The following is a 121896-nucleotide window of genomic DNA, read 5'->3' on the forward strand; positions in this document are numbered from 1 at the left end:
GTGCACAAATGACAAATCATGCCTAACTCAGTAGGCAACTAGGAAAATGGCACCTACCATGCATTATTCAAAGTAGAGAATGACATGGGGAAAAAATTTATCACCGTTCCCGCCCCATCCCCGTGAGCTCAGTCCCCGTCCCCGCCCCGCATGCTCGGTCCCCGTCTCTGCCCTGCAAACTGTCAGATCCCACCCGCACAAGCCTCAAATAGTTATAATTTTATACTGAACTTATTTTATTAAAATATAAAAAGGGACAATATTCTGTGCAATTGTCATTTTATAAACACAAATAATGCAGAGCAAGGATCAACAAAATCCCTGTCTCCCCTCCCTTTCACAAATATCCCCTCCACTATTGTGAAAACTGAACCAAATTACTACAGAATGCTACATAGAAAAATCAAGCTAACTGAATACTTCAGTCACACATGGCAGGAATAGTGTTAGGGGAGAGCAACTAGGGCAACTGCCCCCTGGTCAGAGAGAGAGCCTTAAGCCAGCTGGAAGCTAAAGAAGCACAGCCTGGGCTTTGCGGTCCGCAGTTATGTCTAATACCAGCTCTAGCAGGATACATATTTTAAATCTGAAATATTATAATCACAAAATTTTTTTTTTTTTTAATAATTTTTCTACCTTTTGTTGTCTGGTAATTTTATTCTTCAAATCACATTGGTCTCAGACTTTGGTTTTGGGTTCCTTCTGTCTTCATCCGTGGCATGGCTGGCTCCTGAAGGTAAAATAGGCCCAAGAGGAGCTGGGGAGGAGATGCCGAGTCTGACACGGGTATAATTTTTTTATCACAGGAGCAAGACTTTTTCACCGCTTCCACAGGGCGGTGAAAGGTCTTGTCCCCATTCCTGCGGTAAACCAGTTGCACATGTCCCCATTGCTGCAGATTTATTGCGGTGACCATGGTTTACTGCAGTAAATGGTACATAATTCAAAGTTATGTACCATTTATAGAATCATGCCTAGCAGTGACTAACTCAAATTAGGCACTAGTAGACATCAAAAACATAGGCGCCAGTTTTACAGCATTTGATGGAGCTATAAGCTACAACGCTGGCAAGCCTTTTTGCTTATTGAGCCCCTGTGAAGTTTACATGTTTTTCAAAACAGACTCACATGACAGTAGTACGATGTCCTGCAAGCCAGCCTTCTGTACAGTAACCCGAGACTCTTGAAGAAGGTACAGTTTGCTCTACCGACATGTTTACAGCGTTAAGTTGTGAATTATAGATTTGTATTTCTGCTCTCAATAAAATAATAATAATAATTTATTTTTGTATACCGCCATACCCAGGGAGTTCTAGGAGGTTCACAACAAATAGATGAATTACATACAATGTGATTGAAAAAAGAAGAACATAACAAGGCAATCGAAGGGTCAAACTAGTTTACATTGACAATTTAAGTGAAGGAAGGGCTAATACAGAGCACATACGGTATGTACTGTAAGAGAATACAATTGAATTTATGAGAAGGGGGAACAAAGCTTATTATATGAGACTTTGTTTGGAGACATCTCATCCTTCCTACTTGTTTTTTCTGTGATCTACATTTTTGTGGGAACTGCGCATTGCTTTTTGTCTTTCACCAGTATATTAGGCCAGGATTTTCTTGACCTAAAATATTGGTGCCTAAAGTGGGTGCCTACTGGAGCCTAACACAATCCATGCCCAAACTCCACCCTAACCATGCCTACATTTTGAGCAGGTACCACTAGACACCTTGGTATAGATGCCTAAATGGCGTCTACTGAATTAGACACCTATCTGAAAATTAATTTTTTAAACTATTTTTTTTTATTATTTATATGCCACTTATGGCCTAAGTGGTTTACATTCGAGGTACTCAGACATTTTTCCCTTTCTGTCCTGGTGGGTTCAAACTCTATCTAATTAATCTGGGGGATTAGGTGATTTGCTCAGGGTTACAAGGAGCAGTATGGGATTTGAACCCACAACCTCAGAGTGCTGAGGCTGTAGCTCTAACCACTGTAATTGTCGATTGAATCAATTACATAATTAAGTTAGGCACCTAGATCAGCTAGGCATGCTGATCTAGGCACATAATGGCAGGTGCTCTTTTATAGAATCAGGACTATTAAGTCATTTTTGCTGTATTAGGCACAATTTAGCACCTAATAGAGCTAAAAAGGTCCCTAACAGCGGAAGCTGGAATGGCCCACTTTCTTAATGTAAACATCTTCCTTCCCATCAAAACCCTTAAACAAACCCCCAAGAAGACATGTAAGCCTGAGTGGAGAAACCAGGCCGCAGCTCTGTTTATTGACAATTAACATAATTAAATAACATTTACATATTATAAATAACATTATCAACAACATTAAATAACAATTTATCCCTTAAACCAGCGCAATGGTATCACCATTGCGACCCAGATCCCGAGCTACTGACTCAGATGTAAATGGTCCAACCAAGGTCTCATGGCACCCACCCGGACCGGAGTGGGTAACCCCAGCACCCCGTCCTCACTTGGCCGGAGCAGGGGGCGCTCCAACTCCTTTCTTGGGGCACCTGAGAGCCGAGTGACCTTGGCCACACAAGGAGCAGGCATGACGGAAGCGACAGTCCGTAAAGGAACAAGAGGATTTATTGAACTGCCAGCAGAGACCGGGACCCCCCCGGCCCCCGGGCCCCCTGTGGGACGAAAGTAACGAACCCCCCTGCAACCGGAAACCCCGGCTTACCTGCGACACTCGGACCGGACCCCCCAGGTTTAGCCATATGAGTGAGCCACAGATTAATGTCCTGTGTACCCCAAGACATGTGCCTGTTCTCTTCCATCTTGTCACGGAACGCTTCATCGTAGTTGAGCCAGGCCCAACCCCCAAACCCTGATAACCATCGAGAATGGAATCCGCATATGCCAACAACAGGCGGTAGTCCTGGGGGCGCTCCCGTCCCCAAACACTGGCTAAACGCAGAAACGCCCGCGACCAATTCACTATATTGCGGGACACCACACCCACTTTAGGCTTCCCCCCCTCCTTCTTACTCTTCTTCTTCCGACCTCGCACCCGGCCTTCCAACAGCCTAAAAATATCAACACATGAACGCTTCCTAATCTTGCGGCGAAGAGACCGCAGAACCTTCTCCCACAGCTCCGACAGCGCCACAAGAGCCGGGGCCCCCCGATCGGCACCTTCCTGTACTGAGCTCTCACCCATCCCCCGCTGAGGTGAATCTGACGAGGAAGAGGACGTCGAAGAAGAAGAAGATATTAAAGTAGACGAAAAGGACGAAGAAGAATCCTTACCCCGACGGCCTTTCCTACCTTTTCCCTTACCCTTCCTCCGCCTACCCTTACCAATAACCCCAGCCGCTAAGGCCATGTTATCCGTGGTCAGGTCTCCAGCCAGTCTGCCTCCACCACCTGCCGCTCCAGGAGTGGTGCCCTCCGCAGCAACCACCGTAGCAGGACTCCGACGGGTCGCCCGATCGTGCTCCTCGATTCCAGTCCGCCATGCAGCATCCACTCCCTCAACACTTACCCCAGACGCGGAAGTCCCGGCGACGCACTCACGGTCAGCAGCAGAAACCTGGGGGAAAAAATCAAGACAGGGGCCAGCAACCTGCACAGTAGAAGAAGAAGTTAGCCCCGAGGGCCAGACCCCCACCCGCTGGTCCCTCAACCCCTCATGCCCCCGAGGGATATCCCCAACGGGGATGCCTGAGCCCCAAGGCGGCAGCGGGACAACTCCGTGGAATGGAGGCGGAACTACGGCCCAGGGATTAGGACCCCAAGGAGACCCCCAAGGACCTGGCGGCCACGATGATCACCAGCTGGCCGCGCTTCCAGGCAGCCCGTGACCCGTTCCCGAGGTAGAGGGCAAAACAGAGATCTCCGACGGACCACCCCCAAGGACTCCACCCCCTTCCGAGGAAGAAGCCGCCCCCATCCTGCCGGCTAGACCCCGACCCCTCACCCACATTCACCACACCAGCCCGAGCAGCCAAAGAAACATCAGCTTGAGGAATCCCAGCAGCTGACTCACCCACAGTCCCAGCAGTATGAAGAGAGAAAGGCCCTTCCAGCCTATCCCCGGCTCGTGAAGCACCACGGCTCCTCCCCCGTCCTCCCTGCAGTCTTCCATGGCCCCTGCGGACAGACCCCGCGCTGCCTCGAGCAGCCAACGCCTCCCCTCCAACCTCCAGCGCTATCGCGGTTCGGGCAGCCGAACGCGAGCGCCTAGGAGGCAAGGATCTACCCCCCCCCCCAGCAGAGGCACTCACCGGGTCCCGGTCCTCTTCATCGAAAGTCACCGGCGATCAGGGACAGCTCAGCAGGATCTGCCGAAACGGAGGTGGGTACACGCGCCATTTCACGCCCGACTCGCGCCGCCGACATGCTACCACGACCGTGCACCCCCGGGAACCGATACGGTCAGAGTCACAGCCATGTGGTAGGCCCGAGAACCCGCGATCCCGCAAAAGTTGTCTCGGAGGACCGGAAACCATTAAGGTCCTCCGAGTGCCCTCCTTATATGCCCTACCCACCCCCCACTAGGGCCGCGACTTTAGCCCTATCAGAAGCCAGTCCCACGGTGGGACGGCCTCTATCCCCCCAGTTTCAATTTCCTCTTTCCTTAACTCCCCCCCCCCCTTTACAATCCCTTCCCGACGGACGGCCCCGCGGGCCTCCCAGCTCCGCGTTAGAGCCGTCCGTCGAGACAGGCTCTCGGACTTTTTATTAATTCCTTAGATTTCTAGTTTTGGAATAAAATGGCATGGTAGCCATGTTAGTCCACTTTTAAAGGTAATATAATGAAATAAATTAAAACAAAGTATAAAGGAGATAAGGTATCACCTTTTTTATTGGACTAACTTAGGCCCCCTTTTATGAAGCTGCGTTAGGCTTTTTTATCACTGGCCAGGGCGGTATAACGTACGGATCTGGAATGGCCCAGTTGTCACCCCACCTCACCCATCACCCCCTTACCTTTATGTACACCAATCTCCAAGCTTTCCAGTTTATCAGATCCCTTATCACCTCCACAATAATGACAACCTTAAATAACCACAGACTCTTATTGATGGTCATAACCAGGCCGCAGCTCTGTTTATTGGGACAAGAAGTAAATAAGCAATTCACAATTGCGTCACCTCCCGAGCTACAAAAAATTTGCAATTTTGACAAATCAAAGTTAAATTCCACCTGACCCCGCCATGAAGCAAGAGTTTAGGGGGTGGCATGGACCTCCATGCCCCTTTTCGTGATACGTGGCTAAAAGCCCATTAGCTCCCCTGAGCTCACTTCCCCCTAACGGCTCATCCCCGGATGAGCTTGCGGGGGTAATGCATGTACCTCCATGCCCCCCCCTGCCGGGTCACATGACCCGTGACGTCATCCCTCATCTGATCACACTACCACATAACTGCTCATCTTCTGATGAGCCAAAGCTTGTAGCTCGGGATCACCGCCACAGGCCTGTAAACTACATGCCCCCCCCCCAAAAAACAAAGCTGCGGCCCCCAGGAAGGTGAGGCACTGAAAAGCCCCCCCCCCCAGCCCCGCGACTGAGCAACCACAAGGCCATCACCCCCCCAGAGGGGCACAGCCAAGAACACCACCGACGGCAATCAAGCCCACCCGACCGGAACCATCAAACTCATGCGTAATACCGGCAGACCACCACCCTGGACCGCCACTGAATCCTGGACTGAACCCCCAAACCCAGGAGCCCGAAGGGATAAAGACCACAAGAATGGCCGAAGAATAGCCAGAACCACCCCCTACCCCCAGGACAAGGCCAGCAGTAACCCCGCACTGGAACCGCCACAAATCAGCGCCCTTCCACTCGCACACTGATGAGCCTGCACACCCGAAAAACCTTCCAGAAAAGGCGGAAGACTCACACCACCTGTGGCCCCAAACCTAGCCACACTCCATGAAAACCCGCAGCGGAACACACGACCCCTGACAGGCAAACCTGCCCCACCGCCAGAAGAATTGAACACCCTGCTAGCCCATCACGAGGCGTCAACGAAGCAGAAGCCCAGCAAGACACAACCCAGGCCAGCTGACCTCCAAGCCCAACCCCAAAGCCCCCAGGACCCACCCAGAGGGCGGGACGAAACCCAGAATCGGACCCCCAAGGACGAGACCCAAACCCTGCCGAAACCACCCCGTTAACAGGACGGCAAGGACCCTGCTCGCCCCACACCTCCCCCATGGAGGAACCCCCTGAACAGTCCACAAAGCCCAAGCGAGACAAATCAAGTCGACAGCCCTGGACATCACCAGAACAGCCCCCTGCCCCTGAATCTCCAGACTGTAACCCAAGGCACCAACCACCAGCATAGCAGCTTGGAAAAAACTGGAGGGAAGGCACAACATAACACAGCCGCAGGGCAATCCCCCCACAGGGAGCGGCCGACCCACACCCAGACACCCCCCCACCGGCACCAAGCGCAAAGAGAGCCGATCCGACCGATCGCAACCACGCCAACAAGGCGCCAGGAGAACCCGAAGAACCAGAACTAAGACCCCAAGCCCAACTCGCACCTATACACCGGAGGGGCGACAAGGAATAGCACGCCCGCATCCAGCTCTAAATCCAGCAAACTAGTCTTGACCAAGAAGTCCCCGAAGGAACCGACTGAGACTAACCAAATCCAAAATGGGCCTCCCACCGACACAGCCCCGCCCGAGCATGCACCGAACAACTCTACTCCAACCCGACGGGGCCACCGAATAAAACCCCCAGGTCCAAAAGGGGATGGCCATAAACTCAGGACGGGAACCACCACCAGGTAACGAACAGATATTCCCAGAGCTAATACGAGATACTGCAGGACCACCCTAGCCCTGCCTACCCAAAACGACCCAAGACAAGTGCCACGAACAGCGGCAAGCCAGCCAAAGGAGGAAGGGGAAGAGAAAGGGTCGCAGACCGAGGCACCTGGACCGCACCCTATATCACACCGGCCCCCATACAGCCCGCGCCCCAAAGAACCAGGACCACCCACTCCTGCCACCACCAGACCAACCGCAAGTCAGCGCACGACCGAAATATGAAAACAACCAAGCAGGAGCCAATCACCGGAGGAACCAAGATAGCAACTCCGCAACACCCACCAACCAGCAACGAGCCCACGCACCACCTGGTCCCCTGCCCCTAAGAAACCACCAAACACCTAGTCCAACCACAACCCGCCACCGAGGCACCCCGAAACAGTCCCACGTTGCAGGGCAGGGGAATAAAGTCCTTCAGCATTGGAACCAGGGACCCTCAGCCCCCCCGCACTGCAGCACCCCCCACGAACCAGGAGCACCCGCTCCATCCGGGACAAGCACCAACCATCCATCACCACCCCTCGCCCTAGGGGAGGGCACTGCAAACCCATGAACTCAGGCCGACGCCACGCACCACCAGCGGCGTGCAACCAGCACCACCCAGCCTGCACTGGAAAACCCCCAGACTGACCTAGTCCTCCCAAGGAGGTCTCTAAACCATAACCAGTCCCAATCGTGCTCTAAGGAGATCACCAGAACCTCCTCAAGCTCGCCCCATCCTTGGATACCAAAGAACCTACCCCAGCTAGCCCCAAGGAAACCATCCCAACCAAGCCAGCATTAGCCCTTCCCGGGAGTCCCCAGAACCGTTGCCCGGATCCTCCCCTCCAGGAGTGAACAGAACCACCCCCGGCCCCGCCCCCAGGGGAGGCCCAGAACTACCTTCGTTCTGCCCCCTCCCCGGGGAGTCCACAGAACCACCCCGGTCCTCCCACCTCAGGGAGGCCGCCGAACCCCACCCTGGACCTGTCACCCCCAGGGAGGCCACAGAACCACCTCAGTCCTGCAACCCCCGGGGAGTCCTCAGAATCACCCCAGTCCTGCCCCCCCCGGGAGTCCACAGAACCACCCTGGTCCTGCCCCCCCGGGGAGTCCACAGAACCACCCTGGGTGTTTCCCCCGAGGAGCCGCAGAACCACCCCGATCCTGCCCTCCGAGGGAGGCCACAGAACCACCCCAGTCCAGCAACCCCAGGGGAGTCCACAGAATCACCCCAGTCCTGCCCCCCGGGGAGTCCACAAAACCACCCTGGTCCTGCCCCCCCGGGGAGTCCACAGAACCACCCCGATCCTGCCCCCCCAGGGAGGCCACAGAACCACCCCAGTCCAGCAACCCCCGGGGAGTCCACAGAATCACTCCAGTCCTGCCCCCCCGGGGAGTCCACAGAACCACCCTGGTCCTGCCCCCCCGGGGAGTCCACAGAACCACCCCGATCCTGCCCCCCCCAGGGAGTCCACAGAACCACCTCGGTCCTGCCCCCTCGGGGAGTCCACAGAACCGTCCTAGCACTGCCCCCCCGGAGAGACCACAGAACCACCCGGTCCTGTTCTCCCGGAGGGTCCACAGCACCAGATCAGCCCAATCCCCCAAGGGGAAGCCAGGCCACCAACCAAGCCACATTTCGCTGCCACAGAACAACTCCATGTCCTGCAGACAGCTGGCAAAAGGGCATGCCACCGTAGCAGTGGCGCCCTCAAAGCAACCACCAGTCTCTCAGCGATCCCAAAACCAGACTGGAAGAAAGGATGGCGCCGTTCGCAGCAACCAATGTGTCTGCTGACCCCCAGCTGTAAGCCGTGTCCTCCAGGGGCACAGTCACCAACTGCACTAACAGTCCTAGCCGTTGCTCAGCAGCGAAGCAAATAGGAAACTGGGAGGCAGTGGCGCCATCCGAAGCTACCACCAAGTCTTTGGACCCCGTCACACGCTGGCTCCAACGGATCCGAAATTCTGACCATGGACCACCAGCGAAGAAGAGACGATCCCCGGAGACTGCCATCACCAGACCTGAAACAAAACCAAAAGAGCAGCAGCAACTGTCCAGGAGCGCCCCAGACCCACCCCCAAAGCATCCACACCCGATAGAACACCCGCCAGTGGCCTCAGCCCCTACTGACATCCCCACCTCCAGGCCCAGGAAAAAAGGAAAAGAAGGAGAAGGAGCCGACTCACCAGGAGACCGCAAGCCCATAAAGAAGAGGGAACAAGGCCCTAGAGGAAGGAGCCACCAGAGCGAACTCCCCCACCTGCCACCAAGGCACCCGCCCTCCAACGGAAGGACCCTGCCTCCCGCCGCACGGACACGAAGCCCGCGCGTAAGAGCAGCGCCCACGTGCAAGAGCAACGGAGAGGAGCCACAGGGCAGGAAACTCCCCACTGCAGGGGCCGAGGCAGAATCTGTATCCATCGCGCCCCAAGCTCCCCCCCAGTCAGGCACAGGCTGAGGAACCTGATTCAATGAGGTTTGGTTTCGGTTTTATTTCATTTTATTTTTTTATTTTATTTTTTTATTTTTTTTTGTTATATTTATATTTTAGTATAACATATTGGTACAGAGGAAAGGGGGGCCAAAATCCGCCCCACCGCCTCACCACAAGGCCTAGCAGCCGCCCATGAGGCAGTCAAAAACAGCAGCCCGGCAACCCTGCAAAGAAACAGGCAGCACACAACGAGCACCCCCACTCCTGCCCCCAGTGATCCAGCATCCTTTGCTAAGGCGGCCGGGAGAGGGGCAGCAAGCATGAGCCCCACTGCACGCACCCAGCGCTGTCCACTGTACAAAACAAGCCCCATGTAAGCACGAATGAGGCGACTGTCCCCAAATGCACACCCTTACCGCGCACCGTCGGAACGGCCAGAACCGCCAGCTGCACAACAGGAGGGAGCTGCCGGAGACCGGGGGACGGCCGCTGAACCAGAGGCCTAGCGCACTGCTCCCCCCAGGCAACCACCGCCCGCCCGCAGGGGAGAACAACACAAATTCCCGCCCTCAAGCCAGCACCAGGCCACCCACAGCGCGAAGCAATCCGCACCCCAACAGACAGCAAGATCTCATCCCAAACCGCTGCAGCTCAAAGCAATACGGAGAGGTTGAGGAGGCAGAATTCGGTGAAATTGACAACCCTACAGTCTCAGCCAACCGCACAAATGCCACAACAAACGCTACCACAACCCCAACGGCGCTCATCCATAGGCCCCAGGCACGTGCAGCATCCGAGGCCTAGCCGAGGCCGGTACAAACCAACAGGCAGATGGTGGCAACTGCAGCAACTCCTGCCCCGCGAACCACCCCGTCTCATATGAATGAAGACATGGAGACAGGTATGCAAGTGCAAAGGCTCAACAGGGAATTAAACAGAGAAGAGAGCAAGGAACACGTTACCTGCAAAGCTGCCTCCAGTGAACAGGAAAGACCCTGAATCACAGAGACACATATTGCTCCACCTTCTCCCATCATGCCCAGCTCCTCCTCCACCCCTCCCCTCCCCTTCCCATCACCTATAAGCTGATTCTCCATGGGCGACCAATCTGGGGCCATCCAGCCCCTCGTTATAGTCGCCCATCGAGACCAGCTCTCGGGCTCTTTTTTTAACTCTGACACTCATAGGAATTCTATGAGCGGTTCAGAGCCTTTGCCGCTATGGCCGGCAATAAAAAAAAGCCTAATGCAGCTTCATAAAGGTGGGGGGAGGGGGGAGGGGATTAGTGTGATTTTTGATCAGCTTTGGAAGGTAGCCCTTCTTCAGATCAGCTTGGGAATACAAAGAAATAAACTTCATAATTTTTGTTAGAAGCTCTAGTCTGGTTAGTTGGTTTTTTTTCTCTCTAATGGCTTACCTTCTTCATCTCTCTGTGGTGGATTCATATCTTCCTGACTGCATGGGACTTAATTTGTCCATGCTGCATTCAGTTTGACAGTCAACTGGGACCCTGATAAAAGCCCATTTTTCAATTGCTTGTGCTGTGTTCAGGATTTAGTGTAGCCCTCAAATGGCTACAGAGCAGGCATCAGCATTGGAAAGCCTCTGGCATTTGGGTAGTGTATCAAATGAAAGTGGGAATGAGCAGCAACCACTAATATGCAAAGGACCTGTGAAGCCACCACATTAAATTACATCTTGGCTCTCTGGCTACACAGGAAGGGAACTTTATTCTAGAAGAGAACACTTGCCTCTATACAAACAGAAAGAAAAGTTATTATTAAAAAAGCGCTAATCATAATATACATGACAGGAAAGAGAGTTTGACAGAATAATGGTTTTCTTCCTACTGCGTTAATGCCTCTTATTACCTATTTAGCCCCCACTCTGGAGCTGCGTGTTTGGGACTTTCTCTTCCTCATGGGGGGGGGGGGGGGTTCCCAGTGTGCGCTGGGCACGTGGTCCTTTCCGCCTTTCTTCTGTTTGGCAAGAGGTGGGCAGATTCACAGGAACAGAAGCCTCGGGCAAACATCCTATTGGCTTCTGCTCTGTCAAGCAAATCACTGGTGGCCCCTTCAGCTCAGCAAACCTGAGGCAGCGTGCAAAAGCCACACAATAAAAGAGCAGGGAAGATGTTCGCGGGCAGAGAAGACCCCGAGTCGCGGCTGGGGAAGAAGAGGCAGCAGCCCCTGCAACTCGTCGCGCGCGCCTAGGCTGCCCGTCCCGTCAGGCAGCGGCGGGAAAGCGCACGTGCGAAGCGCGGGAGGCGGGAGCCGGGGCAAAGCAGGAAAACAAAAAGGCGGCAACGGGGCAGGAGAGAGAGAGAGAGAGACGGCGCAGAGACGGGGACGCGGGAATGAGGCGGGATCCTGCGGGCGCTTCACGGAGGGACTGGCGAAGGACTGGGGGAAGTTTTGGAGGCGCAGAGATGGGCTTTTGTGGTTCCAAAGAGAGCCTCCTGCTGTTTCTGTGTGCCAGCGTGTTGCCAGGTGAGCTTGTCTTTGGATGGGGGAAAGGGGTAAAAAGCGGACCTCCCGGATCTGAACTGCACGTCCTTACCGCATAGGTTATGGCTCTGACAGACATCTATGACAATTTAGTTCTTCCCTCTCTATGCTGAGACTAAAAGTGGCACGGACCTCAGGGCAAAAGTTTTGCCACTTTCGTCAAAGCTAAAGTGTCAGGGAGGTCTGTCAGAGCCATAACCTATGCTGACACTAAAAGTGGCGGGGTGCTGGGCTAGTCTATTTTGTATTCTGGTTCTACTTTGTTGTTGTCCCATGGTGGGAAGGGGTAAAACGCGGACCTCGCGGATCTAAAACCGCACGTCCTTAAAAATCTGAGGTCCGTGTCCGTGCCACTTGTAAGTTTCTGTCTCTTACAGACCTCTGTGACATTTTAGCGCTGACGAATCCGTATCAGCATAAGGAGGGAAAAGTATTAGGATCCGTCAGCGCTAAAATGTCATAGAGACTAAAAGTGGCACGGACCTCAGATTTTAGGAAACCGCCTTAAAGGATTCGTTTTAGAGCCGCTCCAGCACTAGTCTCTGGCTCTGACAGACCTCTATGAAATTTTAGCGCTGAAGGATCCTAATACTTTTCCCTCCCTATGCTGAGACGGATCCGTCAGCGCTAAGATGTCATCGAGGTCTGGAAGAGACAGAAACTACAAGTGGCACAGACACGGACCTCAGATTTTTAAGGACTTGCGGTTTTAGATCCGCGAGGTCCATCAGGTCTGTGAGGTCCACGTTATACCCCTTCCCTTCCACGGTTGCCTTTACTTTGTAGGTTGCTTTTCTGTTTGGGGAAAAAAATCGATTACGCATAAAAAGTGGCACGGACCTCAGATTTATAAGGTCGTGGGGGTTTGGCTAGAGGTCTGGGTCCTGCTTAGGTGCAAGGGTGCTGACCTGGAATAAAGGCTGTGGGGGGTTCTAGTTCAATTAGGGACTGTGACCTTCTAAGATGTTAGGAAGGAAGAACTTCTACACCGAGCATCAAAATAAATGTTGCTTCCTTTAGCTGGGGCAGCAGGTAAAGAAACTGAAAATCCCTTTCCTGAAAGAGTCTATTTGCCATTTAGTATCCCCCTGAGTGCATGGTTTAATACGCCCATGCCAAGCCAGGTCGTTTGAAGAACATAAACCAAAAGCACAGATTTTTATGAGCACTTTTGTTAGCGTTACCCTATAGCTCCAGCAAAAGGAGGACGGATTGATTCATCCAGGTTTTACTTCCAGTGCTCTCAATGGAAGTAAAACCCAGATGTCTCAATCCATCCTCCTTTTTCTGGAGCCATAGGATAACCCTAAATCTTTTGTGAATGTGCCTTATAGTGATACCTACTTACCAAGGTCTGAAAGCCCCAAGAGGAAGAAAGTGTTTCAGAGAAAGAGATGGTAGGAATATAGAAAATGCCCCCCCCCCCCGCCCCCCCCCCGGGAAAGGAAAAAGATGTGTGAATACACTGACACTTCTACAGCTAAGGGATTTTCTCAAACTTTAGCTTCTCTGCCCTGTTGTTAAAATTTAGGAAGTGTTTTAGCAACTATAATTAAGGGTATGCTGGAAATCCATTGCTACAGGAAGAGTTTGAGAAGCCACAGGTCATTGTAAAGAAGGAGTATAATAAAGAAAAGCTGTACTAGGACTATCATAGTACCTACAGAAAGACTGGGTAACGGGAAGTCCAGTGCTAAAAGCTCTCTGCCCTGACTTTGTTAATATTTCCTGTGCTCTTATACCGCCCCTGCACATTTAGCAATGCCTTCATCTTTTTTAAGACATTAGAAATAACATTTTCCATGCTTCACAAGGCTCCTTGTTAAACCAAAGTAATCCTTATTTTTAGCAAAGCTAAAGTGTTTTATATAAAGACTATGTTAAAGCCTTACATTTTTGTTTATAGAGCAACATAAATGTGCTAATCCCCCCACCTCAGTGGCTGCTCTGATTTGTTTGAAGCACACTGGGCTTCTGTTTGGAAGACACTGAAATTCCCTATCATCTGTATTCTGACATAAATGTACGGAAAGAATTCTAACTCTCTCCCCCCCCCCCCCCCCCCCCGGACTTGTGGGTTATTTTGGGGTTCCTTAATGCTTTTGGAGGGCAGAGAAGGTGCAGCAGAGTGTGATGTTCTTATGCTTTCTCCTCACTGCAGTCTGCTGTCAAGTAGAAACGAGAATGCATGCCGAAGAGAGACTGCTGAAGAAGCTCTTCTTTGCCTATAACAAGTGGTCTCGGCCTGTAGCCAACATCTCCGATGTGGTCCTGGTGCGCTTTGGCTTGTCCATTGCTCAGCTTATCGATGTAGTAAGTGAACATCTTACCAGGTAGATTGGGAGATTCTAATTATACATCTATGGAGCTGAATAGATCAAACAATCAGGGGAGGAGCAGCAGATTAAACACCAAATCACTACAATAAATTGGTGGGGTGCTTTGCTGTTAGCTCCAACTGTCTTCATAGTCTGTTTTCAGATCAAATGGAGCTGTAAATATATTACTGATCTCATGTTTGTAACATGTTCAGAGTCTCAGTTTCACTTTTCTGTTGCAATAAGTGGAAGATGGACCATAAATTTAAAATGTCTTTAGGAGTTCCAAAATGGTACCCTACGGTAATTACCTGTTTTAAGGGTTTTCTTTATGGAATTTGACGATACTCTGACCCCTAAATATTTCCTCATGGCTGTTTGTTAACCTGATGCAGCTTTGTTTCCGGCCAGATGTTTCAAGATCTGAAATTCTAAAAAGGTAAGAACATAAGCACTGCCATACTGGGGCAGAACAAATGTCCATCAAGCTCAGTTTCCCACAGTGGCCAATTCAGGTCACTAGTACCTGGCAAGATCCCAAAACAGCACAACAGATTTTATGTTGCTTATTCCAGGATAAAGCAGAGGATTTTCTCAGGTCCATAAAGCAGATGATTTTCCCAGGTCCATCTTAATAATGGTTTATGGACTTTTCTTTTAGGAACTTGCCCATACCTGTTTTTAAAATCCTGATAAGCTGATAAAGCACCTGACGAAAATGGCACAATCCTACACCAAGCTATGCTCCTGATCCGAGAAAAAAAAGGGAAGAAGGGCAGGGGATGATAATGTATTGGATCTGCTTCTGTCGGTGCAGATTCCATCCCTAGAAGGCAGAAATTTTCTTATTTTCTCAACAAGAAAACAAAATTAGGGCCAAGGAAAATTGTTAAGCATCGCTATCACCTAGGGCTATAACGGTGCTTTTATTGTAAGATTTCATTCATTATTCTCAAAGTAGCAATTTCTTTCCTCCTGTGTCAGTTTGAGTTTTGGCAGTTCATCCATTATCTACAGTCCCAGGCACAGCCCTACAGGAGGGATGGAGAGAGGAGAGGGGGGTAACTTTCACCTTGAAAAGCAGAACAAAAACCCTGGGTGCTCTTCTGTGATCTCTTAAAACTAGAGAAATAGGATAAAGCAACTGCTGTTTTCTTAAATAAATGGATATCCCAGAGATCTACTACTAATTTCTGATGTTCTTGTTTATCATTTATATGTAGATACAGAACATCAATCCTAGGAATTAAAAAGCAAGTTTTTATGTCATGAATTACAGAATCTGCAAAAGGCAAAAGCCACAGATCAATAATTTGCCTGTAACTCTCCTCATTTGATTTTATATGTTATATGACTAAAAGGAAAAGGAAAATGCAAAAGGAAGTGCTTTTGTTATTAGCACAATAGGAATGATTGTATTACGTCCAAGATGTGTGACGCATGCATCTGGGTGATACCAGGGAACACACATTTTGTGTGTGTGTGTGTGTGTGTGTGTGTAAGAAAGAAACAGAATGAGTAAGTGATAGATGCAGTTGGCTGTCAGAATACAACAGAATTAACTCTACCAAGGTATTCTTTTTAATATACATTTGGAGTATAAATGAAAATAGCGCCTTCTTTATTTAGAGAAGAATCTGTCTTTCATTAAGAACATAAGAATAGCCTTACTGGGTCAGACCCATGGCCCATCAAGCCCAGTAGCCCATTTTCACGGTAGCCAATCCAGGTCACTAGTACCTGGACAAAACTCAAGGTGTAGGTAACATTCCATGCTACCGATACAGGGCAAGCAGTGGCTTCCCCCATGTCTTTCTGAATAACAGACCTATGGACTTTTCCTCCTGGAACTTGTCCAAACCTTTCTTAAAACCAGCAATGCTATCCACTCTTACCACATCTTCTGGCAACGCGTTCCAGAGCTTAACTATTCTCTGAGTGCATAAAAAATTTCCTCCTATTGGTTTTAAAAGTATTTCCCTGTAACTTCATCGAGTGTCCCCAGGTCTTTGTAATTTTGACAGAGTGACAGACTTGTACCCGTTCTGCTCCACTCAGGATTTTGTAGACTTCAATCATATCTCCCCTTGGCCATCTCTTTTCCAAGCTGAAGAGCCCTAACCATTTTAGTCTTTCCTCATACAAAAAGGGTTCTATCCCCTTTACCATCTTGGTCGCTCTTCTTTGAACCTTTTCTAGATAAGGAGACCAGACTTGAAAGCAATACTCCAGATGAGGTCACACCATGGAGCGATACAAGGACATTATGACATTCTTAGTCTTGTTAACCATCCCTTTTTTAATAATTCCCAGCATTGTTTGCTTTTTTGGCTGCTGCCGCACATTGGGCAGAAGGTTTCATCGTATTGTCTACAATGATACCCTGATCCTTTTGTATGGCGCTAACCCCTAAGGTGGACCTTAGCATCCGGTAACTGTGATTATCCCAGGACAAGCAGGCAGCATATTCTCACATGTGGGTGACATCATCTACGGAGCCCCAGCGCAGACAGCTTTTCAAGCAAACTTGATTGAAGTTTCAAGTTTGCTACACTGCACCACGCATGTGCATGCCTTCTCGCCCACTAGAGGGCGCATCCCACCTCGTGGTCCTCAGTTCAGTTCAGTTTTTTCCGCGGAGCCAGAAGCCCTGTGGAATTTGAGCTCTGTGATTTTGTCTTCTGTCGCCACGTCCGGTGTTTTTTTATTCGGTCGTGGTACTTGATTTCTCTTTATTTTAGTTTTTTACGACTTTAAATCTCGAAAAAAAAAAAAAAAGGAAAAAGTTTTTCCGTTCGGCTCCCGTGAGCCGCGACCCGGCCTCCTTGTCGGTCAGTTCGGTTTTCATGTCCGTCCCTTGACGGGTTTCAAAAAGTGCACCCGGTGTGAGCGGTTACTATCCATCACTGACCCACACCGGTGGTGCTTGCTCTGCCTGGGACCCGAGCATCCGACTGACTCCTGCGATCGGTGCTCCACTTTTCAGGCCAGAGCGCTCCGCCGACGCCGCACCAGGGAAGGCCTCGACGTCGGCCTCGGCTTCGGCCCCGGCCTTGACCTCGGCCTCGGCGCCCTCGGCTTCGCCGCGTCCCTCGACCTCGAAGGCGACGCCTGCGACCAAACCTGCCTCGGGTAAGTCCTCTTTTCCATCCCCGACTCCAGGGTCATCGAAGAAGCCATCCTCGAGCTCCTCCGCGGCGGGTGGGTCGTCCTCGGCCCCGCCCAGGACTCCGGCCACTAATGCCCCGAGGGAATACTCGAGACCGAGGTCGCCCTCCAGGGAGCATCCCCCGGCCTCGGACCTGCCTACCATGGTCGGGATCCCGGCGTTTCAGGACCTGCTCCGAGCATTGATTGCCTCGAACAACTGCAGCGAGCTGCGACCTCGACTGCTTTGACCTCGGGGGCACCGACCTCGGCGACCTCGGTCTCGGGTACCGGGGCACCACCGACCTCGGCCTCGACCTTACCCTCAGCCTCGGGGGCCCCGCCTGAGAGCAGCGTACGGCCCCGGGACAAGGTACGCAGGGGTGAGACGGATTTCCTCCTCCTCCTCCTCGAAGTCCTCCCGGGGTTCCTCGCCCTCGGGCCGGCCTCGGGCGAGGCGTCGCCCGAGGAAGCCTAAGCGTTCGCGAGGCTCTCCTCGGCGACGTGGTCGCTCCTCGCCGCTCGGGGGCGAGGCCTTGCGGGTCTCGGAGCTTCGCCTCGATAACCCGAGGCTTCTCCTTTCCCCTGCGAGAGGGAGTTCTCGTGACTCCTCGCCGAGGAAAAGGGGGCGTGCCTCGGTCCCTCGGACGCCTGGGACTTCTCCCAGGGGTTCCTCGAGGCGGAGACATTCCCCGACCCCCTCGAGGCCATTAGATCTGGCCTCATGGGGCTCGGGGTCCGGTAGGGAACCACGATATTCCCACGAGGCTTCCTCCTTCTGTTCGGCGGAGAGGTCGAGAACTCCCTCTCCGCCTGCCAGACCGTCCTCCTTCTCCAGCTTTGTGCAGGACATGGCGCGTGCCTTGGGTCTGGACCTCATGGCTGGTTCTCAATACACTAAGGAGTTCCTCGAGGAGCAGGACCTTCCCACTCCCCCTAGGGAAACCCCTCGGCTACCCTTGAAAAAAGGTCCTTCATCAGACCTGGCTTAGGAACCTGACTTCCCCTCTTACAGTCACGGCGGTTCCGTCTAAGATGGAGTCCAAGTATAGGACGATACCAACCAAGGGATTCGAGAAGGCTCAACTCTCCCACCAGTCCTTGCTGGTCGAGTCTGCCCTCAAAAAGACACAACCCTCCCGAGTTTCTGCGGCGGTCCCGCCCGGCAGGGAAGGTCGAACCCTGGACAAGTTTGGTCGTCGCCTCTATTCGAACTCCCTCATGGCTACCAGGGTTTTGAATTATGCCTTTACCTTCTCCTCCTATCTGCGTGGCATGGTAAAGGATTTGCCCCAGTACCGCGAATCCTTGCCGGACTCCCGCAAGGAAGGGTTTGACAAGTTTATGTCCAACCTGTCTCAATTACGCTTGTACCTTTTTCACGCTGTGTACGATGCGTTTGAGCTGGTATCGAGGGTGTCGGGCATTTGCGGTGGCTATGCGCCGTTTGGCGTGGCTACGCACCCTCAATATGGACCCGAACCTGCAGGAACGCCTTGCAGACTTACCTTGCGTGGGGTCCGAGTTATTTGATGAGTCCCTAGAGGCGGCGACCAAGCGGTTGTCAGAGCAGGAGCGCTCATTGGCCTCCTTGGTCCGTCCGAAGCCTCAGGCACCGCCGCAGAAACCCTTCCGGCCTCCCCCGAGGCGTTACCCTCAAAAGTCGACCCCGGCTTTTTCTAGGCCGCCGCCTCGGCGCCCACCTCAGCAGGGGAGAGGGGGGACAGGCGAAAACTCCGGCGCGGCGCAGGGCTGTTCTTTTGACGGGCTATGCGGATGGGGCCGGCCCCTCCTCCGCGATAGCGCCGGACCCCCTTCCCATAGGGGGTCGACTACGGTCCTTTTATACGGCTTGGACCGAGATACCGACCAGGGAGGGGTTATCTCAGCGACCGACAGTCTATCATCTTCCTTCAGCGACTGGGGTTCGAAGTAAATTTTCCCAAGTCACAGTTGTGCCCAGGCCCAATCACTTCTGTCATAGGCGCAGTGATGGACACTGTTCGCCTCGTTTCATTCCTCCCTCCTCCTCGTTTGGAGGCTATGTTCGGTTGGACCGTCTGATCTCTCAGCTACCTGTGGTGTCGGCTCCAGCGCATGATGATGCTTCTGGGCCACATGGCGTCTAGCGTCCACGTCACCACTCCATTCGCCAGATTGCACCTGAGAATTCCTCAATGGACTCTGGCCTCTCAGTGGCGCCAGGGAGTGCGATCCTCTCTCTCGTCGCATAGCAGTGACTCCTTCTTGAGACGTTCGCTCCGTTGGTGGACCGACTCTTCGAATCTTCCGGAGGTTTGCTCTTTCTCGTCCCTCCTCATCGCAAAGTTCTGACCACGGACTCCTCGGAGTACGCGTGGGGGGCCCACCTTGACGGTCTGCGGACCCAGGGACTGTGGTCGACGGAGGACCGCTGCTGTCACATCAATGTGTTGGAGCTTCGTGCCATTTTCTTCTCGAGCGTTCTGCCACCTACTCCGAGATCAGGTAGTCCTAGTGCGAACGGATAACCAGGTGGCCATGTATTATGTGAACAAGCAAGGTAGGACGGGCTCTTGGTCCCTCTGCCAGGAAGCTCTGCGTCTTTGGGAATGGGCGATCTCCCAGAACATCTTCCTACAGGCTGTCAATATCCAGGGAGAACAGAACTGCTTGGCAGACAAACTCAGTCGGCTTCTCCAGCCGCACGAGTGGTCACTCAACTCCAGAGTCCTGCGTGAGGTCTTCCATCGCTGGGGGACTCCACAGGTGGATCTGTTTGCCTCTCCGGACACTCGCAAACTACCCCTTTATTGTTCTCGGATGTATTCCCCCGGACCGTCTAGAAGCGGACGCCTTTCTTCTCGACTGGGGAGGGAGGTTCCTTTATGCGTTTCCTCCGTTTCCCCTGATCTTGAGAACGTTGGTTCGTCTCAAATCTTCCAGAGCCACTATGATTCTCATTGCGCCTCGGTGGCCTCGTCAACACTGGTTCTCCCTGCTTCTTCAACTCAGTGTCAGGGAGCCTCTGCTTCTGCCTGTGTTTCCCTCTCTGCTATCGCAGAGTCGAGGTTCGCTGTTGCATCCCAATCTTTCAGTCGTTACATCTGACCGCTTGGTTCCTTGCCCCTTGACTATCGGTCCCGGTTTCTCCTTCGGTGAGGGGAGTTTTGGAGGCCTTGCATAAGGTCTCGACCCAGGCTTTGTTATTCCCAGAAATGGACCAGGTTTTCCTCCTGGTGTTCCTCACGTCATCTGGATCCGGATTCGGTCCCGGTGTCTTCGGTACTGGACTATTTGTTACATCTGTCTAATTCCGGCCTGAAGACGACATCTGTTCGAGTACATCTCAGTGCCATTTCTGCCTTCCATCGGCACTTGGACGGACGTTCTCTTTCGCTTCATCCTCTGGTGACACGTTTCATGAAGGATCTAATCAATGTTTGTCCCCCTCTGAAGCCTCCTCCCGTCGTTTGGGATTTGAATGTTGTCTTAGCTCAACTGATGAAACCTCCCTTTGAGCCTATCGACAAGTCTCTTCTTAAATTTCTCACTTGGAAGGTGGTTTTTCTTATTGCCCTCACATCTGCTCGACGGATTAGTGAGCTACAAGCTTTGATTGCGGACCCGCCTTTTACTGTGTTTCATCATGATAAGGTGGTTCTCCGCACCCATCCTAAATTTTTACCTAAAGTTGGTGTCTGATTTCCACCTCAATCAGTCCATTGTCCTTCCTGTGTTCTTTCCTAAGCCCCACTCCCATCCTGGCGAGACGGACGCTCCACACGCTTGACTGTAAGAGGGCGTTGGCTTTTTATCTCCAACGTACCAGGTCTCAGAGGAAGGTTCCCCAATTGTTTTTGTCCTTTGATCCTAATCGTTAGGACATCCTGTTTCCAAGCGCACCTTGTCCAACTGGTTGGCTGCTTGTATTTCTTTTTGCTACGCTCAGGCTGGTCTTACGCTCCCGGGTCGAGTCACGGGGCATAAGGTCCGGGCGATGGCAACTTCGGTTGCTTTCCTCCGATCTACTCCGATGGAGGACATTTGTAAAGCTGCCACTTGGTCTTCGGTTCATACGTTCACCTCCCACTACTGTCTGGACGCGACGGCCGGTTTGGCCAGTCGGTGTTACGTAATCTGTTTTCCTAAATTGCCATCCTCCCACCTGCCCTTTTTTGGTTGGCTTGGAGGTCACCCACATGTGAGAATATGCTGCCTGCTTGTCCTGGGATAAAGCACAGTTACTTACCGTAACAGGTGTTATCCAGGGACAGCAGGCAGATATTCTCACAACCCGCCCGCCTCCCCAGGGATGGCTTCTTTGCTAGTTATGGAACTGAGGACCACGAGGTGGGATGTGCCCTCTAGTGGGCGAGAAGGCATGCACATGCGTGGTGCAGTGTAGCAAACTTGAAACTTCAATCAAGTTTGCTTGAAAAGCTGTCCGCGCTGGGGCTCCGTAGATGACGTCACCCACATGTGAGAATATCTGCCTGCTGTCCCTGGATAACACCTGTTATGGTAAGTAACTGTGCTTTCAGGTTATTCTTCCCAATGTGCATCACTTTGCATTTGTCCACATTAAATTTCATCTGCCATTTGGACACCCAGTCTTCCAGTTTCCTAAAGTCCACCTGCAATTTTTCACAATCCACATGTGTTTTTAACAACTTTGTACAATTTAGTGTCATCTGCAAATTTAATCATCTCACTCGTCGTTCTAATTTCCAGATCATTTATAAATAAGTTAAATAGCACCGGTCCCAATACAGACCCCTGCAGACCTCCATTGAGAAAAATGACCATTTAACCCTACCCTCTGTTTTCTATCTGATAACCAATTCCTAATCCACTATTGAACTTTGCTACCTATCATATGGCTTGCACCAGGATATCCCAAAGTGGTATAGAAATGCATTTAAGTGTGTGAATAAGCAGGTTCCACGTACTGGCTGATCAGTAAATTCTGCTCATAATTGTATTCACTTACCAAGACTGTGGGGAAGAATGACAAGTAATGATAGCTATGACCACTATCCCTTTCTAAGTGAATAATCTTTAAAAATTTGCTTTAATCCCTCTATTTGATAGATTTATGAAATAAGTGGAGGAGTAGCTTAATGGTTACAACAGAGGGATGAGAACATGTAGAGCCCATTTGAAATCTTGTGTGATTCCTTGTAACCTTGGACAAGTCACTTAATCTTCCAGATACAACTTAGATTATGAACCCACTAAGGATTATGGTCTCAGATACAACTTAGATTATGAACCCACTAAGGATAGATATCTTGAATGTAACTAGCTTTTCCCAGACATGAGCTAAATGTTAAAATATTAGTTTAGTTTCATGCTCACAAATGATGCTAAAGTAGTAGTAATAATAATAATAATAATAAATTATTGTTTTTCACATCTCCCTTTATGCTCAAGGCATGTAAGATAAACCCACAATCGATAAATGCATAAAATAAAAATGCACTTAGTAAATGACAGCAGATAAAGACCCAATGGTCCATCCAGTATGCCCAACCATACCCTCTCTTTAAATTACTGATTTAATTTAAATTGTCCTTTGTCCTAGCTATTTCTGGGCCAGAAACCCAAGCTTTGCCTGGTACTGTGCTTAGGTTCCATCTACTGAAGCCCCTGTCAAAGCTCATTCCAGCCCATCTAAACCATCCCAGCCGTTGAAGCCCTCCCCAACCCATCCTCAACCAAATGGCCATAGACGGACACAGACCGTGCAAGTCTGCCCAGTACTGGCCTTTGTTCTTCAATATATACCATTATTTTCTGATTAGAGATCCTCTGTGTTTATCCCATGCTTTTTTGAATTCTGTCACCATTTTTTTCTCCACTTCCCTTGGGAGTGCATTTCAGGTATCAACCACCGTAAAGAAGAATTTCCTAACATTACTCTTGAGTCTACCACCCCTCAACCTCAAATTATGTCCTCTAGTTTTACCAATTTCCTTTCTCTGGAAAATATTTTGTTCTACATCAATACCTTTCAAATATAGTAGTTGAACATCTGAATCATATCTCCCCTGTCCCTCCTTTCCTCTATTCTAGGGTATACATAGTCAGGGTTTCCAGTCTCTCCTCCTCCTGAATTTTGCAATTAAAAAGTTAAAGTCTGAGTTTTGTGGGTCAGAAAATATTACATATCTAATACAAGACATTAGCAGGAGTTACTTGGTAAAAGTAATTTGGTAAGAAAGAGATTGTGAGGTGTATATTCGCTCTTTACACTTTGCTAGTCTGTGCAAGAGAACTTGAGAGGATTCTATTAGGGGCTGATGTCATTAGAAAATGCCCTGTCATTCTCCCTCCTAATTTCATATTCCTTTACACTTTCTCCTTATCCCGGATGTTCATGTTTGAGTGAAAGTGGTACAGCACATTGTGATGTGAACAAATCCCTACTGCAATTTGCTCTGAGCATGAATTGCATTAAATCAAATATATTAAATAAGTATTTAAATAAAATAGCTGTTGTGATCAGGGTTTTGCAATGTTGATCTGATCACTCCATTTTGGTAGAAGATAGGTTACTGTACACAATAGGGTATGCAATGAGGATTCCTATAATTACATGGAAAATGCATCTTGCCACTTGCAAAATATATTCTGATCCACAAAACTCAGACTTTAACTTTTTAATTGCAAAAGTCAAGCTTGCATGAGTTGTTTGCAATTAGAACTGATTAAATATTGCAAATGCATGGAGTTAGATTCACTAAATGTTGCCCAACGTTAGGTGCTGGGATGATCTGCACTAAGCTAGCATTCTGGAGTGTCCTTTATAGAATACTAGCTTAGCATGCAATTTGCTCCCAACTTTGGACATTAGTATTTATGCCTGCGAAAAGCTAGTGTAAATGCTGATGCTCAACTGATGAAAATTATGAGGGGCCGCTGAAAAGTTTTTAGGTCAATCCAAAAAAATGGAAAATTGCTGGACTAAGAGCCAGATTTACCAACCTGCCCAATCCGGGCAAGTCCGGCGAATTCAGGAAATAAAAATATGCAGATGGGGGCGATCGGAGGAAGGCCTCATCTGCCAGCACGGATCGCTTTTCTGCGATCCCCACGCATACGCAGGCCATCTGAAGATGGTCTGCGCATGCGTGTCTGAGCCACAACCTTTTTTTTAAATCTTTTTTTCACTGGCACCGGGGAGCGCTATAGGGGGAGAGCCAGGCCGGGGACACTGAGGCAGGGTGGGGCGCATGGAGCCCGGGTACATGCTGACATCCTTCTCCAGCAGGTAGCTTAGGGTGGGTCAGCCAGTAGCATGCTGCAGCAGCCCGCAGGGCTGCTGCCAGCACCGATGCTCCCAGATCCCAGTGCCTTTGCAGAGCCATTTCCCTCATCAGTGATCCGGAGTTTTTAGCCCTGCAAGCTCGTGGTTTTAACCCGCTTTAAATCCGCGGGTTAAAACCACGTGCTCACAGGGCAGGGAAGGGCAGGAGAGATTCGGGAAGGGCAGGAGAAAACCGGGGAGCCGATGTGGTGATTCGGGGGGAGCAGGCAGGAGAGATCTGGGCAAAGCAGGGCAGCGAGCAGGGCACTTGCTGGGCTTCTAGAGTTGGAAAGACGTTTTCAACTGGTCCCCAGCAGTCACTTCTTCAGTTGATCGGCCAGCCCAGTCGGATGTGAAATTTTGTGTTGTGAATCACGTCCCTGCCTACTTTGCATGTGTTTCACCTCATTTGCATGCACGGATTTGAAGCAAATCGCAGGAGAGGTTGTGAATAGTGCAGGAGGGAAATCTGGTCGCAAAGGGGTCGCAAACCTATCGATACACGATCGGTTTGCTTTGTGAATCTAGCCCTAAGTGTATAGCCATCGATGGAGACTGCCCCAACTTTATTGATTGGGCCGAAAACATTTCAGCGGCCCCTCATAGCTGTGCAAATGCAGGTATTCTATAACATTGTGCCTAATTTCTGGGAATTACCCTGACTCACCCATGCCCCTCCCATGGCCATGCCCCCTTTGGAATTACTCCCTATGAAACTCCTAATTATTGCCAATTAAGTGCTTGTTAACCCGAATAATTTTTAGCACCTAATTGACTAATTAGTTTACACCTTGAATCTGAGACCCATGCCCAAGTTCAGGCAGCCTATTCAGGATAATTTATGGTATTAAGGTGCTATTTGTCACACGCAAAATATCTGCCCCATAAAAAAAAATGAAAAGACAAGGAGGGCCCCCCGACAAATGCAACACCCCCCCCTCCATGACCCACAAATAGCAGGAGGGATGCACACTCTCTCCTGCCACCACCCGATGCTGCCCTCCCCACCTGCACGAATATGTCAGGAGGGATGCCAACTCCCTCCTGCCACTAACCGAGTCATCCCTCCGACCGGCACGCAACTCACCCCCCTGGCCCACCCCCGACTGGCCCACCTTACCACCCCCGACCGGCCTGGCCCAACCCAGCCCAACACCTCCCCTGTACCTAAAAGTTGGGAGCAGAAGGGGTGCTCAGTTTCTCCTCCTTAGACCTCCAGTGCTGTCTTACAGACCAGGAGGAACTGTAAGGTCATCCTGCTTCTCCTGCATGACGCACCTCTCAACCTTTTTGACCATCTAGTACAGAGCATAACCTCCATCATTCTGCCTCTGTCTAATCTAATCTAAACCTTAAGTTTATATACCGCATCATCTCCATGAGAATGGAGCTCAACACGGTTTACAAGAACTTAAAATAGTGGGTAGAGAAGAAGAAAAAGGATTACACGAACTTATGTGTAGAAGGGGGGAGAGAAAGGGGGGAAGGATAGAGCTACAATTTGCTGAAAAGCCAGGTTTTCAGTTGTTTGCGGAATAACTGAAGGGAGCTCAGGTTCCGCAGCGGGGTGGTGAGGTCGTTCCAAAGACCTGTGATTTTGAAGAGAAGGGATTTTCCCAGTTTGCCTGAATAGTGGATGCCGCGTGGAGAGGGGAAGGCTAGTTTAAGCCTTTGGGCAGTTCTGGAGGAGTCGGGACTGGAGGAGTTGAAAGACAGTGGGATAAGAGGAGACAGGATTCCGTGAATGATCTTGAAAGCCAGGCAGGAACATTTGAAATGGATTCTGGAGATTATTGGGAGCCAATGAAGTTTGGCAAGGAGTGGGGAGGCATGGTCAGACTTGCGTTTTGAGAAGATCAGTTTGGCTGCAGTATTCTGGATTAGCTGGAGTCTTAGAATACTTTTTTTTGATAGATTTAAGTAGATGGAGTTGCAGTAATCTAGTTTGGAGAGGATGATGGATTGGACAAGGATGACAAAGTGTTGTTGGCTGAAGTAGGATCTAGCTTTCCTCAGCATGTGAAGGCTGAAAAAGCATGATTTTGCCAAGGAGTTGAGGTGGTCATTGAGGGAGAGAGAGGAATCGATAGTGATACCAAGGACCTTGCATGAGAACTCGAGCTGTAGTGTATCGCCTGTGGGTAGTGTGAAAAGTGTGGGCAGGTGTTCGAATTTTGGGCCGAGCCAGAGTAGTTTTGTTTTAGATTTGTTTAGTTTCATCTGTACCGAGAGGGACCAGGCACGGAGTCTCATTATGCAAGCTGTAATGTTTTCGTGGAGGTTGGTGAGGTTCTGGTCAGTCTCAAGGAGGACAAGGATGTCATCTGCATAAGTGTAGATTGTTTCCAGGGGGGATAGTTGAAAGAGTTTCAGGGAGGACATGTAGATGTTAAAGAGAATAGGGGAAAGGGGTGATCCTTGAGGGACACCGCAAGATGGAGTCCAAGGAGTGGACATGGTGCCATTTGTGTTGACGGTGTAGGAACGGGAGCGTAAGAAGTTTGAGAACCACATTAGGACGGTGGAGTCGATTCCAATCTTGGAAAGTTGTTAAAGTAGTATGTCGTGATGGACGACATCAAAAGCAGCGGAAAGATCGAATTGTAGTAGGACAGCGAATTTGTTACCGTGAGTGTAGTTGTTGTACCTTTGAAATTAGGGAAACTAGGAGGGATTCAGTGCTAAAACAGGGTCTGAAGCCATGTTGGTAGGGGTGAAGAATGGAGAATCTCTCGAGATAGGAGGAGAGCTGGGTAGCAACTATGGTTTCTAGAAGTTTGGTAAGTAGAGGGATATTTGCTATGGGATGGTAGTTTGATGGTAGGGAGGGGTCGAGATCGGCTTTTTTCAGAATAGGTGACAAGGCAATGTGGCCCATTTTTGTGGAGAACAAGCCTGATAGTAGAGCAGAGTTAATGAGTCTCGTAAGGGAGGAGATGGCCTGTGCAGGAATGTTTTCATAAAGGTGGGATGGGAAAGGATCTAAGATGCATTTGCAGGATTTCAGTCTGAGGCAGAGTTTAGAGATCTGGGGTTCAGATATGGGTTCAAATGTCATCCAGGATCTATCCGCTGGGATAGGGTTTGAGTCATTGGGAGGAAGAGAATTGTAAGAGACTGCTGAGGGGAAAGAGCTCCTTATGGTGGAAATCTTTTCATTGAAAAATTTGGCTAAGTCGTTTGCGGAAGGAGGGGAGAGATGGAGTCGTTTTTTGAGGTTAAGTTTCGCCAGATATAGAACAGAGTACTATTTTGATTTTTTGATCTGGTGATTTTATCTCCATAGAAATTCTTTCTTGCTTTTTTTAGTATTGTGTTATAGCACTTGATGTTGTCTCGCCAGGATTGTTTGTCTGAGGGGGATTTTGATTTTTTCCATTTCCGTTCCAGGGCTCGACAATTCTGTTTTATTTCCCTGTGATATGGAAGGTACCAGGGGGCTTTGTGGGAGTGGGAGATAGATTTTGTAGATAAAGGGGCCAGAGCGTGGTAGGTAGTCCCAGAAAGGGTAATCCAATTATGCCAGTTGGACTCTGGGTCTGTGTGTTTAGAAGGGGGAAGTTGGTTAAGAAATTGGGTCCAGAACAATTTGCTCGTGATTTTTTTGCGGTAGGTGATAGATTTTGTGGGCCGGGGTGGAGTACCTAGATGAGACATAAGATGGGGAGGCAGAAAGAGCCTAGAAGGTGGTCAGACCACGGGACAAGGTCCCAGCGGGCCTCTTCGGCAGAAGTTTTGTGCTCAGTCAGGTCGAGGAAGCTGATGATGTCTAGTTTATGTCCTTTATCATGGGTAGGTGTGGGTGGAGGAGTGGTGAAGCCAAGGGAGGTGAGGAAGTCTTTGAATTCAGTTGTGTCCATGCTGGTGTTATCGTCAAGGTGGAGGTTAATATCTCCTATGATCAGTAGTCTCTGGAATTTTAGGAAGACTCTTGTTATAGTCTCTAGGAAAAGTTCAGAGGATTTATTCCAGGGGATAGGAGGGCGGTAGAGAAGCAAGATGCCTAGTGGGTGGGGTTGGAGTTCGTCTTTAACTGAAGCTAGTAAGAATTCTAGAGAGGTATGGCTGCCCTCTCCCCTTCCCATTGGAGATCGTCTCCATCATTTTTACCATCACTGGGAGATGATTACATCAGACCTCTGGTTGCTGTCTATCCTCAAGGAAGGATACTCTCTTTGTTTCCTCCAGATTCCACCAGATCTTCCTCCAAGAGAGTATCCTTCCAATCCATCCCAGACTGCCCTTCTTCTTCAGGAAGCTCAAGCTCTGCTTCGTCTCCGTGTCATCAAGGAAGTTCCCTTGGAACATCAGAACAGAGGGTTTTACTCCAGTTACTTCCTGGTTCCGAAGAAGACGTGTGATCTGCGCCCCATCTTGGATCTCAGAACACTCAACAAATTTTTAGTCAAAGAAAAATTCCACATGTTGTCTCTGGCATCCTTATATCCCTTTCTAGATCAGAACGATTGGTTATGTTCTCTAGATCTCAAGGAGGCTTACACTCACATTCCCATTCATCCAGCCTCTTGACAGTGCCTCAGATTTCCAATACAGAATGATACCCTTTGGCCTGGCTTCCCGTATCTGGACGACTGGCTCATCAAAGCTTCATCATCTCCAACAAACTATTTGGACCCAACAGACTATTTGGATGCTTGAAAATTTGGGGTTTGAAGTCAACTTCCCCAAGTCCCAGCTACAACCCACTCAAAGTCCAGTTCATTGGACACTATCCAACTCAGAGCATTCCTTCCTCAGCAACGTCAGGATGCTCTCCTTCGTCTCTGTCACAAAGTGTCTTCACTGCCGACAATTACAGCAAGACACATGATGGTTCTACTAGGTCACATGGCGTCTACCGTTCAAGTGACACTTTTTGCCAGACTTCACCTCAGAATTCCTCAATGGACCCTGGCATCTCAGTGAGCATAGGCTTGCAACCCACTCTCTCAACACATCAAAGTGACTCCTTCATTGAGACAGTCTCTCCACTGGTGGATGCTCTCTTCCAATCTCTCCAGAGGTTTATTATTTCAAACACCCCCTCATCAGAAGGTCCTCATGACAGATGCCTCGACCTACGCTTGGGGGGGCTCATCTCAATGGTCTCCATACTCAAAGCCTGTGGTCCAGCATGGATCGTCAGTGTCACATCAATCTGTTGGAACTCAGAGCGATCTTCAATGCTCTCAAAGCTTTTCAGCATCTTCTTCACGACCGGGTAGTCCTTATTCAAACAGACAACCAAGTTTCCATGTATTATGTCAACAAACAGGGAGGAACTGGATCTCTCCCGCTTTGCCAGGAAGCTCTGAAGGTTTGAAATTGGGAAATCCTTCACAACATCTTCCTGAAAGCTGTCTACATTCAAGGAGAGAAAAACTGTCTGGTGGACAAATTGAGTCGTCTTCTGCAGCCTCACGAATGGACACTCAATTCCTCGCCTCTCCATCACATTTTTGTTTAGTGGGGAACTCCTCAGATAGATCTCTTTGCATCTCCCCACAACAACAAACTGCCTCAGTTTTGCTCCAGGATATACTCTCCTCACCGCCTCGAAACAGATCTAATCTAATCTTCATTTTATATACCGAATCTACTCCCTAAGGAGCTCGACTCGGTTTACAGTTTGTTAAAAAATGAAACATAACAAAGATTCCCAGTGCATTCAATACCCTTCAGATGCTTTCCTTCTGGAATGGACGACTTTGTTTCTCTATGTGTTCCCTCCTTTCCCTCTGATTCTCAAGACTCTTGTCAAACTCAAGCAGGAACATGCCACCATGATTCTGATAGCTCCTCGGGGCCCAGGCAACCTTGGTACTCCCTTCTACTTCAACAGCACCAGGAAGCCTTTGCTTCTACCAGTATTTCCCTCTCTGCTTACACATAGTCAAGGGTCTCTGTTTCATCCCAATGTGCAGTCTCTATACCTGACAGCTTGGTACCTCTCCACTTAACTGCCTCTCTACAGTTGTCTCAATCTGTACAGGACATTCTAGAGGCTTCCAGAAAGCCTGCCACTAGGCAATGTTACTATCAGAAACGGACTAGGTTTTCTGCTTGGTGTACCATTCATCTCAAGGAGCCACAATCTACCTCCTTGTCTGCAGTTTTGGATTACCTGTTGCACTTATCTCAATTAGGCCTAAAATCCACATCCCTTCGAGTCCATCTCAGTGCAATTGCTACTTTTCATCAGCCTGTCGAAAGGAAACCCCTATCTGCTCATCCTGTGGTTTCCAGATTTATGAAAGGTCTTTTCAATGTTAAACCACCTCTAAAACCGCCTCCAGTAGCTTGGGATCTCAATGTTGTTCTTGCTCAATTGATGAAGCCTCCTTTTGAACCTATGACTTCGGCTCATCTGAAATATTTCACTTGGAAAGTGGTTTTTCTCATTGCACTCACATCTGCTCGCAGGCTCGGAGGCTTCTTCTCCTGTCACTACTGTCAGGGTCTGCGCATGCTCCAGGATCGCTTTCTAGTGATCCTGGCTGAAGGTGGGGTGTGTGTCAAAAATCATCCCCATTTGCATGCAGGCCTTTTGTGAATTTGTCGGCTTGCATGCAATTGGGAACGGATCGGAGACGGACTCGGGACTAGTGAATCTAGCCCTTAATGACAAGGATAAACAAGCACTGCTCTGGTTCTCTGAGGTGCTGCAGCAAGTGAATGGTGATGTGTAAGATCAGAAAGATCCATCTGTTTGCTGATAGAAATCCTACCTCTTGAATCACTATTCTCTATTTGTATGTTGCCAAAATGTGCTCAGTTGTCCTTAAGCCAATATCATCCCCTTAGTGAAGGGTCTCCAAATTTTTCACCACGAGGGCCACATTGGGTACTTCAGCAGTTTTCAGCAGGTCGTAGAAAAAAAATATATAAATAAGTCTAGATATATGAGTTTTATTGAAAGCATAAATTTTTATAATTACAGAATATGTGAAATTTTTATAATTACAGAATATGTGAAATTAAATTATCATATATTAATGACGATGAACACTACCAGCAAATTCTCATATTTTCATCACAAATTATAATAAAACTATTAATGTGAATAATTGAACTGTCTTTTCTTTTTCCCATCCATGTTAAAACTATAAAAGAGAATAAAGTCATAAATAATTATGAAATCATTAAAATTATGAGAACTCCGTACAAGCAAATATGTGAATAAGTGAATACGCACCTTTAAATATAAATTTATGCAATTACAAATTAAGTATTACACTGCACTACTGCAAGGATTCTCATGGACAATTAACTGTAAAGACTAGTAATGAACTTCCAGATTCAATTTAAAGATTAGTCACAACGCCAGAGCTACCTACAGCGCCACGAATTGACACTTTCGATCAAGGCCAAACAAGTACAAAGAAATACTGCAAAGTATACAATTACAATTCAGTATTAAATAAAGTTGTGAATAATATTAATATTAACATAGGATGGAATATCAACAATTTTAATTAATGCATTTGAAATCTATCAACACCCCGTGGGGTTGGGTTTTTTTTTCGGATTCTCATTGGAAAATTAATTGGCGCATTTCCACACAATTCTTCTGCGAATAGGATAAAATCATATCATGGGCCGGACTTTGGAGACTCCTGCCTTAGTGAGAAGGAAAGCTGGTACCACACCCATGCTGCTCCATTAAGTAATTCAAAGAGGTTAGTGTAGTGTATTCATGATGATGGAAAACTATTTTCCATTTTATGAGTTTGCCCATTAGAGGCTCAATGATTGACTAATTATCATCTTATGCTTTATGTTCCTTGGCTTTGTTATGGATGAGGTACAGCTGCACAATGGCTTTATAGTTGCATTCCCTCCCCCTCTCTTTCACTCTCTCTCTCTCTTTCTTGTGGCTTGCTGTCCTAGCAGTCCCTACCTCAGAACCCAGAGTCTTCAAGGATTAATTAACTTGCACTCTGTTAAGTGGCCAGGATTGCTCATTCTTACAGTGACATTTTAGGGAGAGTCGTAATTGTTGCTGTTGAGAAGCCGGACATTCAGATCAGACCCAGTGCGTGGGGGGGGGGGATAAGCAGATGACGCATGGGGACATGGTGAGCTGAATCACCAGAAAGTATGTATAACTGTGTCCTCTGTAGAATCAGTATAGGATGCACTCTCTACCATGGAAAATTGACAGCTTTTGATGTTCCCATTTTTTAAAAATCTTGTTGGATGTGTTTTCTGCTCAGTGCATTGCTACTTCTACCACCATGAACCTACCGAAAAATGGGAGAGGGGGAGAAACTATACGTATCCCGCTCAGAATTCAATACTAGCACCATACTGGTACCATATGAATGGCTAAAGAAAGAAAAAGGAATTGGCTCACAATAAAAATTTTCCCAGAAGGAAAAGATTGAAAGGAAAAAGTTTAATTGAAAATAAATCTTTTTTAATAATATTATTATTAAACAGGCCTCTAATACAAAAGCCCTTAATCCAATGGACATCAGTATGAGCCGTTTGGAAGGCACCCGGTGTGTATTTGAGGCTCAGGCAGTGACTTTGAGCCTCAAATACACACCGGGTGCCTTCCAAACGGCTCATATTGATGTCCATTGGATTAAGGGCTTTTGTATTAGAGGCCTGTTTAATAATAATATTATTAAAAAAGATTTATTTTCAATTAAACTTTTTCCTTTCAATCTTTTCCTTCTGGGAAAATTTTTATTGTGAGCCAATTCCTTTTTCTTTTTTGTTATTTGGGTTGGACTTTATTGGCCACTGAGTTCCTAGGGTTTTTTGTGGTTTAGCTATTATTGGCTAAAGAAAGGCCATAGAGGGGCTATCTGTCCCTGCTAAAAGGACTGGATTCTTCAATTGGTGCCAGTATCAGCCGGCGCCTCCAAAACTGGTGCCAGTTGCATGTCAATCACGCATCAGCGCCATTTGCAGAATCACAGCCATTATATCTGCAACTGTCATACAGCCTGGTATGTACTATCACTTTTGCCTCTTGGGGAGGTGGGAGAGTTGGCTACCATTTTGGCACTTATTCATTACTGAAACAGGCTTAGCCTCCAATGTCCAAGTTTTGCCCTGGATATTTTCTGCAATATTCCATTTTTTTTTTTTTTTTAGAAAAACGTCCACATCATAAGTCCACCTAATCCCACACAAAACATGCCCTGCACTGGGTATTTCCCTGTGGTAATAGAGGGTTAAATGACACCCAGAATCACAAGGAGCATGATAGGGATTTGACTCCTGGCTTCCCTAATTCTCACCCTACATCTCTAGGCTACTCCTCCACTGAGCCTGTTCTAACAAACTCCTTTCCATCCTTCAGGATGAGAAGAATCAGATGATGACCACAAACATGTGGGTGAAACAGGTGAGCGGGAACTGACTTCTGCCACTGCACGAGCTCTTTCTTTCTTTCATCTGTTGCAATCACTCTCACCTCCTGTAACCCATGCACTTCTCTTTTCTTCTGATTTCTTTTTTTTTTATTGGAGGGGGCAGGAGTGGAATGACTACAAGCTGCGCTGGGACCCCCTTGAATACGAGAATGTGACGTCGATCCGGATCCCCTCGGAGCTGATCTGGAGGCCGGACATTGTTCTGTATAACAAGTGGGTTTGAGCAGCACAGCATGAAGGCAATTTCTGAATGTAACTGCTGGGGGCCATTCTAGGGATCCTCTCCTCAGCAATTTGGGAGTCACCCTTGAGCTCAAGCTGTGAAGGAGATGGAACTCTGTTTCCAAAGGTGCTACCCAAACTGTTATATTTAGATTCTCTATCGTTCACTGCATTTGTGTCTTTCATTCTCAATGTGAATTTCATTTTAATGCCTATATTGAAGGTATAAAACAGGCAGTATTCGTTATTTCACATACTAGTGTTTAAGCCCGTTACATTAACGGGTGCTAGAATATATGCCTGTCTGTCTTTCTTTATTTATGTCTCTCTCCCTGTTCCTGTCTCTTTCTTCCTTCCTTTCTGTCTCTCTCCCTCCAGCTATTTTTCTCTCTCTCTCCCTGGCACCCTTTGTCTGTCTGTCTGTCTTTATTTATGTCTGTCTCTCCCTGGCCTCCTTTGTCTGTCTGTATTTCTTTCTGTCTCTCCTCCCCCCCCACTTTCCTTTGCAGAAGCAGCAGCGGTATTTCCATTCCCCTCCAGGTCCCTGTGAAGTAGTAGCAGCATTTCCCCCCTCCCTTCTCCCCCCCCACTTTCCTTTGCAGAAGCAGCAGCGTATTTCCCTTCCCCTCCAGGTCCCTGTGAAGCAATTCCCTTCTCTTACGTGAGCTGTCCTGCTCTGTTCAGCCCCTCCTTTCTCTTAATGTGATTTGGCCTGCTCCGTTCGGCCCCTCCCCCTTCCCTTCCCGCGGGCTGGCCTGCTGCGGCCGAAGGTTAGTTTTAAAAGTGCCGGTGGCGGCTCCTCGTATGCTGATCCTCCTGAAGAGCAGCCTGCGATGGTGGCCGGCTTTAGCGAACCTCGCAGGCCGCTCTCCAGCCTCGATAGCACGTTCCCTCTGACGCACGGGATCGCGTCAGAGGGAACGTGCTACCGAGTTGGAGAGCGGCCTGCGAGGTTCGCTAAAGCCGGCCACCATCGCAGGCTGCTCTTTACAGGAGGATCAGCAGCAGCGGCAGCGGCGAATGAGGGCCGAGGTGTGTTCCCTGCCGAGGACGCGGGCAGGAAGAGAGCTTGCCTGGCTTCCAGGGTGAGTGAGGGCGGGAGGAGGGGAGTGGCCAGAGTGATCATTGGCCGGGTTCTAAAATGGAACACGGCCACGGATCACACACCACGGCGGCAGTAATCACGCTTTTTTAAAAGTGCATGCGCCGCTAACCTTTTATTATATAGGATACACCCACACATGCATTCACAAACACACACACAAAGATACGAGAGGCATTCGATAATTTATCTACCTCAGTAGGAAAGAAAAGAGTTTTCAAAAAAATTTGTTTTATTTTTCAATATGATAGCTCCATACACTTCATCCACTTTTCCTGCAATGACTTTTAAACCTTTGAAAATAATTCTTCTGTTTGATCTTCAGACGAGTATGTCACAGCTTCCGTCTTCATCACTTGAAAACCACTGTCCATGGAGAGATTTCATAAAAACTAGGAATAGGAAATAATCCAAGGGAGCTAGGTCAGGATTGTAGGATGGATGGTTCAGCTGCTGAAACCCACATTCTCGGATGGCAGGCTGTCATTGTCATGACGTGTACTGGTGCATTGTCATAAAGAAGCAGCACGCCTGCTGTGAGTTTTCCTCATCTTTTCTCCTTGATTGACTCCCGCAAAGTGATCATTGTGTTGGCGTAACTCTCTCCGGTTATGGTTGTCTTTTGTGGCATGAACTCCAGATGCAAAAGTCCTTCATCATCTCAGAAGAGAGCTGCCATGACTTTGCCTGCAGATTTTTCTACCTTGAACTTTATTGGGGTGGGGGGATGACTTGTACTTCCACTGCATTAACTCCATTTTGGACTCAGGATATCTGTTATAGACCCAAGTCTCGTCTCCAGTCACCAAATGATGAAAAAAATTCACTTGGTTTTCACGGAGTATCTCCAAGTTCTCCTGATAGCACTGGAGCCTTGTGACCTTCTGACATGGCATCAGCATTCTTGGAACCCATCTTGCACTAACCTTGGACATGCCCAACCTTTCATTAATTATTTTCCAAACTGTACCTGCCAAAATGCCTATTTCTTCAGCTATTCAGGAAGCCTTAATTCATCTGACAAAATTAAATCCTCGACTTTCTTGCATATTTCTGTGGAAATTGCTTCCACAGGAAATTGCTTCCACAGTGTGAGGGTCATTATCAATGGACTCTTTACTAGAGAATGACACGGGGAAAAAATATGTCCCCATCACCGCCCCGTCCCCGGCCCACCATCCTCTGCACCGCCCTGTCACCGCCATTCCCTTCACCTCCCCGTCACCGTCACCGCCATCTCTTTCACCGCCCCATCACCGCCACCGCCCCATCACCGTCCCCGCTGCATCCACATAAGCCTTAGTACTGTAATATTTAGCTTATTCCTTTCTTATAAATCAAAGTTCCTGCTGCTGAACTAGAGAAAGAGATGTTCAGCTTGCAGGGCTTTGTTTATAAATTTTTATCAACACAACTAATATACTATTTTATCCTAAAGCAAAAAATAAATAAATAAATAGAATTTTTTTTTCTACCTTTGTTGTCTGGTTTCTGCTTTCCACATCTTCTCATTCAATTCCTTCCATCCACTGTGTGTCTTCTCTCTGCGTCTTCCATTTGCTGTTACTGTGCCTCTCCCTTCACCCCCCCCAATTGGTCTAGCACCCATCTTCTTCCCTCCGCTCCCCCATAGTCTCGCATCTGTCTTCTTCCCACTCTGTCTTCCACATTTCCCTTCAGGGTCTGTTCCTCTCCACCCTCCTTCAATGTCTGTCCTATTCCTTTCCACCACCACCCTTCCCTCCCTCCTTTACCATCTGTTCCTTTCTACTACCCTTCAGCTCCTCTCGCGTGGCCTATCTATCTACCTTCCTCCCTCTTATTTTTATGGCACGTTACAATGTAATTTGTGCAAGCCACTGGAGCCTGCGAGCTCTGTCCCTGTCCCATCCCCACAAACCATCTCGCTTCTGTGCTCCTATTTTCTCCATTTCTAATATCTCCCCTATGTATCTGTCATTGCCCCCCCTGTGTCCATATACCATCCCCATGGCATGTCCCCTTTATGTCTCTGTCCCTATGCCCCATGCACATAATTTCCCCTCTTTCTGTTACCTTCCTGTGTCCAGATTTCCCCTATCTTCCTCTTCCATACCAGTGTGTCTCTTCTTTTCAACCCCATCTAGCTTTTTTCCCTCTTTCTTTCCCCTCCCCCCTGCTTCTAGCATCTGGCTCACCTGCCTGTCCTTCCCTTTCTTTCCTGCTGTGGGTTTTTCTTTCCGTCTTCATCCCCTTGGCCCAGAATCCTTTTCCCTTTCACTCCCTCCTTCCAGTTTGAGCCGGGAACACGAGCGATTGCACGGTCCCCGCAGCCACCACCCACCTGCCCAATCGATCCTAGTGTTTAGCCAGCTCTCTCCCTTCTCCTCACCTTAGTTTGTAGGTTTTGTTTTTCGGCGACCTGCACGCTTTCCCAAAGAGCCGCGCACGCGCGGCTGCTCAGTGTTCAATCTTCTGCTCTGCTGCAACTTCCTGTTTCCGGTTGCGTCAGAGCAGAAGATCGAAACTGAGCAGCAGCGGGTGCGCGGCTCTTTGATAGCATGCGGGTCGCCGAAAAAGAAAACCTACAAACTAAGGTGAGGAGAAGGGAGAGAGCTGGCTAAACACTAGGATCGATTGGGCAGGCGGGTATGGGCTGCGGGGACCGCGCGATCCTTCATGCCTCACTGCGGGGACAAGACCATTCACCGCCCCACGGGGCGGTGAATGGCCTTGTCCCCGTCGCCGCAGCGACTTCTAGTTTTCGTTCCCCGTTTCGGCAGGTCACCCGCGGCTAAACGCGGTGGCCGCGGGTAAACCGTCACCGTGTCATTCTCTACTCTTTACCCCACTTAAACTGCTTCTCCAAAATTTTAATGTGTATGATGATGGGACAGACTTACCATAAACTGAAGTCATGCATTCATGACTCTCCTTTGGCTTTTTATGTTTATGTTTATTAAGAATTTGATATACCGCTCCCGCATTTTACTGACTTAAGCGGTTTATAGTGTAACAGTTGAATACAAGGAACTCCATAGAACATATTCAAATAGGAAAGGAAGAGATAGAGATAGGTACAAGATATGCATCCTAACAAGTATTCACTATGGGTGAAACCAAAAATTACTTTAAAAATAAAAATAAAGTAAATTTAAGAAAATTAGAGATTTAAAAATAGAGAAATGAAAATAAAATAAAAATAAAAGTGAAATAAGGTCCAATTGGATTCAGTCCAGTGTAAGGCAACAGATGGACACAAGGTCCCGCATGAACAACTACTTCAAAAAATTGCAAGCTATGGGATTGAGGGTGAAATACTCACGTGGATCAAAAACTGGTTGGCGGATAGAAAACAGAGAGTAGAGGTAAATGGACAATACTCGGACTGGAAAAGCGTCACCAGTGAAGTGCCGCAGGGTTCGGTGCTTGGGTCTGTGCTCTTCAACATATTTATAAACGACCTGGAAATTGGAACGACGAGTGATGTGATTACATTTGCAGACGATATGAAGTTATTCAGAGTAGTGAAGATGCAGGAGGATTGCGATGAACTGCAACAGGACATAAATACACTCGAGAAATGGGCCACGATATGGCAAATGAAGTTTAACATGGATAAGTGTAAGGTGATGCATGTCGGTAACAAAAATCTTGTACACGAATACAGGATGTCTGGTGCAGTACTTGGAGAGATCCCCCAGGAAAGAGACTTGAGAGTACTGGTTGACAAGTTGATGAAACCGTCCGCGCAATGTGCTGCGGTGGTGAAAAGAGTGAACAGAATGCTTGGAAGGATTAAGAAGTTGATCACTGGCCATTATATAGGAGATAATCTTATGGGTCGCCCCTTGGCCAGATACCTTAAAATTAAATCCAAAAGACTACATATCACATCTATCCAAAATTCATTAGGACAATTAGTCAAAACCAGATCTTTAATTTCTTCTCAATTTAAAAATTTTTATGCTTCATTATACCAATCTGAATTTGCGGCTTCTGAATCAAATATAGACTCCTTTCTTTCCTCCTTATCTCATCCGACCATATCGGACTCTCTTAAATTGGAACTAGATTCTCCGATAACCATAACAGAAATAGAAGCTGCCATATCTTCCCTACCGACTGGGAAAGCCCCTGGTCCGGACGGTTTCACTAACAAATTTTTTAAACAATTCCGAAACATTTTAGCTCCTCATCTCCTTTCATACTATGATTTCCTCCATTCCACTCCAGATAAACAATTTAATTTCACTGAAGCCACCATTGTAGTAATTCCTAAGCCTGACAGAGATGCCACTTTGGTCAAAAACTTCCGTCCTATCTCTCTCCTTAATTTAGATTACAAAATAATGGCAAAATTACTTGCATTAAGACTTACCAAAGTGATTCCACATCTTATACATAAGGATCAAACAGGGTTTATCAAACAAAGATATATAGGAGATAACCTGCGCCTCTTTCACCATATTAATGCTCACACTAAAACTTTGACAGACCCAATAATAGGCCTAGCTATAGACGCTGAAAAAGCCTTTGATCGAGTGGAGTGGCCTTTTCTTTTCTGTGTCATGAAATGGTATAACTTTGGCTCATTTTTCACGAAATGGATAGAAACATTATATCACTGTCCCACCGCTCGTATTCTAATTAACAATTCTCTATCCAATAAATTTCCCCTTCACAGAGGCACTAGACAGGGATGTCCTCTCTCACCACTACTGTTCAATTTAGTGTTGGTGCCTCTTCTCTCTGCTATTCGACAAAACCCCTTAATTAACGGTATTCCCTCCTCTGATCGAAACTTTAAATTAGCAGCCTATGCTGATGATGTCTTAATTTTTCTTAGGAACCCTCAATCTTCTCTTCCTCATCTTATACATATCATCAAACAATACTCCCGATTTTCCGGATATTCTGTCAATTGGGAGAAATCAGAAATCTTTCCTCTGAATAATAACATTCTTCAATCAGATTTGGCTAACTTTCCATTCACATGATCTAATGAAGCTGTGAAATACTTGGGGATTTTAATACACAAGGATCCGGTCCTCGCTCAAGATCTTAATATATCTAAAATCAAAAATTTAATTCTTAACACTACATCTCGGTGGTCTCCACTTTATTTGTCTTGGTGGGGTAGGATAGCATCCATCAAAATGACCCTAGCACCTCAAATTAATTACATTCTCTCTATGCTTCCTCTTTTATGCCAGAAATCATATTTCCATTGGCTAAATAGGAAGCTATCTGAATTTATATGGAACAAGAAAAAACCTCGAATTGCTCTAGCCAAGCTGAAGGCCTCTAAAATTAACGGTGGTCTTACCTTCCCAGATTTCTATCATTATTATATTGCTTCATTAGCTAAATATGGAGCCTACTGGGTTAATGACTCCTTTTCTCAAGACCCTCCTACTTGGTTTGAAATGGAGTGTTTTCTATGCAAACCTCTACACATCTCCTGCTTACTAACGATATCAATACCTAGACATTGAGAAAGTATTCTCTGTTGAATTCAACGCAGCATGCTCTCCATCATTTAGATAATATAGCTGAGATCTCAATTAGTGTAAGCCCACTCATGTCTCTTTGGAATAATCCCAAAATCCAAAACCATGGCAAATCCCTTTCATGGAAACGGTGGCAGCGAGCAGGTATATGGTTTGCTCATCAATTGTCTACTCTCACTACGTCAATTCCTTTTGGTATACTCTGCTCCACATACCTGTTGCCTTCCTCTGCCTATTCACAGTGGATCTCACTTATTGAAGTGCTGTCTTCTGTGCATATACGGTATGACTTCATGTCTTCCAAAAACACTATCTACCATTGGTCTTTATGGTCTCTATCAAAAGGAAAAGCTATATCTTTTTTCTATAATATTCTGAGAGATCATTTATTCACTTTTTCATATCAATCTATGAAACACTGGGATAATATACTCACCATTCCGCTATCTGACATTGATTGGGAACTCTTTTGGTCTTCAACAAACCGCCCACTTCTATCTTCTAGAGTTTCACAATCAATGTTCTTTATTATGTGGAATGCAATATGGACCCCATTTTGCATGTGGAAAGCCAACTTAAAATTTGACTCTATTTGCTGGAACTGCTTGAAAGAGGAGGGAACTCTTGATCATATGTTTTTTCATTGTACTTTAGTCCGCTCTTTTTGGACCCAAATTTGGAATACCATACAATCTATCACTAACTGCTCAGAAGAAATTTCTATGGACATTATAATCCTTCGATCTCAACATCCCTGCTTCGCGCAATCAAAATGTTCTCCTAAACTCATTGATACCATGATTGTGACTGCTCTCATGCACATTCTGAAAAATTGGAAATCATTTTCGTTATTAGATTATACGTTTTGGTGGAACTCACTATGTATGTATCATAGACTTGAATCATATGCATATGAGAGTAAAATCACACTCCGAATCTCCATGAATTTAAAAAGCAAGAAATCACCCTGGTCATTTTTAGATTCATATGTACGCTCTGCTTTGTAGATACTCCTGTCTTCCCTTCCTTTTCTCCACTTTCCTCTTTCTTTCCTTTCTCTTTTTATTTTTACTCTGTCTTCTTTCAATCTTTTTCTCATACAGTCTTCACAAACAACTCCATTACTCTGAGCTTTTCTTAATACTATGGTCCTTTATAATTTAATTTTATATTTATAGATCATTTATATACAAAACGTTATCTTATTCTTATGTATTTGATATTGCTCCTTGTATTTTTCAAAATACTCAATAAAAATTTATTGAACTTAAGAAAAAAAAAAAAAAAGAAGTTGATCACAAAACAAATCGGAGAAGGTTATCATGCCACTGTACCGGGCCATGGTGTGACCCCACCTGGAATACTGCGTCCAGCACTGGTCGACGTACTGAAGAAGGACATGGTACTACTCAAAAGGGTCCAGAGAAGAGTGACTAAAATGGTTAAGGGGCTGGAGGAGTTGTACAGCAAGAGATTAGAGAAACTGGGGCATCTTCCTCCCTTGAAAAGAGGAGACTGAGAGGGGACATAGATTGAAACGTTCAACATAAATGAAGGGAATAGACTTAGTAGATAAAGACAGGTTATTCACCCTCTCCAAGGTAGGGAGAACGAGAGGGCACTCTCTAAAGTTAAAAGGGATAGATTCCGTACAAACGTAAGGAAGTTCTTTTTCACCCAGAGATGGTGGAAAACTGGAACACTCTTCCGGAGGCTGTCATAGGGGAAAACACCCTCCAGGGATTCAAGACAAAGTTAGACAAGTTCCTACTAGACCAGAACGTACGCAGGTAAGGCTAGACATAGTTAGGGCTCTGGTCCTTTACCTAAGGGCCGCTGTGGGAGTGGAACTGCTGGGCACGATGGACCACTGGTCTGACCCAGCAGCAGCAATTCTTATGTTCACAATGGCTGAGTCAATCCATCATTGGCCAAAGAAGATCTCAGGATCCTCATCGCAGGAGGGAGCCAACAGCCGAAGACTGTAAGTAGAAAAGCAGTCATAAGGCAGTGGACAACCGGAGCAAACATCAGCTCCTTCTTGTGTGAGAAATTTATCACTGAACGATGCTCCAAATCTAGGAGTTTCTTACTTGATTCGCATGAGGACTCTCCTGACATCCTGTTTCTTGAAATGTTAGACTTGCACTGAGCCACAGCTGTGCATGAGTAACCTTTAAACATGTCACAACATGCATAGGCTTGTTTCAACATGCTTGCTACTTTCTTTCATATTCAGATAAATTATTGAATTCACCTTCTACATATGCATGCATGCGCACACATGCAGATATGCGCACATACATGAACATATGTGCACACCCACACAAACACACATTCTCGTGCACGCACACACTTGCACATGAAGAGTTTACCAGAACAGTAATTAAAAATGTGTTGCTCTTACACTTCTTTCTAAGAAAACCATTACTTAAAATGTCTGGTACTACGAGTACTAATACTATGCAGCTCACTATATAGATAAATTTAAGTGAGAGTCCTTGCTCTGTAGTGCTACAGTCTAGTTAGGGTAAGAGTATGTCTGCTTGGGCTTTTAATATCAGAAGAGTGAAGTTTTAAAGTTCTGAAATTAAAAGATCATGCCCATACGGGACTGCTTTGAACAGCATCAGAGGGTCTCCTATTATTATTAACTATTGATCAGGGTGTCAGAACAGCCCAATTGGGAAATGATTTAACTATTTTTTGGCATCACTCTCTTTCACAGGAGATTTTGAAAAATGCCTGAAATGCTGCTTTGAGAAGTTATTCATATTCACGGTGTTAGAGATCATCCCAACACGAAATGAGCAATAGAGATGGGCTGTCTTTGCAACAACATGGGAAATGTGTGGTTGCATGTTGCTGACAAATGAAAATGAGCAGAGGAAACATGCCATTGTGTGTTTTTTTCAGTTGCCAATAATCGCAGGTGCTCTTTGCATATCTAGAGCAATTAAATTCATATTTCCTTTTTACGTATCCCTTTCAAACATTGTTCAAATTTACCCCCCCCCTACCTTTTATGAAGCTGCGTTTGGGTTTTTTATCGCCGGCCATGGCGGTAAAAGCTCCAATGCTCATAGGAATTCTATGAGTGTCAGAGTTTTTACTGCCATAACTGGCAATAAAAAAACCCTAACCCAGCTTCATAAAAGGGGGGGGGGTAGTTTGAAATAAATAGCTTCCATAAGAGATGGAAAACTTTAGTAATAATCACCAATACCTGATACTCAAATGTTAAATTGATATCAAATATGATACTTAATATTTTCAGCTGAGCTTTAAAACCAAATGTAATCCCACTGATTATCAAATTTTCACATTCACATAAGGGGTCCCTAAAATCATAATTTTTTTTTTCTATTAAATTTCAATGTGAAATCATTTGCTCATTTTTCAAAAAGATCTAAACTATACATAATCTCTGAGTATATTTCCTATATAGAATTATTTAAAGGGATAAAAATAGCAACATCATCAGCATAGATGATATTATGGAGACCCATGTTAGAAAAATTTTAATCCCAATTGTGACATCATCACATTGAACAATATGGTCGACAGTGGGGATCCAGAGGATGTGGTAAGAGCGGATAGCGTAGCTGGTTTTAAGGAAGGTTTGGACAAGTTACTAGAGGAAAAGTCCATAGTCTGTTATTGAGAAAGACATGGGGGAAGCCACTGCTGCTCTGTATTGGTAGCATGGAATATTGCTACTCCTTGGGTTTTGGCCAGGTACTAGTGACCTGGATTGACCACCATGAGAACGGGCTACTGGGCTTGATGGATCTTTGGTCTGACCCAGTAAGGCTATTCTTATGTTCTTAAACCCCACAACTAGGGACCCAGGGTGTAAACATGCCTTTCATTTTCATTTGCTATGAGCAATTTTTTTACGAAGTCCTCAAACCATTTGAGTACCATAACCACCACCCCCACTCCCAATGCTTAGAAAGGCTAGCAGATTCGATAATATAGCACTTTGACAAAATCAAAAGCACAAGACATGTCAAATTGCATTACAAGTACACATCTCCCTAAACTGGTTTCTTTTCTCATATCTGATATTAAAGTAACTAATAAAGTCTCTGTACTGTACCCCCTCTAAAATCTGGATTGGGTATCAGACAGAACATCATGCTTATCTAAATAATCCACCAATTGCCTCGCTACAATCCCTTCCATTATTTTCATTAGTAAAGATATAGAGGCCACCGGATGATAGTTTGTGATTTCATCCAATTGTAACTCAGGATTTTTTGGAATTGAGGTCAATATGATAATATCTCCCTCTTTAAGAAACAATTCCTATATAGATCCTTGAGATAAACAATGACTTAAATAAGTTTACAAAGCTGCGCTAGCATTTTTAGCATCGGCCACCATGGTAACATCTCCGATGCTTACAGAATTCCTATGAGTGTCCAAGCTGTTACCGCCACAGCTGGCACTATAAAAGCTACCGCGGCTTTGAAAGGAGGGGGTAAATAAGATGGACAGCCTCATATCTAATAGGCAGTGTGAAAAAGAAAACTTCCTAACATACATTCTCAACAACTCTAGAGAAGAATTGGAAAATTGCACCTAATTTCTATCAGTTGGTACTCCCATCACCAACTAGAGTACTATTCTCAAATTCAATTGTTTCTGTAGATTGTATATTTAATGCTGATCATACTTTATCAACTTTTTCTTTAAAAATTTTTGCTAAATCATTGTCTGACGGCACAGAGTCATCAAAGATTTATACAATTTATTCACCAGTCAGAACATAAGAATTGCAGCTGCTGGGTCAGACCAGTGGTCCATCGTGCCCAGCAGTCCGCTCCCACAGCGGCGGCCCTTTGGTCAAAGACCAGTGCTCTAAATGAGTCCAGCCTTACCTGTGTACATTCCGGTTTAGCAGGAACCTGTTTAACTTTGTCTTGAATCCCTGGAGGGTGTTTTCCCCTATGACAGCCTCCGGAAGAGCGTTCCAGTTTTCCACCACTCTCTGGGTGAAGAAGAACTTCTTTATGTTTGTACGGAATCTATCCCCTTTCAACTTTAGAGAGTGCCCTCTCGTTCTCCCTACCTTGGAGAGGGTGAACAACCTGTCTTTATCTACTAAGTCTATTCCCTTCAATATTTTGAATGTTTTGATCATGTCCCCTCTCAGTCCCCTCTCAGTTTCTCCAATCTTTCACTGTACGGCAACTCCTCCAGCCCCTTAACCATTTTAGTCGCTCTTCTCTGGACCCTTGTCTATGAAAGATGTGTAATGTGATTATTTAGGCCCCCTTTTATAAAGCTGCACAGCCAAGTGCTATGCGGCAAATGCTCCGATGCCTATTCAATTCCTATGGGCATCGGAGCATTTACTGTGCTGGCCCATGATGCCAGCTTTCGTAAAAGAGAGGGTTATTCCTCCTTTTACTAAACTGCGATAGTGGTTATTAGCACAGGGAGCTGCGCTGAATGATTCGCATTGCTCCCAACGCTCATAGAGTTCCTGTGAGCATCGGGAGCTGCGTGGAGCATTCAACAAGGCTCCCTGTGCTAATAACCGCTATCGTGGTGTAGTAAAAGGGGGGTTAGTTTGTTTCAACTTGTTTTTATATTTGTTAATTGCTTTCCTCCAGTTTCCCCAATTAAGAACATTTTGTTCTTTTTGCCATATCCTTTCTAAACTGGGACAGACAGGGAAATATGTTTGAGTACCTGAATAAATTCATGTATACCGTTCTGAGCTCCCCTGGGAGAATGGTATAGAAGTTCCACTGTAAACCAGCCTAATTTCTCCATTTGTACCCCGTTAACCACTTTAGACAGGGCAATCTCCTCTAAAATATTCCAGCTAATATTATTCCATCTCTCTGGATTCAAATTTAAATCTATTTCAAAATCAGTTATAACCTTATCCCCCCAAAACTTTGAATTTCAAATTTCTCTCTTCTTACTATTTTTGTCGTAAATCTTTCCCTCGAATATACTTTAATTGTAACTTAAAATGTAGTTTTAGGATTACCCATAATATTTTGAATTGTTCCAAAGGCTTTTTATTCTCCAGGTCTTAAAATCCATCTATCTCCAATATTATTCAATATTTTTTGCATTCTTTGGGTTTTGAGTTGGAGCACCTAGGGTTCTGTAGCTAAGTTACTCTGATGACATCACAGTGTTAATTTATTCTACTCTGTCTGTCCCTAATAAGTTCTTGGATGATGAAACATAAGTTAAAATTTAATGCTGAGAAAACTACATTTATGCTTCTAGATAAATAAAAACATAAGAATTGCCACTGCTGAGTCAGACCAGTGGTCCATCATGCCCAGCAGTCCGCTCACGCGGCGGCCCTCTGGTCTAAGACCAGCACCCTAACTGAGACTAGCCTTACCAGCGCACGTTCTTGTTCAACAGAAACTTGTCTAACTTTGTCTTGAATCCTTGGAGGGTGTTTTCCCCTATAACAGCCTCTGGAAAGGCGTTCCAGCTTTCTACCACTCTCTGGGTGAAGAACTTCCTTACCTTTGTACGGAATCTATCCCCTTTCAACTTTAGAGAGTGCCCTCTTGTTCTCCCTACCTTGGAGAGGGTGAACAACCTGTCCTTATCTACTAAGTCTATCCTCTTCAGTACCTTGAATGTTTCGATCATGTCCCCTCTCAATCTCCTCTGTTCGAGAGAGAAGAGGCCCAGTTTCTCTAATCTTTCGCTGTACGGCAGCTCCTCCAGCCCCTTAACCACCTTAGTCGCTCTTCTCTGGACCCTTTCGAGTAGTACCGTGTCCTTCTTCAGGTACGGCGACCAGTGCTGGACACAGTACTCCAGGTGAGGGCGTACCATGGCCCGGTACAGCGGCATGATAACCTTCTCTGATCTGTTCATGATCCCCTTCTTTATAATTCCTAGCATTCTGCTTGCCATTTTTGCTGCCGCTGCACATTATGTGGACGGCTTCATCGACTTGTCGATCAGAACTCCCAAGTCCCTTTCCTGGGAAGTCTCTCCAAGTACAGGCCCGGACATCCTGTATTCGTGCATGAGATTTGTGTTACCGACATGCATCACTTTACACTTATCCACGTCGAACCTCATCTGCCATGTCGATGCCCATTCCTCGAGCTTGATTATGTTGCAGATCTTCGCAATCCCCCTGCATCTTTACTACTCTGAATAACTTCGTATCATCCGCAAATTTAATCACCTCGCTCGTCGTACCTATGTTCAGATCATTTATAAAGATGTTAAAGAGCACGGGTCCAAGCCCTGCGGCACCCCACTGGTGACGCTCTTCCAGTCCAAGTATTGTCCATTTACCCCCACTCTCTGTTTCCTATGCTCCAGCCAGTTTTTAATCCACGTGAGTATTTCACCCTCAATTCCATGGCTTGCAATTTTCCGAAGTAGTCGTTCATGCGAACGCCTTCTGAAAATCCAGATATACAATTTCGACTGGATCGACTGTTTACTCCCTCAAAGAAGTGCAGCAAGTTCGTCAAACACGATCTGCCTTTGCTAAAACCGTGCTGACTGGTCCTCATCAGCCCGTTTCCATCAAGGTGATCAATGATGCTGTCCTTTATCAGTGACTCTACCATCTTTGTCGGTAACACAGATAGATAGATTGAAGAGCGACAAATCACCAGGCCCAGACGGAATCCACCCTAGGGTACTAAAAGAACTAAGAAATGAGATAGCAGAAATACTCCAACGAGTTTGCAACCTATCCTTGAAAACTGGAGAGATACCGGAGGACTGGAAGATAGCAAATGTTACACCTATCTTTAAAAAGGGGTCAAGAGGAGACCCGGGAAACTATAGGCCGGTAAGTTTGACATCGGTTCCAGGCAAGATGGTAGAAGCACTGATAAAGGACAACATCTGTGAGCACATCAAAAAAAATGGGCTGATGAAAGCGAGCCAACATGGCTTCTGCAAAGGAAGATCGTGCCAAACAAACTTACTGCACTTCTTCGAGGAGGTAAACAGCCATTTGGACAAAGGGGAACCTGTAGACATCATCTACCTTGACTTCCAAAAGGCCTTTGACAAGGTACCCCATGAGCGGTTACTTAGGAAGCTGTGGAACCACGGGGTGGAAGGGGACGTACACAGATGGGTCAAACACTGGTTGGCAGGCAGGAGACAGAGGGTTGGAGTGAAGGGTCACTACTCGGGCTGGAGGAAAGTCACGAGTGGAGTTCCGCAGGGGTCTGTACTTGGACCGCTGCTGTTCAATGTATTTATTAATGACCTGGAAACGGGGACGAAATGTGAAGTTATAAAATTTGCGGATGATACTAAACTCTGTAGAAGGGTCAGAACTATGGAAGAGTGTGAGGACCTACAAAGGGACCTAAGCAAACTGGAAGAGTGGGCGAATAAATGGCAGATGAAATTCAATGTAGGGAAATGCAAGGTCATGCATATAGGGAGAAAGAACCCGATGTTCAGCTACCAAATGGGGGGACTAGTATTAGAGGGAAGTAACCTTGAAAGAGATTTGGGTGTACTGGTGGATACAACAATGAAGTCAACGACGCAATGCGCAGCAGCCGCGAAGAAAGCGAACAGAATGTTGGGTATTATTAAAAATGGTATTACGACCAGAACAAAAGAAGTCATCCTGCCGTTGTATCGGGCAATGGTGCGCCCGCACCTGGAGTACTGTGTTCAGTATTGGTCACCGCACCTTAAGAAGGATATGGCAATACTTGAGAGGGTCCAGAGGAGAGCGACACGAATGATTAAGGGCATGGAAAACCTCTCATACACTGAAAGATTGGAGAAGCTGGAGCTCTTTTCCCTGGAAAAGCGGAGACTCAGAGGAGACATGATAGAGACCTACAAGATCATGAAGGGCATAGAGAAAGTGGAGAGAGACAGATTCTTCAAACTTTCAAAACATAAAAGAACAAGAGGGCACTCGGAAAAATTGGAAGGGGATAGATTCAAAACAAATGCTAGGAAGTTTTTCTTTACTCAGCGGGTGGTGGACACCTGGAATGCGCTTCCAGAGGATGTAATAGGGCAGAGTACAGTACTGGGGTTTAAGAAAGGATTGGACAATTTCCTGTTGGAAAAGGGGATAGAGGGGTATAGATAGAGGATTATTACGCAGGTTCTGGACCTGTTGGGCCGCCGCGTGAGCGGACTGCTGGGCACGATGGACCTCAGGTCTGACCCGCATTGCTTTGCTTATGTGCTTATGTACAGAGGTCAGACTCACCGGTCTGTAGTTCCCTGGATCTCCCCTCGAACCTTTCTTGAAGATAAGTGTAACATTGTCTACCTTCCAGTCTTCCGGAATGTTTCCCGATTTGATCAACAGATTGGCTATTAGTTGAAGCAGTTCAGCTATGGTCCCTTTCAGTTCCTTGATGACCCTTGGATGGATGCCATCCGGTCCCAGGGATTTATCGCTCTTAAGCCTATCAATCTGCCTACATACCTCCTCTAGACTGACCGTCAATCCTGTCAGCTTTCCGTCTTCGTTTCTAGCATATACCCTGATGGGTTCCGGTATGCTGTGTACATCTTCTTCGGTAAATACAGATGCAAAAATTGTGCTCAGTTTGTCAGCGATTGCTTTGTCCTCCTTTAGTGCTCCCTTTATTCCATGGTCATCCAACGGTCCCACCACTTCCTTTGCGGGTCGTTTCCCCTTAATATATCGAAAGAACGGCTTGAAGTTTTTCGCCTCCTTGGCTATTTTTTCCTCGTAGTCTCTTTTGGCCCCTTTTACCGCTTTATGGCACCTGCGTTGATGTTGTTTGTGCTTGTTCCAGTTTTCATCCGTTTTTGACTTTTTCCATTCCTTAAATGAAGTTTTCTTGTCTCTGTTCGCTTCTTTCACCTCTACAGTGAGCCACGTTGGTTCTTTGTTCATTTTCCTCTTGGATCCCTTGTTGATACGCAGTATATATATATTTTGCGCCTCAGTGACTGTGTCCTTAAAAAGGGACCAAGCTTGCTCTAGCGTTTTTACAGTGCTTATCCTCTTCTTAATCTTCTTCCCTACCATGAGTCTCATCCCTTTGTAATTCCCTTTTCGGAAGTTCAGTGCCTTGGCTGTCGTTTTGGACCGATGTTTCTCCCCTGCGTCCAGATCAAAGCGGATCATATTGTGATCACTGCTTCCCAGCGTCCCTTCTACTTCTACATCTTGTGCTGGTCCTCGCAGGCCATTTAGAATTAAGTCCAGAATTGCATTTCCTCTAGTATTTTCCTTGACAAGTTTTTCCAGGAAGCAATCGCCTACAGCTTCCAAGAACTTGGTCTCTCTAATGCAGCCGGAGATGCCTAGGTTCCAGTCTATTCCCGGATAGTTGAAGTCACCCATGATAACTGTGTTGCCTCCCTTGCAGTTGTGTTTAATCTCGTCTGTCATTTCTCCATCAATTTCTTTGGACTGCCCTGGGGGTCGGTAGTAGATGCCGATCTTCGTTTCCAGGCCATTTGTTCCTGGAATTTTGACCCATAGAGACTCTAACTTAACCGTCAGTTGTGGCGTGTTCTCTCCAGCAGATTCAATTTCCTCTTTGACGTATATGGCAACACCCCCACTTTTTTGAGCCACTCTGTCTCTGCGGTATAGTTTGTATCCCGGTAGCACAGTGTTCCAGACGTTTTCCTCAGTCCACCATGTTTCCGTGATGCCTATGATGTCAACGTTATCTTTTTGTATTATGGCTTCTAATTCACCCATCTTATTTGTAAGGCTCCTTGCGTTTGTGTACATACACTTGAGTTTCCAGCTTTTTCCTTTCTTGCATTTCCTTCCCTCTTGTGTCCTTTTCGATCTCTCTTGCCTGTAATCCGGTGAGTCTTTCCCTCTATCTTCTTGCACGATATCCTCTGGGTATACCGGTTCCCGAACCATCAACTCTCTCTCTGTCGACTTTCCCCTTCTTCCTAGTTTAAAAACTTGTCCACTTCTCTCTTGATGTTGCTTGCAAGTAGCCTCGTTCCGTCTCTGCTGAGGTGGAGTCCATCCTTCCTGTAGAGCTTGCTCTTTCCCCAGAACGTTGTCCAATTGCATACGAAGTGGAATCCTTCCTCACACCAGCGCCGCATCCACGCGTTGACTGCTTGCAGCTCCATGTGCCTCTTCTCATCTGCCCTGGGTACTGGCAGGATCTCCGAGAATGATATCCTCTGTGTTCTGGTCTTCAGCTTCCTTCCTAGCATCCGGAACTGGTCCTTCAGATCCATTAATTGACCATATTATGATTGATCAGACCATATACGAGGGCTCTCTCTAGTTATCAAGATTTCAGGTGTTCAATTTCAAGTTAATGCTTTAATTAAAAGTTCCTTTTTCTTTAGAAAACTGAGACGTGTCAAGAAATTTGTTTAGTCAGGAACAATCTAGACTTATAGTTCAGTCTTTGTTACCATCCAAATTAGATTATTGTAATCTTAGTTATGTTGCTGCAAAAATTACAGACAACACAGAATACTGCTGTTAGATTGATATTCTCATTGAACAAATATGATAATATTTCAGGATACTGTACTTCATCAACCTTCACTGGCTTCCCGTCGAAGTCAGAATTTTGTTTTAAGTTTTCTTGCATTTGATACAAAGTTTTAAATGGATATTGTCTGACATATATGCTTTCCCACTTCCAGTTTTTCAAATTATGGGCTACTTTTAACTGCACTAGAGGATTTTAGCACAAGCCAGAGTGGTAAATCCTGTGACATTCAGAATTCCTAAGGCCGATGAAGCATTTATCTCACCAGCCCGCACTAAAAATCTCTAGCGCAGCTTAATAAAATGGGGAGGGGGGTTATATTAGAAAAATAAGATCCCATAATAACTCACCTTTTTAATTCCTTTCTGGACTTTTGCCACATGGCAGCCACTAGCGTGGCTTTGTAAAAGAGGGGTTAAGTAAAGATTTTTGCTATTCGTAATAATTTGTTAGATATCTGGTTTTATTTATTTTATTTTAGTTTCCTCTCTTAATTATGTAAACCATTTTGAACTTTGTGATATTAGTAGTATACAAATACCATGTTATGTTATGCTATATATAAAAAGTGCTACTCACTGACCCCCTCCTGGTGATTGGAGGACATTCCACAAAGGAAGAACTCAGAACAACAGTAATTCTAGTCTGCCCCCCCCCCCCCCCCACACACACACACACACACACATTCTCCTTTCTGCCAGGCAGTAGACTTACCAGGGAAAATATCCATCTTAGGAACTTTTATTTATTTACTTAGATACTTACTAAACCACTAAAACTGATAATGCAGGGCTGAGCAGTTTACAACCTAAACAGAAGTATGAAAGGAACTCCAATAATGAAATAAGAAAGTGGAGTAGAACGGGTACAAGTGGATCGATTTTTCACTCCGTTAAAAATTACAAAGACTAGGGGACACTCGATGAAGTTACAGGGAAATACATTTAAAACCAATAGGAGGAAAAAAAATTTCACTCAGAGAATAGTTAAGCTCTGGAACGCGTTGCCAGAGAATGTGGTAAGAGCAGATAACGTAGCTGGTTTTAAGAAAGGTTTGGACAAGTTCCTGGAGGAAAAGTCCATATAAAAGTCTGTTATTGAGAAAGACATGGGGGAAGCCACTGCTTGCCTTGTATCGGTAGCATGGTTTGTTTGTGTATAATAGTACTTATCCCAGGACAAGCAGGCAGGTATTCTCACTAGTGGGTGATGTCATCCGACAGAGCCCCGACACGGACATCTTGAAAGCATGTCTTGCTTGAAGAAACTTAGAAGTTTCGAGATGCCCGCACCGCGCATGCGCCAGTGCCTTCCCGCCCGATGTACCGGGCGTGTCTCCTCAGTTCTTTTCTTTCCGCGGAGCTGAGAAGTTTGTACTTCATTCTGCGCTGACTGAAATTCAGTTTTTGCCTTCTAATTAACCCGCGTTTCTGTTTATTTCTTTGATTTTATTTCAATTTTACTTTATTTTTCTTAAAAAAAAAAAAAAAAAAACTTAAAATTATTTCTTCCGGCGGTTCGGCCGGGCCGGCCTCGTGGCTGCGGCCTAGCGGCTTCGACCTTGCAGCGTCGATTTTCCGGCCTATGTCCCGACCAATCACCGGTTTTAAAAAGTGCAGCAAGTGCCAGCGTGCGATTTCGCTGACGGACCCACACCGACGCTGCCTTCAGTGTCTTGGTCCGGAACACGTTCCGAAATCGTGCTGGCCTTGTTCCACGCTCACTGCGCGCTCGTTTAAGCGGCGCTGCTTGCTCTGGGAGTCGATGTTCAAGATGGAGACTGCCAAGGACATCTCTGCTACTGCGGCTGTTGAGGTTTCGCCGGTCCGTTCGAAACCTGCATCGACGACTCCTGCATCGAGCATCGTGAAGCCCGCATCGTTCGCACCGGCTTCAGCATCGAGTTCAACATCGGCGCCTGCTTCCGTCTCCTCGGTTCAGGTACCGCCTTCCACTGTCCCTCCTGTGGTCATCAAAGTGCCTAAAGCTAGCAAGCAGAAGCACTTGGCCACGAAGGAACGCGAAGACCATACAGGAGGACCCCCTTTCGGTGCGGATCCCTCCATATCGGCTTCGCTTCGTTCCCTGCTAGAAGCTCAGTTTGTCGAGCTTATGCGCACTATGGGACCCCGGCTTATCGCCAACATTCACGGTGAGCTTCCGACCCCGGTTTCAGAGGGCGGTCCGCCCCCTCCCCCTCCTCCTCGTCGTTCGATCTCTCTGCTCGACGAGGGGGATCGGCGGAGGGCGGCTGAATCCTCCAGGAGGGCTTCCCTTCCTGAGATGCCACCTTTGGAGCCCATCACACCTCCACGCCAACAGGGTGCTAGGGCGGCTCATGATAATCGTAGTCCTGGGCATACTGCATCGCAGGAGGAGTTCTTCCGCACTCCATACCAGACCTGGGTGGCGCTGCGTGAATCCGCTTCTCTGCCACCTCTACGAACCACTGCATCGAGCCCTATCCATTCCTTTGAAGCTTCAAAGGACCAATCGATGCAAAGAAGATCTCGTTCTCCGTCCCGTCACCGGGAGGGGCATCGATCTTGGCACTCTTCTCGGCACTCCTCACGTCATTCGGAGGTGTCTCCGCAGAAGAAGATGCAGCGTTTGGGATACTCCTCGTCGGATGTGTCCCAGCCGGAAGGACCGGAGTATGAGGAACCATCTACCTCCTATTCTCCCTGTCGATCTCAGCTCTCCCTGGACCCGGAGGCTTCCACGTCTTCTAGCCCGTCTCGTCGGCCGGCCTTGACAGACCAATTGTCTTTCTCATCCTTTCTCCGACAGATGGCGGATGACTTGGATGTGACTTTGGACACTGGGTCCAAATATTCTAAAGAGTATTTGGACACCATGCATTTACCTCACCCTCCGGCGGAGACACTTCGGCTTCCTCTACACAAGCTGCTGGACCAGACTTTCATGCGCTGTTTTGAGACACCGTATTCCTTACCGGCAGTTCCCAGTAAACTGGATGCTCGATACCGCATCGTTCACCACAAGGGGTTTGAGGGAGCTCAACTTTCTCATCAGTCCCTTCTAGTCGAGTCCTCTCTCAAACGTTCTCATCCCTCCCAAGTCTATGCTTCCGTGCCTCCGGGCAGAGAGGGGAGAACGATGGATAAGTTTGGTAGACGTATCTATCAGAACTCGATGATGGCGACTCGAGTACTCAACTACAACTTTTTCTTCTCTTCATACTTGGATTTTTTCTTGCCGGTGCTCCGCAAGTTCATGGTAAAGGACAAAATCTGTGAACACATAGAAAACAATGGACAACTGAAGGCGAGTCAGCATGGCTTCTGCAAGGGAAGGTCATGCCTCACGAACTTGCTGCACTTCTTTGAGGGAATAAACAACCAGATGGATAAGGGGGAATCCATAGACATCATTTACCTTGACTTCCAAAAAGCCTTCGACAAGGTACCTCACGAGCGGCTACTTAAAAAGCTGTGGAACCATGGGGTGCAAGGGGATATCTACCGATGGATCAAACACTGGTTGGCAGGCAGGAAACAGAGGGTTGGAGTGAAAGGCCAATACTCAGACTGGCAATGGGTCACGAGCGGAGTTCCACAGGGGTCGGTGCTGGGACCTCTACTGTTCAATATATTTATCAACGATCTGGAGGCGGGGACAAAATGTGAGGTTATCAAATTTGCCGATGACACCAAACTCTGCAGCAGGGTTAGAAACACGGAAGACTGTGAAGACCTGCAAAGAGACCTAACGAGACTGGAAGGCTGGGCAAAAAAGTGGCAAATGAGTTTTAACGTAGAGAAATGCAAGGTCATGCATGTAGGGAAAAAGAACCCGATGTTCAGCTACAAAATGGGGGGAACACTGCTAGGGGTGAGTACCCTTGAAAGGGACCTGGGGGTGATGGTCGACACATCACTGAAACCATCGGCACAATGTGCGACAGCCTCAAAGAAAGCAAACAGAATGCTGGGCATCATCAAAAAGGGTATCACAACCAGGACGAAGGAAGTCATCATGCCGCTGTATCGAGCAATGGTGCGCCCGCACCTGGAGTACCGTGTTCAATACTGGTCGCCGTACCTCAAGAAGGACATGGCGATACTCGAGGGAGTGCAGAGGAGGGCGACTAAACTGATAAAAGGTATGGAAAATTTTGCATACGCCGACAGGTTAAAAATGCTGGGGCTGTTCTCCCTAGAGAAGAGGAGACTTAGAGGGGACATGATAGAAACCTTCAAAATCCTTAAGGGCATAGAGAAAGTGAATAAGGATAGATTCTTCAAACTGTGGGGAGCCACAAGAACTAGGGGTCACTCGGAGAAATTGAAAGGGGACAGGTTTAGAACAAATGCTAGGAAGTTCTTTTTTACTCAGAGGGTGGTGGACACATGGAATGCGCTTCCGGAGGATGTGATAGGCCAGAACTCTGTACAGGGGTTCAAGGAGGGTTTAGATAGGTTCCTGGAGGATAGGGGGATTGAAGGGTACAGATATAACTTGAGGTAGGTTATAGAAGTGGACAGAAACCACTTCACAGGTCGCAGACCTGATGGGCCGCCGCGGGAGCGGACCGCTGGGCGAGATGGACCTCGGTCTGACCCAGTGGAGGCAACTTCTTATGTTCTTATGTTCTTATGTTCATTCCTTTCATCGATGCTCAGGCTCGTTTCCAGTTTGAAGAGGTGGTGGCGACCCTGTCCCAATTACGCCTTCAACTGATGCAATCCTCCTACGATGCCTTTGAGCTCTCAGCTCGAGCTGCGGCATGTTCGGTTGCCATGCGTCGCCTGGCATGGCTTCGAACCATCGATATGGATCCGAACCTCCAAGACAGACTTGCAAATGTACCTTGTGCAGGAGCGGATCTATTTGATGAGTCTATCGAAACTGTTACTAAAAAGCTGTCGGACCATGAAAGTCTTTTCAGTCTATTCTACGTCCTAAACCGAAACCTCAGCAGTCTCGTCCATCTAGACCGCCTCAGATTTACCAGCGGCGTTATCAACCGAGGCAGACTCCTCCTGCGAGACAGCCTGCGAAGAGACAGCCTCCGCAGAAGACTCAGCAGAAGCCTCAGATGCCGGCTGCACCCAAGGCTACTCAGCCTTTTTGACTATCTTCCAGGGAGCATAACCAACGTTCTGTCTTCCCCTGTTTTTCCCATAGGGGGTCGTCTCCATTATTTTTGTCATCGATGGGAGTCAATCACCACAGACCTTTGGGTCCTTACCATCGTAAGAGAGGGATACTCTCTTCATTTCCAACGGGTCCCCCCAGACCACCCTCCAAGAGAGTATCCTTCCAACTTAACGCAGACCGCCCTTCTTCTCCAGGAGGCTCAGGCCTTGCTTCGGCTTCGGGCCGTCGAGCCAGTCCCGTTAGATCAGCAGAACCAAGGGTTTTACTCCCGATATTTCCTGGTTCCGAAGAAGACGGGCGATCTGCGGCCCATTTTGGACCTTCGAGTCCTCAACAAGTTTTTGGTCAAGGAGCGGTTCCGTATGCTGACTCTTGCCTCTCTCTATCCCCTCCTCGAGCAGAACGATTGGTTATGCTCTCTGGACCTCAAGGAGGCCTACACTCACATCCCGATTCATCCGGCCTCCCGCAAGTTCCTCAGATTTCGGGTGGGACATCTGCATCTGCAGTATCGAGTGCTTCCATTTGGCCTTTCCTCTTCGCCCAGAGTCTTCACGAAGTGTCTGGTGGTGGTGGCCGCTGCACTCCGGAACATGGGTCTCCAGGTGTTTCCATACCTCGACGACTGGCTCATCAAGGCCCCGTCGGCCCCAGAGGTCATTTCGGCGACCTTGACTACAATTTGTTTTCTGCAGAACTTGGGCTTCGAGATCAACTTTCCCAAGTCACATCTTCAGCCCACCCAGACTCTCCCCTTCATCGGGGCGGTCCTGGATACCATCCAACTTCGAGCGTTCCTTCCTCCTCAGCGCATGGATGCTCTTCTTCTACTCTGCCAATCGGTGTCTTCTCGCCCGTCCATCTCAGCGAGACACATGATGGTCCTCTTGGGTCACATGGCATCCACAGTTCATGTGACGCCTTTTGCCAGACTACATCTCAGAATTCCTCAATGGACCTTGGCATCTCAGTGGACTCAGGTGTCCGACCCGTTGTCCCGCCACATTGTAGTCACTCCTGCTCTACGGCAGTCTCTTCTCTGGTGGATGACCTCTTCGAATCTATCCAGAGGTTTGCTGTTTCACTCTCCTCCCCACCAGAAAGTTCTCACGACCGATTCATCGAACTATGCATGGGGAGCTCATCTGGATGGTCTTCGCACTCAGGGGTTCTGGACCAGTGCGGAACGACTCCATCAAATCAATCTTCTGGAGCTCAGAGCCATCTTCAATGCTCTTCAGGCTTTTCAACATCTGCTTCACGACATGGTGGTCCTAATTCGCACCGACAATCAGGTCGCCATGTATTATGTAAACAAGCAAGGGGGCACGGGCTCGGCCTCCCTCTGCCAGGAAGCTCTTCGAGTCTGGGATTGGGCGGTCCGCCACAACACCTTCCTCAGGGCTGTCTACATTCAGGGGAAGGACAATGTCTTGGCAGACAAATTGAGTCGTCTTCTCCAACCTCACGAATGGACGCTCAATTCCAAACCCCTTCATCAGATATTTGCACAGTGGGGGACACCTCAGATAGACCTCTTTGCAGCCCCCCACAACTTCAAGCTGCCTCAGTTTTGCTCCAGGATCTACACTCCTCTCCGCCTCGAGGCAGACGCTTTTCTGCTGGGTTGGGGGAATCGCTTCCTATATGCGTTTCCTCCTTTTCCTCTCATTCAGAAGACTCTGGTCAAGTTGAGATCAGACCATGCCACCATGATTCTGATTGCTCCTCGGTGGCCCAGACAACCCTGGTTCTCCCTTCTACTTCAACTCAGCAGCAGGGAGCCCATACTTCTTCCAGTGTTTCCTTCACTACTCACTCAACATCAAGGTTCACTACTTCATCCCAATCTGCAGTCCCTCCACCTGACAGCTTGGTTCCTTTCAACATAACTCCTCACCAGTTTTCTCAAGCAGTGAGGGAGGTCTTGGAGGCTTCCAGGAAGCCTGCTACTCGACAATGCTACTCCCAAAAATGGACTAGATTCTCCTCCTGGTGTATTTCCAATGCCACGGAACCTCAGCGAGCTTCCCTTTCTTCTGTATTGGACTACCTTCTACACCTATCTCAGTCTGGTCTCAAGTCTACCTCCATACGAGTCCACCTAAGTGCTATTGCGGCTTTCCATCAGCCTCTATAGGGGAAACCTTTGTCTGCTCATCCTGTGGTTTCCAGATTTATGAAAGGTCTTTTTCATGTCAACCCTCCTATCAAACCTCCTCCTGTGGTTTGGGATCTCAATGTTGTCCTGTCTCATCTCATGAAGCCTCCGTTTGAACCTCTCAACAAGGCTCCACTTAAGTATCTCACCTGGAAGGTGGTTTTTCTGGTGGCCCTCACGTCTGCTCGCCGCATCAGTGAGCTTCAGGCCCTAGTGGCGGATCCACCGTTCACTGTATTCCATCATGACAAGGTGGTTCTTCGTACTCATCCGAAATTCCTGCCTAAAGTGGTCTCTGAATTTCACATCAACCAATCCATCGTGCTTCCAGTGTTCTTTCCAAAGCCTCATTCTCATCCTGGGGAAGCTGCTTTGCACACTCTGGACTGTAAACGTGCTTTAGCTTTCTACTTGGATCGCACAAAGCCTCACAGAACTGCTCCTCAACTTTTCGTCTCCTTTGATCCAAACAAGTTGGGACGACCTGTATCGAAGCGCACCATCTCTAACTGGATGGCGGCTTGTATCTCTTCCTGCTATGCCCAGGCTGGATTATCCCTTCCCTGTAAGGTCACAACCCATAAGGTCAGAGCAATGGCAGCCTCTGTAGCCTTCCTCAGATCGACACCGATTGAGGAGATTTGTAAGGCTGCCACTTGGTCCTCGGTTCATACATTCACCTCTCATTATTGTCTGGACATTTTTTCCAGACGGGATGGACAGTTTGGCCAAACAGTGTTACAAAATTTATTCTCTTGAAATTGCCAACTCTCCCACCATCCCATTGGGGTTAACTTGGAGGTCACCCACTAGTGAGAATACCTGCCTGCTTGTCCTGGGATAAAGCAATGTTACTTACCGTAACAGTTGTTATCCAGGGACAGCAGGCAGCTATTCTCACGTCCCACCCACCTCCCCTGGGTTGGCTTCTCAGGCTAGCTACCTGAACTGAGGAGACACGCCCGGTACATCGGGCGGGAAGGCACTGGCGCATGCGCGGTGCGGGCATCTTGAAACTTCTAAGTTTCTTCAAGCAAGACATGCTTTCAAGATGTCCGTGTCGGGGCTCTGTCGGATGACATCACCCACTAGTGAGAATAGCTGCCTGCTGTCCCTGGATAACAACTGTTACGGTAAGTAACATTGCTTTTTGGTTAGTGGGTTTATATTTGAAAATTATTTTTTTTCTGTTTTCTGTGTGCGTGACTGAGGCCAGGTGTTCTGGTGGGGATGGAAATCCAGAAAGTCTGGTTGGTGTTATGGCCCCAAGTAGGAAGATATTTGTCAGCTCTCCTTCACTTTTTTGGACTTGAAATGGCTCCAACTTAAAAAGTAGTGAAGACTACTGTTCTATAGTCAAGGCTTTGCAGGACCCCATTGGTGGGAGTTTGTAAAGAGCATGCTGAGGGCCCCAAATCCTTGTTTGCTTAGGACTCACCAAAGGGTTAATCTTGCCCTCCCCTATGTTCTTAGCCCATTGCTCTAACCATTAGGCTACAACCCACCACCATCACCACCACCACCTACCAAGTGAAAAATTGTTTTGAGCATTCTTGAATCAGAGCTGGAAGTGCTACAAGTATAATACACCTGTCAATTTAGAGACATTATAACTTCTATAAAATGTGACCACTCACTTTCATTAAATTGTTTTGGTCTGCCACACTTCCCTATATGACCCATTTGGAATGGTAATTTGGGGTGAAGGTGGTAACAAGAAGTCCTCAATTCCTCAAACAGTTCTCAAGTAAGCATCATTGTGACCATATGTGCCTAAATCGTAAAGGCGCCTACATTGTAAGTGCCTACTTTAATTAGTAAATGGGCCTAATTGGTTTCAATTATAAGTTTTAACAAACTCATCATAGATAACAATTTAATTTGGTTGTAGGCACCTAAGATGATAGGTTCGATTCTCTAAACAGTAGGCACCTATCCTTAGACTCCAACCACCAGTAGGCATGATTATGGGCAGATCGGGGTTTTTTTTTAAAGATAGGCATCGCTAGCCATCTATAGGTGCCTGTAGGCACCTACATTAGGTGCCTCTATTTAGGCCAAGAAAACCCTGGCCTAAATAGTGAAGCCTAAAGTTAAGGATGCCTAGCGGTGCCTAAACACAGTTTAGGCATCACTAGTCACAATTCTGTTAACAGGCACCTACAAATGTTGGTACCTACAAATGTGAACAGAATTTGACCCTTATTGTCTGTGTGCCCTGCTGTGGCTTCTTGCCATTTTAGCTGCTGGAAAAGGAATATAATGTGCCCAAAGTCAGTATTTGGTATTAATTTCTTCTCCTAATATCCAGGAATTGATGGAGAGGGTGCTATGAACTCAAACCCATATTTATTCATGCACAAAGACCCTGATTCTATAGATGGCACCTAACTTCTAGGTGCCATTGAGAGTGATTGTCAATCATCTGCTAAGCACCATTTACAGACTCGCACCCACCGATGCTTAAGCGGTCATAGGCACTGGTAGATATTGAAACCTTGGGTGCACTCTCATTTATGCCCAGGTTTTCTTGGCCTAAGTCAAACCACACCCAAAATATCCATCCAGAATCCTCCCCTAACCATGCCTACTGTCTAATAGATGCTTCAGGTTAGAGGTCTACCTCAAAGTGGTAGGTGCTACCGAGTTGGGCACTTACTAGCTAATTAGTTTATTAATTGTTTTTTAATGGCATTTTTCATTTACCAGTGCCAATTAAGCCTAATTGAATAATTAAGTTAGGCACCTAGATAAGCTAGGTATACCGATCTAGGCACCTAACTTTAGGTGTCTTTTGTAGAATCAGAGTCAAAGTGGCTAGTCCTTTGTAAATTGGACCTAATGGGCCCAATATTCAGCCTTCAGGATGCAGTCTGGCTACATCCCAGGGGCAGCAGTGATCCTAGATGAATATGGGATGTATCTGGGCCCAGCATTGAATATCCAGGACAAAGTTCAGTGGCTCACACCTAGCCAACCAAGCCAGTTTTCATTGGCTGGCTGGCTAAGGCAAAACGGACAAAGATAAATCTGCCTTATAGGGAGATCTGTCTGGCCTTGTGCCGTAGCCAAACAGCTGATAAAAATTGGCAGTGACTTGCTATGTCATGCAGCGAGCCCGATATTCAGTGGGAGATAGCTGATTGTCTCCCACTGAATATCGGTAGAAAGCCAGCCAAATGGGACTTAGCCGCTTTGCTAAGTCCCGCTTAATATCAGGAGGAAAAGCTTTAGTAACAGGAAAAAAGGGTAAAGAAAATTTTTCCACATACACAGGAAGGAGACCAGACAATATGTCTTTCCAGGACTTTAAGCCAGCCTCAACATATGCTAAGTTTCATGTTGCAGAGAGATTGGACACTTGCATGTTGTACTGTACATTTTATCTCTTCAGGGAGTATAATTATTCATGTTTTAGGATATGAGGCATTTTTCGGAAATTAGTTTATCACTATATTTATGGCTTGCCTTGGTGAACTTCTGGGCTATTTACTTTGCTTTGGCATATTGGGATTTATGGGTTTTTCAGAAGAGTTATTTTGACTTATTTCTCTAATCCACCTTCAAATGGAACAGTACCCCCCTCCCATAAAAGTGTCATATAGATACTGAAATAAAATCACAGTGAAAAAGATCTGATCCAGTGCCCTGCAGTTTCGGAGTCCTGCTGATTTATGGGTTTGCTGATGGATGATTACTCTTCCCTCATGGGAGTGTCTCCAATTAAAAACGCACCAGCCTTATATGTATGCGTTCTTGAGTCTGTGTGTGCTTTCCTTTCTAATTACTGGAGTTCCTTTTCATATTTCCTATCATTTTTTAATGATATTGTTAACCGCTGTGTTCATGTGTAAAGCCAAGTGGTATAGAAAGTTCTATAAACTATTGAGGCAACAACTGTTCAGGAGAGAGTTATTACACCCCAAAAACATTTTGGACCCAATTCTAACTTAATTAATTGGCACACTAATTGACAGTGCTGATTTAAAAAAATTTAAGTACCATTAAAAATGGAGTCACCTAAGGGCGCCTCCCAGAAAAAGCGCTATCATGCTTAACACCACTTGTAAGCGTGGTTAACATCAGAAGTGGCATCATAAGGTGCCTCCGTGGACGTGATTCTCTTGAAAGGTAGGCACCGGAAATGTAGGACTTGAAAACCCTGGCCTACATTTCCAGTGCCTACCTTTCACATAGCCGCAATTCTGTAAACGGCGCCATTGCATGATTGACATACAAACAGCAGCCCTTTTTAAGGTAGCCACTGATAACAGTGCCGTTTACAGAATCCGGGCCTTTCTCCCCAAACCTAGGGGAATTTTCAACATGACATCCAAATCCAATTTTAGACTTTTTCAAATAACATCCACAAATCCAGTGCCAATCATGACCATTTCCAAACCAGAAATACGTCTATCTTTTTGGTTCAAAAATCATCCTATTTTAGACATTTTTATGCTCAGTGTGTCTTTTTTTTAAGGGCCATTTTCAAACAAAAAACATCCAAGGGAAAATGCACAAAAACAAGCCATTGGGATATCTGGAGTCCTGCAGTCTTACTAGACTGGCCACACAGACACCCAGCAGAGCAGTGGGTCAGCTTATGGGACACTACAATGAACTTCACATAAAAGGTTCCAGGTGCAAATCTCATCATAACTCCTTTTTATTGTTTGATGAGCCCTCCAGGAATAGCAAAAAATGTAGTATACCTTTCTCTACTTTCCATCTCAATTGTACCAGTTAAAGTGGGATATGGGTCTTGGTCCCCTTCTCTATGGTTCACTGCACCAACCACTAGCCTAATCCAGGGACTTACTTGCTACTCTTAAGAGGCATGGTCATTATATCTGCTACTGTCACACAGTCTGGAATGTACTGTTACTTTCAACTCTTAGGGGAGGTGGGAGGGGGTCATTGACCACTGGGGGATTAAGTGTGGTCATGCCTTTATCTCTTGAGTGGTCATCTGGTCAGTTTAGATACCTTTTTGGTTCTAAGGCCCGTAGTCTATAAATGGTTCCCTACCGGTGCCTAACTTAAGTTGAAAACGCTGTTTTAAAAAAGAAAAAATGCGTATAAAAGCAAAAATGTAGATGCCTACCAGTGCCTCAAAAAAGGCGCCTGAATCGCACTTACAGAGTTACTTTATGACATCAGTGCCACTGTAGGCATGACTAAATGCCGGAACTGGTGTTAGGCATCATAAAGCACCTCTGTAGGCACAATTCACATAAAATGTAGGCGCCGGAAATGTAGGCCTTGAAACCCTGGTCTACATTTCCAACGCTTACCGTTTCTATAAACGGCACCATTGTGTGATTGACACATGATTGGCGCTGAATTTTCTTCAAAACAGTTTTAGTTAATTAAGACTTTCTAACCTACGAGGTCTTACCATAGGACCCCTGAGGAAGACTGTATTCGTCGAAACACGTACCGTGTTGGGTCCAAACGTTCCCATGGTATTGGGTCCTAGACATTTTTATGTGGATTACCAAGTTGAATTTTGAATAAAGCCTACATCTTGAACATCTATCCTCTACAACATCTTTTTGTTTCTGTTGGATTCCTTTCTGTGGAGCAACCAGGGTCAACTTCTTTGTTTGTGCTTAGTCGTTATTGAAACAGGTCTAATCAAAAACACCCTATTTTTTGCCCTGGATGTTTTTGCAATGTTCCATTATTACAGAAAAACATCCAAATCATACACCCACCCTAGTCCTGCCCAAAACATGCCCCCTTGAGATTTAGATGGACTGTGGAGAAAAACATCCTTAAAACAACTTTCAAAAATAGCGATTTGGATGTTTCTACAAAATACAGTAAAAATCCATTTCCTACTTTCGTGCCATTTTCTGGACATTGTTCTGTTTCATAAATGAGCCCCAAAGGGTCTGGTGGAATAGGGAGTATGTTTCTGTTACTGAATTATTATTGCAATTCTCTGTATCAAGGTATCAATAGTCAAGACATACATTGCCTGCAAATAATTCAAAATACTTCTATCAAACTGATAACTGAAGCGGTTCCAGGGACAACAGTTCAGCCCCCCCCCCTCCCGAAGAAGCACAGAGTGGTAGTCATTGGGGGACTCCCTGCTGAGGTGCACCGAGGGACCTATTTGCAGACTGGATATGCAATCAAGAGAGGTTTGCTGTCTACCAGGAGCCAGAATCTGAGATGTCACTGCCTGCCTAGATAGACTTATCAAGCCCCAAGACCACTTCCCCATGCTTCTCATCCACGTCGGAACGAACAACACTTCCAGGAACACCCCGGAGATTATACCTGAAGACTTTGGAGCCCTGGGTGAGAAGCTGATGAGGATGGAAGCGCAGGTGGTATTCTCCTCGATCCTCCCAGTGAGAGGTAAGGGAAGAGCCAGGGAAGAACGTATCCAGAGGACAAACGAGTGGCTACATGAATGGTGCAAGGAGATGAACTTCGGATTCCTAAACCATGGAGAGGCACTACAGGGACCAGACGTACTCCACCTGACCAGAAGGGGTAAGAATATCCTTGGACACCGACTAGCCCGCCTGCTTCGTAGGGCTTTAAACTAGGTAAGTTGGGGGAGGGTACCCACTCACGTACCGACACGGTAAGGAACCATCCTGGCGAGGTAAGTTGCAACTCCATTTCTGAGTCTGAGGTAAGTACACACTTTGAAAACAATACTATAGAAGGAACACTAACTCAGGCGGGAAATTCTCCACAGGGACTTAGCAAACATAAGGTATGGAGGGCTATGTACGTTAATGCACACAGTTTAGGCAATAAAATTATGGAATTAGAGATGGAAATAAGGAACGCTGACCTGGACGTGGTGGCAATATCCGAGACTTGGTTCACGGATTTACATGGGTGGGATATGGCAATACCAGGATACAAATTCGTCGAGAAAGAGAGGGCAAATTAGGAGGAGGAGTAGCACTATACATTAAAGAGGACATCAAAGTTACCAGAATCGCAGATGTCAAGTACACCGGGGAATCCCTCTGGGTGAACCTGGCCAGGGGACATGGCAAATGACTTCCAAGACAACAGGAAGACAAGGATATAGAATTAATCGAAAACATCACTTTGCGTGGGGACACAGTATTGTTAGGGGACTTCAATATGCCTGATGCAGATTGGATCGAACTTTCCACCACGACCAGCGGCAGCAGAAGGCTATTAACCTCCATGAAGGGAGCACGCCTCAAACAAATGGTTTTGGAGCCCACTAGGGATCAGGTGATACTGGACCTGGTACTCACCAACGGGGAAAGTGTCACAGAGGTTTCGGTAGGTGATAAGTTGGCCTCCAGTGACCACAACACGGTATGGTTCAACCTCAAGAAAGGTTTCACTAGATCAAACACATCAACAAAGGTCCTCAACTTTAAGGGCACTAACTTCAAAAGCAAGGGAGATTTTGTCCATCGGGCGCTACAAAATCAAGCCGCAACAGATAATGTAGAGGTAATGTGGTCAACTCTGAAATCTACCCTACACGAAGCAACCAACCGCTATATAAAAACAGTAAGTAAACAGCGGAGAAACAATAAACCTCAGTGGTTCTCTGCGGAGATCTCGGACCTTGTAAAAAAGAAGAAGAGAGCATTTATCTCCTGCAAACAATCAGGAAAACGAGAGACTAAGGAAGACTATCTGTCAAAACAGCAGTCAGAGAGGCCAAACTCCAAATGGAAGAGAATCTGGCAAAGAACATTAAGAAGGGGGATAAATCCTTTTTCAGGTATATTAGTGACAGAAAAAGAAACACAGATGGGATAGTACGCCTTAGGAAACCAGACGGGAATTATGTAGAATCGGATCCCGATAAAGCCGAACTACTAAATGAATACTTCTGCTTAGTCTTTACCTGCGAGGCGCCGGGGTCTGGTCCACAGTTGCAGACAAGAGAAAGCTCGGAAGACCCGTTTTGAAATTTCGAATTTATGCCCAGCAGCGTCTATTGTGAACTATCTAGACTAAAAATGAACAAAGCCATGGGACCAGTTGAGTGATGTCCTGGCGGAACCGTTATCCGCGCTCTTCAATCTCTCCCTAAGTACAGGAAGAGTCCCGTTGGACTAGAAAACAGCTAACGTCATTCCACTCCACAAAAAGGGATGCAGGACGTAGGCTGCGAATTATAGACCGGTGAGTCTCACCTCGATAGTGAGTAAACTTATGGGAATACTAATCAAACACAAGTTAGATACGATCCTGAACGAGGAGAATCTGCTAGATCCCCATCAACATGGATTTACAACGGGAAGGTCCTGCCAATCCAATCTAATCAGCTTCTTTGATTGGGTAACAAGAAAGCTGGATATAGGGGAGTCCCTGGATGTCGTGTACTTGGACTTCAGTAAAGCTTTTGATAGCGTCCCACACCGCAGGTTATTGAGCAAAATGAGTTCGATGGGATTAGGTGAAACATTAACTGCATGGGTTAAAGACTGGCTTAGAAGGAGACTTCAGAGGGTGGGGGTGAACGGTACCCTCTCCGAAACATCGGAGGTGATCAGTGGAGTGCTGCAGGGCTCAGTCTTGGGCCTGATCCTATTTAACATCTTCGTAAGCAACCTGGCTCAGGGGCTTCGAGGTAAAATTACATTATTCGCCGATGACGCCAAACTATGCAACATAGTGGGCAAAAGCATAGTGCCAGACGGTATGACACAGGACCTACTCTTACTGGAGCATTGGTCCACGACTTGGCAACTAAGTTTCAATGCCAAAAAGTGTAAGGTCATGCACCTTGGCAGCAGAAATCCAGACCCTAAATGGTGAAACCTTAGCAAGGACTACAGCAGAACAAGACTTGGGGGTAATCATTAGTGAAGACATGAAGACGGCCAATCAAGTGAAGAAAACTTCATCCAAGGCTAGACAAATGATGGGTTGTATCCGTAGAAGCTTCGTCAGCCGGAAGTCATAATGCCATTGTACAGATCCATGGTGAGACCTCATCTGGAATATTGTGTACAGTTCTGGAGGCCACATTACCAAAAAGATGTGCTGAGAATTGAGTCGGTTCAGCGAATGGCAACTAGGATGGTCTCAGGACTCAAGAATCTCCCGTATGAGGAACGGCTGGGTAAGTTGCAGCTATACTCACTCGAGAAGCGCGGAGAAAGGGGAGACATGTTTGAGACATTCAAATATGTCACAGGCCGTATCGAGGTGGAAGAAGATATCTTTTTTCTTAAAGGACCTACAGCAACAAGAGGGCATCTGCTGAAAATCAGGGGTGGGAAACTTCATGGCGACACCAGGAAGTATTTCTTCATCGAAAGGGTGGTTGATCATTGGAATGATCTTCCACTGCAGGTAATCGAGGCCAGTAGCGTGCCAGATTTTAAGAAAAAATGGGATAAGCATGTGAGATCTCTTCATGGAAGAAATTAGGGGGGGTGGGTCATTAGAGTGGGCAGACATGGTGGGCCGTGGCCCTTTTCTGCCGTCATTTTCTATGTTTCTATGTAATACCATTACGTTCCTCTTTCCATCTTCATCCCGACTCACTGATACTACCTGATCTACTCTTTATCTTTACTAGAAATGACCAATGATCTCTTTTGTAACCTACCTTTTACAACTCTTTTGTAATCTGCCTTGAACCGCAAGGTAATGGTGGAATAGAAATCTCTAATGTAATGTAATTACTCAGATCTGCATATTTGCTTCCTATCCAGTGGTTAGTGAGAGTAGGAGGCGCCTAGAGCATGGCACCCCCCTGCATCCTCCTCTCCACCTCCTCCTCCTTCCACACCAACCCCCAAGCCCTTCTCTCTGCTCCTGCTTCTTCCATGCCACCCCCCAGCCCTTCTGCATCCTCATGTCACACTCGCACACTCCCTTCCTACCCCATACCTCTTTATTATCCCAGGACAAGCAGGCAGGTATTCTCACTAGTGGGTGATGTCATCCGACAGAGCCCCGACACGGGCATCTTGAAAGCATGTCTTGCTTGAAGAAACTTAGAAGTTTCGAGATGCCCGCACCGCGCATGCGCCAGTGCCTTCCCGCCCGATGTACCGGGCGTGTCTCCTCAGTTCTTTTCTTTCCGCGGAGCTGAGAAGTTTGTACTTCATTCTGCGCTGACTGAAATTCAGTTTTTTGCCTTCTAATTACCCGCGTTTCTGTTTATTTCTTTGATTTTATTTCAATTTTACTTTATTTTTCTAAAAAAAAAAAAAAAAAACTTAAAATTATTTCTTCCGGCGGTTCGGCCGGGCCGGCCTCGTGGCTGCGGCCTAGCGGCTTCGATCTTGCAGCGTCGATTTTCCGGCCTATGTCCCGACCAATCACCGGTTTTAAAAAGTGCAGCAAGTGCCAGCGTGCGATTTCGCTGACGGACCCACACCGACGCTGCCTTCAGTGTCTTGGTCCGGAACACGTTCCGAAATCGTGCCGGCCTTGTTCCACGCTCACTGCGCGCTCGTTTAAGCGGCGCTGCTTGCTCTGGGAGTCGATGTTCAAGATGGAGACTGCTAAGGACATCTCTGCTACTGCGGCTGTTGAGGTTTCGCCGGTCCGTTCGAAACCTGCATCGACGACTCCTGCATCGAGCATCGTGAAGCCCGCATCGTTCACACCGGCTTCAGCATCGTGTTCAGCATCGGCGCCTGCTTCCGTCTCCTCGGTTCAGGTACCGCCTTCCACTGTTCCTCCTGTGGTCATCAAAGTGCCTAAAGCTAGCAAGCAGAAGCACTTGGCCACGAAGGAACGCGAAGACCATACTGGAGGACCCCCTTTCGGTGCGGATCCCTCCATATCGGCTTCGCTTCGTTCCCTGCTAGAAGCTCAGTTTGTCGAGCTTATGCGCACTATGGGACCCCGGCTTATCGCCAACATTCACGGTGAGCTTCCGACCCCGGTTTCAGAGGGCGGTCCGCCCCCTCCCCCTCCTCCTCGTCTTTCGATCTCTCTACTCGACGAGGGGGATCGGCGGAGGGCGGCGGAATCCTCCAGGAGGGCTTCCCTTCCTGAGATGCCACCTTTGGAGCCCATCACACCTCCACGCCAACAGGGTGCTAGGGCAGCTCCTGATAATCGTAGTCCTGGGCATACTGCATCGCAGGAGGAGTTCTTCCGCACTCCATACCAGACCCGGGTGGCGCTGCGTGAATCAGCATCTCTGCCACCTCTACGTTCCACTGCATCAAGCCCTATCCATTCCTTTGAGGCTTCAAAGGACCACTCGATGCATAGAAGATCTCGTTCTCCGTCCCGTCACCGGGAGGGGCATCGATCTCGACACTCTTCTCGGCACTCCTCACGTCATTCGGAGGTGTCTCCGCAGAAGAAGATGCAGCGTTTGGGATACTCCTCGTCGGATTTGTCCCAGCCGGAAGGGCCGGAGTATGAGGAACCATCTACCTCCTATTCTCCCTGTCGATCTCAGCTCTCCCTGGACCCGGAGGCTTCCACGTCTTCTAGCCCGTCTCGTCGACCGGCCTTGGCGGACCAACTGTCTTTCTCATCCTTTCTCCGACAAATGGCGGATGACTTGGATGTGACTTTGGACACTGGGTCCAAATATTCTAAAGAGTATTTGGACACCATGCATTTACCTCACCCTCCGGCGGAGACACTTCGGCTTCCTCTACACAAGCTGCTGGACCAGACTTTCATGCGCTGTTTTGAGACACCGTATTCCTTACCTGCAGTCCCCAGTAAACTGGATGCTCGATACCGCATCGTTCACCACAAGGGGTTTGAGGGAGCTCAACTTTCTCATCAGTCCCTTCTAGTCGAGTCCTCTCTCAAACGTTCTCATCCCTCCCAAGTCTATGCTTCCGTACCTCCGGGCAGAGAGGGGAGAACGATGGATAAGTTTGGTAGACGTATCTATCAGAACTCGATGATGGCGACTCGAGTGCTCAACTACAACTTTTTCTTCTCTTCATACTTGGATTTTTTCTTGCCGGTGCTCCGCAAGTTCATTCCTTTCATCGATGCTCAGGCTCGTTTCCAGTTTGAAGAGGTGGTGGCGACCCTGTCCCAATTACGCCTTCAACTGATGCAATCCTCCTACGATGCCTTTGAGCTCTCGGCTCGAGCTGCGGCATGTTCGGTTGCCATGCGTCGCCTGGCATGGCTTCGAACCATCGACATGGATCCGAACCTCCAAGACAGACTTGCAAATGTACCTTGTGCAGGAGCGGATCTATTTGATGAGTCCATCGAAACTGTTACTAAAAAGCTGTCGGACCATGAAAAGTCTTTTCAGTCTATTCTACGTCCTAAACCGAAGCCTCAGCAGTCTCGTCCATCTAGACCGCCTCAAATTTACCAGCGGCGTTATCAACCAAGGCAGACTCCTCCTGCGAGACAGCCTGCGAAGAGACAGCCTCCGCAAAAGACTCAGCAAAAGCCTCAGATGCCGGCTGCACCCAAGGCTACTCAGCCTTTTTGACTCTCTTCCAGGGAGCATAACCGACGTTCTGTCTTCCCCGGTTTTTCCCATAGGGGGTCGTCTCCATCATTTTTGTCATCGATGGGAGGCAATCACCACAGACCTTTGGGTCCTTACCATCGTAAGAGAGGGATACTCTCTTCATTTCCAACGGGTCCCCCCGGACCACCCTCCAAGAGAGTATCCTTCCAACTTAACGCAGACCGCTCTTCTTCTCCAGGAGGCTCAGGCTTTGCTTCGGCTTCGGGCCGTCGAACCGGTCCCGTTAGATCAGCAAAACCAAGGGTTTTACTCCAGGTATTTCCTTGTTCCGAAGAAGACGGGCGATCTGCGGCCCATTTTGGACCTTCGAGTCCTCAACAAGTTTTTGGTCAAGGAGCGGTTCCGTATGCTGACCCTTGCCTCTCTCTATCCCCTCCTCGAGCAGAATGATTGGTTATGCTCTCTGGACCTCAAGGAGGCCTACACTCACATCCCGATTCATCCGGCCTCCCGCAAGTTCCTCAGATTTCGGGTGGGACATCTACATCTGCAGTATCGAGTGCTTCCATTTGGCCTTTCCTCTTCGCCCAGAGTCTTCACGAAGTGTCTGGTGGTGGTGGCCGCTGCACTCCGGAACATGGGTCTCCAGGTGTTTCCATACCTCGACGACTGGCTCATCAAGGCCCCGTCGGCCCCAGAGGTCATTTCGGCGACCTTGACTACAATTTGTTTTCTGCAGAACTTGGGCTTCGAGATCAACTTCCCCAAGTCACATCTTCAGCCCACCCAGACTCTCCCCTTCATCGGGGCGGTCCTGGATACCATCCAACTTCGAGCGTTCCTTCCTCCTCAGCGCATGGATGCTCTCCTTCTACTTTGCCAATCGGTGTCTTCTCGCCCGTCCATCTCAGCGAGACACATGATGGTCCTCTTGGGTCACATGGCATCCACAGTTCATGTGACGCCTTTTGCCAGACTACATCTCAGAATTCCTCAATGGACCTTGGCATCTCAGTGGACTCAGGTGTCCGACCCGTTGTCCCGCCACATTGTAGTCACTCCTGCTCTACGGCAGTCTCTTCTCTGGTGGATGACCTCTTCGAATCTATCCAGAGGTTTGCTGTTTCACTCTCCTCCCCACCAGAAACTTCTCACGACCGATTCATCGAACTATGCATGGGGAGCTCATCTGGATGGTCTTCGCACTCAGGGGTTCTGGACCAGTGCGGAACGACTCCATCAAATCAATCTTCTGGAGCTCAGAGCCATCTTCAATGCTCTTCAGGCTTTCCAACATCTGCTTCACGACATGGTGGTCCTGATTCGCACCGACAATCAGGTCGCCATGTACTATGTAAACAAGCAAGGGGGCACGGGCTCGGCCTCCCTCTGCCAGGAAGCTCTTCGAGTCTGGGATTGGGCGGTCCGCCACAACACCTTCCTCAGGGCTGTCTACATTCAGGGGAAGGACAATGTCTTGGCAGACAAATTGAGTCGTCTTCTCCAACCTCACGAATGGACGCTCAATTCCAAACCCCTTCATCAGATATTTGCACAGTGGGGGACACCTCAGATAGACCTCTTTGCAGCCCCCCACAACTTCAAGCTGCCTCAGTTTTGCTCCAGGATCTACACTCCTCTCCGCCTCGAGGCAGACGCTTTTCTGCTGGGTTGGGGGAATCGCTTCCTATATGTGTTCCCTCCTTTTCCTCTTATTCAGAAGACTCTGGTCAAGTTGAGATCAGACCATGCCACCATGATTCTAATTGCTCCTCGGTGGCCCAGACAACCTTGGTTCTCCCTTCTACTTCAACTCAGCAGCAGGGAGCCCATACTTCTTCCAGTGTTTCCTTCACTACTCACTCAACATCAAGGTTCACTACTTCATCCCAATCTGCAGTCCCTCCACCTGACAGCTTGGTTCCTTTCAACATAACTCCTCACCAGTTTTCTCAAGCAGTAAGGGAGGTCCTGGAGGCTTCCAGGAAGCCTGCTACTCGACAATGCTACTCCCAAAAATGGACTAGATTCTCTTCCTGGTGTATTTCCAATGCCACGGAACCTCAGCGAGCTTCCCTTTCTTCTGTATTGGACTACCTGCTACACCTATCTCAGTCTGGTCTCAAGTCTACCTCCATACGAGTCCACCTGAGTGCTATTGCGGCTTTCCATCAGCCTCTACAGGGGAAACCTTTGTCTGCTCATCCTGTGGTTTCCAAATTTATGAAAGGGCTTTTCCATGTCAACCCTCCCATCAAACCTCCCCCTGTGGTTTGGGATCTCAATGTTGTCCTGTCTCATCTCATGAAGCCTCCGTTTGAACCTCTCAACAAGGCTCCACTTAAGTATCTCACCTGGAAGGTGGTTTTTCTGGTGGCCCTCACGTCTGCTCGCCGCGTCAGTGAGCTTTAGGCCCTAGTGGCGGATCCACCGTTCACTGTATTCCATCATGACAAGGTGGTTCTTCGTACTCATCCGAAATTCCTGCCTAAAGTGGTCTCTGAATTTCACATCAACCAATCCATCGTGCTTCCAGTGTTCTTTCCAAAGCCTCATTCTCATCCTGGGGAAGCTGCTTTGCACACTCTGGACTGTAAACGTGCTTTAGCTTTCTACTTGGATCGCACAAAGCCTCACAGAACTGCTCCTCAACTTTTCGTCTCCTTTGATCCAAACAAGTTGGGACGACCTGTATCGAAGCGTACCATCTCTAACTGGATGGCGGCTTGTATCTCTTCCTGCTATGCCCAGGCTGGATTATCCCTTCCCTGTAAGGTCACAGCCCATAAGGTCAGAGCAATGGCAGCCTCTGTAGCCTTCCTCAGATCGACACCGATTGAGGAGATTTGTAAGGCTGCCACTTGGTCCTCGGTTCATACATTCACCTCTCATTATTGTCTGGACACTTTTTCCAGACGGGATGGACAGTTTGGCCAAACAGTGTTACAAAATTTATTCTCTTGAAATTGCCAACTCTCCCACCATCCCATTGGGGTTAGCTTGGAGGTCACCCACTAGTGAGAATACCTGCCTGCTTGTCCTGGGATAAAGCAATGTTACTTACCGTAACAGTTGTTATCCAGGGACAGCAGGCAGCTATTCTCACGTCCCACCCACCTCCCCTGGGTTGGCTTCTCAGGCTAGCTACCTGAACTGAGGAGACACGCCCGGTACATCGGGCGGGAAGGCACTGGCGCATGCGCGGTGCGGGCATCTCGAAACTTCTAAGTTTCTTCAAGCAAGACATGCTTTCAAGATGTCCGTGTCGGGGCTCTGTCGGATGACATCACCCACTAGTGAGAATAGCTGCCTGCTGCCCCTGGATAACAACTGTTACGGTAAGTAACATTGCTATCTCTGCCGTTGACTTTTCATTTGATGTCACTTCTTGGTCCCACAACCCAGAAGTGATTTCAGAGGGAGCCAGGCAGGTGCAAGCAGCAGGCTAGAGTAGTTGCTCATGCTAGTGAATATTTTAAGAGGTATGGGGGCAGGGAAGGGAGGGCGCAAGAGTGGAGTGGGAACGCCTGGGGCGGTCTGCCTCCCCCTTACTATCACACATCGAATCACGTTTAAAAATCCTTCGCTTATTTAGAACACAGATTTTTTTTATTCATCTCCATATCTCGAACCACTTAGTACACCCTACAAACCTTTATGTGCTCTCTATTCACTTCAACAAAATTTACTCGTAATTTGAACAATCAGACACAGTTTATGACTTCACAAGCTCTTCCATTTTCTCAGCCACTGGCCCCCTTTTATGGAACGCACTCCATTCTGTTTTTAAATATCTCCAGGGAAGTTTCTATTCTATCTCAAAACTTTTACATTACATTAGTGTTTTCTATCCCGCCAATACCTTTCAGTTCAAGGCGGTTTAGAAAAAGAGTTAGTCTAGGCATTCCCAGAGTTGATAGATAGAGTGAGCTTACACAAATTGAAGACTAGCATGAGCGATGGGTTTTAGAGGAGGGTTTATAAGGTTTTTGATTAGCTCATTTGACAACTCCTAATCCCTCTTCCACCCTTTCTCACCTCTATGCTTTAGGATCACTGGAAGCAAGATGCAGACATGTACTGTATTTTAATTCACTTTTCTTTGCACTGTTTTTCTATCACATATGGCAGTTCTCTCTTCTCTCTATTTCATACATATTTATTAGGGTTATCCTGACAATCCAACTAGCTGTGGTGTTCCCCCAGGACAAGTTTGAGGACTACTGCTCTAGACTTCCATCAATCATACTGCATGATCTGCAATGATGGGACTTCCAGTAAGCCCATCTGGATAGATTGCATTTTGGAGCTTAGGGCACTCATTTCTAGGCCAGATATCCAGGGGCATCCATGATTATAAATATTTCTGTAGACAAGTAAAGACTGATTTTATAACAACATGTCTGTGAAAAATTCTCTTATATTTCCACAGCTGGCCAGGTTGTGCTGCATCTAGATAAATGAAATTGAAGTTTCATCCTTTGTTAGCTGAAATGTCAAGTTTCACTTACCTGTACATGGCACAACCCAGATAGCCAGAAAGCCATAATGATCATTTTTAGGAAAAGTCCTAAAAGGAACTTACTGTACCTTTACAGAATAGCTCCTGCAGTCGCACAGCTTTACACATGTTCACATGTGCTTGTGCTCTATGCAAGTACTTTTGAATTTTTTTTTTCCAAATCTTTATTCATTCCAATCTTTATTCATTCACATTAAAATATGAACACAACATATTACATTATCACTTGATAATTCCATAACAATATATAACTAAAAGATTTATATCCCACCCCATCTCATATCTATACATGAATAATATAATTCCTATGTATATTAATCAATTAAATTATGCACATATATATTAAATTATCATAACACACCCATCCCCCCATTCTTTCAATTATCATATAAGGAAAAAGAATAATAAATTAACATTAATCATTATGGTAATTTATTATTGGCCTCCACACAACTATTAAAATGACCATTTTGTATTGCAAGTAAACGTTCCATTTTATACAGATGACACACTGAGTTCCACCAGAAACTGTAATTTAGTCTAGAACAATTTGAATTTTATGAGATAACAATGTCCTACGTATGTTATGAATCACCATCTATCACATTAAGTTTAGCCTCAAATATTTATACACTATTTAAGCTGTGTCAATAGATGTGCTTTCTAAATGGTTATATTTATGACCCCAATTCTATATATATATCAGTTATTTGGCCCAATTCTATATATGGTCACCTAAAATTTCAGCACTGACTAGTGCAATTCTGTAAAAGTTAGGTATACTGTATAGAATTGCCAAAACATCCATGTTCCAATTTTCGAAACTAGAAATTTGGACATCTTGTGGGTCATTTGTCCTCCAGAATGTCTAAGTCTAAAAAGGGCATGTTATGGGCAGGTTTTTGGGGTGAGCTAGACTTGGACGTTTTGCAGTGATAATCGAAACTTTTGCAAGACCTCCTAGACAGAACTTTGAGGTTTTTGCCTAGACCTGTTGTAGAAGCATCTAAGTGCCAAAAGAGTACCCAAACTGACCAGATGACCAACTGGAAAGATTAAATAATGACCCACACACACTCCTCCAGTGTTCACTAACCCCCCTCCCACCCCACACAAATGTGAATGAACAGTACATACCTGTCGGTGAAACAGCAGTATCTCGTATAGGAAAGCCTAATAGATAATCACACAGGCGTCTTAAGTAGCCTAGTGAGTGGGCTACTGAACCGTAGATAGAAGGAGCCAGGCCTATAAGCCACTCTAACCACTATATTTATGGTGGAAAGTATAAGCCCACCAAAACCCTACTATACTGCCATATAGGTACCACCTGCAGCCATAAGGGCTATTAAGGTGGTAGACAGGTGGTCTTGGTTTTGGAGGCGGTTTGGTGGGGGGATAATGGTGAGATGTACATCTGGCACCCTTTATGTGAAATTCACAGCAGTACCCTCTAAGGTGCCCCACTGCTCTGTATGTCTATGTGGCCAGTTCATTACAATGCTGACCCCTCCCACATCTAAATGGTGCTTATTTGGACATTTTTGTGTTCGCAAATGGTGAATGACTTTAGATGTCCTGCTGGTCTAGAAGTTTTGGCGGGCAAGACTTACATTTATTTAGACATCCCGTTCGAAAATGGACATTTCTCCACCCCCGAATTTGGACATTTAGTGGGAAACTTCAAATTTGGACTTAGACGCCTTATTGAAAATGCCCCTCCATGTAAAATAATAACACTTAAAATAGAACATTTAAAGCATCAGATGCCATAGCAACCATGTCTCCATTTGAGTCAGGGATTATAAGCCTGTTGAAACAGTCATGTTTTTAATGTTGTTTCAAACCCTTAAGGAAAGTTTGTCATGAAGTGCAAGTGGCATGGAGTTCCAGATTGCCGGAACTGTAAAATAAAATGCACTACATCTGGAATTCTCCATCTGAGCCATGCAAGGTACATATAAAATCATGTGGTGTTCATTTAGCAATCTTAAAGTGCCTGTAGGAGTGTAAGGGATAGCTAATGTAGAATAATAAAATGGATTGCCTAACCAAAATGCCTTGAAGGCAAGAAGAATTTTGTACTTTTCCTGGTATTCAATTGGCAGTCAATTAAATTTTTTCAAACGAGGAGCAACAAAGAAGGCAGACTGCTGTGTTCTGAAACATCTGCAACTTCCTAAAAATAGATTTAGTGGCCCCCAAATAAACAATGGTTTAATAGTCTAATCGACTCATGAGAAGTGCTAACAACAGAGTGTGAAAAGAATTAATGTCAAAGAAAGAATGAATAGAACATATTGGCAAAGAATGAAAAAAGAGTGAAGAAACTTCTGGAACAAATGAAAGCTGGGACTCAAAGATGATTCAAGTTTAATGAAAGCTATTCACCAGAATGATAGTAGTACCAAGTAAAGAAAGAGCAATAGTAGGGTAAGAAAAGTGACCAGCCTACTAACAGGCCACCATTTTATCAGAGTTTTAAATTAACCACTAGCTTGCTACAGAAAACATAAGAGCATAAGAATTGCCGCTGCTAGGTGAGACCGGTGGTCCATCGTGCCCAGCAGTCTGCTCACGTGGCGGCCCTCTGGTCAAAGACCAGAACCCTGAGACTAGCCCTTCCTGCATATGTTCCAGTTCAGCAGGAACTTGTCTAACTTTGTCTTGAATCCCTGGAGGGTGTTTTCCCCTATGACAGACTCCGAAAGAGCGTTCCAGTTTTCTACCACTCTGGGTGAAGAAGAACTTCCTTATGTTCATACGGAATCTATCCCCTTTTAATTTTAGAGAGTGCCCTCTCGTTCTCTCTACCATGGAGAGAGTGAATAACCTGTTCTTTTCCACCAAGTCTATTCCCTTCAGTACCTTGAATGTTTCAATCATATTCCCTCTCAATCTCCTCTGTTCGAGGGAGAAGAGGCCCAGTTTCTCTAATCTTTCGCAGTACGGCAACTCTTCCAGCCCCTTAACCATCTTAGTCGCTCTTCTCTGGACCCTTTCGAGTAGTACCGTGTCCTTCTTCATGTACAGCGACTAGTGCTGGACGCAGTACTCCAGGTGAGGACGCTCCATGGCCCGGTACAGCGGCATGATAACCTCCGATCTGTTCATGATCCCCTTCTTTATCATTCCTAGCATTCTGTTCGCCCTTATCGCCGCCACCGCACCTTGTACGGATGGCTTCATTGACTTGTCAATCAGAACTCCCAAGTCTCTTTCCTGGGAGGTCTCTCCAAGTATCGCCCGAATATCCTGTTTTCGTGCATGAGATTTTTGTTACTGACATGCATCACTTTACACTTATCCACGTTGAACCTCATTTGCCATGTCGATGTCCATTTCTCAAGTTTGATTATGTCACGTTGCAGATCTTCGCAATCCCCTGTGTCCTCACTACTCTGAATAACTTCGTATCGTCCACAAATTTAATCACTTCACGCGTCGTACCTATGTACAGATCATTTATAAAGATGTTGAAGAGCACGTTTCCAAGCACCGAGCCCTGTGGCACCCCACTTGTGATGCTCTTCCAGTTTGAGTATTGTCCATTTACTCCCACTCTGTTTCCTATGTTCCAGCCAGTTTTTAATCCAAGTATTTCACCATCGATTCCATGGCTTGCAATTTTCTGAAGTAGTTGTTCATGCAGAACCTTGTCAAATGCCTTCTGAAAATTTAGATATACAATGTTGACCAGGTCGCCCTTGTCTATCTGCTTATTTACTCCCTCGAAGAAGTGCAGCAAGTTTGTCAAACAAGATCTGCCTTTGCTGAAACCGTGCTGGCTGGTCCTCATCAGACCATGTCCGTCAAGGTGATCAATGATGTGGTCCTTTATCAGCGCCTCCACCATCTTTCCCAGTACCAAGGTCTGACTCACTGGTCTGTAGTTTCCCGGGTCTGCCCTCAAACCTGTTTTGAAGATCGGCATAACATTCGCCACCTTCCAGTCCTCCGGAATCTTTCCCAATTTGATCGACAGATTGGCTTTTAGCTGAAGCAGTTCAGCTATAGTCCCTTTCAGTTCCTTCATGACCCTCAGATGGATACCATCCAGTCCTGGAGATTTATCGCTCTTAAGCCTATCAATCTGCCTGCATACCTCTTCTAGACTGATCGTTAACCCTGTCAGTTTCCCATTTTCGCTTCCAGCATATAGCCTGATGGATTCCAGTATGCTGTGTATATCCTTTTCGGTAAATACAGATGCAAAAAATGTGTTCAGTTTGTCAGCAATTGCTTTGTCCTCCTTTAGCGCTCTCTTTATTCCTTGGTCATCCAACGGTCCCACCGCTTCCTTCACGGGTCGCTTCTCCTTAATATATTGAAAGAACGGCTTGAAGTTTTTTGCCTCCTTGGCTATTTTCTCCTCTAGTCTCTTTTGGCCCCTTGTACCGCCTTATGGCACCTGCATTGATATTGTTTGTGCTTATTCCAGTTTTCATCAGTTTTTGACCTTTTCCATTCCTTAAACTATAGAGTCAAGACAGCATTGCAGAGGTGCAATGTCCGGAGTATCAAAGTCAGTACGATGAAATAACAGAATATCATCTGCATTGAAGTGAAAGAAAATGTCAGAATCCTGAATTCAGGTAGCTAAGAGACCTAAGAAAAGATTAAATAGCAGTAGAGAAAGGGGAGAGCCGTGCAGAACACTGCAGGATAACAATTGATTAGTAGACTCTGTCAAGTGTGTAATAACATGAAATGATCGATGTTAGAAGTTTCAAGTCCTGCCTTATGGACGAGTCATCAAGGTTGCATGCAATCTTTAAAAAGGATAGTAACAGTGATGAACATACGTAAGACTGACTGTGTAAAAGGGGGGCTGAAAAGACAGGGAGTACATACAAGGGCCCTGATTCTATAAAGGGTGCCTAAGCTCTAACGCTGACCAAGATTAGGCGTCCAAACTAAGTGGTTAATGAGACATTTAAGGGTTTTAACGAGCGATAATTTGCATGTGGACGTCACTTTCTAGGCACCTCCACAATTTCATGGACACCTATTGGGGAAACTCATGCCTAAGGGCCAAGATGTATGCCCTAGTGTCTTCATTTGGGTCAGTGAATACCAGTCTCTTTAGAAGTCAATTGAAAACATCATTGTAAAGAAAAGTCTTTAGGTCAATTTTAAATTGAGAGAGTAATGTCTTTTTTTTTTTTTTTTTTAATCTTTATTCATTTTTAAACTTATAATAAGTGTGATAACATATCCATGCAAATAACCATAAATATATCACTTAATCAACAATGATACATATAATATTCTCTTATCTCCCCCCTCCCCACCCCTATCTATCATATAATCAATACTTATACAACATGTAACAATAAAAATACCCTCCCTCCCACCCCATAATTGAACTTGTAAATTTAAGGGAAACAAGATTTTTCTAATCATTACAATACTTTGTTAATGGCTCCCAAATATTTTGAAATTTCCTGAAACAACCCTGTTGCATTGCAATAAGTCTCTCTATTTTATAAATATGACATAAGGAGTTCTACCAAAAATTATAATTTAATCTATTCCAATTTTTCCAATTATATGTAATTTGTTGAATGGCAACCCCAGTCATTATAAGTAATAATTTGTTATTATTTGTAGATATCTGGCTTTTTGCTCTCATTGCCATACCAAACAGCACTGTATCATATGATAATGCCACAATTATATTTTAGAGAGAGTAATGTCTATAATTGTGTGGTAGCAATAGATTCCAGAGATGAGTTCCTTGTCCTGACTATATTGAGTCCCTAATATGCTCGTGTATTATCTCATTGTTACTGGGTACAATTAGATAATGAAACCAATATCTAGTGCCCCCAACTGGGACAGTAACAATGAGTGAACCACAAGATCAAATGCAACCCAGAGATCAAGGGAAATTTCTAAAGTAATATGTCCCTTATCTAAGTGTGAGTGGACTTCACTTAAAAGAAACAGATTTTACAATGGTTTCTGTACTACAGTATGATCTAAAACTTGATTGGTATTGAACCTCAGTATTTTGTAAGAACTTTTTTCTGCTCTTGAAAAGCTAAAAGCATGTTTTGCAGATGGAAAATCTTTATAAAATTGTCCTCACAATGTCTGCGGACCTAGATGTTCAGTCAGTGGGCATAGTTCTGGGTCAGTGATAAGTTGCAGACTTGTCTTCTATACACAAGGATTACTTGAATGATGCCATGAAATAATTGAACCTCATCAATAGTTTCTCTGTTGTATATAATATCAGTAGTGCTTTTGCTTGTAATGATAAAAATCCCAAATGCAGTCAGATCTACGTTTACGCTGGCTTTTACAAACCTGTGGTAGAGGTTTCTACTGGGAGCCAGCAAGGTAAATCCTCCGAATCTCATAGAATTTCTATGAGATTCGGAGCATTTACCTCTCTGGCCCGCAGTAGAAACCTCTATTGCAGCTTTGTAAAAGAAGCCCTTAGTAATTCTTGTTTCCTATTCAGTGCCTAGGGAAAGCAGCTTAGTAAATTAGCCCTACTGGCAGACAAACGTTAAAAACACAATTCTACAGTTCGCAATAATATAGCAAAAAAAAAAGACCATTGCCCACCAACCCAGCTAGCAGATTAACCATTCCCCTTAACTGTATCCTTGACATCCTCTTTGTCTGTCTTGTCTGTTTAGATTGTAAGCTCTTTCGTGCAGGGACTGTCTTCTTTGTGACTCTGTACAATGGTGCGTACATCTGGTAGAACTATAGAAATGATTAATAATAATAGTAGTAATAATAATTTTCCTAAAATCATATTCTAAAATTGACCTGGTTCCTCTCAAGTTAATTGAAATAACCCTGTGTTGGGTCTCTTGTTAACATTTTTGTATTTTCTTTGATAGATAATTCCATAGTAAATATGGGATCATCTTTATTTCCCTCCTTGCCCAGAGTCTTTCATAGTTCCTTTTCGGTAGATCTTAAGAATCAATTTGGGATATAATCACGTACCTCTCTGGCAGATACACAGGATTAAAAGCTCTAGCAGGCTAGTGATTGCTTGACAGCATGGGTGGGGATATGTGCAGTGGTAGCTTGTGATGCCAGTCACCTGACTCTAGAGGAGGAGCCATCTAATAATCTTGTCCTACATGAGCTGGCACAGCAATTGTGACTGATGACAGTATCTGTCCCTTGCATGGGAATCGTTTACTTTTTCCAAAAATACTAGGACTAGGGGGGCATGTGATGAAGCTACTAAGTAGTAGATTTAAAACAAACCAGAGAAAATATTTCTTCACACAATGTGTAAAATTCAGGAATTTGTTGCCAGAGAATGTTGTGAAATCAGTTAGCTTAGCAGGGTTTAAAAAAGGTGTGGCTAATTTCCTAAAAGAGAAGTCATTAGGCCATTATTGAGATGGCATGGGGAAATCCATTGCTTATTCCTAGGATAAGCATCATAAAATCTGTTTTGGTACTTGGGACCTGGGTTGGCCTTTGTTGGAAACAGGATACTGGGCTTGATGGACCTTTGGTCTGTCCCAGTATGGCAATTCTTATGTTCTTAATGGCAGGGTCAGATTAAAGTACATATTTTCCTCCCACTTCCCTAATCTTTGGGCCCTAGGCATATGCCTAGTTTACTTGTGCCTTTTCCTAGCGTGAATAGACAGAATAGTTTACTGCTTTTGCTATTTTTTATTGTGATTTATTAACCACCTTTATGAAGAGATTTACCTAAGTGGTTTACATGGATTGATAAAGATCTCTCTATAATTATTTAGGTTGGTGATATGCCCAGGCTACAGATTGGCGTAATTAGCATATCTTAGGGAAATGGCTGGAAAATCAAATTAGGTTAACTAATTCTACATGCACACAGTTGTATTTGAGCATTTTGTTTAGTACTCTATTAAATCCATGTGCTTATGGGGGCATTCTTGATTTTACAGGGATTAGTTCTGCATAAAACTTAATAGGAATAAATGAACCTGTGGCAGGTGATATAGTATATAATCGCAGTCTCTTGAAGTTACCACTAATGCTCAAATCAGCATTTATACATTGTTTCCCAGTAATATAACTGATATGTTCACTGTTTAGCTGAAATTTTGTCATTCTGAATTGCTAACTCACACCTTTTTTACAAAGCCGCACAGCAAAGGCATCGATGCCCATTAATTCCCAATGGGCTTTGGTGCGATTACCGTGGGTTGCCGTGGTAATCGGCTTCGTAAAAGAGGGCCTCAGTTTGCATTTGGATTTAACTTTCTCTGTCTCTCATACCGAATCTATAGTTAGGGAGCTGGAAATCAGGAGAAATCCAAAAGAATAAGAATGGACGGAGTAAATAGCCTGTATATGAAATTTATGCCAGGTTGCATGGACCTCATGGAGACTGATGAGTTCTTGAACATCTGCACTTATTCATTGTTTTTGTTTGTCCAACAAGAACTATCACTGCCTCTGAAGCACTTTATTTTTAAAATTATTTTGCCGAGAACATTTTAACCTTTTACCTTTTGTCCCCAGGGCAATTATTAGCCTGTTATCTTCTAGATAAGTGCATACAGACATCTTTTGGAAGTAGGAAATAGCAGCCAAGCAGTAAACTCTCCCTGTGGAAACCTAAGCTGCAGACTTGAAATCAAATATTAAAGATGCAGGTGTGAACCTCTCTTTCTCCAGCCAACAAACTATTTGTGCATGTGCAGTGTCTGATCCCATCTTTTGTCTCTGCTAAGGTTCACATACTTTCCCCAGGTTGTTGATGCTCTGTGACAGCACCATTACAGCAGTGACCATGCTAGGGATATGCTTTTCATGTTATTCTATGGTGGATGGATCAGTAGAACACTTGGGCCAGATAGGGTCAGATTTGCTGGAGATGAGCGTGTCTGAGTCATCTCTGCTTTTGATTTGTTCTACAAGGCAGCTTTTAGCTGTCAGTCATATGAGTCTGCAGAGAAGCAGCAGGAGCAAGAACATTGCACAGTTTGCTTATATTTTATAACCTGAGAGAAGAAGCCAGTTATCTAAGCCTCAGAAAACTGTGTTACTGATAAAGAGTATAGTGTACTGAGACCTCAGACCGTCTCTGCTTAATGATTGTCTAGATCTGCAGTAACACAAGCGAAAGCGCTCAGTAAAGACTTACATGAACTAAAAGTCCTATGGGCTAATTCTGGCTGCTAGCATTCTGAAGGCCAATTGTGTCAATTCTTTCATCATTCATGAGTGCCACCAATATAACCTACCTACCGTAGCACAGGAAGAAGGACCACAAAGCACTGGATGTTTCGGTTCCATTCCACCCTGACAGGAATCTTCCTTGATTCCACCACATCTCCCAAAAATACTGGAAATATTTCTTTCCAGAACAGCAGAAATAGCTCCAGTGTTTTACTTTCTTGATATAAAACAAAAGATTTAAGAAGGTGAGCTTAGAAGGGAGGTTCCAGTCAATCAAAGACTACAAACACAGACTGAAATTGTGAGTGTGGTTAGAGAGGGAAGCATTATGCCTTAGAGTGAAAGTAGGGTGTCAGGTGACAATGGATTTTTTTTAAATCCCTAATCATATAATTATCTTTCAATAACTGCCAGCATTGATTACTGAGTGAAAGTTGCGGAGGAGGGGCACATAAAGATTTGACAAGTATAATTATGTGGTAATACCCACTGCAAGGGACACCACTGCTATTAAACAGGCTGTAAGCCGCATATATATTTGTGTGATAAGTGGGATAGAAAGTCCTAAATAAACCTGAAGCTTGAAACTTGATCATGATCTTGAGTCTCTAGAAACCTCTAAAGATGTCTGCACTAGTGCATCCCAGTAGATACATCTGCAGACAAGGGTCACAAAATACAGTTGAACAAAATGCAATGTTAACAAGCAAACAGTGTCTGAAGCACAATTTTGGTTTGAGTGTGGAAAATCAGTGGCATAATAACCCTGCATTGAACTACCAATTTATTATATTCATGTATTTATTTTAAAAAATTTATAACCTGCATCATCTACTATTCTGAGCGCTTTACAATAGAATACTCAAAAAATATGAACATAATAAAACACTTACAGAATTAAAACATAATGCATAAAATCATTAAAAAACAGAATCAGTAATCATCAAAAGCCTGGTGGAGGAAAAAGGCTTTTATCTATTTCCTAAAGGAGAATATTTATTTATTCAATTTTCTATACCGTTCTCCCAGAGGAGCTCAGAACGGTTTACATGCATTTATTCAGGTATTCAAGCAGTTTTCCCTATCTGTCCCAGCGGGCTCACAATCTGTCTAATGTACCTAGGGGCATTGGGGGGATAAAGTGACTTGCCCAGGGTCACAAGGAGCAGTGTGGGTTTGAACCTACAACCTCAGGGTGCTGTGGCTGTAGCTTTAACCACTGCGCCACACATAAATGTGTTGGAAATGAATTTCATAGTTTAGGAGCTGCCACCAGAAATATCCTCTCCCTGTATTTATCTGATTTCACATGCTGGAACAATATACTTCAAGAAAGTTCTGACACTGACCTCAACACACTAGCAAGACAAACAGGGGATTTATCATATAAAACTTTAAAAATTAACATCACGGTCTTAAAATAGATCTGCCACCCAAAGGGGATCTGATGTAAATGTTATAAACTAAGAAAAAAATATGCATAATGAGAAGAACCTGAAATTAATCGTGCTGTTGCATTCTGAGCTACTTGCAAAGCTCTGAAATGTTTTTCACAGTCCCATAAACAGGGTGTTACACCATTTCCATGGTGGCATAAATGCTTTTGTCATTTTTAACTGCCTCTTCTACCAAGCTCATGTAGGCTTTTCCTGCTGGAGTACCAACTGATAGATGGGGCATCAGTGAAAGAAAGTTCTGCCTCACAGTTTCGGGAAATCACCAGCTCATAGTTGTAAACATCCATGCAGCCACAATCTCAAACAAAATGCACAGCTAGAAACTGCTCTTACATTATTATTATTATTAGCAATTTATTTATTTACTGTATATACTCAAAGATAAGTCGAGACCCCCATTTTCTCCCCAAAAGGAGGAAAAATGGTTGACTCGAATATAAGACGGGGGCTTAATAATCAAGTGCCATACCCTGCTAGAATTTACACCCAGTGTCCCCTCCTTCATGCCCTCCCCTGCAAGGCTCTGAATTCAGCCCCCTTCCATACCAGGCTCTATACCCATCCCCCTTCCCTCCCTGCCCTCCCAAGCTCTGAACCCAGCCCCCTTCACTCCCTGCCAGGCTCTGCACCCTGTCCCACCTTCCCTGTACCCTCTTCCTCCTCTAGTTGTCTAGTGGTAGGCTGAGACAGGAGGGATCCCTCCCTGTCTCCCATCCCGGCTGATACTAACAATTTTTTACCCCACCCCCCTCCCCCACGTACCCTTTCCCTGGTGGTCCAGCGATGTATGAGCAGGAGCGAGTTTTCCGCATTTCTGCACCTCCTTCCGATCTTGCAGCCAGCAGCCACTGGCTCACCCGTGCCGGCCTGCAGGAGCAGCTTTTGAGCCCTGTGCCGCTCCCTGAAAGGCTGCCACCTGTTCTAGTGAATGCCGTGAGACCCGCAAGAACTGGCAGCAGCCATTCAGGGAATGGTACAGGACGGGAGCTCAAAAAGTTGCTCCTGGGTGCCGGCTTGGGTGCGCCGCTGGCTGTTGGCTGCAAGAGCAGAAGGAGGAGCAGGAACGCAGAAAGCTTGCTCCTGCCCATACACTGCTGGTCCACCAGGGAAAAGGTACACGAGGGACGGGAGTACATAATTGTTAGTATTGGCCGGGGCGGGAGACAGGAGGGATTCCTCCTGTCCCAGCCTAATGGCAGGCCTGCAGGAAGTCCGAGAGGGTGTCGGGTGATCATCGGGTGATGACCCAAATATAGGATGAGACCTCCATTTTTCGGGCCCAAAAATCTCATCCTATATTCAAGTATATATGGTATTATATTAATAGACCTCTATTCTAGCACTATAAAGAACCAATAGGTTAGTACTTGGTCATTGCAAAGAATATACAAACCATGAAAGGGAGAGGAAATGTATAGCACAACAATGTCTTTTTTCTTTCTTTTAATAATTTATATGCTACATATCCTACAAATTACAAATTATTTGGGTACTCAAACATTTTTCCCTATCTATCCCAGCGGGCTCACACTATCTAATGTACCTGGGGCACTGTGACTTGCAACAAATATACATCCCAGTAAGAATTTAAATTCAAAAATTGTTATAAATCATATCTTTTGCTTCACAATAATTTTCTTTCCAGTGACAGGATTTATTATTTCCTCATAATTTATAGATTTATACATTCTGTGTTTATTAATGTTTTTCTTTGTTTTCCTCTATATGCTATTCAATCCTCCACCTTTTCTTTTCAAATCACAGCTATCAGGAGGAAATAAACCTCAGATCTCCATATGCCACCAGCTGAATAAACTTGCAGTCACTACTTGAAAGGGAAATTACTTCATTGGCTTAAAAACTTCCAATCCCTCCACTTATTATGTGATTAAATGCACTGTAGATTATAAACTATTGAACTGTGTGAAAAATCAATCTTGCATTCTCTTCAGGATTTATTCAAGGTCTACTCCTTATACTCTTTGCAAAAATCCTTACTATTTCAGGACTAGAGACACAGTTCAACTGGATTTGACATGCAGATAAAAATAGCAAACTTGCTGTGCACTAATATCCGTGTCAACATGAAAAAAACAAAAGAAACGGACAGTTATCTGATCCAACTGTCTGCTTGTAAAGTGTTAAATGCGCTGCTTGCAGGTTGCTCAGAATATTAGGGTGCAAAGAGTATAAGGAGTAGACCTTGGATAAATCCTGAAGAGAATGCAAGATTGATTTTTCACACAGTTTAATAGCTTATAATCTACTGTGCATTTAATCATATAATAAGTGGAGGGATTGGAGGTTTTTAAGCCAATGAAGTAATTTCCCTCCAAGGTGGCTAAATAGCACATAGCAAGCTATTCACTGATATTCAGTGAGAGACTGCTAGCAATCTCACACTGAATATCCTGTTCAGTGGATAGCCAGGTGATTTGCTAGTTTGGACAACATACCTAGTCATCACCAATATTCAGTAGCTCGCCGGCTAAGTTCAGTGGCTAGATAGACCTGCCTAAAAAGTAGGTCTATCTTTTGCCACTAGGACTTAGCTAGCCAATCAATTAATACCAGCTTAGTCAGTTATGTCTCAGTCAGCCCTCCCCCCCCAAAAAAAAAAAGAAAACAAACCTCAGAAATTAATGTTGATTTTACGGGTTTGCCACAGACCACAAGAGACAGCCAGCTATCTCCCACTATCTGAATACTGGGTGGATAGAATTGTGGAATAAGATAAAAGGAAAATAAGTTAAAGGGTATTAGAAAAGAAATAGAACAATATCCATCAATCAGTAAAAATATATAAGAGGAACAAACCTAGAAATCATATCAACTGCAGAATATTAATAGACTATGAAGCTTCATTGAAAATCCATGTCTTCACCCCAGCATTACCGTATTTTCACGCATATAACGCGCGCGTTATACGCGTTTTTACCTACCGCGCATACCCCTCGCGCGTTATACAAAATTTTTTTTACATAGTTCCCACCCCGCCCGACGCCTGATTCACCCCCCACCCAGCAGGACCGCTTGCACCCCCACCCCGAACGACCGCTCGCACGCGCTCCCACCCGCATCCACGATCGGAGCAAGAGGGAGCCCAAGCCCTCTTGCCCGGCCGACTCCCCAACTCCCCGACAATATCGGGCCAGGAGGGAGCCCAAACCCTCCTGGCCACGGCGACCCCCTACCCCCACCCCGCACTACATTACGGGCAGGAGGGATCCCAGGCCCTCCTGCCCTCGACGCAAACCCCCCTCCCTCCAACGACCGCCCCCCCCCCAAGAACCTCCGACCGCCCCCCCAGCCGACCCGCGACCCCCCTGGCCGACCCCCATGACACCCCCACCCCCCTTCCCCATACCTTTGGTAGTTGGCCGGACAGACGGGAGCCAAACCCGCCTGTCCGGTAGGCAGCCAACGACGGAATGAGGCCAGATTGGCCCATCCGTCCCAAAGCTCCGCCTACTGGTGGGGCCTAAGGCGCGTGGGCCAATCAGAATAGGCCCTGGAGCCTTAGGTCCCACCTGGGGGCGCGGCCTGAGGCACATGGGCCCAACCCGACCATGTGCCTCAGGCCGCGCACGGAGAGGCGGGGCAGTGCACGGAAAGTCAGGGAGGGTGAACGGATAGTCAGGACAGCGCACGGAGAGTCGGGGAGGGCGAAAGGAGAGTCGGGGTGGCCAGAGGAGAGTCGGGGCGGGCGAAAGGACAGTCGGGCTGCATGCGCAGTATACCCGTGAGCGCGGTATACAAAAGTTTTTGTACATAAAATCATGGTTTCTGCGTGCTATACCCGTGTGCGCGTTTTACACGGGTGCACGTTATCTGCGTGAAAATACGGTAACCCCCTCTTCTACAAAACCACGCTAGAGGTTTTTAGCGCAGAGAGCCGCGCTGAATGGCCCTCGCTGCTCCCGACGCTCATTGAGTTCCTATGAGTGTCGGGAGCAGTGCGGGCCATTCAGCGCGGCTTCCCGTGCTAGAAACCGCTAGTGCAGTTTCGTAGAAGAGGAGGTAAATTTCTTATACATACTTTCCAATCAAAAATCTGAAGGAAGTGCATTCTAGAGTGAAAGGGCCAAATGGCTTAAAACTGTACTGTGTGAGAATGCTAATTTTAATATAGCAGCTGAGGGAAAAGTCTGAAAATTAGCCTGAGCAGACCTCTATTGGATAATATAGAATAGAGTAAGCACAAGCAACCAACATTAACACTTTACACATGATCCAATACTGAGGAGAAAATGATAGTTACATTGGCATTATAGAGAAGCTTATTGGATATGTATTCAATAAGTTGTAGCCTTTTTAATTTTATTTAAGCCTGCATATGGCATGTCCTAGACCAGTGTTCTTCAACCGCCGGTCCGTGGACTGATGCCGGTCCGCAGAAATTTTCTGCCGGTCCACAGGGCTGGCACGTCCATCGGGCCCAAGACAGCGTTCTTCAGCCGCCGGTCCACGGTGCGATCAAAGCAGCGTCTTCAGGCTGGCTCCTTGAGTGCTGCAGTGCACAAAGCTGTAGGAAAAGTCTCCTACGCACAGCCTGCGCCTGAACCGGAAGCCTTCTCTCTGATGTTGCAATGTCAGAGGGAAGACTTCCAGATGAGGTGCGGGATGCGCGCGAGGAGCCGCTGCCTACAGCTTTGTACATTGCAGCACTCACAGTGGACCGGCACAAAGATAACACCGGGAGGCAGGCCAGAAGGCAATGTACATGAAGGGAGAGAGACAACAACGGTAGGAAAAATGCTTTTATTTTTTTTATTTAGTGACTGATTTGTCTGTTCAAGAAGAAACGTATTTGTTACTTTTCCTCTGGGATTGTACTGCTTGCAGAGTCTTGCATCTTAGAGTTTGTTTGTAAATATTAGTACTTTTAGTTTTTGGTCCTACATTTGCATGGGGTTATCTGTTTTCTGGTAGGAATGAATGTTAAAAAAAGCATACAGTGTGCTTTGTGTATTTTAATTTAGTGGTTAACCATTATGTGTTGTTAATACAATTATGTTGTGTGTATATATGAAAAATAAATGGAAAAAATGGTGTTACAATTAGTACTATTATGGGGGTGGGGTCTGGGGCAGAGATTGGGTGGAGATGGGCACAACTTAGCCCAGTGTTCTTCAACTGCCGGTCCACAAAATAATTATTTTATTTCCGCCAGTCCATAGGTATCAAAAGGTTGAAGAACACTGTCCTAGACCACTGATTACTTTCAACAAAATAAAAGAATAAATAAGGAAGAGCATAGCTTCCCTTCCCCATTGTATTATTCCTTTCTCCCTCTTTCCTATAAATGATTGTAGTTTGACCTCTCTAATCTTCTGTTTGAGTTTCTTTTGTCTTTGTCTTAAGTATTAATTATATTTTCCCAACTTTTATACTTTTTTAATGTAATGTACACCGCTTTGACAATTTTAATAAACTTGGAGACTCGGAAGAGGAACCCCTGCCAATAGAGTATTACAGTAGTCTAGCCAGTTAGTAACAAAGTCATGCTATAATGTTGTTAGTGCCCTGGAGTCCAGATATGATTTCATGACAGGTCAAAGAAATGAGAATAAAAAAAATTTTGAGTCCAATGACTTTGAGTTCAACATTTGAAAATAAAATATTTTAAAAATGAGGATGAAATGGAGGTTGCCTATTGTTCCATGAGATATATAATGCCAATACCTCTGATTTCTGAGGGATAAGGATCCAGATAGATATCTTCTCTAATTTAGACTCACGTTAAAAATCCTGATTGCAGACATCATGAGTGATAAGAAGCTGTATATCATCTGTGTAAAGCAGGCACTTGTCCAGGGCAGGATTAATTCTTCGAGGGCCCCTAGGCATACAAGTACACTGGGCCCCCCTGGCCCTGCCCCACCCCTACCCTGCCCATGCCCCACAAGCACAAGCACACTTTACACATGATCCAATACTAAGGAGAAAATGATAGTTGCGCTGACCACTGCAGGCTACATATCGACCCCTCTATTTATAGGCAGCGAAATGCTTTTTAGTTTGGGGGGCCCCAAAAGCTCCACCCCTGACTCCACCCCCATAATAATAATACTAATTGTAATGCAATTTCTTCTATCCATTTTCATATACACACAATATAATCTTATTAATACATAATGGTAACCACAAAATTAGAAAAAAAAAACACAAAGCATACTGTACACAGAGAAAATGTTAATTATCATTTATATTCGAGGGGTTTCAAAGATGTCAAGGCAGATGACTTGTAGCCAGCACCAGAGCCTTAGGCCGGGACTCTGCAGTGCCTCCAGTGGCCACAGTCCAAAATTACACTAGTGTGTGACTATGAATGAAATCACCCTGCAGGGTTTAAAGGAACTGTACAAAAACAACCAACACAGTTCCAGGATGGTTACAAAAGCAAATTTACTATTCAAAATAAAGGTCAGAATGGCTCAGTCTCTCAACATACTACCAAAAAATGCATATAACAAAAAGAAATGTGCAGAAGAAAACTATGGCACATTCAGGATTTTCACTCCTAAATCACTCCTGTGATTTACTCTTTCACAGAGCTGCTTTTCAATAAAGCTTATTTTCCCCAAGTCTGCTCCTAGCAGAGCTCAGGTAAGCACCGTTCAGAGAACCAAAGTTCAGTTCCTGGCGAATATACTTTCTCATTCAAATATTCACAGCACAAACACAAAAAGCCTCCAGCCTAAAATGGAGCAGGGCTGGGCAAAGAGGAGTGTCACAAGTTTGCTTAAAAAAAAAAAACCCACTAACTGCTTTTCAAAATTCCCACCCAGATGGAAGCAAACTTCTCCCCACAACACTCCCAGCTTTACAAAAAAAAAAAAGTGCACAGTCCAGGAAGTTCATGAATATGACTGGGAGCAGAAAAAGAACCCAGCCAACAATAGTAGGGAAGAAAACTCACATCACTTCCATCTGTTCCAGAGTGCTGCACAAATCCTCAGCAGTCAGTTCCCCTTGCAACTCCACGGGCATCTCCTCATCAGTTGCTTGTAACTCTGAAGTGGCTTCAGCTTCATCCACTTCCATGGACACACAGGCATTACCCTTGCTTGAGCCAGGCAGCTCCTCCCCAGAGAGAGCTCTAAGCTTCCTCCCTAACCTGCCTAACAGCTTGTTGAGCACTGCTGGATTTTCAAGGGGTGAAGACACGCCGTGTTCTACCTGAGTCAGTAACAAGCTGCTCCTCTCTTTGGCTCCCGCGGTGGTGACCTGGATAATAGGTATTCTGCTTGCTCTCAGATCTGGCTTTACACTCCTGGGTCCTAGCTCTGCTGTCTTCATGAGAAGGTTTGTGTAAAGTTTTCCCAACCCCCGGCTCTGGGTTGCTAGCAGGCTCAAATGATGGCGGGGCTGGGTCCTGGGCACCCCCTTCTTGGAATTCCTGTCCCCTTTCCTTCAGGGTCCTTGGAAAGCATGGAGTCTGACTGGTCATAGACTAAAATATGCAATGGCGCCTCAGTAACAACTATAGAAAAATAGACAAATATAGTGTAAAATATAGACAGCAGATATAAATTGAAAATAAAATCATTTTTCCTACTTTTGTTGTCTGGTGATTTCAAGAGTCTCTGGTTGCACTTCCTTCTGACTGTGCATCCAGTATTTCTTTCTTTCTTTTTTCTTTCTTTCTTTCTTATCCAACATTTCTTTCACAATCCAGCCCCATCCCCTTTGGGTCCAGGTCTCTCTCTTTCTCCTTCCTCTGTTATGATCTTGCATTTCTCTGTTTTTCCTCAGGGTCTCTCCCCCTCTGCACTTCCCATAGTCCAGCATCTGCCTCCTGTCTTCCCACTTTGGTCCAGGCCTCTCTCTCTCTCTCTCTCTCTCTCTCTCTCTGTCTTTCTTCTGCTTACAACCCCCTTCTCTCTCCCTCCTCTGTTATGATCTTCCATCTCTTTGTTCTTCCTGAGGGTCTCTCCCCCCTCTGTCTCTTCTGTCTGCACCTCCCATAATCCAGAATCTGCCTCCTGTTTTCCCACTTTGGTCCAGGCCTCTCTCTCTCTCTCTGCCTTTCTTCAGCTTACAACCCCCCTCCTCCCCATCCTCTGTTATGATCTTCCATCTCTCTGTTCTTCCTCAGGGTCTCTCTCCCTTTGTCTGCACCTCCCATAGTCCTGCATCTATCTCCTGTCTTTCCCCTTTGGTCAAGGCCTCTCTCTCTCTCTCTCTCTCTGTCTTTCTTCTGCTTACAACCCCCTCCCCTCCCCCCCCCCCCCCGGTCTTTCCCTGCCTCTCTCTCCTTCCTTCCTTCCTCCCTCCCTTTCTCCTATGTCCCCCTCACTGCCTTCCAACCTTTGTCTCACCCCCAAAGCCTGCCTGCCTGCCTCCCTCCCTCCCTGCTGCACCGAAGCCAGCCTGCCTGCCTCCCTCCCACACCGAAGCTTGGCCTACCTGCTGCCGATTCTTCCGTACCCCCGGTCTGCCGCCGAAGCCAGTCTGCCTCCCTCCCTCCCTGCTGAGCCGAAGCCTGGCCTATCCACTTCTGATTCTTCCTCTCACCCCACGGTCCACCGAATGCTGCTGCAGCAAATCCAAAAAGGGACGAGCCAGGCACGTGCAGCGGCGCTGGTTCATAAGCCTTCATCCGATGTCAGAATTGATGTCGGGGGAGGCTTGTGGGCTGGCAGCATGCATTTGCTGCACGCACTTGGCCCTTTCCTTCCTGCAGTTACGATGGCAAGCAGTGGCGGTGGGCAGGGAGCATCAGCGGCCGTGGGTGGCAGTCAGCCCACGTACCCCCTGACCTACAGAAAGGGGAATTTTGGGGAAGGCCATGGCACCTGTGCCCCCCTCCTCCCCTTTCAGTCGCCTATGTCTCTATTAATTAGTCAGGTCTTACATTTAGCTTATATAAGAACTTGATACCATCAATAGCACACATACCAATGTATTAGCACTGGCTAGATCTAAAAAGGACTAGAGTTACTATAAATATGTCTGCAGGGACTAGATGGTCACTGGATTTGTTTCTCTCTTATCAGACCTGTAGGGGAATGAAGGAGTCAGATGAGCATTGCCTCTAAATCAAGTTGTAGGCCTCTCCACTGGAAGCTGTTTGAAATGAGGGTTAACTGTTTGCTTCTGTCTGGACAGAGAGTGAATGGAAACTCTATTGGTTTTTCTGCCCATAGCTAGAGAATGGTAGAATTTTAATTACTGCAGATCACTCATTAGGAAGTTGTGTAGGAGGACTCATAAAAAACACATTCAACATGAGGTCACAGGCCCTGTTACTAGAGATGGGCAATTTAAACACTTTCATTTCATGTTGTTTCCCATAAACAAGAAAAAGAATGCAGATTGGAATGTACAAGGTACAGGAATCTTTATTAAAAATCTATACCAAATTGTAATCCATAAAGATGGCTCTCAAATACATGGAGTACGGACCCAATATGGTCCGTGTTTCGGAGGAAGGAGTGTTTCTCCAAAACACGGAATGTGTTTTGTCCGTACTCCATGTATTTGAGAACCATCTTTATGGATTACAAATTGGTATAGATTTTTAATAAAGATTCCTGCGACCTTGTACATTCCAATTTGCAGTCTTTTTCTTGTTTTTGGTGTTTGCCTTTCACTGCAGTCCCGTTGGATTTTTCTTTGTTTTTATTTTATTTCCCATGTCATTTGCAGTATCAGACCATCCCTATTGATTACTTCTGCTAGTAGCAGCAAAATCGAAATTAAATGAAAATTAATATATGCAATTGTCCATTTCACCTCTCAGTGTCCGGAGTGAGGGTCTGATTGAAGGCTGAGAAAGAAAGAACTATGCAAGAATGATTATTTCATGCAACAACAACAACAACCACAAAACAAGAATAGCTGTTCCTTGTTATAACTTTAGGTATAAACAGCACTTTTAGGGGTCCTTTAACTAAGCAGAGGTAAAATGTGGCCTTAGCTTGACCTTACAAAGGTCTTTCCTGTGCCCTAAAGCCATTTTTTTTCTGTGGCTGGAAAAAAAGGCCAATTTTCCTATTTTCTGAATTAATGGTCAAATGTTAATTTTTCCATTAGTATGCAGTGATTAAAGTAATTAGCACATGAGCACTTGCACCTATTTTGTAACCAATAAGGGTTCACATGTTAATCCTGAGCTCATTTAGCACACGGCAATGCAGCTGTGCTAACTGATTCATGCTGTCATACCAACTCTCCACCTCCAGACATGTCCCCTCTGCAGAAAAATTAAAATATTTCTTTAACACATGGTTTGCATTTGCAGATTGCCAGTTTACCACAGGGCACCTCAGTACAATTTTAAGCTGCAGTAAGCATGTGCTAGCACTTTCTGCAGCTTAGAAAAAGGATCCTTTAATCTCTTTTAGTACCTAAAAATAATCATTTAAAAAAAATTTTTCCCCAGGATAGTCATTTTCAATTCTCCATGCTAATTTTTGGAGTATTTTCCCTTTCTCTTGCAAGTGCGGATGGTGATTTTGCAATTACCCACCTGACCAAAGCACATCTCTTTTATGATGGACTCATCAAGTGGATGCCTCCTGCCATCTACAAAAGCTCTTGCAGCATTGATGTCACCTTCTTCCCATTCGATCAGCAGAACTGTACCATGAAATTTGGCTCCTGGACATATGATAAAGCCAAGATCGACCTGATCAGTATGCACAACAATGTGGATCAACTAGACTACTGGGAGAGTGGAGAGTGGATTATTGTGAATGCAGTGGGTACTTACAACATTAAGAAATATGAGTGCTGCACTGAAATCTACCCTGATATTACATACTATTTTATCATCAGGAGGCTTCCTCTCTTCTATACCATCAACCTCATCATCCCCTGCCTCCTCATATCTTGTCTAACAGTCTTGGTTTTCTACCTGCCCTCTGAATGTGGTGAAAAGATAACACTGTGTATTTCAGTTCTCCTCTCCCTGACTGTCTTTCTTCTTCTTATCACAGAAATCATTCCATCCACATCCCTGGTTATTCCTCTCATTGGTGAATATTTGCTCTTCACTATGATATTTGTGACCTTATCAATTACTATTACTGTCTTTGTTCTGAATGTTCATCATCGCTCTCCTCGCACTCACACCATGCCTGCCTGGGTGCGAAGGATTTTCCTTGATATCATTCCCCGTATTCTACTTATGAAGAGGCCATCTGTTGTAAAGAGCAATTGCAGAAGGCTGATTGAGTCTATGCACAGAAGGACCACGCCACCCATAATCTGGACTGAGACAGAAGGGGAGCCTAACATCCCCACTTCATCTTCCAGTAGCTCTCAAAGCAATGGACTATCTCCTTCCTCATCTTGTCATGAGCAACTTGAGGCACCAGCTAATTCCCAGACCACATGCGAGTCCCCTTCTGGACAGTATTCTATTCTGAAGGAAGAACCAACAAAGGCCAGGAGCACATTACCACGGCCTCAGCTCCGCCCACTGAGTAATGACAACTCAGTATCCATCTCCAAAAGCAGATCATTGAGTATTCAGCAGCTGTACAGCCCAGGTGAGACTGCGGAGCAAAGCATACGTTGCCGATCCAGGAGCATTCAGTACTACTACCTACATGAGGAAACTTCTCAGACTAATGGGAAATCCAGACACTCTCCAGTATCACAGCCACACTCCCTCCCTGAGGACCAGCCTGAAAGCCAGCCCTGGCAGTGCAAGTGCAAGCATAAGACAAAAGAGGCAGTGATGGTTTCAAGCCAAATTACCAAAGAGCAAAACCTACTGTTAATGTCACCATCCCTGAAGCTGGCTGTGGATGGTGTCAATTATATCACAGATCAGTTGAGAGCAGAGGATGCAGACTTTTCGGTGAGTAGAATTGTTTTATTGATCCCTGAAGAACACAAGAGGTATAATAAGAGGGGGGTTTTTCCCCAAAGACAATGGGAAAAAGATTTTTAAAAATCAGGCCCAACGCTAGATAAAACTATGAGAGATGGTTGGCATTATGGCCCCCTTTTATCAAGCCACATCAGGGTTTTTTATTGCTGGCCACTGCGGTAAAAGCTCCGACACTCATAGAATGTCTTATGAGCATCTGAGAATTTACCGCGGTGGCCAGTGATAAAAAACCCTAACATGGCTTGATAAAAGTGGGCCTTTGTCTAAAAACACATTAGGTACATAGTTTTACTCCCAGCTGCTGAAAAATAATAATTTTACTTTACAAATTTTAAGCTCAGAAAACATATCAGTCAGAGGTTAATGATCACCATTTTCAATCATTAGCAAAAAATAATTATTTATTAAATTGATTCAATGAGGACAAACACACACTTCATCCCTTTTCCAAAATCAGGATGACATTTCTTTAAAGAAAATAGAACCTTTAGTTAGTCAGAGGTCGAGCATCCAGAGCTCTTAGCTTGTATTAGATTTGCTTATGTCTGCTAAAGTAAGTGTGTTGAACTCATTAAGGTGTGTGAAGAGAAATCTCCACTGTTCCAAATTGAGCCCTGTTTAGTACAGCAGTACTGAGCTCATTCTAATTAAGTTTTTGCTTTATAAATTCCAACTTCATTTTATAGCAAAACTGATGGATATCGTAGAAATACACAGGTCTTTAGAGAACTAGCCTTTTGCCAGCTCACTCTTTCCCTAGGCTATTAAATTCTCATTAAGTGTGTGGAAATTCTCACTACCTTTCATTCTTATTTTCAGCAGTCTAATTGCCCCCTGCTCACATTATCTGATTCCAGTGCAACCCTCTTTTTTTCCTCCTTCCTACCTGCATATCCCCTTTCTCTTTGCCATGCTGCCTTCACTCTCACATCCTCCTCCTTCAGAGTTGCAAAGTGGCCCAGTTATAAAAGGAAAGCATTTTGGCCTGCTTTAGAACTCCTATCCCCATAGAGTGAGGTTTTTTAGTCACTGGTCCTACCCATTGACATCAGTGCTGCAGATTCCATAATGCAGAAGGACGGAGTTATCAGAAACCCAGGATTGGCCTAAAATGTCCCTACAGAAACTGGGAGGGATGTTATTGAATAAGAGTCCCCAGGAAAGGGACTTGGTGGACATGACAATGACGCCGTCGGCACAGTGTGCAGCGGCGCTAAGAGAGCGAATAGAATGCTTGGTATAATCAAAAAGGGTATTACAGCCAGAATGAAAGAAGTTATCCTGCCGTTGTATCGGGCGATGGTGCGCCCGCATTTGGAGTACTGCGTCCAATATTGGTCGCCGTACCTTAAGAAGGATATGGCGTTAGTCGAGAGGGTTCAGAGGAGAGCAACACGTCTGATAAAAGGTATGGAAAACCTGTCATATTCTGAGAGATTGGAGAAGCTGGGTCTCTTTTCCCTGGAGAAGAGGAGACTTAGAGGAGATATGATAGAGACTTATAGGATCATGAAGGGCATAGAGAGAGTAAAGATGGACAGATTCTTCAAACTTTCTAATAATAAAAGAACAAGAGGGCACTCGGAAAAGTTGATAGGAGACAGATTCAAAACGAATACTAGGAAGTTCTTTTTTACCCAACGTGTGGTGGACACCTGGAATGCGCTTCCAGAGGACGTAATAGAGCAGAGTACAGTACTGGGGTTCAAGAAAGGATTGGACAAATTCCTACTTGAAAAGGTGATAGAGGGGTATAGATAGAAGATTACTGCACAGGTCCTTGACCTGTTGGCCCACCGTGTGAGCGGACTGCTGGGCATGATGGACCTCGGGTCTGACCCAGCAGAGGCATTTCTTATGTTCTTATTTCTGCTCCTTTCCCTTTTAAATTCTGACCCCCCAGGCTTGTGTCTCTTTCTTTCTGCTGCTGCACCCTTTATCCCTCCTGGTCTCATTACCTCTCTTCCCCTATCATTTGTTATAAATTCCATTTCACTAGAGATGGGCTTTCAGAAGCACTGTGGATACTGAACTATTTTGGCTTCACTCCAGCACTGACTGACAGTGATGAAAAGTCATTACCATCCAGCAAGTTCACTCTCCAATGGAAATATGTTCACATCATAAACAAAGCTCTCTGAATCAATACTGTCTTTTTAGAGAGGTCCAGAAATGAAGACAGTATGTCTCACTAGCAAGACTGCTAGTGAGGTGGAAGTGTTTATCTTCTTCAAGATATACAACAAATCAACCAACATAGTATATGTGTCTTAGTATTTGGGTCGGCCTTTCCATTATGCAACTAGCAGTCTAGAGCAGTGGTTCCCAACCCTGTCCTGGAGGACCACCAGGCCAATCGGGTTTTCAGGCTAGCCCTAATGAATATGCATGGAGCAGATTTGCATGTCTGTCACTTCCAATATATGCAAATTTCTCTCATGCATATTCATTAGGGCTAGCATAAAAACCCGAATGGCCTGGTGGTCCTCCAGGACAGGGTTGGGAACCACTGGTCTAAAGTGACAAAATTTGGAAAAAGCAAAATTCCACAAGCCTCTCATGTCATCCGCTGACTTTTAAGGAAAACAAGACACTACGGGGACAATTCTATAAAGAGCATTAAAAATTAGGTGCCCAAATTCTAGGCACTAAGGTCCGGATTCTATAAATGGCGTCTTAAGTTAGGCACCAGTAGGCACCTTACAAGTGCCTAACTTAAGTTGAAAATGCCGTTTAAAACCAACTAAAAGTGGTTTAAAAAAATGTAGGTGCCTACTGGTGCCTATAAAAATGGCATTAGAATTGCACCTACGGAGGTGTTTTATGACACCTAATGCTAAGGTAGGCATGACTAATGCCGGAAGTGGCAAAAGGTGTCGTAAAGCACCTCAGTAGGTGTAATTCACATCAAAGGTAGGTGCCGGAAACACTGCACAACAATTTTTTGGTTAAGTCTTGATTCCTGAAAAGTTTTTGGTGATTATGACAGGTACCAACTTGGTATGCTCAAATATGGTTTTGGTTTTACTGCATCACGTAAGAACTATGAGAAATAGACATTTTTATGTTTACTGTCAATAAAATATATAGTCAAGTTTACGTTTCGCACAAGCGACTAAATGAAACAGAATTAAAAGTGTTTTGCTCCCGAGTTTCTTTTATATTCAGTGTCTGGTGCATCACGTTGTAGCATCCAACAATAGTCGGCAAGCATTGACGGATTCCAATTGCCCTGGTATCGTTTCTCCATCGTAGCTATGTCTTGATGAAACCTTTCACCGTGCTCGTCACTCACAGCACCGAGATTTGCGGGGAAGAAGTCCAAGTGTGAATGGAGGAAATGAATCTTGAGTGACATATTGCACTTCATTCTCTTGTATGCTTTGAGAAGTTTGTCTACCAGCTGAATGTAGTTTGGGGCTCTGTAATTGCCCAGAAAATTGTCAACAACGTCTTTCAAGGCTTTCCAGCCAATTTTTTCCGGCCCAACTAACAGATCTTCAAATCGCTTGTCACTCATAACATGTCTGATCTGGGGGCCAACAAAAATACCCTCTTTGATCTTGGCATCAGTTATTCTTGGGAACATCTGTCTTAAATAACGAAAACCTTCCCCTTCCTTGTTCATTGCTTTCAAAAATTCTTCATGAGTCCCAGTTTAATGTGAAGAGGAGGCAAAAATATCTTTGTCGGGTCAACAAGTGATTCATGTGCTACATTTTTCTGTCCTGGAACTAACTTTTTACGGAGTGGCCAGTTCTTTCTAGAATAGTGCGACTCTCTGTCTCGGCTGTCTCATTCGCAGATGAAACAGCAGTACTTTGTATAGCCAAGCTGCAGTCCTAGTAACAGAGCAACGACTTTGAGGTCTCCACAGATATTCCAGTTATACCTGGTATACTGGACATACTTTAGTAACATTTCCATATTCTCATATGTTTCTTTCATATGTGCTGCATAGCCAACAGGTACTGAAGGATAAACGTTGCCATTGTGCAACAGAACAGCTTTCAGGCTTAACATTGACGAATCAATGAAAAGACGCCACTCTTCCGGGTTGTGATCACAACCAAAGACCGAGAACAATCCTTCAATGTCACAACAGAAACAGAGACTGTCGACTTGTGCAAAAAATTTGGTTATATCATGATGCCGGTCTCGAAACACAGAAATTTTCGTACCTGGTGATAGCAAACACCATTCCTGCAGTCTCGAACCTAGCAGCTCAGCTTTTGCTTTTGACAGACCCAAATCTCTGACCAAATCGTTCAATTCGGACTGTGTTATCAGATGTGGATCGCCTGATGAGGATGGTTCAAAATCCGGGTCAATGTCACTGTTAGAACCCTGCACTGCAGTTTCTTCATCTGGTTCGTCTAAGGTCCAATCCTCTGGTGGTTTCGGAACTGGAAGACTGTCATCATGTGGCATGGGTCTCATTGCTGAAGGCAGATTAGGATATTCAATTGACTTCTTGTTTTTGGCAGAGAAACCAGACACATTAGTCAAACAGAAATAACAGTCCATCACATGGTCTTTCTGTTCTCGCCATATCATCGGAACAGCAAATGGCATCGTCTTTCGAGTACCTCTGAGCCAGGCTCTCAGACTAACAGCACATGTCGCACAGCAAATGTGAGGCGCCCATTGCTTGTCTTGATCACCTATTTTGCAGCCAAAATACAGATGATAGGCTTTCTTTACAAGGGCAGTCATCGAACGTCTCTGAGGCGTAAGTGTATATTCCCCACAGATATAGCAGAATGTGTCGCGGCTGTTACGACACCGACGAGACATATTGCCCGACACCAAAACGTCTATAGCATCAAGCTTACTTACTGTTATATTGCTACAGCTACTATACTACTATACTTTACTATACTGATACTATATACACACACGGACTATCTATATTAACCAAATGAGCAGGATCGGTGTATGGAAGCCACCATTATAGCATGGTGAGACAGCGCAAGCTCGTTCAGACCTGCCCAGACATGCCCAGGATGTCATCTTCCATAAAACAGCTTCCAACCTGGCTAGATTTTATGCATGGACATACCCAGGCGGCACAAACCGTTGTTGATAAGACACTTATGGGAGAAAAAATTGTTTGCATCCAAATATAAGAAAAAATCACGACAAAATTGAAGATTTCTCTGAAATGGTACGTGATGGGTAATTTTTGATGTAATATTCATGATCAGCACCCAAAATTCTATAAGAAACACCCAGCAGTGTTCAGGAAGCAAAAACTTTGTTGTGCAGTGAAATATAAGCCTTCAAAAACCCTGGCCTACCTTTCCGGCGCCTACCTTTCCTGAAGGCGTGATCCTATATGGTATCCTCCCTCCCTTTATCCCTCTTTCTTGGAATTCCTCAAACCCTAATACCACCAGATCCTCCCACAAATTAAAACTATCCTTCCCCTTACTAAAAGGCATTTCCCACACAGGAAAGCTAGGGACTTCCCTCCACTTCAAAATCACTGAGCTTTAGAACAACCTTACCTCCCCTCTTCAGAACTTGAGCTCTCTCCAAGTTTTCCGAAAACATCTGAAAAACTGGCTTTTCTCAAAAAATGTAAGTCTCCCTCCAACTTAGGAATCAAGGAAACTCTTATATCTTGGCATCCCAAGTCCTCTAAATTTTCTTCACACTTCTACCTCTAACCCTCTGTTGTAGTTCCTTCCTATTTCTCCTACTGTAAACCGCATCGAGCTCTACGAACGTGGAGATGATGCGGTATACAAACCTAAGGATTAGATTAGATTAAATTATAAGTGATGCTGTTGCATGATTGACATACAATCAGCGGCCGTTTTAAGGTGGCTGCCGATGACAACGTCATATACAGAATCCAGGCCTAAGGGCTGGATTATATATATAGCGCCTAAAAAATTGGCACCAATCATAATGGTGCTTAGTGTGATTCTGTAAAAAAACATGCACCATACATAGAATCATGTTTAGCAGCCATACTAACATTTAGGCCAAGAAAAACCAGGTCTAAATATGTGCACCTTTGTTGAACATGAATTGGGCCTATTCTATAGTAGTACGCTTAACTTTTAGGAATGCCCATTACCCACCTATGCTTCTCCCCTGTTTGAGATTCACACATTAGAACTGACGCACACCACTTCATAGACAGCGCCTACCTAATTGTGTGCATAACTTCTAATTAGTTCCAATTATGAAGTGTTAATTACCAATTATGAGCACCGACTGGCTTGTTAAACAAGTTGTATACATAAATCGGCTGTGCACACCAATTTACATGCACAACTTCTGCAGTAGTTCATTTCCTACTCTACTGCCCTTGTCTGCAAGTAAAATCCCTATTTTATAGCACAAAGGACTGTAAGCTCTCTGGGACAGAGAACTATTGACTGTACCCAACTGTATTTCACCTTGAGCTTGTAAGCTAGATCCAAATATTTCTACTCCTTTGCATTTACAGTGTGTGTGTCTTTGGGGATTTTCCTTTTCTCAGAATGACCTGCTTTTATTGTTAAAAGCATATCGAGAATCCTTGGGGACTTCATACGTTCTCTCACCAAGCACAGAGCTTATTGTGTGAAAGTGTGCAAATGAATAGTGTAGCACAGCAATAAGCAATGTATGAGGAATCTCCATCACTTAATCATTAATACACGAAGACAATACATTTTTTCCGTCGTGCCATCCTCCCCCCCAATTGTGGAATTCCTTGCCAATCTACTTAAGGGAGGAAAGAAATGTTGGTAGATTTAAGAGTCAGTTAAAATGTTTTCTTTTTAAAGATGCATTTGACTATTAGACATCGTAAAAACACCAAAACTAAAGCAAAATCCATCCTTTTTTAAAAAAACAAAACAAAAACTCATCTTGTAATTTTCCTTGATTGTCTCATCTGCCTACGATTATTGTATTTCTATCCTATTTACCCTACTAGTCCCATCTGTTTTGAAAGTCACGTATTTGTAATATGAACTTTTTGTTCCCTTGTGTACTGTTATAAAATATTTTTAGAATTGTACATCGCCCTGAATATATGATAGGGCGATTAAATAAATTGTAAATAAACTTGAAAACTTGAACTTGAAGTGGATTGGAAAACAAGAGTTCAAGGTATTTGTAACTTCACAAACCCAAATCTCTGGTGGCTGATAAAAGCCGGAAAATAGTTTTGCAGACACTCAGCACTGGCCTCCTCAGCACTGGCGGGGTCTCAGCCCATAAGTCTCCCCTCCCTCTCTTCACTTCTTTTGCCTTCAGCAGTTATTAAACATTTCCTGAGCCCTGTGCATATACAGTTCACAGCACAGACATTATAACGTTTCAGGATTTTCAACCCCAGCAAAACACTATCAGGACAAGGTTAAGTGCCACATTGGGGTACACTTAGCACCAATTAGCGCATTGTGGAATACTAGTGCAAAGTCATATTGGTGTGCTAAAATCCAAGCATGCCTATCTATGGCCAGTCAATGGCAAGTGTAAACTAGTGCACCTAAGTGCTCTGTGCAATGCATACAACTGATAAGATTCTCTAAGTTGTGCACATCACTAGGCAACACACTCATCCGCTATCCTATCCTGCCTATCCTGTGCTCACATGTACCCCCCCCCACACACACACACACACTCCTCACAATTACACGCTAAGTGAATTTGGCACATCCTTTGTAGAATAGTATCTAACAATTACCCATATAAATGCCAATTATTGGTGCCAGTGATGCATATAAGTACTAGTATTCTAAAGACTAACACCTAATCTTAGGCACCAACTAATAGAATTCCCTTCAGTGTTCTAAATCTCCATTTCTTCATTTGTCTTTTCTTTCACCTTCCTTCTACTTCCTGCTTCCTTTTTCTCTTTCCTACTCATCAACCTCCTTCTTTCCTTCTTCTTTGGTTTCTATTTTAGCTCTCTCCATAGTTGTTGCCACCCCATATAAATGGTTTGCCATCCCAGTTCCAGTGCAAGCTCCTCTGCCATGGATGCTTCCTGCAGTGTCGAACAAACCAACAGTGGAGATGTTAAAAATTCCAGGTGTGCAACTTTGTTTCAAAACTTTGTTTAAAAGTGCAATAATAATAATAACTTTATTCTTTTATACCGCCGTAACCGGAAGTTCTAGGCAGTTTACACTAAGGGGAGCTGGATAATCAACAAAGTACAATCATTCAGTAAACATTCAATAAAAATTCAGCAAACATTAAATAAAAATACGGTTACAAGCAATAAAAGCCCTAATTAGGTAATAAATTTATCGAACAAAGTGGTCTTAATTAATTTACAAAAAGAGCAATAAGACATAGCTTGGTGGATACATTTACCTAACCAAGATTGTAGTTTACCTGCTTAAAACACTAAGGCTCAACATGCACATGTTTCGACCACAACGGCCTGCCTCAGGTTTGATTAAGTTGACGACTTGCATGAAACTTTATCCAGAAAGTATGTTTCTAATATACTGACTATACGCTATGTGCCAGTGAAATGTGATAACAAGTGCATTGTTCTTTCATAGTGAAAATTAACAGCAAGGCTCCAGAGGCAGGCCGTTGTGGCCGAAACACGTGCATGTCAAGCCATTGTACTTTTAAACAAAGTTTTGAAATAAAGTTGCACACCTGGAATTTTGAACATCTCCACTGTTTGTTTGTGTTTGCAGTTGTGGAGATTTTACTCCATTTTGTTTGCTTCCTGCAGTGTTCAGCATTAGCAGTAGAGGAAAGTGAAGTCATGAGGGCTTCCATCTCACCTGCACCGCTGCATGTTCTGCCCCACAAAGTCACTTTCTATTTTGAGGGGCAGGACTGGAACCAGCAGAGCATGCAGCAGTGCACACAAGATGGAAGACTCTGAGGCTTTACTTTACTTTTTTATCACTGCTGTACACATGAAATTGGATTGAGGGAGGAGGGGTCATGGGAGGAAAGTGGAGACGCTAGATCAGGGAGAGAAGAAAGAAACAGCTATGCTAGTTCACAGGCAGAGGTGGGTGGGAGGATGTTGGATAAAGCCCAAGCAGTAGGGTAACAGAAAGGACATAATGGAAAGGAAGATGGATAAGAAAAAGAGAAAGGATATATTGGATGGAGGAGGTGGGAATAGGGACACAAAGAGGGATGCTGGACCCTGTGGGGAGTAGAAAGATGGGATAGGCAGTAGGGAAATGGGGGGAAAGTAGGGAGATTTGAACTGTTGTACTAAAGTTGAGAGGGGGAAAGAAAAGGAGTTACTAGATCAGGAAAGGATGGAAAGAAAGGGAATATGTTTTCTCAAGAGGAGAAGAGATGGTAGATATGGGGAGAGTAGGGTGACAAAGGAGATGTTGGATTGGGATAGGGAAAAAGAGGGGGTATTGGAACAGACTGGGGGAAGATGATGGCTTAGAGGATTAGGAAGAGAGAGGAGATGTTGAATTGGGTAGTGAGGAAAAAGAGATATGAGAGTATAGGGAGATAGAAGGGGAATACTGGACATCGGGGTTGTAGGGTGATTAGAAACACTGGATATGAAGTGGACATAGGGAGAGTCAGAAGACAAATGGGAGATGCTGAACATTAGAGGGAAATAGGGACAGGGAGGGGGATGCTGGATATGGGGGAAAGAAGGAGAAAGGGTAGATTCAGTTAGACAATACTAGGGTAAGATGGCATTGGTGTACCTAAAGTTAGGCGCCAACAATTAAACCAAGCCAATGGTTTCTCAGAGACATACTCATGACCTGCCCATACTCCAAGGTCCAAATTCTACATAACTTGCCTACAAAATCAACGCTGATTAGTGCTGTGCTGAGACAATTCTATAAAAGTAATGAGCAAAATATAGAATCACGCTTAACTCCACTTTGCGCCGGTTATGCATGATAACTTTTAGGCACACCCATTTAGGCCAGAATCTTCGTAGCCTAAATGCATGCACTTAAGTTGTGTACACATTGGCACATATTCTATGAATTTGTACATAACCTAAAACAATGCGCACAATACAACCCTAACCATGTCCCCTTTTAAGGTGTGCGCACTGGAACTGGTACATATTTTTTTTTACTGAATCACGCATTCCAAGTTGTGCACATAACTTTTATTTAGTCAAAATTAGCATCAATTACAAGATGTTAATTGCTAATTATCAGCATCGATAAAGCCAATTAAGTTGTGCACGTACATCGGCTACATGCACTAATTTACATGCACTTTAGAATAGAATTTGAGGGTGATTTTGACAATTATGTTATAGAATAATACCTGGTGGTTATGTGCGTAATTAATTGACAATTAGTGGCACCAATCAGGTGACTAACCTAAGCTAGTGATTCCCAAATTTTTTTTTACTATGACAGACAGTGGTATAGCGAGAGTGGGAGGTATCTGGGGAAGTGGTGTCCCCCCATGCTCTCATCTCTGCTCTCATCTCTGCCACCCCCCTTCTTCCCCGTCCCCCATGCTACACTAGTGCTACACCCTTCCCCCCATACCTTTTTAAATCTTTGCCAGCATGAACAGCTTCTCCAGTCTACTGCTTGCACCGGTGTTGGCTTTCCCTCTGATGTCACTTCCTAGCCCCACAACCCAGAAGTGATTTCAGAGGGAAGCCAGGCCAGCATAAGCAGCAGGTCAGAGAAGTTGCTCGCACTGGTGAAAAAGAGTTACGGGGTGTGGGAAGGGAGGGCGCGAGGGGGGGCTTGGTGGGTCAGAGAGGTGCCAGTGCCCTCAACAAGATGGTGCCTGGGGTGCCTCCCCCACCCCACTTATTATGCCACTGATGGCAGAACCCCTAAAATATTTTTTCCATACATCGAGAAATCCTCAATTTACATAAACATATATATGTTCAAACAAACAGATTTTACAATCTAATTTCTTAAGGAACCCCTGAAGAGAATTTGAGGAACCCTGGGGCTCTGCAGAACCAAATTTGGGAATCACTGACTTAGCTCATGACTGACACCTAACTGTAGGTCCCAATTTGTAGAATTACCCTAAATGTGTAATTTAAAGCTTATTTAAAAGGTAAGGGATAATTATGATGTATGGAAGTCACTTTGGCTTGTACCCCTCCACACCCCTTTCCCCAGATACTTGGCTTGCCTCCCTGATGCCACCTCAAATATTTCTGTCTAGAGACATCGCTAATTCTTTCTCCTTCTTTTTGCCATCTTAACTTAAAAGCTCCATTAATAGATTCAACCTTGCCTAGATTTCAGATGCTGCAGTTTCTAATTCCACTGGGCTCAGTCACAAAAACACTCCACTGGGATTTCCACAATGTTGCTCACAGAAAGCATCTCAGATCTACCTCCACTGGTTCTATTGCAGTGAGCTTAATTTAGATCTGCAGAGCAAATATTACAAATCATGAAAAATCAGAACTAGCACACTTTTGTCTTTGGTGCAATTCACTTAATTTTACTTATAATCTGTCGTTTTGAATCTGGTCAGCAAAATCTCTCTTTAGTTGTACCCCACTGTAGGGATGTACAGTCATTTGGCTTTGTTTATTTTCATTTATATGTGTAAGTTTTTGCACACATAAAATCAATTTTCGGCCTATGTCGGTCATTGACCATCACAAGTGGGCCCAGCATTGTGGAAGTGGACCAAGTTTCAAAAAATTGGGCTAGATTCACAAAGCAAATCGATCGTGTAACGATCAGTTTGCGACCCCTTTGCGACCAGATTTCCCTCCTGCATTATTCACTAACCTCTCCTGCGATCCGCTTCGAATCCGTGCATGCAAATGAGGAGAAAAGTAGACAGGGATGCGATTCACCAAAGAAATTTTGGGCTGGCCGATCAACCCAAGAAGCTGGGGACCAGTTGAAAATGTCTTTCCGACTCTCCAGCTCCATTGAAGCCCTGCTCTCTGCCCTGTTCTCTGCATGCCCTGCTCTCTGCTGCCCCGAATCTCTCCTGCCTGCCTCCTTGATTCTCTTCCCCAATGTCTCCTGCCTGCTCTGCCCCAAATCACTGCCCTGCCCGTCCGCATCTCTCCTGCCTGCTCTGCCCCGAATTGCCACCCTGCTCTTCACTGTTATCTTCTGCCTGCTGTGCTCCAAATCGCCGCCCTGCTCTGCCCTGTTTTTCTCCTGCCTGCCGCCCTGAAACCCTTCCCCTCACTGTGAGCTCATGGTTTTAACCCGCGGGTTTAAAGCAGGTTAAAACCACGGGCTCGCTGGGCTACAAAAAGAAAAAAAATTGTTAAAAAAGTCGCATCTCGGAGGTGTCTTGATGCATGCGCAGACCATCTAGAGATGGTCTGCGGGATCGCACACTTACGATCCGTGTCGGCCAGATGAGGGCATTCCTTCGAACGCCCTCATTTGAATTTTCAAGATTGGAGAATTTGTTGGGCCTGCTAGGATCTGCCACGGATTGCCTTGGAAAAACGGGTTGGTGAATCTAGCCCATTGTTAAAGACACATTTATCTGTGAGGGTGTTTTCCTGATTTGTTATCTGTAACAGATCGTGGCTGTTATGCCAGGGACAGAGATTATTAGCTGCTGTGTATTGTTGGTTTGTGGTTTGTCATATTGTATATGTGTATTTTAATTGATTATGAATGTTTTCTTTTTGTGAATCATTTAGGTGTTAAGCGGGTGATAAATTTTAGAAATACAGTAAATAAATCTAACCCAGATGGTCAATCTGGGGGCCATTTACAGGCGCCAGCACTGATATCCAGGTCGACCACTTACCCAGGAGTTATGCGAGTCCAGCTGATAATCTGTGTCAGCACCTGCATAGCTAAGCATGCAGTTAGTTATTACACCTAGCGGAATTCTGTAAGTGCAGAATTTATGTAGAATTCCTCACCCCCTCAGGACGCGTGGAAGGCCATTTTCAATAGTGCGTCAAGTTCACCTTTGGACATTTCCCACAAGACGTCCAAAAGTTGAGGCTGAGAAACATCCATTTTTGAAATAGCTAGACATCCCCCCAATTTTTTTTAATTGCCTACTTAACGTCTTGGCCATGAGGACATCCAACACTAGGACACCTAACTTTTTTGCTCATTTTTGACCATGAAAACGTCCAAGTTAAAAACATCCAAATACAGACCATTTGGACATGGGAGGGGCCAGCATTGTAATGGACTGGCCACAAAGAACTGCTATGAACTTCAGATAAAAGATACCAGAAGTACATCTCACCATAACCCCCTTATAATGTATGCTGAGGCCTCTAAAACTTCTCTAATACCTACTATACCTACCTGTCTACCACCCCAATAGCTAGGGTTACCATATTTTTGTCCAGAGAAACCTAGACACATGGCCCCACCCCATTCTGCCTCAAGCCCTGCCATATTTAGCCCCTGGCACTGCCCTTAGCTACACCCCACTCTGCCTCTAGTCCCACCCTACAAAGCCTTATCTTTGTTTTACGTCCTCCAGGCTGCGTCTGGAGGGTCTCTGTGCATGCGTGGATGTGTGTGAAGTCATCCGCGCATACTGAAAGGCCCTCCAGACACGACCCGGAGGACGTAAAACAAAGATAAGGCTTTGTGGGCTGGGGCTAGAGGTAGAGTGGGGTGTGGCTAAAGGCAGTGCCAGGGACTAAATAAGGCAGGGCAGACTACCAAATTTTGGAAAATCCATTCAGGCATCCAGGTTTTCCTGGATGACTGCTAGCCCTTATGGCTGCAGGTGGCACCTGTATGGCAGTATATTAGGTCTTTGATGGGTTTTGTGGGCTCACACTGTCTACCATAAATGTAGTGGTTAGAGTAGCTTATGTGCCTGGGTCCTCCTCTCTATGGTTCACTAGCCCATCCTCCAGGCTACTTAAGACACCTGTGTGATGGTCTACTAGGATTTCCCAAACCAGGTGCTATTGTTCTAGAGATAGGTATGCACTGTTTCATTCAGATGTTTAGGGGTGAGAGGGATTTAGTGAGCACTGGGGGAGTGTGGGAGTCATTATTGATTCCTCCAGTGGTCATTTGGTTAGTTTGGGTACCTTTGTGTCACTTAGACACTTCTAAGGTGTAAACAATTTTTTATTTTCAATAAGAATACACAAACAACACAATACAGTCCACACTGGACTGAGTACAAATAAGCTCAGAGCAAAACAACAGTCCCCCATCCATCATAACAACAACCCTACTATATCTGTAAACTTTAGAAATTCCATTCTAACAACTACTACTACTATTTATTATTTCTAAAGCACTACCAGACACACACAGTGATGTACATTAAACATGCAAGAGTCTGTCCCTGCTCAAAAGAGCTTACAATCTAATTATGACAGACATTGAAGACAAAGGTGAATTTATGCATGATACTTAGGTGGGAATTACAAGGGTCTTAAGAGGTGGAGGGGGTAGATTAGTATAAGGGAATGACAACAGATATGGGTGCTTTACAAGTTGGCAGGGTAGGACTTAAACGCAGCTTTCAAAAAAGTGGGCTTTCAGCCTGGACTTGAAGACTAACACTACCCAAGATGAAGGGGAGAAGCTAATAAAAAAAAGGCTGAACAAATATTTCTGTTTTGTGTTCACGGCTGAAGTGCCAGGAGCGGGACTGCAAAAGACAAACGCAAATAGGGATGGAGGAGTGGTAGACCCTAATTGATTTTTAGAGGTTTGTGTTTGTGAGGAGCTAGCTAAATTAAAGGTAGACAAAGTGATGGGGCCGGATGGTATACATCCGAGGTGTGCTGAAGGAACTTAGGGAAGTTCTGGTGGCTCTTCTGACTGACCTTTTCAATGCTTCTCTAGAGTCAGGAGTGGTACCAGAAGACTGGAGAAGGGCAGCTGTGGACCCTCTCAACAAAAGTGGAAGTAAGGAAGAAGTAGGGAATCACAGGCCGGTAAGTCTGACTTCTGTGGTAAGTAAACTAATGGAAACACTTTTAAAACAGAGAATGGTGATGTTTCTGGAATCTGGTGGATTACAGGACCAGAAGCAACATGGATTCAGTAGAAGTAGATCTTCTCAGACAAATCTGATCAATTTCTTTGACTGGGTTACCAGAGAATTGGATAGAGGGAGTGCGGTAGATGTGGTGTATTTAGATTTTAGCAAAGCCTTTGACAGCTTTGACAGAGACTTCAGAAGTTGGAACCTAAGAACAGTACCGGGCAGAGCTTTGGATTCTTGCCCAGAAATAGCTAAGAAGAAGAAGAAGAAAAAAAACCAACAAATTTTTAGATTGAATCAGGTTGGGCAGACTAGATAGACCATTCAGGTCTTTATCTGCAGTCATCTACTATGTTACTATGTTAAATAAACTGAGCCTTCGGGATGGGCTCCAAAGTAACAGATTGGGTCAGGAACTGTTTGAGTAGAAGACAACAGAGGGTAGTGGTCAATGGAGATCGCTCTGAGGAAAGGGATGTTACCAGTGGTGTGCCTCAAGGTTTTATAGGCGATATCGCTGAAGGGGTATCGGATAAGATTTGCCTCTTTACGGATGATACAAAAATCCGCAAAAGAGTAGACACCCCAGATGGTGTGAATAACATGAAGAAAGACCTAGCGAAGCTTGAGGAATGGCTTGAAATTTGGCAGCTAAAATGTAATGCTAAGAAATGCAAGGTCATGCATTTGGGCTGCAAAAAAATGAAGGAACGACACAGTTTAAGGGGTGAAGAACTTATGTGCACAACAGAAGAACAGGACTTGGGTATGATTGTATGTGATAACCTTCAGGTGGCCAGACAGGGTGAAAGCTAGAAGGATGCTAGATGCATAGGAAAAAGTATGGCCAGTAGGAAAAAGGAGGTATTGATACCCCTGTTTAAGACTCTGGTGAGACCTCATGTAGAATATGCAATTCTGGAGACCACACCTTCAAAAAGAAAGAAAAAGAATGGAGTTGGTCCAGAGGAAGGCTACTAAAAAGGTGCGTGGTCCTCATCATAAGGCGTTTGGAGACAGACTTAAAGATCTCAATCTGTATACTTTGGAGGAGAGATATGATAGAGTGGCTTAAATGCACATGGCTTAAATGCACATGGCTTAAATGCACATGAGTCAAGTCTGGTATGAGAGGGCATAAGATGAAGTTAATACTTTTTTACAGAAAGGATGGTAGATGCATGAAACAGTCTCAGAGGTGGTGGAGACAGAGACTATGTCTGAATTCAAGAAAGTGTGGGACAGGAATTCAAGAAAGTGTGGGATCTCTTAGAGAGAGAAAGAGATCATGGTTACTGTGGATGGACAGACTGGATGGACCATTTGGCCTTCATCTGCCATCATGTTTCTGTTTCTTATGTTAAGTACTGCTCCTTGTGCAAAATTTGCATTTGTATTAGAGAATGACACAGGAACAAATTTTTCCCCGTCCCTGCGGGAACTCATTTTCCTGTCCCGTCCCTGTGAGTTCTTTTCCTGTCCCTGCCCCATTCCTGCAAGCTCTGAACTCATCTGTACAAGCTTCAAACACTTCAAAATCTTAAATGTTCAAGGCTTGTGAAGTTAAGGCAGAACTTACAGGAATGGGGCAGGGACATGGACAGCGACAAAACTTGCGGGGAAGGGATGGGGAAATTGAGTTCCTGCAGGGTCAGGGACAATTTTGTCATTCTAATTTGTATCACAAAAGGTATATGCTGCCATATGGATTTGATTATAGAAATTAACAGTGCTGATTTGCAGCCAGTTCACCTCCACTGAATCTTTTTTTGTCCATAAGATGCATCACACAGGGTCACAGGAAAAGTCTATCAAACCCAACATCATGTCTTTATAGAGGCCAAACTGGGTCTCTAGGAAATACCAAGCAGATCTCAGGGTAGACCCATTTCTTGCAGTTGACTTGGACCCATGATCAGAACCTGATGTCATGAACCCTAGTCACAAGCATCCAGGAGTTTTCCCCTATTTATATCTCCCTCCTCCCTCCTCCCCTCCCACCACCACACACACACACACACACACACTCTACATAGTCTAAACTCTACATTGCAATGATAGTCCTGGTCCATGACTCCCTTCCTCATAAAGGCTGTGAACTCTGCTTTCTCAGCATCTCCGGTTAATTCCAGAAGGGGAAGAGTCAGGGAACTAATATAACACTTTTCACTAGAACCACCAGGCTGGCCTAACTTGGGAGCTTCTTGAATTATGGCAAATTGCTTCTTTTTCCTCAAAACAACTAGAGTAGATGATGGAGGCTACTGTTAGCCCCGATCTGGTACCTTTTGTCTTTTTGAGTTTTGTTTTTTTAGGAAAATGACTATTGGTAAGAAACATTTTCTGTTTGTCTGTCTGTAAGGTGAAGCAAGACTGGAAATATGTAGCAATGGTGATTGACAGGATCTTCCTCTGGGTGTTCATCCTTGTTTGTTTGCTGGGGACAGTGGGTCTCTTCCTTCCACCCTGGATGGCTGGCATGATATAGTCACTATGGGAGTCAACAGAATACAGATGGATTCTCAGCAGCTAAAGGAAAGTACAGCTAAAGGAAGATATGGTGACCAGCATCTAGAAATATGCACTCTCTGTGCTGTGTTCAAGCTCAGCCTCTCCCAACCTTATTCTCAAGTCATCATCCTTTTCCATAGCTTGTGTTACATGAGAATAATTCTGTATTAAAGTTTATTAACTGTAGCATGATGACAATTGTTCACATTCACATGCAGACATGTTTTCCAAACTCTACAAAAATAAAAAGCTTTAGAGACAATGTTTTGGGGAAGTGTCTTCTAATTTTCACAAAAGCTTCAAAATACTACTTGTTGGGCCAGTTGTGACTTGTTCTCATAAGTAAAGTTAGATTTGAATTTGACAGTTCTCATGATAACTGAGATTCTAATATGACACCACAAGGAGCCAGTACTGGAAAAGAAGCCAATTGCACACCAAATAAGAAACTCAAAATAGATAAATGAGTTTACTTTTAATAAACAAATGTAAAACATCATAAAATGTATAAAAAAACATGAATAAAACTCAACAGGACCATGTTTTGATGGTATGCCTGCACCACAATTATAAGTCAAACAAAAATATACAAGCTGGAACCACATAATATACATTTCATAAACCAAATGAATATATACAGTAAAGTATAACAAGGGTCCTTACAACTCAAAAGTGGAACACGAGGAAACAGTCAGCATATACACTTACTCCAGCTGGTTAGCAGACTCTTAAGTGAAACCATAAATGAAGGGTGATATAATACTGTACACCATTCATCTCGGAAATATATGACTTATGGTGAAAGTGTGCAATGAGGTGCTCCAGGTGGGTGCGCTCTGACAGTCAAATGTGATAATATGTTGCAGTAAAATCCCTAAATTGAACTTATATATTTATTCCAAGTTTATTTTTAATTTGTCATTTGCTGCTTAGCTTCTCTGCCCCATCCAAGTTGCAAAGTTATCCCAAACACTCATATTCTAGTCGTGGTTACCATCTTTTCATGAATATTAATGCGGATTAGACTTCTGCACACAAGAACATGCAAGTTTGTGGTTGAATTATTCTATGACCAATCTAAATCTTTTCGGTGTTAGACTCTTTGCATTAGGTCAATGTTGGCTAGAGTAAGAACTGTATAATATGAGTATTTTAATAACATGTTTAAGTAATATGAGATAAAACCAGGATGTCCTCCTGTACTTATTTATTATTATACTAAGTTATTATTATACTAAGTTATTATTATTATTATTATTACTTCCATTAGACAAGCAAAGAGGTTCTTAAGGCTAAATTGACCCACAAACCTTATCACTGTCTTCCCCTTGATGTGCTTAATTTTCTCAGTGAGCATCTCTGAGGAGTAAGAATGGTAAGGCTGTTAATAGGTAGATAAGGAAGAAAGTTATGTAATTGCTATTAAAGCTAGGCTCAGGTCATTGCAGGTCAGTGATCTTCAGAGTTCAAGTAATCTGTGGGAATTGGATTCCTTATTCTTCTAAGGAGAGGATCTGGAAGGGTGTGCAGATGATCCTTCTTTGGATAAAGGGAAGGATATAAGAAGAGGCAAATCTGAAAATATGATTGGCTTGAAGCAACTTTACCATCTCCTGAATTATTTTCAATTAAGTTTTTTTTTATTTCACTTAACTGTTGTCATTTGAAATTAATGAAAACTTCAAGTTGATCCTTATGGGTATCATATTCTTTATTATTACAATTTATTTTCTGGGTTGTTTTTTTGGTTTTTTTTAGAAATTTCACTCAAATTTAGTGTTCAGCATAAGCATAGTTATAAACAACCAATTTCACAGCCTAAACCCAAAAGCATATAACATATATGAAACATAGGCTACTAGACACTACTCATAATCGAAACGGAAATATGTCTAAAACCAGCCTAAATCGACACTTAGACGATCAGTGAGGCAAGTCATCCAAGTGCCGATAATCAAACCCGGTTTTAGACGTATCTAATAATGACTTAGGCCGTCACAGTGCTGCAGTATACCCAGGGCTAAAAGGGGTGTTTTAGGAGGAGTGGTGAGGGTGGAATTTGGGTGGGACGTGGGCCATCCTAGACTTAGTCGTACTGCATGTATAACCAAAAGCTTTACAATACTGCCTTGACGGAACTTGGACTTTGTGACTTAGGCCATCTAAAACCAGAAGTGGAAAACAATGGTCTATGCTGAAAGGAACAATAAAAATAGCTACCCACCTTTATGTGAGGAAAATAAATAACAAGAGAAAAAGGAAACCTATATGTTTCTCCAAACTGGAGATGGAACAAATAAAGGCAAAAGAGTTGGTGTTTGTGAAATATTAAAAATACCCTCAAGAAGAGGTGTAAAGAAAGGCCTACCAAGTGAAACTGAAAGAAGATAAGAGAGAGATATATGTCTGGGAAAAGTGCAGTGAAAGGAAGAAGATGAAAAATGGAATTCTGAGACTAAAAGATGCTATGAACTGATATGTGGAGAGTGATGAGGAAAAAGCAAACATGCTAAACAAATACTTCTGTGCTCATGGAAGAACATCCTGGAGAAGGACCAATTTGGTAAAGTTGCACACAAGAATGGAGTAGATAGCGCACTATTCATGGAAGAAAGTGTTTATGAACAACTTGAAAAACTGGAAGTGAAGAAAGCAGTAGGACCGTAAGGAATCCATTCCAGGATATTGAGGGAGCTCAGAGAGGTTCTGACGGGTCCTATTAAAGATTTGTTCAACAAATCTTTGGAAACAAGAATGATTCCTAGGAATTGGAGAAGAGAAGATTCTGTCTCTATTCACAAGAGTAGTTGCAGAGAGGAAGCGGCAAACTACAGGCTGGTAAACCTCACTTCGGTTATTGGGAGCATTGCTGAAAGAAAGGATAATGAAATTCCTAGAATTTAATGGGTTACAGGATCATTGGCAACATGGTTGTACTAAAGGTAAATTGTGCCAAACGAATCTGCTTGAATTTTTTGATTGGGTGACTAGAGAATTTGATCAAGGACATATGCTGGATGTAATTTACTTAGATTTCAGCAAAGCCTTTAACACGGTTCTTCATAGGAGGCTCTTGAGCAAACTTGACAGGCTGAAGTTAGTACCCTAAGTGGTGAACTGGATTAGAAACTGGTTGACGGACAGATGTCAGAGGGTGGTGGTTAATGGAATTCACTCAAAGAAAGGAAAGGTGAGTAGTGGAGTCCTTCAAGAATTAATGCCGGGGACGTTCCAGTTCAATTTGATTGTGAGCAACATTGCCAAAGGGTTAGAAGGAAAAGTTTGCCTTTTTGTGGATGATGCCAAGATTTGTAACAAAGTAGACACCAAGGAGGAAGTGGAAAACATGAAAAAGGATCTGCTAAAGTTAGAGGAATGGTCTAATATCTGGTAACTAAAATTCAATGCAAAGTAATGCATTTGTGGATTAGAAATCAGAAGGAGCCATATGTGCTAAGAGGTGAGAGGTTGATATGTATGGATGGGGAGAGAGACCTTGGGGTGATAGTGTCCAAAGATCTAAAGGCAAAGAAACAGTGTGACAAGGCGATGGCTGTTGCCAAAAAGATGCTAGGCTGTATAGAGAGAGACATAACCAATAGAAAAAAGGTGCTGATGCCCCTGTTCAGGTCTTTGGTGAGGCCTCACTTGGAGTATTGTGTTCAGTTTTGGAGACTATATCTGGCTAAGGACATAAGAAGACTTGAAGTGGTCCAGAGAAAGGTGATGAAAACGGTAGGAGGTTTGTACTAAATGACATATGAGGAGAGACTGGAAGCCCTGAATATGTATACCCTAGAGCAGGGCTGCCCAAGTCCGGTCCTCGAGATCTACTGGCAGGCCAGGTTTTCAGGATATCCACAATGAACATGCATGAGAGAGGTTTGCATACCAAGAAGGCAGTGCAGTCAAATCTCTCTCATGCATATTAATTGTGGATATCCTGAAAACTTGGCTTGCCAGTAGATCTCGAGGACTGGACTTGGGCAGCCCTGCAGAGGAAAGGAGGGACAGAGGAGATATGATTAAGTGGATATCCTGAAAACCTGGCTTGCCAGTAGATCTCGAGGACCAGACTTGGGCATCCCTGTGGAGGAAAAGAGGGACAGGGGAGATATGATTCAGACGTTCAAATATTTGAAAAGGTATTAACATATTAGAACAAAATTTTTCCAGAGAAAGGAAAATGGTAAAACCAGAGAGCATAATTTGAGGTTGAGGGGTGGTAGACCCAAGTGTAATGTTAGGAAATTCTTCTTTACAGAGAGGGTGGTTAATGCCTGGAATGCACTCCTGAGGGTGGTGGTGGAGAAGAAAACGGTGAGAGTTCAAAAAAGCATGGGATGAACACAGAAGATCTCTATTCAGAAAATAATGGGTATATGTTGAAGAACTAAGGCTAGTACATGGTCTGTGTCCCATATATGGCCATTCAGTTGATGATGGGCTGGGGAGGACTTCGATGGCTGTGATGGTTTAGATGGGCTGGAGTGAGCTTTGATGGAGACTCTAGTAGATGACTCTAGAAATATCTAAGAAAAAGGACAATTTAAATTAAATCATTAATTTATAGAGCATGTAAGATTGGGCAGATTGGATGGATCATTGGGGTCTTTATCTGCCGTCATTTACTATGTTACTATGTATCATGATTTACCTTATCAAAGGCTGATGACATGTCAGACTACAAAAATGCCATTCGGCCTCTCCTGCTAAGTACTTTCTTTACTTCAGATGTTAAATCTACCAACATTAACTCTGTACAATGAGACTGCCTGAATACAAATTATGAAGAATTACGTATATCAGAATTTTCTATGTAGTCTGATAATTGTGAGCTAACTACAAACTCTGTTAATTCAGTAAGAAGTGGAATGCTAGCTAGTGGCATAAAATGACTTGCTTTATTTAGAGTAAGCCCTTCTGCCTTTGGAATAGGAATTAGCACAATCTCACGCATTTGGAAGGAATAATACCAAGGGCGAAACTTACCATATCCTTAACAATGGTCACTAAACCAGTTCCAGCTGGTTTAGTCTGCTGGTATTTTACCGGCCGATTATCAGAAAGACCTTTTCCGAGCTTCCTAGCAGTCTCTGACTCTGCCATGGAAATGTAATACAATGAGGTCATTAATATTAAATGGTAATACAATGGGTTCATCAATATTTAAAGAAGCACTCCAAGTGATTCTCTATCATTGACAGGCGATTCCCTAACCTAATTGTACCACATTTGCTGGCAGAGTCTGAGTTGTCGTAGGGCTACATGCACAAAACACAGTAATTAAGACCATGTGAATCACTGTTTGGCCAATTTTTTGGCCAACTCTGGAACAGAGATTGATGCACCAACAAACCTCCATGAAAATTATTTGCATGGAGGATCATGGTAATCCCCATTCAATCACACGATGCACCAGGAAAGGGAAGGCCCGCAATTATTGATTGGCGGGTCTCGGAGCAGGAGGGATCGAGCAACCCTCCTGCTCTCAACTTCTCACAGAGGTAGGGGGTGGTTCTGGGGGTAGGTGGAGGTTCAGAGGAGCATCTGGTGGCAGGAGGGAGTGGGCATCCCTCCTGCCTTTTGGGAGGGGAAGGGGAAGGGTAGGGGATGGTTTGGGGGGCACCTGGTGTGGAGGGTGCCTCCATTGGCAGAAGGACGT

General features: G+C 45.3%; 1 protein-coding gene across 1 annotated transcript; it reads left to right on the top strand.

Moving 5' to 3' along the window:
* The first annotated feature begins 11364 nt into the window (after positions 1-11364).
* On the top strand, positions 11365-116463 carry CHRNA4 (cholinergic receptor nicotinic alpha 4 subunit). The gene is made up of 6 exons (XM_033962562.1): positions 11365-11734; positions 13914-14065; positions 33825-33869; positions 34001-34110; positions 97448-98813; positions 116083-116463. The coding sequence occupies exons 1-6, from the start codon at positions 11602-11604 to the stop codon at positions 116206-116208; spliced, it is 1932 nt and encodes a 643-aa protein (XP_033818453.1). The 5' UTR covers positions 11365-11601; the 3' UTR covers positions 116209-116463.
* Positions 116464-121896: the final 5433 nt, after the last annotated feature.

Source organism: Geotrypetes seraphini, chromosome 11 (assembly GCF_902459505.1).
Source record: "Geotrypetes seraphini chromosome 11, aGeoSer1.1, whole genome shotgun sequence".
NCBI classification, from domain to species: domain Eukaryota; kingdom Metazoa; phylum Chordata; class Amphibia; order Gymnophiona; family Dermophiidae; genus Geotrypetes; species Geotrypetes seraphini.

Bases quoted from the DNA above. Each gene is read 5' to 3' on its own strand.
- CHRNA4 (XM_033962562.1), top strand. From the start codon at position 11,602: ATGAGGCGGGATCCTGCGGGCGCTTCACGGAGGGACTGGCGAAGGACT. The intron at 33,870-34,000 runs GTGAGCGGGAAC...TGGAGGGGGCAG, and splicing joins CAAACATGTGGGTGAAACAG to GAGTGGAATGACTACAAGCT. The intron at 98,814-116,082 runs GTGAGTAGAATT...TCTGTCTGTAAG, and splicing joins CAGAGGATGCAGACTTTTCG to GTGAAGCAAGACTGGAAATA.